The 121,896-nt window shown below is 36.6% G+C and overlaps 5 protein-coding genes across 5 annotated transcripts in view; 3 read left to right on the forward strand and 2 right to left on the reverse strand.

Moving 5' to 3' along the window:
- The window catches only part of LOC117324143 (arachidonate 5-lipoxygenase-like), a 15,954-nt gene extending 10,770 nt beyond the window's left edge, over positions 1–5,184 (reverse strand). The window contains exons 1-5 of the mRNA XM_033879814.1: positions 5,148–5,184; positions 2,410–2,493; positions 1,360–1,424; positions 1,201–1,245; positions 1–76 (exon numbers count right to left, since the gene is read on the reverse strand). The exon at positions 1–76 is cut by the window's left edge and continues 53 nt beyond it. Of these exons, the coding sequence (XP_033735705.1) occupies positions 1–76; positions 1,201–1,245; positions 1,360–1,424; positions 2,410–2,485 (262 nt within the window). The 5' untranslated portion in view covers positions 2,486–2,493; positions 5,148–5,184. The remainder of the gene's footprint in view (positions 77–1,200; positions 1,246–1,359; positions 1,425–2,409; positions 2,494–5,147) is intronic.
- A 26,721-nt stretch (positions 5,185–31,905) lies between these two features.
- LOC117324144 (vacuolar protein sorting-associated protein 54-like) lies at positions 31,906–82,507 on the forward strand. Its single transcript, XM_033879816.1, has 25 exons — positions 31,906–32,385; positions 32,737–33,017; positions 33,623–33,701; positions 34,626–34,660; positions 35,178–35,324; positions 36,112–36,254; positions 37,680–37,779; positions 38,497–38,639; positions 39,211–39,337; positions 39,732–39,839; positions 40,740–40,795; positions 41,064–41,288; positions 57,073–57,208; positions 58,866–58,997; positions 60,910–60,959; positions 62,494–62,576; positions 63,697–63,732; positions 64,354–64,408; positions 64,663–64,768; positions 66,796–66,883; positions 67,041–67,162; positions 67,549–67,629; positions 70,003–70,110; positions 70,328–70,422; positions 77,364–82,507. The coding sequence occupies exons 1-25, from the start codon at positions 32,100–32,102 to the stop codon at positions 77,464–77,466; spliced, it is 2,925 nt and encodes a 974-aa protein (XP_033735707.1). The 5' UTR covers positions 31,906–32,099; the 3' UTR covers positions 77,467–82,507.
- Positions 82,508–84,835: 2,328 nt separating this feature from the next.
- Positions 84,836–95,441, forward strand: LOC117324145 (acetylcholine receptor subunit alpha-1-B-like). The gene is made up of 2 exons (XM_033879817.1): positions 84,836–86,220; positions 95,142–95,441. The coding sequence occupies exon 1, from the start codon at positions 84,918–84,920 to the stop codon at positions 86,184–86,186; it is 1,269 nt and encodes a 422-aa protein (XP_033735708.1). The 5' UTR covers positions 84,836–84,917; the 3' UTR covers positions 86,187–86,220; positions 95,142–95,441.
- Positions 95,442–105,425: 9,984 nt separating this feature from the next.
- LOC117324146 lies at positions 105,426–111,957 on the forward strand. Its single transcript, XM_033879818.1, has 3 exons — positions 105,426–106,832; positions 110,573–110,685; positions 110,813–111,957. Exons 1-3 carry the CDS (start codon positions 106,727–106,729, stop codon positions 110,945–110,947), a joined length of 354 nt encoding a protein of 117 aa, XP_033735709.1. The 5' UTR covers positions 105,426–106,726; the 3' UTR covers positions 110,948–111,957.
- A 1,619-nt stretch (positions 111,958–113,576) lies between these two features.
- Positions 113,577–121,619, reverse strand: LOC117324147. Its single transcript, XM_033879819.1, has 4 exons — positions 121,412–121,619; positions 117,664–117,831; positions 114,451–114,563; positions 113,577–114,278 (listed from the first exon to the last, which is right to left on the reverse strand). Exons 1-4 carry the CDS (start codon positions 121,617–121,619, stop codon positions 114,087–114,089), a joined length of 681 nt encoding a protein of 226 aa, XP_033735710.1. The 3' UTR covers positions 113,577–114,086.
- Between the last annotated feature and the right edge of the window lie 277 nt (positions 121,620–121,896).

Here is a 121,896-nt window from a genome sequence, read left to right on the forward strand (position 1 = left end):
TGTGCCACGTCGGAGTGAAAAATCGGTCGATGACGTAACCACTTAACAACACCGTGAGTAGATAAGAAATCCGAATCTAGAAGTGAAAACATTCCCTGCTTCTTACAAAAATGCATCAGATGATATCTAGGTTATGGAAATATATCTACTTAACATATTTAAGATATTAATACGAGAACAAGAGAATTTCCTCACAATGAAAAAAAAAGTTATCCAGGTTTGATTTTATTAATAAAGTCACAAGCTCAAACTTTATTACTTTGTACTGTATAAAAACAAACATCTTGGTTTGATAATAATCACTCTTTTGTGGCGATGTAGCATCTTTAAATAACTGCATTAGGATATGGTTTGTTTGGAACTGTATTGTTAAAGTCCTTTCAACAGCTATGGTAAATTAATATAGGACTCCCCTGTGTGCGAGATACATGTGTGCGGTGGTTGTGTGTGTGTTTTGTGAGTTAATGATATTGTCGTGTGTGTCTCTTGGTGATAGTACGAAACTAATACCGACTTTATAGTGCTACCTCACTGAAGCATACTGCCGACGGCATCGAGCAGAACACCCTACCTGATCACATTATACTGGCAACTGGGGAACCAGTCACCCCTATTACTAAGCACTAAGCAAAATAAACTCTGGTATTTCTCGTCAGGGGATAGAACCGAAAGCCTTCCACACAAGGGCGAACACTCAACTAAAGGCAAAACGTGAGTCATCGTCTAGGGAGACATTAGGAAAAGAAAAAAATGCTATCCGAAATTTAGTCGCCTCTTTAAATATGCAACAGGGGCAGCAGGTACAATTTTCACGCCCTACATGCAGAACAGGCATTATGAAAAGTGAATAGAATATGAACAGAATAAAGTGAAGAACTTGATGTAAATGTAACAGTATATCGTCACTAGTACAAATGTGCATACATGTATAAAATACGTTTTGGTACTTTTGTTTGCGTGACGAAAATTTGTATTCATCCAACATTAAACAAAATGAAAATATTAAGGAAATATATCGTTTTTAGTTCTATGTCTTATCAACTCTGTAAAATGTCTTGATTAGTGATTAATATATAACCAAAGTTTACAGTAGGGCAACACTAAACACTAAAAGCAACTTTTCTACATATTGTTTCTTGAATTTAGCGGTCATTCATTAAAATCTATATTGGTATTACTGAATAGAAATTTGATATTTACCCATTCGCAACAGCTAAATTTTTCCTTTTTCGGTAGTGTTCTTGCCTAGAAAATAGAGTCAAATATCAATTCATTAAAATTTTATTTGGAAACAGGAATATTACATAATAATCAAAATGTTAAATACTGTATCTTAATGATTGCACAAAAAATACTTACACAGGAAGGAAGACCTGGGACGTACTCTACCAACTGATACTCTTCTGTCGCAACACGGAGATCTTCTGAAATAGTAATAGTAATAGTAATATATGTATACGGATATATATACATATGCCTGGTCAGGGCCTGAAGTCATACATTTTTCTTCCTTCGTTAATTGCGTTACTATGTTATATATGTATAAATATATAATTATAAATAAATTGAGTGGATGTTCGTCAGGGTATTAGTCACTGATATCAACACATATTTTTCAGGATAATCTACATTTAAAGGGTCGGATTCTAAGATGATGTCCGTCAATTACAGAAATAAGAACACAAACTACAACGTCGTATTGTTAACGTCTAAATATTGAAACATAAACTAAAAGAATAAGGTTTTGGTATGGATTTAGTTCAGATTAAATGTCTACTGTGTAAAAGAAAAGGCTTTTAATGATAGGACTGTTATAACCTGTAGTTTTGTCGAATCTTGCAGGGTTTTTTCATTATAGCTGCTAGAAAATTTCTCATAAAAGGTATAATAACCGAGTACATAAAATACCTGTACACCTTTAAGATAAATATATGTACAAACCTCGTGTTCACTAAATCGTTGAAGTTATTCGTGTTAGACGAACTCATTATCAAACACAGTGGTATAGCTCACATAACATCGAATTGATATCAATTAGCAATTAACCGCACGAAATCAGGAAGTCTGACGAATACAAAACGAAACTTGATGGATGACCTGCATGATATGCATTAGCACAAAGACCAGGAAAATTGTAACAGCCAAGGTGACCTCGAAGAGGACTTATTGTTAGACGTTATCGAGGCAGAAAGGGATTTATATCAATTTGGTTAAAATGCTTTCACTTCCTCTTTAATGTAAATTGGGGAAGTGCAATACGGCTATAAAGACTGTAACAAAAAATGCATTTTACAACAACAACAACAACAACAACTGCTATATAATTGATTAATTCTATGATATTATGACCTTTAGTTGTACACAGCAGCAGTGTTCACTTAAGTAAAGAAGAAAATATCCTACACTAACCTATAACGATTGGATCATCCGGAGCGCCAGCAAGAGCTGTCCGATTCGGTGTAGTCGTGCGGCGTCGCATCTCCATTAAATTATCTGAAAGGTTATAACCACTAGTTGTCATCCATCTATACAAGGGAAGATGTAACTGAGTGTTGTACAGTACAGATCTAAGACAAACACCTAGGTGTGGTGTAAAATTGCAAATTAAGAAATTCTGTGACTGAAAGGAAGAGAGAAAGGGCTCTAACTTTATTAACAATCGGGTACGGAAAGCACGTTTACGTAAATACGTAATTGTTTACAATTATGTAATACTGAATGCAGGTGTTTATATGTACGTAATTATTTACCGCTACTTAAGTTTTTTTTCGTCAATTTAGACGGTTCACGGTTGTTACGGATTATTAAATGTATTTCTTAAAATGTCCGCCATGTAAATGCTCTCCTGATTATCAAAATAATGTGAAGTATCATTTCAGTAGCCCTAAAATCTGAAAACGGACATAGAAACATATGGAGAACGAAGTGTATCATAGATGTATTTAGGTTCTCAAGCAACGCAGTATATATCAGCCTATCTCCAACAACAAAAGCAGTACGCTGGAACTCATCTTTCAAATGTCTGCGGATTGAATAATCTCGCGAAAGACAATTAAACACTGACATTGGCAAAATTATAATATTGAAAATGAAACGGTAGTTTAAATGATTTATTGATTTTGAATTCATTCGCGACATGTTTGCATAGAGATACGTTATCTACATGTATGTAAATATACGCGATTTCCCCACATACATTTTGTATTGTTATTCATATTGCAATTTATTTTGCGAATTTATTCTTTCATATCCAATATCTTCTGTTTTTATTCAACATATTATGACATATATGGTATAATTGCGTTTTATATCACAAATATTCATTATACTAAACAAAAGATTTAGAATGCAAACCAAAGATGGTCAATTTTAAGAAAGAACAAAATATGTAAGATTGTACCATATAAAATATCATATTGTACAATATAAAATATCCTATTGTGCAATATAACAACACAAGTTTTAAAATAAGATTTTAAAGATTTAGCAAAAGCAACAAGATGTCATATTACAACATTTTAGACGCCACAGTAGTATTACATATTCTGTAATAATAACTCCTTTCAAAAATCTACCTTTTCACTGTAATTCAGTACATGTATAGTTACACAGTGTATATTGCATGAGTAAAACAAAATTAAGATCTGCAATGTTTAGACACTACTTTAAATGCTTTTAACTACAAAACATATTAAAAGTACAGCTTCTCACTTCGTCAGGTGCACTTAAGTGAATGATCTGCACAAAAGCATTATAAACACTCACACCAAACAAAAATACAACACGCATACACCACGATAGGACATAATGTGTATTGTACAGCTTCTCAACTCGTCAGGTGCACTTAGTAGTGAATGATCCGTACAAAAGCATTATATATTCCCAAAACCACACAAAAAACACATCGCAACATATGAACATCTTTACCATTTATACACAAAATAGGTAACACAATTTGACATCAGATTCCACCTATTCTGCAGTTGTGTCTGCCCCGGAGTGGTCCGGGTTGTATATCCCCTGTGACGAGGAACGTGGTAACTACCTTCTAAAACATGTATTTAAATACAACAACACAAACCCTGAATATAGAGGTGGGGGCCTCCCATGCCAATATCATCTGGCAAAAAACCCCTCCCCTTTCTAAACCCCCCCCCCCCCCCCCCTATCTTTTCCTCTTACTATTACTAATCGCTATCAAACTGTGCTTTATGTACATAGCACTGCTCCAGTAGGGTAGGCTTGTAGACGATTGATTATACACAGTAATCAATAGTCTCCCGAAAAAAAGTCTTTGTATAATAACTCGTTATCACGCAACCCAAATTCCCTATGCTTTCCCAAGCCCAGCACTACCCCTTTATAATCACCCTATAACTACACTCTACATAACAAACTAGTCTGATCTATACCCTCTTCCCATTCGAAAACACCGTGGTTAGCAATACAAAATGGTGTCTAGAACTCCTACTATCAATAACAAAACTATATCCCACTAACAAACTACACCAATTTTTTTTTCAAACCAATATATACTCTATCTCACGCTATCCTCTACACTTGTTGTCCTTCGGAAGGACGTTAATCCGGGGTCCGGTGTACGGTGAGTCACGCCGTGCACGTTAAAGATCCTCTACTGATATTCGAACAAGAGTAGGCTAATTGCTAGCCGCCACAGAGTATAGGTTCATATAGGTCTAGATTAGGATAATATAGGGCAATTCAATGACAGTCCAACTTTTTTTTGTTATATAGACATAGAGATAATCGTCTGTCCCTCTCATATTAGATCATTTGGCGATGACGAAATGCGAAATTGCTCCCTATTAGTGCCCCGACCCACCCCTTTCCCCCTAGTGTCCTAGGCTCGGTTATAACCGGAACAAGGACGTTAATCCCCAACAATCATCAATCAATCAACATATTAAAAGGTTTTATATTAATTATTCGGCATACTCTAGCTATTTACTATTAAGTAATTGATATTAAGATTGTTTATGCCCTGAATGAATGATAACATACATTAAAATTTTGAGATTTATATTCATTGACCTAACGTAAAACTACGGTATTAATGTAATCATTTCATTGTACACATAACCAGCAAGGTAGATAACCTGTGTCATATAAGCGAAATGCATACTTACGTTAGTACAAGTTGTTCTGTAGACTGACGATTCCAACAATGTGTGTTAGGACTAATAAATACACCGACATTTATAGACCCGATGGAATGCGGACCTGTTACACAAGAATGATCCAGTATTGTTCGACATGTTAAAGGCGCCGATAACCTCATACCCCGAATAAGCACATGACTGATTATCTATGTAGTATATATTGATATTCGGAGAAAAGTCGTAACAGTTCTCGGTAGAGATGGTAAATTGTTTTTGCTATAACATCAAAATAAGTTTATAATCAAACTGTCAAAAAGGTTCTTCAATGATATTTTGAAGTCCCTGTTCTCGATTTTGTGTTTTGTCACTGAACATTCTATTGCAATTTTTCATTTTCATCCTCTTTATGTCGAAACCGTGTACTTGTTTACTCCATTAGGGCTGTAAACATGTAGGCGTAGATTAAATCAATAAAACCACTGGTTCAGATTATCTCTATCTGTTTTACTAGTATCAAATTGGTGAAAAATAATTTTATTTCTAATTTGTTTAGGTCGATCTAGATAACCCTAACTGATTTTCCACATCGAGAATGGCCGAATACTAGTATTCTGAATAATGATCAGCATCTGCTCAACTAATTAGTATTGTTTGTTAAGTTTAAAGGCGTGAAACCCGTTACCTTTGCTAATATAATTCGGAACACCTAATAGGGAGTGAGCAAGCTTATTTTGTCGCGAGAAGGGCTTTGATATGTGGACATATCCGTGGTTGTCGTGGATGTGATAAATCATTCTCTTATTCCCTTTAGGGATATCCTCAGTTTTACCGATATAAAATGTGTTTGGAAACTTGATAATCTTCTCGAGTTGGTATTTCCCTGTCTGAACCCCAAGCTTAAATTAAGGTCTTCATTTTATATATCGTATCCACGTCACAAATTGATAACGTTTTCAATTTCGACGCACATTTCCATGATGGCGCAATGGCAAAAATTCACAACACTTTGTAATTAACTACTTATTCAAACAAGGATCTATACCCTGGACATGGATATCTCAATCCTCGTGTAAGAGTTTGGACGGCCAGCACGAGGCTCTTGCTGAGTGCTGGTCAGCCAAACTCTTACATGAGGGGTGGAGTAGAGTATCCACGTTCAGACCCAGCTAAGGTTCTAGAGTCCTCTTTAAAGACTTTATATCAGAAGTCGTTATTTACTTTTCCATTCGACGTGTAAATCCAAATATTCTTCCATGGATTATTTACCAGTCGTCAATATGGTGGCTGATTGGGCCATTTTTAAAACATTTATTTTTATAAAACAGCAATTTTCGGACCAAGAAAGTAAAACAAACTGTTTTGTATTTTCCTAAGAGGCGAATGACCCCGAAAAGCGACTAATAACTCACGAATAATGGTGTCTTTTACCGGGAAAAAGCATCACCTTTGTCGACTCGAAAAAGAGTTACGAAAAAGGAAAAAAAGTTCTTAATCAACCTCTGATGCATGGTGAAATAGATTATTATACTTTCAGTTTGAAATTAATAGGTTTACTAATTAAGATTAAGAATAACATTTTTTCTCGACATTATCAATATCATTTACTTGAAAAGCTTGATTACTTTTAGAAAATAAAAATGTTTTAAACTGTCTGAAAAAAAAATGTTTTTTTCACATGCAGCGAGACAGTAAATTTGTAAAAACTTGAGTGAACACGGTATGACATGTCGGGATTTAATAATTGTACCATTGTAGTTTAGAATTAAATAATATGACAATTGATAAGCCTTTATTAAATCATACATAACATTGACAGGAGTGTTAGATTCTGTTAATGCATATGTGAGAAATACCTACATAATACTTAGCTGGGAAGTTTATTCTTTACTTTTACATTTTAGACCGATTGTGATTTTTATGGTTTTCCTTTCAGAACGATCGCACTCTTGGCCCCTAGTTCGAGAGGTATAGGACAGCTACACAGTGTGGGTTTATGCTACTCCTTAGACTTATACTTGTATCTATCACTAAACTAATCTTTTATGAAAGAGTGATAATTTTGAATATAGGGAGAATCATTTATGGAGAGGTCAGAGAGTCTAGTTAATGAGTTATGTCAGTGCAGCGGCGCTGTGGAGAGAGTGTCAGGAGAGGTCATCTGATCATTAGATTGTTGTAGAATTAATGATTTTGAATGAATAAGAGTGTTGGGATTCCATTAAAAGTCTGGGAGCGAGCTGTTGAGATTGTAAGTCTTTTAAGGCACGTCAGATTAAGAAGATGTAACTAGAGATAGTTGTATGTAGTTTACTGTAAATAAACTGTATATAGGAACCAATGGATTATATCGGTATTATAAATACTACCTTACTCGACAAACCAGTGTCCAAGTCACAATTCAAAACATTATATTTCAGACTGTGTAGACAGGTATGTAATTCTGTTTGATATGATAGTGATTGAATAAATGCCATTGTCCCGACCGTGTTACATGGGCTCGTTACAAAATTTGTTGATTGATGCATGAAAAGATGTTTCATAGACCAGTTGACATATAGACTAATATTGTGCTACTCGATATTTAGTTATTTGATTAATGTGGAAATTCATACATATTCCCAGGAATACCACATCTGATTACTACGAAAATGTATTTTAAAAATTGTTCACTTTTGTGTTGTAGCTGGTGACATTAGCTGATGATAAGATACCTGGTAACTCCTACGTAGGTGTTATCTATTTTACGCATCTGTCTTTAGAAATACGAGTAGTGTTTATATTATTTACCTTGGTGGAAATGATTTTTATTTTATCTATTTATGTATATTTAAACACAGGATGGTACATTTCCAAGAAATGTGAGTGACTTTCTCGACAAATAGCTTGATAATTATACAAAATATAAACTTCAGACAGCAGAAGCAAGTTTTTAAATAAAGGTGAGGTTTCAAAATGGCATATACGAAGCAAATACGACATCTTGTATGTGCTATTGGTAGCCTCCGTTGTCCTATACTTACAAATAGGCATTTAAGTCCAAACATGTACATGCGCAAGGATATAGCACCTTTTTTGTGCCAAAAATTAAAAAAAAGTTTGGTTTATGGGGGAATCGCTACAATATCAATTCTTCATTTGTTTTGAGAAAACTAAATATAAACGTACTGATAAAAATATGTCAGCTATCATATTTGTGAAGCAAAAAGTTAGTTTTGAAAACTACAGGAATAGAGGATAAAAGGATGATGGATTTGAGTAAGAACATGCTCTTTTTTAAATTAAGCGAAATTTTCTGAAGGTCAAAAATACAACTTCGTATTGCAGTCCATTCGTAATTATGTGCATAAAAGCACTTCCGAACAGTATAAAATAAATTGCCCAAAAATAGTAATTATGAGTTTTGTACATAGTAATCGAAATTCAATTGACAAAGTTGGTATATAATACTTAAAAGAAAACGAGTATAAAGGAAATATTTTTTCCGTTTAAATATTGTAAAGGAAACTGAAATAAATATTACAGTTATAACATTTATGTTCATTAGTATACAGAGACTGACACCTACACTAATAACCAACTAAAGTGAAATTTTCACTTTCAAAATGGTCGCCATGTTCCCCTGATAACAACAAATATTCAATGTTCTTACAACTGCTAAATCAATGTTCTTACAACTGCTAAATCAATGTTCTTACAACTGCTAAATCAATGTTCTTACAACTGCTAAATCAATGTTCTTACAACTGCTAAATCAATGTTCTTACAACTGCTAAATCAATGTTCTTACAACTGCTAAATCAATGTTCTTACAACTGCTAAATCAATGTTCTTACAACTGCTAAATCAATGTTCTTACAACTGCTAAATCAATGTTCTTACAACTGCTAAATCAATGTTCTTACAACTGCTAAATCAATGTTCTTACAACTGCTAAATCAATGTTCTTACAAGAACGCTACATGATAGATGTATGTTGGTTTACACATTAAACCACTGTATCTGGAATCCAAATAACTTCTTCGTCCTAGAATGTGATTGGCCATGTCAGTGTTGGTCTACGTCGTATTTCTAAATTTTTGGATGCATTGGCTTACTGGTTTCCAAATGGATGCAGTATTCTAAATAGTATAGGATACTGTCTATGTGGGCACATACCTCCATGGTTCCCTGTCAAGTACGACACTGCAAATAATCATCCAAAATTAATAGGATCAATGGTGTCAGAGCTGTCATGCTGGATCCAAACATTGTACTTAACTCTGTTCTTATGCTTCAACTGGATCTGACATCATACAATGTCTCATGAGTGCCGATAGATCCAGATCTCGTAGTCATCATCATCATTGATGTAGCCAGCTGCCAGTGATATTTGGTATTTTGCCAAAGGATAATGTTTGAAGGCATTCCATATCTAAGTTTGGAATGTCATTATTATCCCCAGTTACATCTAGTGTGACAAAAAGTGACTTGTCCTTTCTAGAAAGATCTGGCTCTTCTTTTACACGCTGAGCTAAAGGTTTGTGAATACTAAGGCGCATTCATTTTGTCAGCAGGCATCCTAACATTTGCGTCTCGCTCTGGTGTTCTAAAATATACGGCTCCTCGGATGCCATTAACCCCTTAACTCCCAGGATTTTTTAATGGAACTGAAAAAAATCCGACATTTTGGTTCATCATGATTTTTCATCCTTTTGCGTCAACATTTTTGGTAAACAACCCATATATATTTAGAAACTTGAGAATATAAGCTTTTCAAATCAAATAACAAAATTGGTGTTTTTGCATTATTGACGTTACCATGGTTACCAAAATTTATGATTTTATGACAAAAATTACTTATTTCATATGTTTATACATTTTAAGCTCATGAGAGTGAAATGAGTGCTGATATATAAAATTAATGATATATCAGACTCTTGAGGAATGAGAATAAACACAAATAAATGTAGCGTTTTCTATTTTTTGCAGTTGTTGTCATGGTTACTGACTGAAAATAAAAGCAGTGATTTTTGTAAAAGTTTTTATTTCCGTTTTCTTTGCCTAGCCTTCATTGTAAGAAATTTGGTTTTGTATTGCAGGTATAATTGTTTAGTCAGCAGTCTATATATATATTGAAACTTGTAAAGAGGACCTATCCAGATTTCATGACAAAACTTTTATTTTTTGGATTTAAAACGTTACCATGGCAACCAGAAGTGAAAATACGTAAAAATGCAATATTTTACTTAGGATCACGGAGACAACTCCGAGCAGTATGATATCAGAATATGCGAATTAAAGATTTCTAGATTAGACGATAGGCTAATACATTGCAAAATTGTGTTAGAAATGTTTAATTATACGAACTACTCCAAAGTTAAACGATATCCGCTACTTGTATCAAAGATGGCGGTATGTTTGAACTGATATCTCCGTGTGTCTTGCTCGTTTTGGATTTTACTATTTATTGTCAAACATTTGAAGTAATGTGCAGGTTTGTTGCTTGAATATTCATAATAGATACCAGAACCATCAATTTACATGTGTTTTTTTATCCGAAAAAAAATTTACCACTGCTAATACTGCCCGATGTGAATCATATCGGGGCTTGCTACACTATCGGCAATGGGAGGGACTTCATACCCTGCCTACACTGCTCTCCGGCAGGGTATGAATATTCGTTCTAGGGCACAAGCACCTGCGCGAATACGATCGACAACTTTTAGTTCTGCTGTTTTCATAACGCAATAAATGGTCTTGGTTTCATCAGAAAACATTACTTTTGTCACAAGATAAATAAAGTGATATCTATAAATAAAAAATAGATAAATAAAAATAAGGCCGACGACAGCAAAAGCTATTTATAGTAATCGGGTATTTCCTAGTTGATCACTTTCGGCTTCTAAACGGTGGGACAGACAACAAATGTCTATTTATAGACATATTTTTGTACAATAAAGATTCACACATTGGGTTAATCATCTTCGCTAGCCAAGGCTTCTGGTTCGTGTAGTGTAACGTAATCAGAAGCCTTGGCTAGCGAAGATGTGGGTTAATATGCATGCATGTAATTATAATATGCTAATTAGTGTCTTCCCATTGGTCAATGGTCGTTGTGGTCACTGTGGGGCATCAGTGACCCCCGTGCTAAATACATAACTTTCATTGGTCAAGGGCTCTGTCCAGCCCCTGCAACGCTAAGGTCATACCCATCATAGAATCCATCCTTTGAATTTTATGACGCCATCTTGGAAAGTTCCTTAATAAGCGTAAACAATTTTTTATAATGTAGCAGAATTCAGCGTTAGAATTATTTGGAAAAGGACATCCCTCCAACCGCCCCTGCATTCCTCCTTTTATGTGTGGATCTTTATTTCTAGATTTTCTTTTTGGTGCTTTGTTTAGTATATCAGTATTGTTAATTTTATTCATGTTGATAAGACTTTGTTACTTGATGTGTACTTGTCTAATAATGTTTAATTATTGCATTGTTATAATACTTATAAGCGGAGTCCCGGTGCTTCCCTTCTGGTCATTTTGCCAATCTGCCGGGCGCAGGTTTCCTTTTTAAAAGGTTTTTCCTGAAGTGCTTGATGACCCATAAAAAGAGGGGTTAGTTATCCGTAGTTTTTTAAAGGCAAAGTTCTGGCTCACCTTTGCTAAAAAAATTACGTTTTAATTCTAAAATATGATATATATGTTAAAAGTTTCTGTTTATAATAAACGGCTGCCCCCCTTTTATCAAGGGGTATGCCAAGATTTTACAGCCATTTACATTGTTTGGTATTTTATATTCTGCATTTTTTGGAGCAAACAGAGCTCGAGGATTGGACCAGTTTATGTAGTAGTTTTATAATCTTTAATTTTAGCAGGACAAAAATGTGCCTGGTGCCGATTGATTTCGCGGACCTCACTTAAATTATTACCGATACAAGTCTTCACCAAAACAATATGCAGTGACTACTGTCAACTCAACAAACAAACAAACCGTGAAGTGACACTGGGCATTATGAAGAGTTGCAGACGTACAGTGTAAATGGACACAAACAGACAAACAATCAATTGTGTTCAGATCATGTACATAATTGTAAAGTGAAGTTCTATGAACACGAGAATACAAAATGTACCAGCAATATCTGATATGTAAATTTTACAAATATATACAGTCCAACTTCATTAACTCGAACTCGGATAACTCGAAAACCCCGTTCAACTCGAAGTATTACTCCGGTCCCGGCAAAAATCCTTCTTTTTCTTAGTAATAAAAACTCGGATAAAACGAACTCGGATAATTCGAAAAACTCGGTTATTCCGAAGTAAAATATTGGTCGCGATATTATAAAACATATTTAAAATGTACCGGTTATCCCGAAGTTGAAAACATCATTTTCATTTTTAAACAAAATGTGTCAACAAAATACTCATCGTACGTCTTGGTTGAATTGTTTACAATTTCGTGCACGGGAAATATCCAGTTTTTGTTTCGTTTTGTTATTAAATTACCTTAAACATATCTGACTATTTTTACTGTAAAATCCGTCTTTATTAAGATCCAACAGTATTGATGTTGACAAACAGAACTTACATAATCCCTTTGATGATTAAAGCAGTGCGATAATTATACCCAAGTTACACCAAAGCTGGCGCCTCTGTACAGCTGTCTAGGTCACCATGTGCGTTCAGGCGGAACAATCCGACACACCTGAAATCAGAACTATGGCCGGGTAACGTGTGAATTAATTCCAGGACTTCGTTTCTGATCGAACTATGATAAACTGTGCATTTCCTGCTGCTATTGCACTTGTCAACACGTGATCTGTGCAGATACATTTTTGTATGTATTATTTGCCGCAGACTTCGTATATTGTTTTTTTATGATTTTTAAAGTGATGAAATTTTGTGTTAATCTTCTCGTTTTTCACTCACTTAGAAATGGCATGTCGGACACGACTCCCAATCACAAATATACTGGCTTACTTGATTTCAAAACGATATGATAGTATTGGATCATTGAAGCCAAGAAAAAACTGATCAAAATGCACAATTCTTTCATTCATAACATACCAAATAAATGATGCAAAGTTTCCACAAATCCGCATTATATGAACGAAATACCGCAGTAACGAGACGAAGAGCGAGTCGATAGGGCACAAGTAGCTGCGATAACGTAGCTCTGGACAATATCTAACAAATGGAAACATTTTTAAAAGTGTCATTCCGACTAATTTCGGCTGAAATTTGATGGGATCTGTCGAATTATTCCATCAGATCTACTGACTGCCTATAGAAATTCACATTCCAAATTTTTTCATACAACTTTTTTCCTAGGAAATACGTTGCTACCAAATAAATACAAAATGTACACGATTCTCAAAAAATGCGTCTGTTTTATATAATTGGTGACAAGGTAAAAAGTGCCATTAACCACTTCCGTCTTAGATTCGATGGGATCTGTCGAATTATTCCATCAGATCTACTGACTGCCTAAAGAAATTCAAAATCCAACTTTTTTCATACAACTTTTTTCCTAGGAAATACGTTGCTACCCAGTAAATACACGATTCTCACAAAATGCGGCTATTTTATATAATTGGTGACAAGGTAAAAAGTGCCATTCACTACTTCCGTCTTTAATTCGATGGGATCTGTCGAATTATTCCATCAGATCTACTGACTGCCTAAAGAAATTCAAAATCCAACTTTTTTCATACAACTTTTTTCCTAGGAAATACGTTGCTACCCAGTAAATACACGATTCTCACAAAATGCGGCTATTTTATATAATTGGTGACAAGGTAAAAAGTGCCATTCACTACTTCCGTCTTTAATTCGATGGGATCTGTCGAATTATTCCATCAGATCTACTGACTGCATATAGAAATTCAAAATCCAACTTTTTTCATACAACTTTTTTCCTAGGAAATACGTTGCTACCCAGTAAATACACGATTCTCACAAAATGCGGCTATTTTATATAATTGGTGACAAGGTAAAAAGTGTCATCCACAAATTCCGGCTTAATTAATTCAATAAGTTCCGCTAATTTTTTTTTACCGACCTATTTCTATTGGGTAAGTCTTAATGGAAGTGTGGACAATTTAAAGTCAAATCATGCTATGATAGTAAATTACATAAATTATTGTCAGCAACTCCAAGATGTCGACTGAAGTTAAACGGGTTATAGAGCTTTCTTACCATATATTGTCATTGATAGTTAATATTTTATCGTATTGTTTTACATAACTGGAGAATTGTAAATTGCGAAACTGTGAAATGAATGTCAAGATTTTGTTGAAGTGTTATTTCTCCAAGTCTGCTAACTTGTATCTTCAGACAGAAACATACTATAAGAACGCTTTTGGCATATAGATGTCAAAGATTTCTCCAGTCACCAATTTTCCAACTTGTATGACAAAAGCTGTGTCTGAGACAGACGTTTTCTTAACGGTTAATTCAACTGTCAATAGCGAGGCTAAATTGAAATTCATAGAAAAGTACATGTAAAAAAACAATTAAAACGTCAGTGAAGTTTTATTAGGAAAAAAAACACCAATATATCATATCCAAGTTTCTCACTGCTGGTCATCCCTTCCGTATGTAGATTCGTATAACTGTCCATACGTTGGTCCGAAATCTGAAAACGAAGCACACAAGATATGAAATGAATACAATGACTGCCTTAAGAAGACTCTGATGTGAATTACTTGTGAAGTTTCATTAACCAAAAATGATTTATTTTAAACAGTGAAAAATGGAAAAGTCTCTCATAACAAACATAACGCAAACTCTGTAAATCACTGTTCTTATGTCACATTTAATATTGTAAGGCGTTTGTACAAGCTGTTTCTTATGCCAACTCGTGAGAGAGAGAGAGAGAGAGAGAGAGAGAGAGAGAGAGAGAGAGAGAGAGAGAGAGAGAGAGAGAGAGAGTTACCAATTAAAGTACTAACCTGTCATCCCGTGTGTCCGGAAGAGGTCTTTCACAAACCTGGTAAACTTTTCTGGTACATACAGGCCTTCCCCTTCCAACATCAGGTACTCTTCTACCTTATCGCTGACGTAAAACAGAAAACCAGTCAGCAAAGTATCACCATCAGCATCACATACGTCAACCATTGTTCTTCTCAGCTGCTGGGAAAAGTGACAACTTTCATGTTGACATGCTAGAAGCAGATCTCTGCAGTTTTCTACTTTATTCAAATATGGTTGGGTGCCCACATTTTTCAGAGATAACACTAAAGTTTCTACGATCTTCAGGTGGGTTAACCTACAGACACCAAGTTCCCTGTCTCTGATGCTGCTCACAATCGACATGTTGTAACTTCCGAACATGTGCACTAAAGAGTACAATAAGTGCTGACTCATGACTTCTGGAGTAAATTTCACTTTTTTTTTATTATAACAAGAAAATCGCAAAAGTAGATTTCTGAATATCGACCACAAAATAAAATGTAAGCCAATTAAAATTAGGATTAAAAACTATTATTTCATATCAAGTCATCACGCATGTGCATTGATTAAGCTTTGTTATCGTCGCCACACGTGGAGGAATTAACTGTTGGTGGATTGCTTTGGTACTGTGAAAGGTAAGTTGCATTGACTTTGTTTGTTTGGGTTTTTTTTAACACGAATGTAATAAAAAGATAAGCCCATATAAGTCAACGATACCGTTTTAGTGGCATCACTTTAATGGGAGCAAAATTAGTGTTAAACTAAAGGCAATAACTTCGAATCCATTTGTGGCGAAGTTTGACTTTTTGAGATGGCATAGGACACCTTTTTTCACATTATTGCGTTCAGATACTATGGTGAGTTTTTCTGTGTCTTCATTTATCACCAAATGTCGTTCAGCCACGCAGATAAATAGTATGATTGTCAAGTAGTCTTTATTGAGTTGTTGAGTACTGTAAACGTACTTTATTTTAATCGTACTCAAAATTTAGGAGAGTTTAAGAATTTAAACACATTCGCGCAATCATACATTACGTCATGTACTCGTGGAGGTACGTTGGTTCAATGTTAAATAAAACCCTATTAGATATCTTATAAAGCACTTTCTCTACCTTCTGCTTTATGAAGCAGTGTATTTTCAAACTTAATATTGCGAATCGTTTTGGATGTGTTTTGTATTGCAGAGTATTAGAGTAACTAATATTTTTTTTATCTTTTACGTGAAAAATAGCTTACGAAAGACGACTAGTGTTATACAAAAATATTTTGTTAATACGATTTACGTTATATCGTATTACCAGTTACGTTGTCAAGTTTCAACGACTTAAGCTACCTAGTTAAAAAAGATTATGTTAATTTGATTTCTCTAGGGTGTTCTGTGCTATACAATACAGATATTGAGATGAAAAGAAACAATGATAGATAGTTCTTTTCACAAAAGTATGATGTGATAGATATGTTTGTAAAAATAGTTCTTTTCAAAGGAATAGGTTGTTTTCATTTCTATCGAGAGCAGGACATTTACTGCTTTATTAATCACTTGAAATTTACATTCCACCTGTGTTACCGATATAGAGCTGCGGTTATATTAAGAGAAATCATTCCAGAATATCAGTGTGGTTCTATAATAACGACATTGCTTAACTCGTAATAACGAAATAAAGTACATATGTCCAACTCTTATTAACGAAATAAAATATGTCCAACTGTTATTAACGAAATAAGATATGCCCAAATTGTAGTAACGAGATAAAGTGTGCCTTACTTGTAATAACGAGATAAAGTGTGCCCAACTTGTAATAACGAGATAAAGTGTGCCCAACTTGTAATAACGAGATAAAGTGTGCCCAAATTGTAGTAACGAGATAAAGTGTGCCCAACTTGTAATAACGAGATAAAGTGTGCCTAACTTGTAATAGCGAGATAAAGTGTGCCTTACTTGTAATAACGAGATAAAGTGTGCCTAACTTGTAATAACGAGATAAAGTGTGCCCAACTTGTAATAACGAGATAAAATATGCCTAACTTGTAATAACGAGATAAGTGTGCCTTACTTGTAATAACGAGATAAAGTGTGCCTAACTTGTAATAACGAGATAAAGTGTGCCCAACTTGTAATAACGAGATAAAGTATGCCTAACTTGTAATAACGAGATAAAGTGTGCCTAACTTGTAATAGCGAGATAAAGTATGCCCAACTTGTAATAACGAGATAAAGTGTGCCCAACTTGTAATAACGAGATAAAGTGTGCCTAACTTGCAATAACGAGATAAAGTGTGCCTAACTTGTAATAACGAGATAAAGTGTGCCCAACTTGTAATAACGAGATAAAGTGTGCCTAACTTGTAATAACGAGATAAAGTGTGCCTAACTTGTAATAACGAGATAAAGTATGCCCAACTTGTAATAACGAGATAAAGTGTGCCCAACTTGTAATAACGAGATAAAGTGTGCCAAACTTGTAATAACGAGATAAAGTATGCCTAACTTGTAATAACGAGATAAAGTATGCCCAACTTGTAATAACGAGATAAAGTGTGCCCAACTTGTAATAACGAGATAAAGTGTGCCCAACTGTGATTAGACATCTCCTGTTATACGCGTACTCGACAATTGCTGGGGATCGTATCAAAAGAAAAGTATATCTTCCTCGACACCTAAATATAGCAACTTGCTAGGATTAACTGAACTATGGATTCCGAACATGCACAGGGACTTGGCATTTCCAACCCAGCATATATATACACATATATGTTCTACCAAAATATCTGGTGATCGCCAGGGCCACCTATCTATGATAGTATCTATTGTTATGTCTATCGATATACAATGTAACACCAGTTCGATGAGTAAATCGTATGGAGGATTAATTACTATGTGCCATAATAGCTGTCACTGGCGTTATAGCATTACGAACATACACATATAACTCCATGTCCGCTATTGTGATGTTTTTTTTCAGACATCTTCATTATCATATGCTAGCTAAATTAGATTATACTGTACAGACGAAGAATAAAAAAAACACAGGTCACAAGTTAATGCTTTATTCACTCACTTCCGCTCGAATCTACTCCAAATGCCATGAGTGATTTCGATTTATTTTTTGTAATAAATTTGTCTCGACTCTCCCTTATGAGATCCATTAGGTATTTTTTTTTTTTGCGTGTGCTTACTTTTCTTGAATTTTGGTTTCCATCTTACGTCGTCGCTCGAGTCTGACAACAACGTTCCGTCATAGATTTGTATGGCTCAGTGTAGGTAAGTACCTAGGCCTACCACTACGTTATCGTATGTTGAATCCACATCCTCATGTTTTTACCGTAATTGTATATCATACCTTGACAGAGACAAATGTTTCAAAGCTTAAATTTATTTCGTTATATGATTCATCAAAAACCTGTGATATATATACTGTACGTGTCATCTACAGAGTAGCTCGGATGCATAAAAACTACTCGACTAATGTTACTTTAGCAATTTACGCTCAGATATTTAGCTTGCAATGTATGTGAAGCCATCAGTTAGTCTTATATTATACCAAAACATATCAATGTTCATGATTGGATTGAACATAAAACATTTTTGATTTTGATACGATCCCCAGACATTACCTAGTACGTGTCCGCGTCCGCACGCAAAGTAAACATTTCCAATTATACTTATGCTGGATTTGAAGTCCCTGTGCATGTAACAGATAGGTATAATATTTTTATGTATATGTGAGGGTGGTGATACCGTGATACGATCCTAGTGACAAATCTTCAATTATATGTTATGACCACCTTGACTCCAATGTTAATTATCTGGAAATATGTGCATAATGTATTTGGTACTTTTTTCATTCGCACTCCATACTACGATGGCCGATATCGGACGGGCAAAACAGTGTTACTAGTAGTACGTTTTTGTCAACGAAAAATGTACGTACATATTGTGTTTCAAAAATATCTACTGCTAGTAGTAGATAAATTTGTACACAAAAAGTGTACGTACAAATCCTGTGTCAAAAACCTGTTACTAGTAACACATTTTTGACACAAAATTTGTACGTACATATTTTGTGTACAAATTTATCTACTACTTCTAAATATCAATTAACATTCTTTCCTATCTTGATTGATCGCCTTGTGGTAGTATGTTGACTGCATCCGATAGAAATACGAGTAAATAATTAACTTTTGTCGCATTCGCACGAGGAAACCAGATATAGTTCGGTTTCGAGTGATACCATTCTTCCATTACGTCCGCTGGCTGGATATTCTGTTTTTACTTAACGTCATACTTTAAAGCCAAATGCTTTAATGTTAACATTTCAAGATCTTAACAGTTTTCAGACTTAGTATATATCTAATTATCGCGAATTAAAAACTGGAAGAAAATATGTATTTATAAAAATAAATGGGTTATTCCCAAAAATAATAACTGGGTCCGACAGACCAAGTTTCTAAGCGAAATAGTCCTATAATGCAACGAGCGTGTTATCAGTCTATACAAAATGGTGGAACGCCGAATGTTTAAGCCTGTCAAAATACAGACCGATTCTGCCAAAAAGAAACGTCAAAGGGACTGTAATCGGCAAAACCCGAGTATTTCCTATGAATAGGACATGATTCAATGGAACTTAGCGGGAGAGGTTTTAGGTTATTTGGGAGTATGTGGCTTTAAAATCAAGCAGATCTTTTGGCTCTGGCTTTTATTACCTTATCAGGCAAAATCAGCATACGACCGCATGGTAATCAATCAAGAATAAAAGGAATGTTAATTGATATTTAGAAGTCGTAGATAAATTTGTACACAAAATATGTACGTACATATTTTGTGTCAAAAATGTGTTACTAGTAACAGGTTTTTGACACAGGATTTGTACGTACACTTTTTGTGTACACATTTATCTACTACTATAGCAGTAGATATTTTTGACACACAATATGTACGTACATTTTTCGTTGACAAAAACGTACTACTAGTAACACTGTTTTGCCCGTCCGATATCGGCCATCGTACCATACCGTGTATAGCTCATAATTGTTACTTAATAATGGGGTCACGACGCCCTGAACACGTGTCACAAATGATTGACTGTTCGGAATTCATAGTGTCGGTTTTAATCCTAACAAGTTGCTACATTTAGATGTCGAGGAAAATAAACTTTCTTTTGATACGACCCCCAGGAATTCCCGAGTACCCGTCCGTGTCCGCGCATGTAGTGCATGCACGCTTATAACTTGAGATGTCTAATATTAACGAGATAAAGTATGCCTAACTCGTAACAACTCTATAGCGCTACTCGTAATAAGGGGATATTTTTTCCGATAAAATACTAATTGGCTTTAGTAATAACTGCAATTGGCGCCTTTTTGACATTTATTTCTATATAGTAATATCATTTATGGGTTTAAAAGTTCAAAACTTTTAAGTTATATAACTTAGTCGTTTAAATAATTAAAATCCCTTGAAAGGGGTTTCCTTCTTTCGAACGGCAGATTCGAGTTAAACTTTGCAAGATTTATAAATAACAGAAGCTTACACTCATATTTGTACAGAAAATACACAAAACAATGCCGCTGTGCATCCGCACTGGAATATTCCATCACTCCTCTTCCTCGTTATTTAGATATCACGCGAGACCACAGACCACCCTAATCTTCGATTACTTAGGTTATGGTAACATATAACGTTAGTAAGCGAGTTAATGATAAAGAGAAAAACTTTTAAAATATCACACACAAAAAACGCACTCGCATAAATACGATCACCACAGGGCGCAAACACGTGTACCGCGTAAACAAAACGTGTGGCATGAATAAGATGAATAAATATGTATATTAACCATAAAACCACCCGTAATTTGGAAGGTCGATTCGTATTTGACTTCTTGTGATACGATGAACTGATACCAACTTTAAAGTGCTACCTCACTGAAACATACTGCCGAGATACCCAGCAGGACACCCCATCCGGTTAAATGATACTGACAAAGGGCAAACCAATCGTCCCCACCCGAAAATGCTGGACGCTAAGCAGGTGTTGCAACTTCCATTTTTGTAGACTTTGGTATACCTCGACCTGAACCAAAAGCCTTACTCACAGGGCCACAGGGCGAACCTTCAACATTGGGGGTTGGAGGGGGCAGTTGTTAGAAAGAAGCAAACGGATAAGATTCCAAATTTAATCGCCCCTTACGATCATGCCAAAGGGGGACGCAGTTACAATACGTGCCTACCTGCAAGGCGACCCATTTAGAGCGCAGGATTGATGTTTCGGTGCATCGAGAACATAACGTAGATTTACATGCTGTCGAGTAAGTGGCTGCGATATTACATACAAACGAATTTAAAGACAACAGCAAATATTGACGGGTCCTAAAAAATCATTATAAATGTATGTTGAATTGTACAATAATATCAAACCTATTGAGCATGGTACCTTTGTTCAAAGTTAATGACCTATACAAAAAGGAAAATGTCAAAAGATATAATATTATCAATAATAAATAACACATTGAGCCGTCGAAAGGAACATTGCAAACAAGTACTCAAGTTAATTTGTGTGGCTTACATTACATATGTAGTTAAGTATAAATTGTGTTTACATATTTTTAATATAAAAAATAAATAAATAAATAAAAATCTTGCTCTTGGTCCTTGGACTATGTCGTTGAACGTTAACAGAAATGGAATGTAAAATAGAAATAAAAGAAGAATAAAATAAAGAAAAAGCGGAAGAAACCCTCAATGAAATAACCAACAAACAAATAAGAGGAAAAAAGGTCTTCGAGCTTCGAAGTCGCAAGACATGTACCTGTATTCCGGACGTAACCACGTAGCCTTCACAACTGATTAACCTGTGATAAATATCATAGAGTATTATACAATATATAGTTGGTCATTGGCTTACAGCTGTAGTTGTGATAGGCAGTGGATTGGCTGTTGGTTCTGTGAACCAATCCCATTACTTTAAGACATATTGATTTATTTCATGTACATGTATGGTTGGTGGGTTAAACAAAATTGACATCTATTTATTTCATTTTGAAACTTTCACCATTAGGTCGAAATAGGCCAATATGCGCCATACCCCTTTTCTTATTGTAGGTGGTAACCACGTGAGCATGAAATACATAATGCATATATTAATTAAAACTACTGGAACAAAGAAACCCGGGTAATTTGATAGAAACCTGAAATGCCTTCCTGTTGTACACATATTACGTTATTTGTATCGTTATACCGATAATGCGCATATCCCTGGAAATTGTCTAGATCTTTCAATTGGTTTACGACTACACTCAAAGGGGGAAAGGGGGTCGGTATGCGTATTCTTAACTTACAATCATAGTCGATGTATACTATCTAGAGAAGCATCTTTGCTGGAATGAGGTTGTGTGTGGAAGCCGTCATTGAAGTTATCGGGGTCCATGTGCAGGATGATTTCATTGGATGTCTCAGACTTCAAAATCTCCGTACTTTTACTTTTGATTAATCTTTGATAGTCTTGTGCCCAATCGGTAAGATATATTGTCAATAAAATATGAATGAATGAATTAATGAATGAATAGTAGACTTTGACGGGTATATAAGTTGCGATTCCATTGTGAACTGTAGTAAGCCCGCACTGCAACATCCCTGAACGCTAAGGCGCATGGGCTCCTGATACATTCAATATGTGTTAACATATGCCAAACAAGTCATCTGACGGTAAATTACTAACCATATACAAATGGTCAGCTGAAAACGTAATTGTGCTGTACTATGTTATCTCAGTTCACAGCAGCCCTGAAGTGTCTGAAAGCTAATATATAGTCATCTGCACATATACCTGAAACGCTGTCAGTTTAGGACTCGCACAAGTAATTAAAACTATATGTCATTGCAAGTGACTTCATCCCATAAATTGCTCCTTTTTACATTTATATCAAATTTAAGTTTTTCACTACCTAAGAAATGATGTTATTGTATAGGTTTCATGTCATAAAAAACACAAAGACACCGGTACTCGAAAGACAGTATCCCTGATTTTTTAAAGTGGACGGGGGAATTCCCGCCATTTTCACTTGCAGTCCTACGACATTCTGCTTTCGGTAGGAACGGATATATATTGCCAATTTTAAGAAATGCGTTACTCAAGAAATAGGTACAAACCTCGGAAAAATTCCATTAGGGACTTGGACCTTATAACTATAGCTGATTGGCGGATATACTTGTGCAAGTCCTTCATGATAGGAATATCATCACCGATTGGTTAAAACCAACGTCAAAAACTAATGCACTACGTATGGTTGAAATATTTCTAATTTCTACAAATATTTAATTTCAATATTTGTCATCATAATAATTGGCAGACTGGAATTGTTCAATACTTCAAAAATTGAATCAACGAAATATTGTGGAATAACTATAGATTTGGAGAATCATATGTCTTTGTGCTGCTTTCAGACGTTGTTTAAAATTAAGATTGTATCTTGTTTACAGAAACTACAATGGGAAAGCGGAATTACAGCCTACAAGATGTACAGTCATATCTTAAAACGGGCAAATACCCCCAAGATTTACCAAAAGAAAAGAAATTTGCATTTAGAAAGTATTCAAAAAACTTCATTGTAGATGGTAATGCGATGTTCTATGATGGAAATACTAGACAAAAGGTCAATTTCGATGATGGTGAAAAATCGAAGATATTTACGGATTGTCACGATTCAGGTAGAGGTGCACATATGGGATATAACAAGACCCATCAAAAAATCTGTCAAAAGTTTTACTGGGTAGGAATTACGCAGTATATTCAAGAGAGAATCAAAGCTTGTGACAGTTGTCAGAAAATGAGCAAAATTAAAACGGTATCGCCTGAACTAACTCCAATAAGATCTTCTGAACCATGGGAGATTTTAGGTATAGACATAATTGGACCGTTTACAGAAACCACAAGTGGAAATAGATTTTGCCTCACTGTAACCGACCTGTTCAGTAAATGGATAGAGTGCTACCCACTGCCGACAAAATCATCAACAAATATAGCGACACGCCTCTATGACCTGTTTCTGCGTTTCGGTCCGCCAAAAAGGATTATTACAGATCAAGGACGGGAATTTGTTAACAGTTTGAACCAAAGCCTTTTAGATGAATTCGGTATAAAGCATTTGATAACCTCTGCATATCACCCACAATGTAACGGACAAGATGAAAGAACAAATCAAACGATTAAGAGGGCTCTGACAAAACTAACCAATGACGAACAAACTGACTGGGATATAAATATTCCTGCCGTTCTGTTTGGAATAAGAACTTCTCGACAGGCTTCTACGAAATGTGCGCCCTTTGTGGTGATGTTTGGAAGGCAACCGCGCTTTTTCAGCCAACTGAGTGCATGTGATCTAGAAGAGGTCACCGATATTATACAAGAACCTTCTCCTGAAGTCATCAGAACAAGACAAGAAAAAATCGTTGAAATGAATAAACTTATCTTAACCAATATCGAAAACGCGCAAAACAAGCAAAAGAAACACTATGCTGAAGAAAAGAAAAGGGGCGTGAAATCATTCCATTTTGAAAAAGGAGACATTGTATTAAAACGAAATTATCGGAAACAATCAAGAAAGGGGAATCAGATGCAAAAGGAATGGTTTGGTCCATACATTATCGAGTCGCTTACTAGCAAAACTACTCATTTAAGGGGCATCTAAACAGCAAATCCAGCCAAAACAGTTGATATTTTACAAGGCTATACATCCCTAATAGGGTGCAATTTAACAGAAGTAACTTGATAACATTTTGATATGTATCATGTCAAACTGTGGGCCTTGCTGTTGACATTTAATTTGTTCAGTAGTTCGTAAATTTCAACAAAACATGAGAAAAATGCATGTTTCAGGGGGACATAATTAACTTATTTGTATCTCATTTATTGTGCAAAACAGTCATGTCGTTTTGCTCACAAGGGTCTAAAGCACAAAATAGGAGCATTGGTTTGACTAGATTGGACTTTATGATATGTATTAACACTGATCTTATTTAGACCTTGAAATGCAAATGGCGGTTGTGAATAAGTTCAGACAATTATGGCATATAAGAAGGTATTTCAAACGTCAAAAATGCTCATATTAGATACTATAGAGAACTCTAGACATGGCAGGAAGACTGTTTTTAGGAAAAAATGGTCATCCGTTGAGTTTGGGGTAAAATATATATATTTCTGAAAAAGGCCCAAAACTCACCAAGTTGACCATTTGTCTTAAAATGGTCATTCTTACTATAATCAGATGTCTTAAATGTATGATATTGGAGCATTTTTAATGGCTGAAATGCCTCCCTTTATGCCATATTTGTGTAATATCATCTACAGCCGCCATTTGCATTTCAACGTCAAAACTAAATATGTGTTTATACCTACATAAAGTCAAATCCGGTCAAACAAATGCTCCTACCCTGTGCTATAGACACCTGTGAGCATGACATCTGGGCTATTTTTCAGGTTTGGTTATTTTTGTGGCTTAGAATTATTCCATGCTACAACTTACCACAAAGTAACTCTATAGAAGATATTGTTAGCATCTACATCAAATTATTTGTGATTTTAAGACACTACATGTCCAAACAAACATTTTGGTATATTACACGACTATTTTTGTGCAATTTTTAAGCTATTTATTCGTGTTTGAAATTCAACATTATTCTGCTATATAGATGACCCTTAACAACGATGGGCGGAAGAAAGCTGAAAAGTGGATGCTCACTAATTCATTTAAAGCCGTATAAGAAACATATTGAACTCCCAAAGAAAACAAGCCCAGTCCGCATGGATGATACGCACACCGAAGATATACCAGAGAATAATTTCTGTGATAGTCATATCGTTGATGTTGACACTCTTATTGATGAAGATACAAATACACAGGGAGATAACACGGCATCAGAACACCGTGACTTTACACAGAAATCAGCACCACATACAGTAAATACCACTCCTACGCAATTGGATGAAAGACATGACAAGGAAACACATCCGATAGAAATCCATGATAGCCCTATTGTGAATTTCAACAATGAGCCATGGATTGAAATTACTGCTACAGAGTTCGAACAACCAAAGAAAATACCGTCCGCAGCCAACACAGTTAACATTCCAAAGAGCGCACTACAGAACAACTCCTTTATTTACCATGGAGAATGGCTGGACGATACCATAATAGACAAAGCGCAATATCTCCTCTCAAAGCAATTTCAACTTGCAGGTTTCCAAAGTTGTGTGGTACTACAAAGCGCTACATCGGGTGGTTACATAAAACCAGAGGATGGACAGTTTGTACAAATATTGAACGTGAACAACAACCACTGGATTTTATTAACTAAACATAAATCCATTGATGATACAATTTTGGTTTATGACAGTATGGGAATCAACATCACTGCCCATGTAAGGAAGGTGTGTGCATCATTATTGCACACCAGAAACAAAGCAATGACAATCATGAATATGGACTGTCACCAACAAAGAGGTTCCAGTGACTGTGGCCTCTTTGCAATAGCGAACGCAACCTGTATCTGCTTCAACGAAGATCCTTCGACCTACATTTGGAACCAGAAACAAATGAGGCAACATCTCGAGAAGTGTTTTGAGACATCTACGATGGCAATGTTTCCTTTCGTTCGTCGAAGAAGACGAGGGCAAGCAAAACACTCAGTTACCGTCGAATTGCATTGCTTATGTCGGCAGCCAGATGAGGGCGAAGCCATGGTGCAGTGTGGCATGTGTAAAACTTGGTACCACAACGAATGCCATGATATTGAGAAAGACAACTGGCTTACAAGAAGCTGGAAATTTGTTTGCAAGATTTGCCAAGGTAAATCTATTCATTGTCGATAGATACTGCTAAATAATGATTACAAGTGTAAAAAATAAAAATATAAATCTGAATAAAAGTATTCTTTTTTTTTTGGATTGGCTGCTTTATTAGGTCATCTGACCCGATGTGTCAGGATGACCTTTAGCCATCGTGCTTTGTCCGTCGTCGTCAGCCAAGCGCCCTCCGTAAACTTTTCAGACTCCAAACTTCTTCCACCGGTGGAATTCAGCTCAAGCTTTCCTGTAATGATTCCTAGATAGTACTTTTGGGGAGTTAAAGAAATAAAATTGTTGATATCAAAATTCTAGATGCAAATATAGTAACAGGGCCCAGTTTCATTAATATTCCTTAACTTAAGGCAATCCCTGAACTTAAAATTCCCCATAGGAAAGCATTACAGAATTTGAGGGAGGGTCCACAACTAAGGTATTCTTAAATTCTGTAATGCTTTAATATGGGGAATTTTAAGTTAAGGAATTTCCTTAAATTAAGGAATGTTGATGAAACCGGGGCAAGGGCCAGATGGAATAAGTCATCTTAAGAGTTAGCTAAATAGCAAATGATATTGTACAAGCCTTTAAATCACTACTACAGTGCAACTTAACTTTATCAATTGTTAGTATGTGTTACGGCTGACCATGGGCGTTGCTGATGGCATGTGCAATATGCATTAAATACTATTTAAAAATCTGACCTTTTTTTTTAACTATTTGTCTTGAAAATATCCTTCTTACTATCATCAGATGTCTAAATAGTCTGAAATTGGTGCATTTGTATTAATTGAAATATCCCTTTATGCTGTATTTGTGTAAAAAAGTAAAATCCGGTCAAACAAATGCTCATGTTGTGTGTCATTAACACTGTAATGAGCATACAGCATGATTAATTTTCAGGTTTGATCCTTTGTGTGACTTATAATCATTCCCTGCTACATATTACCAGATGATTTTGAGTAACTACATATCCAGTGACTTTGATATGTAATATGACTACTTTTATGGAAAAGGGTATTTATTCACGTTTCAAACCCAACATTAATCTCCTTTTATAGATGATCCTATACTAGTAGCAGGTGTAGTAACCATCACCCTCTCTTTTCTTTTTAATAATTCCCTACACAATGGTATGTACCCCGATTACTGGAAATTAGCTAAAGTCATGCCAGCCTTTAAGTCTGGTGGCCCTCATAACGTTTCGATAAAGGGTAGTCATTAAACACAAACACAACATTTTCATTTCTAATAATCTTATACGTTTCAATCTTGGATTCTACCAAATAATTCTTGTTTGCACCAACTCGTTTAAATACATCAGGAAATATGTGAGCATTTGGACACCACGAGCATATAGTTTTAACCTTTTGCAATTTTTCAAAAAGCGTTTGATCGAGTATGGCAGTACTCATTTACAAATTATGTCAACATGATAATTCTTACTTCTTTTTGAGCGTAAGCAATTCGTCTTTATACATGACCCTTATTATGCTATAAAATACATTAAAGCCGGTGTTCCCCAGGGATTAGTGTCAAGCCGGTATTCTTCTTGATTTATATCAACGACATCTCAAACTATCCTTATTATCTCGTCCTTTACGGACGATATTTAGTTATCATACTCATCACATAACAAGAAAAATATTGTAGGCTAACTGAAAAAGATAATTCTTAAATCGAAATAAGGGGGGAGGGGATAACAATTAACTTGATATTGAATTCTACAAAAAAGCTAGTAAATGGTTGTTCAAAGAGTACCAATCCATCAAAAATTACGATCAGTCATGATACTGTTATTACTGACAAATAATTGTTCGTATGAATATCAATTCCATTCTGCTGATCATATCTTGCTGAAGAATGAAAACATCCACAGTTGTTTTAATTAGTATAACTGATTTGAAACCAAACGACTTAAGGAAATTAAATTGCATATATAAAATAGCCGCATTTTGTGAGAATCGTGTATTTCCTGGGTAGCAACGTATTTCCTAGGAAAAAAGTTGTATGAAAAAAGTTGGAATATGAATATCTATATGTAGTCAGTAGATCTGATGTAATAATTGGACAAATCCCATCGAACTTAAGACGGAAGTAGTGAATGGCACTTTTTACCTTGTCACCAATTACATAAAATAGCCGCATTTTGTGAGAATCGTGTATTTACTGGGTAGCAACGTATTTCCTAGGAAAAAAGTTGTATGGAAAAAGTTGGATTTTGAATTTCTATATGCAGTCAGTAGATCTGATGGAATAATTCGACAGATCCCATCGAATCTAAGACGGAAGTGGTTAATGGCACTTTTTACCTTGTCACCAATTATATAAAATAGACGCATTTTTTGAGAATCGTGTATTTACTTGGTAGCAACGTATTTCCTAGGAAAAAAGTTGAATGAAAAAAGTTGGAATGTGAATTTCTATAGGCAGTCAGTAGATCTGATGGAATAATTCGACAGATCCCATCAAATTTCAGCCGAAATTAGTCGGAATGACACTTTTAAAAATGTTTCCATTTGTTAGATATTTGGATTATCTATACATCGTGTAACAGCAACCTATTTCCTAGGAAAACACATGTATGAGAAAGGAAAGGTTGAATTGGAATGTTCGTTTTCATTCAGTTAAACATTATTTATCGAATTACTACCACTTTTCAAATGATTTCTATACATGGAATATTTGCATTATCTGTACATCATGTAATGTGAAAGAAATTACAATTTTTGTAAGTGAAAAAAAAATGAAAATTAGAATGTTTATTTTAAGTTAATTGTAAAGCATAATTTGATGAAAATTATATCTTTGTTGAAATAATGAAATTTCCCAGTTCCGTATCAAAAATAACTGCATTACGTTTGAGTTATGCAAAAGGAACTCATCTCCTTAGAGTGGTAGTACCCACTTCTAATAAATGAGATTGTCTAGTTAAGTAAGGAAGCTTAAAGTACATATGTAATTCCAGAGAAACTCGGCGAATGCTTTATTATGACATATAACATATCTGTTTTCGTTTAGAGTCATTTTATAGGTTGATATAGTGTACAAAACAGTGGAAATATTAGTCGTCGGTATCGACACTTCCACTTTTCCCCGCATGCCACTCTGGAATGTTGACGCATGCGCATATGTACTTCTAGCAACTTTTTTCACGAGCAACAAATTTTCTGTCACACCGGCTGAAACACGACGTCAACAATTCAAAATAGTCCAAATAAAAGTTGGCTTGTTTTTTCAACTCATAAAATGCATCAAAAAAGTTTGTCAAATGAAATTTTACAAAGAACAAATGTTTTTGCTATTGGCGTAGTTTGGCGTAGTTGGGAGTTAAGGGGTTAAGGCAGGCTGCTACTATTCTAACAAGTGCCTCGGTGACATCAATGAAAAAGTTGGAGGCAAGTTGTGCTTTGAAAAACAGGCATTGCTTGAATCGGCCGTGATATGACTCCACTTGCCAACTGGATTTAGCTATGGATCTTTCAGGTTAGTTTGAAGGTTGTCATGTTGAGTATGCCCAGACTTAAGATAATGCGGCATATTTGTAGTCAAACCACATGATACCAAACCTGGCAAAATATCTCTAAACTCTCGTTCAACAACGACATTGTCATCTTTCTCCAGCGAGGAGAAATGACTTTTGTAATCGTCGCATCATTTTCGCTTCCAGAATGTGACCATTAGGCAAAGCCATGGTCATGAACTTTTTCTCGTTGCCACAGCAGGGGATTCTCTGGATTATATGATCAGAATTCAGGAATAAAGATATATAAACCATCAAGTATGAAAAAATGATGTTTCGGAGAACATGTTGTGCCCCAGAATGTCTCCTCTTGTAAGATTATCACGTCTAAGGAACAATTGAACAAAAGTTATGTCTAACAATTTTACTATGGAATGAAACTGTTTCGATACACTGGGAACTGACATGTTATAAGAGTTGAACACTGTTTCCACGATATGTCCGTCTTCAATTTTGTCTAGAACAACAGCAATGTATCTTCATGGTTTGGAGTGTGAATACCAGTGTCAATAGAGGACGAACAATGTAAAAGAGTTTCTAGAAATTGTGTTCTTGTCAAGCTTGTCCAGACTTTGCAATCTGTACCATACAGAGAGGAGAACAGCAGTAAAGGGACACTCTTGCTTTGATAGCATATGTGATATCTCCAAAAGATCATCGACGATTGCCTTTGATCTGGAAGGTAGCCGAAAAGTCAACAGTTCTCTTTCGTCAGTGTGAATTTCAATGTTAGTGTAAAGATCTTTCACTATGAGATGACGTGAACAAATATGTTAGGAACAAGAACATCCCATTTTGTGATGAAAGATGAGTTGGCATTTTGCTCACTTAGGCAAGATGGTCGAGTTTTGATTGAAACTATTCACACATAGTGCGCATTGACGTTGGGAGACTGGCCATAAAATAGATTCTCTATGGATGATAATGGGATGATGCGGCACGTATCATCATCAAAACCAACGTTTTGATATTCAGGTTGCGGATTTTGTTTCGGATAATTTTTGGAACACTTCGCACACATGTCAATTTCTTGACCATTAGTAAAATTATTGACATCTGCTTTTTAAACATCAAGCAACCAATTGAACTGGAAAATTCTATGTTTCTAGATTTCTTGTTTTTAATATCTCTCCTAAAACAAACTTCACAACCCGAACCTACACACCCATCACTCATTGTGAGAACGGTTGAAAGTCACCGTTAGATGCTATTCTTTTAATAGGATAGAAACGTTTTAGTACAATATTTAAAATCATTGACAAAAAAACTATTTACTTTAAGATAATGTAAAAAGTAATGTCAAAGGAACAGTGAGATAGGAGTATATGGGATATATTGTTGCAATATCTGTTTAGTCACTATCTGTCATGTAATATATCCAACTTATCTAATGTCCGAATTATAATTAACTGTGATGGCCCTTAATTAAGGACGTACCGACGACGAAACCTTATTTATCCGGAACCAATGTCAGTCATCGGATCCCATAGCCGTCAAATTAGACAAACAGGAAGTACGTAGAAATGTATTATGGCGACAGATGAAAAGGTACAAACTTCATTTCAGAGATAGCCAGTGTTATTACACTGGTAATACTTAATTATCACACTAATTATCAATGCATGCCCCTTATACAAATTCAGAGATTTGAACTAACAAGAGAAGTGGCGATGTGATATTACTTGAAGCCGCTATGACAACTATAAATTATGCCATCTCAAATGCCAACATTACCGGCGAGGGCCAGGGGGCAAGGCCTCGAAGAAAATGTTCACTGTGTCAGCTTCCATTCAAGTCAGCTGATGATTTCACAAGACATTTAAGAGATTTCCACTGTTCAAAAGAGGGAGGCTCTTTTGTGTGCAGATATGGACTGAATAATGTGTGTCCCTCCTTGCCGTTAGAGGGGGTTAGTGACATGGACTATGAAAACCATATAGCTCGGGACCATGTTCATTCGTATCAACAACATGGTATAGGTACGTAACTAATATATCAATTAGCACATGCTTGACAACTTAATGAAAATCCACTTGAAGAGTGTGCTTATTCAAATGTTCAAGTACGAGCAAAGTAGTTTAAAGATTTTGTCTGCTACAGTAGGCCTATACATTGTACATACATTTGTAACTGAAAGCTTTAGCTTTTTGAAGTTGGGCAGTACTCTTTAGTTTAGTCATCAAAAATGCATTCCCTCTAACATGTAATGCTGTTATATTAGTATGCATTTGTAAAGCACTAGATTATTACAGAATTTACAATTAGCAGTGCTCACCTGGCTTTAAGTTTGGTACGTTTTGTTTTGAAAATGTAATTTTATGTGTCTTCAGGCCAAAAGAACAGTACTGGAGTAATGGCATCATATGTGTCTGATCATAACAAAAAAGAAGAGCCAAGTGTTGTCCAAGATCAACATAAATGGACAATATACAAGTCATGTGTAAACCTTCCAGCGGCACTAAATGACCCACTGCGTTCAAAGCGTGAATATGACTTTTTCACAAAAACTTGGGGTCAAGATTTTTATGAAAGAACAGAAGTTCCGCCTTCACCATATCTGATTCATATTTCCAGAGAACATTTCCAGAAGTATAGACATAGAATATCAAAGGTAAGAAGCAACTATGTCAGCTTAATCACATCACAGTCAATTTGGAGTGCATGCACTTAGCCATCATTTATCAGTGTGATATCAACAGACCATTTCATTATTTAGTTCAATCTAAATGATTTTATCTGCAAACAAAAAAATAAAACTAAAAGCACAGATATTTAGCTTTTTTTTTTTTGATTTTGATGTCGATCAAACAAAGCCTGTTTTTCAAATCTCTTGCGTTGGCAGTTGCTGTAAAAGTTGTCCATAAAAACGATAAATAACTACATGACTATAAAAACGATAAAGTTAAAATTGCTACAACATACACTTTATCAGAATTCATGAGTTAATCATTCTGCTGATAACAAACCTATACAAAGTCATGTACTGCATTTATATTCCTCTGATAAAATTGTCTCATGAACATAAAATTTTAAAACACTTAAACTTTTTTTGAAGTCCTCATAGGAATGTAATAGAGTCCTTTTATACTGTAATTACTTCCACGTGTATGTACCTTAGTACTTGTAGGTAGTTTTTAGTGTAGGATGTTTTTACGTTTATAAGACTAAACATTAATATTGTGGTTCATTATGTTCAAACTGAACATTATTTTACAGAGATATAAGAAGCATGTTCATAGAACCAATCAGTTCTTTCAAGAATCTCCAGGTGGGGAAACCTTCTTACAGCAGCTTGGTAAGTTGACATCAGGCAGATGTATATGTTATCACTACCTTATCAAATGTAGCACAGAAAATGTTATTTTATCACGTGATGTGCTTTTAATATATTTTTAATTTGATTGATAGCCTACAGACAAATTTTGAAAATGTTAGTTGACAAACTCATATTTTCCTTTTTAAATAATTTACAAGAAAGCATGTCTTCTGTTGTTATAAGTCATATATACTGTATACATATCCAATGATACTGAAAATAATTGTACTTAATAGTTGAAGTCTGTCACTGATATTGATAGTTATAAGACGATGCTCAAATAAAATTGATTCACTAATCATTTAACTACAACTGGTCTGATAATCAATTGTAAGTTTTCACAATTGATCATCGGTAGATTGGTATTTTCCTGTATTTTAGATCAAACAATTTCATTATCCAACCTAGAATATGTAATAAAGATGTCACTTGTTTACACGTTTTATATTAACAAGTGGATACTAGAAGAAATGTAAAAAAAAAATTTTTTTAATTTTTGACAGCAAATGAGAAATAATTCATTTTATAGTTATCAAACGATGTAATCCATTGACTACATTGGATGGCCTTTTCCATTATAACTGATATTCAATTTGATATTTGCAACTACACACAAATATATGACTGAGGTCAGGTAGCACAGTGGTAACACAATTGCCTTTAACCTAGGCGGCTGGGTTCAATTCCCCGATCGGACATGACAAGGTATGGGGTCACCTGCCCAACCACGTGGGTTTTACCTGGGTACTCCACTTTCCTCCCACATTAAGACCCCTTGATATAACTTGTTTCGCAATTGTTGTAAAATGAATAAAGTTTACACATTTACATAAATATATCCTGATTTTTTTGGATGATGTACAGTAAATAATCATATTCAATTTTGTTAATTTGCTTTGGCAGAAAAGAACAGAGCTGAGTTACAACAAATACCTAAAGTAAGTTGTCTTTAAATAAACTTAGAAACAGATACACATAAGTAACAATAGGTTGTGACCTAATATAGCACTAGTTTCTGTACTCTGATTGCTGATATATGTAAACTGATCACCATCAAATCCTGTACTGAGAATTGACAAGTTTTCATGCACTGTAGGTACAAAGTAATGGCAATAGTGGCAACAATCTATGTATCTACATGTATGTATGTATATGGAAACTATCAAAACATTCATGAGGATAGTATGTTCATGTTGTTAGCAGTTTTATGTAGGTTTTCTCCGAAATATTAGCTTCGCAAATTGAAACAAAATGAAACATGTTATGACCATTGTTTTCTACAGGTAAGATAAGACTGTGTACAAGCTAAGTACATTATTAATTTTGGATTGTGTTGTATTTGGCATGGTTGGAAAGACACAACATTTGAAAAAAAGTAATAGATAGTGTGGTTTAAATAATCTTTTCTTGATATTAGATATGTTCTTTATGCTGTTTTGTTATTCATACTTTCAGCTGTTCCTTTTACCAAATTTTGAACTGGACAATAGTGATACTTTCAATGCTGTGTTTCCATGGCAACAAATTGAGTCGAAAAATCATTCCAAGTCTTCTAGTCCTACTTCTTCTGGACCACAGTCATCAAAACTCCTCCAGGAAAAGGTGAGTTGCCTCCCTCCAAAAGTAAATCAAATAGATGATACTTGTGTCTTTGGGATTGTACATGTATCTATTTTAGTTGCTAACTACTTGGACTGTAATACATAGTTTTGTAAGCAAGAACATGTTGCAATGGAAATACAATTTGCCTTTTTCCATAATCAATATTACATGTGGGCATTTATGCAGCATGAGATTTTAATACACATTACCAAATATGGCACTGAATTAAGTGCTGTGCCTCTTAATTAAGGATACTATATATCCTCAAATAAGAACCTTCCCCTAGTGTAAGAGTTTAATATTAAAGTTTGGGCAGGGTTTATTTGTTTACACATTTTTTTGCTGCAAATATTAAATTTATCAGAGCATACTACATGTAATTTGTGTAGGTAAAATCTCAACTGCTTGCTTCCAAACCATAATTTCTCCTGTAACATTTATGACCCATAAGTATCCCTGAATTATACTTAGGCAAAATGCGGTATCAATATGACACAGTTAAAAATAATATTTTCATTTTGATACATACAGCTTTGTGATACCTGGTAACCATGTATTGTTTGAACAGTGTTATTACTTTGCATTAAAGCAACTAGACTGAAGTTTGAACTGTCAAGTACTAAAGCCACTAGACTAAAGTTTGAACTGTCAAGTAAACTTTAAGTACCACAGGACTTTAAGATATTGTTATAGTTACATCGATACAGATATCCATATTGGTAGGTATGTAAATTTAAAAAGAAAAGTTAGAGCTGAAGGGTATACTCTGTGTGTTTTATTGTTTCAGTTAAGTCATTACTTAGATATAGTGGAGGTGCATATAGCCAAACAAATATCAACCAAGTCCGACGCATTTTTCCAGGCCATGTCCCGTCAGGACAAACTCCAGGAGAACATGCTGCAAACATGTCAAACAATTAAACGGCTTAGGTATGAGTCATTCAGATCATTGTAATGTCTTCTCTCTGTATACACATGGAAACAATACTTTCTTTGTTTCACCTGTATTTTTAGCCCACCATCATCAGATGGTGGGCTATTCAAATCGCCCTGCGTCCGTGGTCCGTCGTCCCTCCGTCCATCCGTCCATCCGTAAACAATTCTTGTTATCGCTATTTCTCAAAAAGTGCTAAAGGGATCTTTCTCAAATTTCATATGTAGGTTCCCCTTGGTGCCTAGTTATGCATACTGCATTTTGAGACCAATCGGAAAGCAACATGGCCGACAGGCAGCCATCTTGGATTTTGACAATTGAAGTTTGTTATCGCTAATTCTCAGAAAGCACTGAAGGGATCTTTCTCAAATTTCATAGGTAGGTTCCTCTTGGTGCCTAGTTATGCATATTGCATTTTGAGACCAATCGGAAAATCAACATGCCTGACTGGCAGCCATCTTGGATTTTGACAATTGAAGTTTGTTATCGCTATTTCTAAGAAACTAATGAAGGGATCTTTCTCAAATTTCATATGTAGGTTCTTCTTGGTGCCTCGTTATGCATATTGCATTTTGAGACCAATCGGAAAACAACATGGCGACAGACAGCCATCTTGGATTTCGACAATTGAAGTTTGTTATCGCTATTTCTAAGAAACTAATGAAGGGATCTTCCTGAAATTTCATGTGTAGGTTCCCCTTGATGTCTAGTTATGCATATTGCATTTTGAGACCAATCAGAAAACAACATGGCCGACAGGCAGCCATCTTGGATTTTGACAATTGAAGATTGTTATCGCTATTTCTGAGAAAGTACTGAAGGGATCTTTCTCAAATTTCATATGTAGGTTCCCCTTGATGCCTAGTAATGCATATTGCATTTTGAGACTAATCGGAAAACAACATGGCCGACATGCTGACATCTTGGATTTCGACAATTGAAGTTTGTTATCGCTATTTCTAAGAAAGTACTGAAGGAATCTTTCTCAATTTCCATGTATAGGTTCCCCTTGGTGCCTTAATCTTAAATTTTATATATAAGTTTCCCTTGTTTGAAAAGTACTAGAGGCTGTTTCTGAATTTACAGAGGTTAGTAAGACTTAGAAGAAGAGAAAAGTAGAGAAAAGATCAATCTGACATGGAACCTATGAAGAACATTCAATGGTGGGCGCCAAGATCACTCTGGGATCTCTTATTTATGTAACTGTATCTCTGTTGAGATGATAACATTTTTCCTTGTTAGGATAGCAACATTTGTGCCTGTTATGATAGTAACTGCTTTGAGATGGCCATGTTATCTCTGTTAGAATTATTATCTCTATATATCCTGATATTTAGGAATCAAGAAACAATTAGTACCATGGCTTGTTATTGTAATGTTTATTGTCTGCTGAGTTTCTACATTGCCTTTTTTCTGTACAGGGACAGAGTGAAAACTATTGATGACTATCTGGCCAAAGGATCTTTAAAAATAATCAAATTGTATCGTACCAGAGCTAATTATGCACAGCTTTATAATAAAGTAAGTACAATCAATGAGGGTATAATCAAGCTAATGTTTGGAAGCTAATTGATATGCAAAATTGTATAATGAAATTAAGAGTTTGATATAGTGACATTTATTTTTTGGTATTATTTTACCAATATAGAATAGAGATGTTGAACATATTGATAAATTACTCTCCAAACAGTGATAATTATATTGACATAGAAAATTCTGAATGTTGACTTGTTGTAAACAATTATGTAAATATCTGTCAAGTTCACACTATGTGGATGTCTAACATACCATATAATGCTCCCAGGGTTACAAAAGGCATGCAGGGTTTGACTTGTTGATTCTGTAGCATATTATAACTTTTGATATATACGTCACACGACATCTTAACCTTATTTAATATGATTTTAACTCTGATTATTGAACTACATCAAAAATATAATTGTATTTGATAGGGCTATTTCATCTCTCTATTGAGATTTGGACATTTCTTTTGACCTGAGTTTTGTCTATTACCTTTAAGGTTCCATCGCTTAGTATTACTGATAAGTCCTAGAAGGACCAAACAGCTGTTTGATGCAGTTTAATTCATTTTTTCCTCTACTGTATCTAACTCTCAAATTACATTGAAAGGTGCTAATATCTCGTGTATGTTTTGTATCTTTACAATACTTTGTTATCATACATTCTCTAAAAAACAATTTTCCTAGCTATGTTAGACATGTTGACATCTATCTCCAGCTTAAGATGATGGCCACAGTGCACCAAACCCAGCCCACCATACAGTTGCTGCTGTCTACTAACGAGTTTGTTGGTGCCCTGGACCTGATCTCCACGACACAGGAAGTCCTCTCACAGGAGTTAGCAGGTGTCCACAGCTTTAGGTGAGAAGGCCATGTATATGGAGAAAATGTCATTTCCCAATTTGATACACTTTGATCATCAGTATTTCAGAAATAGTCACTATATAAATACTCCAATATAATTCATGATATATAATTTTGTAATTTATATTTTTGACTCACCTATTAGCTACTTTATAAAATTATTGAAATAATTGACTGGATCATGCCTAAAGTTGAAATCTTTAGTCAATAAACTTATTATGCCCTCACTTCAACTGAAATGCGGGTGTCTACTTTTCACTTTGTGTATGTCACTCCCTTCAAGTTGCTTAATCATTTTAGTTGTTTTCAAATGCAATCTGTAAATGTAGGGAATAGGAGATGTTACAGTGTGATGGTTGGATAACTGGATATAAAAGTAATGTACAATTTGATCTTGCTGTATATTCATATATATTGTATACGGTCAAATCTGCCCTAGTGACCACCTTGATTAAGCATCTGTCACTCCTATGTGACTATATTTCCCCTCCCAACTTATGTTCTATATGTATTACATATGATATAGAGAACAATCCTTTATCTATACCATTATCCTGCTTTGTGTCAGACACCTTGGTTCCCAGCTGGCAGAGATGGAGAAGGTGATCGATCGTATGCTACAGGAAGATTTTGCCAAATATGTGTCTTCAGACCTGAACAGGCCAGTCACCGACCCCGAACTCCTACAGGAGGAGGTAACAAATACTGAGTCTGTCAGTTACAGCTTAGAATACATCTAAAACATTTGTTTAACTAGCAGATTTCACCATAAATGCATGCATGTTGCAATTATATACTGTACATTTTCATAACCAGATCCTTTAGGGAAAAGAATGTTAGCTGTTACACAAAGTCTGATTTTGTAAGGAAATTAAATTCATTCAGGATCTTTTTTCTCTGAAGGGAATTTCAATTCATTACTTTACTGTTAAATATATGTTCATTTTGATTTTGTTATGTAATATTTGTGTTGATCGAAATTCAGTTCAAATAAGGTTAAGTTTTAGAGGACCAAAGTCATACTGCTGAATTAGTGTACTTCAGGTTTTCACAACTCTTCAATACTTACACTTTTGCTGTGGTTATCAGGAAAAGCTTGTGTCCCTGGTGTTTGGTATGATTCGGCGTGGCCGGTATAACTTTGTGGATGTTTACCGGGAGGAGGCATTGACAGCTGTACGGGCCACTGTCAAACAGGTAAAGGGAGACAACTTGATATTGAGGAAATGTACAGGATATTTAACAAACAATAGAACCTTTTATGTTTTACCTTATTGTAAATTAAAGTTAAGAAACAAGTCAGAATTTGTCAGTTTTGCAGGCTTCTGGCACAGGCATGTGTATCTGGCTAGTATTTATAGAAAACAAATATTGACTGCTTCTCCTATTACATCAACAAGGTGTAACACTTGAAGATTGAACAATGCATCGACTGTGGAACAGAAGTAGCTATCTATCTTAGAGCAATTTAAAACAGACAGTCTGATTGGTCAACGACAATTGAAAGTATTGTGTAGAGAGCTGTTGCCCAATCAGATTGCCCTTGGCAAAACTGCTCTGAAATATATAGCCTACTTCTGTTCACCTGTCGATGCATTGTCCGCTATCAAGTCCGCTTTTGGTCCATTTTCTTAACTTTCAATCATTGTCACACAACAAAAGAATAACATATGTTGATATTTAAGGATTATAAACAGTACGTGGCACATTACTGAAGTTTTTGTGCATTTGATATTTTAGTCAAACTGAACTTAAAGATAAATTGAAGCCCCCACTTAAGACTTTTCAAGTGTTACCTCGTGTTGATCAACTATGAGTAGGGCTGATATTTTTTCTATAATAGTAACCAGATGTAGACGCCTGTGTTTCTGGTAGTTAATAATTAATGTAGAATATTATATATGAAATGACAACTTTGAAGATCCTTTTTATCACATAATTAACAAAGTGAATCTTAGGTCATGTTACATCATATTTAACAAAGTGAATCTAAAGTCATGTTACATCATATTTAACAAAGTGAATCTTAGGTCATGTTACATCATATTTAACAAAGTGAATTCATTGAGTCATCAACCTGTGATTGTATTTCTTCAGACCGTGGTTGAAGCTGTGTCGTCAGCAGATGTAGACACAGACGAGAATGCCTCAAGGTAAACCATATATATTATATACTCTCTTCAGTCTTGAAGAAGGTTGACATAGGGTGAAGCAAGTAGACATGTACCTATTGAAATAAAAGAAGCTGTCCCAATGTAATAGCTTCTAATGTTCTGATACATTTCAGATAGCTTTTTTTCAGTGTTCATAGATTGAAATTTGTATTATTCAGTGTTCATTTCGAAGTAAAAATGTTGTGATTGAACTTGCGTAATATCTGTATAGAAATGATTGGTATGTATACATTTGTGTTTGACATAGTTTGGGAGACCAAATGAGACTGCTAGATTACAACCAGTGGATGGACTGCCTGAAGCAGATCTTCTCTAATCTTCTGGTTCACCTAAATCGAGTAAAGACATTCCATGGCGTTATTACCGATGTGGTCGGTATCACAGCCCGTAAAACACACGTGCCTAGTCCTCTGGCTTCACCAACCCACAACATGGAATCCTTGTCTGAAGCTTCCCATCTTCATGTATCTGTGTATGTTTTGGTAAAATGTTCATGATAACGATCTGTCTTTTAAATTTAATTAGAATTTATTCAGTTATTGTATTTTATTATACTGCTTACTTTAAAATCTGAGTAGGGGTTATAGATATCACTATGTGTGTCCGGGGTTATAGATATCACTACGAGTGTCCGGGGTTATAGATATCACTATGTGTGTCCGGGGTTATAGATATCACTATGTGTGTCCGGGGTTATAGATATCACTATGTGTGTCTGGGGTTATAGATATCACTATGTGTGTCTGGGGTTATAGATATCACTACGAGTGCCGGGGTTATAGATATCACTATGTGTGTCCTGGGTTATAGATATCACTATGTGTGTCTGGGGTTATAGATATCACTATGTGTGTCCGGGGTTATAGATATCACTATGTGTGTCCGGGGTTATAGATATCACTATGTGTGTCCGGGGTTATAGATATCACTATGTGTGTCCGGGGTTATAGATATCACTATGTGTGTCCGGGGTTATAGATATCACTATGTGTGTCTGGGGTTATAGATATCACTATGTGTGTCTGGGGTTATAGATATCACTACGAGTGCCGGGGTTATAGATATCACTATGTGTGTCCTGGGTTATAGATATCACTATGTGTGTCCGGGGTTATAGATATCACTACGAGTGTCCGGGGTTATAGATATCACTATGTGTGTCCGGGGTTATAGATATCACTATGTGTGTCCGGGGTTATAGATATCACTACGAGTGCCGGGGTTATAGATATCACTATGTGTGTCCGGGGTTATAGATATCACTATGTGTGTCTGGGGTTATACATATCACTATGTGTGTCTGGGGTTATAGATATCACTATGTGTGTCTGGGGTTATAGATATCACTATGTGTGTCTGGGGTTATAGATATCACTATGTGTGTCTGGGGTTATAGATATCACTATGTGCGTCTGGGGTTATAGATATCACTATGTGTGTCCGGGGTTATAGATATCACTATGTGTGTCCGGGGTTATAGATATCACTATGTGTGTCTGGGGTTATATATATCACTATGTGTGTCCGGGGTTATAGATATCGCTATGTGTGTCCTGGGTTATATATATCACTATGTGTGTCCGGGGTTATAGATATCACTATGTGTGTCCGGGGTTATAGATATCACTATGAGTGTCCGGGGTTATAGATATCACTATGTGTGTCTGGGGTTATAGATATCACTATGTGTGTCCTGGGTTATAGATATCACTACGTGTGTCCGGGGTTATAGATATCACTACGAGTGTCCGGGGTTATAGATATCACTATGTGTGTCCGGGGTTATAGATATCACTATGTGTGTCCGGGGTTATAGATATCACTATGTGTGTCCGGGGTTATATATATCACTATGTGTGTCTGGGGTTATAGATATCACTATGTGTGTCCGGGGTTATATATATCACTATGTGTGTCTGGGGTTATAGATATCACTATGTGTGTCTGGGGTTATAGATATCACTATGTGTGTCTGGGGTTATATATATCACTATGTGTGTCTGGGGTTATATATATCACTATGTGTGTCCTGGGTTATAGATATCGCTATGTGTGTCCAGGGTTATAGATATCACTATGTGTGTCCGGGGTTATAGATATCACTATGTGTGTCTGGGGTTATAGATATCACTATGTGTGTCTGGGGTAATAGATATCACTATGTGTGTCTGGGGTTATATATATCACTATGTGTGTCTGGGGTTATATATATCACTATGTGTGTCCGGGGTTATAGATATCACTATGTGTGTCCGGGGTTATAGATATCACTATGTGTGTCTGGGGTTATATATATCACTATGTGTGTCCTGGGTTATAGATATCGCTATGTGTGTCCTGGGTTATAGATATCACTATGTGTGTCTGGGGTTAAAGATATCACTATGTGTGTCCTGGGTTATAGATATCACTATGTGTGTCTGGGGTTATAGATATCACTATGTGTGTCTGGAGTTATAGATATCACTATGTGTGTCTGGGGTTATATATATCATTATGTGTGTCTGGGGTTATATATATCACTATGTGTGTCCTGGGTTATATATATCACTATGTGTGTCTGGGGTTATATATATCACTATGTGTGTCCTGGGTTATATATATCACTATGTGTGTCTGGGGTTATATATATCACTATGTGTGTCTGGGGTTATATATATCACTATGTGTGTCCTGGGTTATATATATCACTATGTGTGTCTGGGGTTATATATATCACTTTGTGTGTCCGAGGTTATATTTATCACTATGTGTGTCTGGGGTTATAGATATCACTATGTGTGTCCGGGGTTATATATATCACTATGTGTGTCTGGGGTTATATATATCACTATGTGTGTCTGGGGTTATATATATCACTATGTGTGTCCGGGGTTATAGATATCACTATGTGTGTCCTGGGTTATAGATATCACTATGTGTGTCCGGGGTTATAGATATCACTATGTGTGTCCGGGGTTATAGATATCACTATGTGTGTCCGGGGTTATATATATCACTATGTGTGTCTGGGGTTATATATATCACTATGTGTGTCTGGGGTTATATATATCACTATGTGTGTCCGGGGTTATAGATATCACTATGTGTGTCCTGGGTTATAGATATCACTATGTGTGTCCGGGGTTATAGATATCACTATGTGTGTCCGGGGTTATAGATATCACTATGTGTGTCTGGGGTTATAGATATCACTATGTGTGTCTGGGGTTACAGATATCACTATGTGTGTCTGGGGTTATAGATATCACTATGTGTGTCTGGGGTTATATATATCACTATGTGTGTCTGGGGTTATATATATCACTATGTGTGTCCTGGATTATAGATATCGCTATGTGTGTCCTGGGTTATAGATATCACTATGTGTGTCCGGGGTTATAGATATCACTATGTGTGTCTGGGGTTATAGATATCACTATGTGTGTCTGGGGTAATAGATATCACTATGTGTGTCTGGGGTTATATATATCACTATGTGTGTCTGGGGTAATAGATATCACTATGTGTGTCTGGGGTTATATATATCACTATGTGTGTCCGGGGTTATAGATATCACTATGTGTGTCTGGGGTTATATATATCACTATGTGTGCCCGGGGTTATAGATATCACTATGTGTGTCTGGGGTTATAGATATCACTATGTGTGTCTGGGGTTATAGATATCACTATGTGTGTCTGGGGTTATAGATATCACTATGTGTGTCCGGGGTTATAGATATCACTATGTGTGTCTGGGGTTATAGATATCACTATGTGTGTCTGGGGTTATATATATCACTATGTGTGTCCGGGGTTATAGATATCACTATGTGTGTCTGGGGTTATAGATATCACAATGTGTGTCCGGGGTTATAGATATCACTATGTGTGTCTGGGGTTATAGATATCACTATGTGTGTCTGGTGTTATAGTTATCACTATGTGTGTCTGGGGTTATAGATATCACTATGTGTGTCTGGGGTTATATATATCACTATGTGTGTCCAGGGTTATAGATATCACTATGTGTGTCCGGGGTTATAGATATCACTATGTGTGTCCGGGGTTATAGATATCACTATGTGTGTCTGGGGTTATAGATATCACTATGTGTGTCCGGGGTTATAGATATCACTATGTGTGTCTGGGGTTATAGATATCACTATGTGTGTCCGGGGTTATAGATATCACTATGTGTGTCCGGGGTTATAGATATCACTATGTGTGTCCGGGGTTATATATATCACTATGTGTGTCTGGGGTAATATATATCACTATGTGTGTCTGGGGTTATAGATATCACTATGTGTGTCTGGGGTTATAGATATCACTATGTGTGTCTGGGGTTATAGATATCACTATGTGTGTCTGGGGTTATAGATATCACTATGTGTGTCCGGGGTTATAGATATCACTATGTGTGTCCGGGGTTATAGATATCACTATGTGTGTCCGGGGTTATAGATATCACTATGTGTGTCTGGGGTTATAGATATCACTATGTGTGTCCGGGGTTATAGATATCACTATGTGTGTCTGGGGTTATAGATATCACTATGTGTGTCCGGGGTTATAGATATCACTATGTGTGTCCGGGGTTATAGATATCACTATGTGTGTCCGGGGTTATATATATCACTATGTGTGTCTGGGGTAATATATATCACTATGTGTGTCTGGGGTTATAGATATCACTATGTGTGTCTGGGGTTATAGATATCACTATGTGTGTCTGGGGTTATAGATATCACTATGTGTGTCTGGGGTTATAGATATCACTATGTGTGTCCGGGGTTATAGATATCACTATGTGTGTCCGGGGTTATAGATATCACTATGTGTGTCTGGGGTTATAGATATCACTATGTGTGTCCGGGGTTATAGATATCACTATGTGTGTCCGGGGTTATAGATATCACTATGTGTGTCCGGGGTTATAGATATCACTATGTGTGTCCGGGGTTATAGATATCACTATGTGTGTCTGGGGTTATATATATCACTATGTGTGTCTGGGGTTATAGATATCACTATGTGTGTCCTGGGTTATAGATATCACTATGTGTGTCCGGGGTTATAGATATCACTATGTGTGTCCGGGGTTATAGATATCACTATGTGTGTCCTGGGTTATAGATATCACTATGTGTGTCTGGGGTTATAGATATCACTATGTGTGTCCTGGGTTATATATATCACTATGTGTGTCTGGGGTTATAGATATCACTATGTGTGTCCGGGGTTATAGATATCACTATGTGTGTCCGGGGTTATAGATATCACTATGTGTGTCCGGGGTTATATATATCACTATGTGTGTCTGGGGTAATAGATATCACTATGTGTGTCCGGGGTTATAGATATCACTATGTGTGTCCGGGGTTATAGATATCACTATGTGTGTCTGGGGTTATATATATCACTATGTGTGTCTGGGGTTATAGATATCACTATGTGTGTCCGGGGTTATAGATATCACTATGTGTGTCCGGGGTTATAGATATCACTATGTGTGTCCGGGGTTATATATATCACTATGTGTGTCTGGGGTTATATATATCACTATGTGTGTCTGGGGTTATATATATCACTATGTGTGTCCTGGGTTATAGATATCACTATGTGTGTCCGGGGTTATATACGTGTATATCACTTTGTGTGTCCGGGGTTATATATATCACTATGTGTGTCCGGGGTTATATATATCACTATGTGTGTCTGGGGTTATAGATATCACTATGTGTGTCCGGGGTTATAGATATCACTATGTGTGTCCGGGGTTATAGATATCACTATGTGTGTCCTGGGTTATAGATATCACTATGTGTGTCCGGGGTTATAGATATCACTATGTGTGTCCGGGGTTATAGATATCACTATGTGTGTCCGGGGTTATATATATCACTATGTGTGTCTGGGGTTATATATATCACTATGTGTGTCTGGGGTTATATATATCACTATGTGTGTCCTGGGTTATAGATATCACTATGTGTGTCCGGGGTTATATATATCACTTTGTGTGTCCGGGGTTATATATATCACTATGTGTGTCCGGGGTTATATATATCACTATGTGTGTCTGGGGTTATAGATATCACTATGTGTGTCCGGGGTTATAGATATCACTATGTGTGTCCGGGGTTATAGATATCACTATGTGTGTCCGGGGTTATATATATCACTATGTGTGTCTGGGGTAATAGATATCACTATGTGTGTCCGGGGTTATAGATATCACTATGTGTGTCCTGGGGTTATATATATCACTATGTGTGTCTGGGGTTATAGATATCACTATGTGTGTCCGGGGTTATATATATCACTATGTGTGTCTGGAGTTATAGATATCACTATGTGTGTCTGGGGTTATAGATATCACTATGTGTGTCCGGGGTTATATATATCACTATGTGTGTCTGGGGTTATAGATATCACTATGTGTGTCCGGGGTTATAGATATCACTATGTGTGTCCGGGGTTATAGATATCACTATGTGTGTCCGGGGTTATATATATCACTATGTGTGTCTGGGGTAATAGATATCACTATGTGTGTCCGGGGTTATAGATATCACTATGTGTGTCCGGGGTTATAGATATCACTATGTGTGTCTGGGGTTATATATATCACTATGTGTGTCTGGGGTTATAGATATCACTATGTGTGTCCGGGGTTATAGATATCACTATGTGTGTCCGGGGTTATAGATATCACTATGTGTGTCCGGGGTTATATATATCACTATGTGTGTCTGGGGTTATATATATCACTATGTGTGTCTGGGGTTATATATATCACTATGTGTGTCCTGGGTTATAGATATCACTATGTGTGTCCGGGGTTATATACGTGTATATCACTTTGTGTGTCCGGGGTTATATATATCACTATGTGTGTCCGGGGTTATATATATCACTATGTGTGTCTGGGGTTATAGATATCACTATGTGTGTCCGGGGTTATAGATATCACTATGTGTGTCCGGGGTTATAGATATCACTATGTGTGTCCTGGGTTATAGATATCACTATGTGTGTCCGGGGTTATAGATATCACTATGTGTGTCCGGGGTTATAGATATCACTATGTGTGTCCGGGGTTATATATATCACTATGTGTGTCTGGGGTTATATATATCACTATGTGTGTCTGGGGTTATATATATCACTATGTGTGTCCTGGGTTATAGATATCACTATGTGTGTCCGGGGTTATATATATCACTTTGTGTGTCCGGGGTTATATATATCACTATGTGTGTCCGGGGTTATATATATCACTATGTGTGTCTGGGGTTATAGATATCACTATGTGTGTCCGGGGTTATAGATATCACTATGTGTGTCCGGGGTTATAGATATCACTATGTGTGTCCGGGGTTATATATATCACTATGTGTGTCTGGGGTAATAGATATCACTATGTGTGTCCGGGGTTATAGATATCACTATGTGTGTCCTGGGGTTATATATATCACTATGTGTGTCTGGGGTTATAGATATCACTATGTGTGTCCGGGGTTATATATATCACTATGTGTGTCTGGAGTTATAGATATCACTATGTGTGTCTGGGGTTATAGATATCACTATGTGTGTCCGGGGTTATAGATATCACTATGTGTGTCCGGGGTTATAGATATCACTATGTGTGTCCGGGGTTATAGATATCACTATGTGTGTCCGGGGTTATAGATATCACTATGTGTGTCTGGGGTTATATATATCACTATGTGTGTCTGGGGTTATAGATATCACTATGTGTGTCCTGGGTTATAGATATCACTATGTGTGTCCGGGGTTATAGATATCACTATGTGTGTCCGGGGTTATAGATATCACTATGAGTGTCCGGGGTTATAGATATCACTATGTGTGTCCGGGGTTATAGATATCACTATGTGTGTCCTGGGTTATAGATATCACTACGTGTGTCCGGGGTTATAGATATCACTACGAGTGTCCGGGGTTATAGATATCACTATGTGTGTCCGGGGTTATAGATATCACTATGTGTGTCCGGGGTTATAGATATCACTATGTGTGTCCGGGGTTATATATATCACTATGTGTGTCTGGGGTTATAGATATCACTATGTGTGTCCGGGGTTATATATATCACTATGTGTGTCTGGGGTTATAGATATCACTATGTGTGTCTGGGGTTATAGATATCACTATGTGTGTCTGGGGTTATATATATCACTATGTGTGTCTGGGGTTATATATATCACTATGTGTGTCCTGGGTTATAGATATCGCTATGTGTGTCCAGGGTTATAGATATCACTATGTGTGTCCGGGGTTATAGATATCACTATGTGTGTCTGGGGTTATAGATATCACTATGTGTGTCTGGGGTTATAGATATCACTATGTGTGTCTGGGGTTATATATATCACTATGTGTGTCTGGGGTTATATATATCACTATGTGTGTCCGGGGTTATAGATATCACTATGTGTGTCCGGGGTTATAGATATCACTATGTGTGTCTGGGGTTATATATATCACTATGTGTGTCCTGGGTTATAGATATCGCTATGTGTGTCCTGGGTTATAGATATCACTATGTGTGTCTGGGGTTAAAGATATCACTATGTGTGTCCTGAGTTATAGATATCACTATGTGTGTCTGGGGTTATAGATATCACTATGTGTGTCTGGAGTTATAGATATCACTATGTGTGTCTGGGGTTATATATATCATTATGTGTGTCTGGGGTTAAATATATCACTATGTGTGTCCTGGGTTATATATATCACTATGTGTGTCTGGGGTTATATATATCACTATGTGTGTCCTGGGTTATATATATCACTATGTGTGTCTGGGGTTATATATATCACTATGTGTGTCTGGGGTTATATATATCACTATGTGTGTCCTGGGTTATATATATCACTATGTGTGTCTGGGGTTATATATATCACTTTGTGTGTCCGAGGTTATATTTATCACTATGTGTGTCTGGGGTTATAGATATCACTATGTGTGTCCGGGGTTATATATATCACTATGTGTGTCTGGGGTTATATATATCACTATGTGTGTCTGGGGTTATATATATCACTATGTGTGTCCGGGGTTATAGATATCACTATGTGTGTCCTGGGTTATAGATATCACTATGTGTGTCCGGGGTTATAGATATCACTATGTGTGTCCGGGGTTATAGATATCACTATGTGTGTCCGGGGTTATATATATCACTATGTGTGTCCGGGGTTATATATATCACTATGTGTGTCTGGGGTTATATATATCACTATGTGTGTCCGGGGTTATAGATATCACTATGTGTGTCCTGGGTTATAGATATCACTATGTGTGTCCGGGGTTATAGATATCACTATGTGTGTCCGGGGTTATAGATATCACTATGTGTGTCCGGGGTTATAGATATCACTATGTGTGTCTGGGGTTATAGATATCACTATGTGTGTCTGGGGTTATAGATATCACTATGTGTGTCTGGGGTTATATATATCACTATGTGTGTCTGGGGTTATATATATCACTATGTGTGTCCTGGATTATAGATATCGCTATGTGTGTCCTGGGTTATAGATATCACTATGTGTGTCCGGGGTTATAGATATCACTATGTGTGTCTGGGGTTATAGATATCACTATGTGTGTCTGGGGTAATAGATATCACTATGTGTGTCTGGGGTTATATATATCACTATGTGTGTCTGGGGTAATAGATATCACTATGTGTGTCTGGGGTTATATATATCACTATGTGTGTCCGGGGTTATAGATATCACTATGTGTGTCTGGGGTTATATATATCACTATGTGTGCCCGGGGTTATAGATATCACTATGTGTGTCTGGGGTTATAGATATCACTATGTGTGTCTGGGGTTATAGATATCACTATGTGTGTCTGGGGTTATAGATATCACTATGTGTGTCCGGGGTTATAGATATCACTATGTGTGTCTGGGGTTATAGATATCACTATGTGTGTCTGGGGTTATATATATCACTATGTGTGTCCGGGGTTATAGATATCACTATGTGTGTCTGGGGTTATAGATATCACAATGTGTGTCCGGGGTTATAGATATCACTATGTGTGTCTGGGGTTATAGATATCACTATGTGTGTCTGGTGTTATAGATATCACTATGTGTGTCTGGGGTTATAGATATCACTATGTGTGTCTGGGGTTATATATATCACTATGTGTGTCCAGGGTTATAGATATCACTATGTGTGTCCGGGGTTATAGATATCACTATGTGTGTCCGGGGTTATAGATATCACTATGTGTGTCTGGGGTTATAGATATCACTATGTGTGTCCGGGGTTATAGATATCACTATGTGTGTCTGGGGTTATAGATATCACTATGTGTGTCCGGGGTTATAGATATCACTATGTGTGTCCGGGGTTATAGATATCACTATGTGTGTCTGGGGTTATAGATATCACTATGTGTGTCCGGGGTTATAGATATCACTATGTGTGTCCGGGGTTATAGATATCACTATGTGTGTCCGGGGTTATAGATATCACTATGTGTGTCCGGGGTTATAGATATCACTATGTGTGTCTGGGGTTATATATATCACTATGTGTGTCTGGGGTTATAGATATCACTATGTGTGTCCTGGGTTATAGATATCACTATGTGTGTCCGGGGTTATAGATATCACTATGTGTGTCCGGGGTTATAGATATCACTATGTGTGTCCTGGGTTATAGATATCACTATGTGTGTCTGGGGTTATAGATATCACTATGTGTGTCCGGGGTTATAGATATCACTATGTGTGTCCGGGGTTATAGATATCACTATGTGTGTCCTGGGTTATAGATATCACTATGTGTGTCCGGGGTTATAGATATCACTATGTGTGTCCTGGGTTATAGATATCACTATGTGTGTCCGGGGTTATAGATATCACTATGTGTGTCCGGGGTTATAGATATCACTATGTGTGTCCGGGGTTATATATATCACTATGTGTGTCTGGGGTTATATATATCACTATGTGTGTCTGGGGTTATATATATCACTATGTGTGTCCTGGGTTATAGATATCACTATGTGTGTCCGGGGTTATATATATCACTTTGTGTGTCCGGGGTTATATATATCACTATGTGTGTCCGGGGTTATATATATCACTATGTGTGTCTGGGGTTATAGATATCACTATGTGTGTCCGGGGTTATAGATATCACTATGTGTGTCCGGGGTTATAGATATCACTATGTGTGTCCTGGGTTATAGATATCACTATGTGTGTCCGGGGTTATAGATATCACTATGTGTGTCCGGGGTTATAGATATCACTATGTGTGTCCGGGGTTATATATATCACTATGTGTGTCTGGGGTTATATATATCACTATGTGTGTCTGGGGTTATATATATCACTATGTGTGTCCTGGGTTATAGATATCACTATGTGTGTCCGGGGTTATATATATCACTTTGTGTGTCCGGGGTTATATATATCACTATGTGTGTCCGGGGTTATATATATCACTATGTGTGTCTGGGGTTATAGATATCACTATGTGTGTCCGGGGTTATAGATATCACTATGTGTGTCCGGGGTTATAGATATCACTATGTGTGTCCGGGTTATATATATCACTATGTGTGTCTGGGGTAATAGATATCACTATGTGTGTCCGGGGTTATAGATATCACTATGTGTGTCCTGGGGTTATATATATCACTATGTGTGTCTGGGGTTATAGATATCACTATGTGTGTCCGGGGTTATATATATAACTATGTGTGTCTGGAGTTATAGATATCACTATGTGTGTCTGGGGTTATAGATATCACTAAGTGTGTCCGGGGTTATAGATATCACTATGTGTGTCCGGGGTTATAGATATCACTATGTGTGTCCGGGGTTATAGATATCACTATGTGTGTCCGGGGTTATAGATATCACTATGTGTGTCTGGGGTTATATATATCACTATGTGTGTCTGGGGTTATAGATATCACTATGTGTGTCCTGGGTTATAGATATCACTATGTGTGTCCGGGGTTATAGATATCACTATGTGTGTCCGGGGTTATAGATATCACTATGAGTGTCCGGGGTTATAGATATCACTATGTGTGTCCGGGGTTATAGATATCACTATGTGTGTCCTGGGTTATAGATATCACTACGTGTGTCCGGGGTTATAGATATCACTACGAGTGTCCGGGGTTATAGATATCACTATGTGTGTCCGGGGTTATAGATATCACTATGTGTGTCTGGGGTTATAGATATCACTATGTGTGTCCGGGGTTATATATATCACTATGTGTGTCTGGGGTTATAGATATCACTATGTGTGTCCGGGGTTATATATATCACTATGTGTGTCTGGGGTTATAGATATCACTATGTGTGTCTGGGGTTATAGATATCACTATGTGTGTCTGGGGTTATATATATCACTATGTGTGTCTGGGGTTATATATATCACTATGTGTGTCCTGGGTTATAGATATCGCTATGTGTGTCCAGGGTTATAGATATCACTATGTGTGTCCGGGGTTATAGATATCACTATGTGTGTCTGGGGTTATAGATATCACTATGTGTGTCTGGGGTAATAGATATCACTATGTGTGTCTGGGGTTATATATATCACTATGTGTGTCTGGGGTTATATATATCACTATGTGTGTCCGGGGTTATAGATATCACTATGTGTGTCCGGGGTTATAGATATCACTATGTGTGTCTGGGGTTATATATATCACTATGTGTGTCCTGGGTTATAGATATCGCTATGTGTGTCCTGGGTTATAGATATCACTATGTGTGTCTGGGTTTAAGATATCACTATGTGTGTCCTGAGTTATAGATATCACTATGTGTGTCTGGGGTTATAGATATCACTATGTGTGTCTGGAGTTATAGATATCACTATGTGTGTCTGGGGTTATATATATCATTATGTGTGTCTGGGGTTAAATATATCACTATGTGTGTCCTGGGTTATATATATCACTATGTGTGTCTGGGGTTATATATATCACTATGTGTGTCCTGGGTTATATATATCACTATGTGTGTCTGGGGTTATATATATCACTATGTGTGTCTGGGGTTATATATATCACTATGTGTGTCCTGGGTTATATATATCACTATGTGTGTCTGGGGTTATATATATCACTTTGTGTGTCCGAGGTTATATTTATCACTATGTGTGTCTGGGGTTATAGATATCACTATGTGTGTCCGGGGTTATATATATCACTATGTGTGTCTGGGGTTATATATATCACTATGTGTGTCTGGGGTTATATATATCACTATGTGTGTCCGGGGTTATAGATATCACTATGTGTGTCCTGGGTTATAGATATCACTATGTGTGTCCGGGGTTATAGATATCACTATGTGTGTCCGGGGTTATAGATATCACTATGTGTGTCCGGGGTTATATATATCACTATGTGTGTCTGGGGTTATATATATCACTATGTGTGTCTGGGGTTATATATATCACTATGTGTGTCCGGGGTTATAGATATCACTATGTGTGTCCTGGGTTATAGATATCACTATGTGTGTCCGGGGTTATAGATATCACTATGTGTGTCCGGGGTTATAGATATCACTATGTGTGTCTGGGGTTATAGATATCACTATGTGTGTCTGGGGTTATAGATATCACTATGTGTGTCTGGGGTTATAGATATCACTATGTGTGTCTGGGGTTATATATATCACTATGTGTGTCTGGGGTTATATATATCACTATGTGTGTCCTGGATTATAGATATCGCTATGTGTGTCCTGGGTTATAGATATCACTATGTGTGTCCGGGGTTATAGATATCACTATGTGTGTCTGGGGTTATAGATATCACTATGTGTGTCTGGGGTAATAGATATCACTATGTGTGTCTGGGGTTATATATATCACTATGTGTGTCTGGGGTAATAGATATCACTATGTGTGTCCGGGGTTATAGATATCACTATGTGTGTCTGGGGTTATAGATATCACTATGTGTGTCCGGGGTTATAGATATCACTATGTGTGTCTGGGGTTATAGATATCACTATGTGTGTCCGGGGTTATAGATATCACTATGTGTGTCCGGGGTTATAGATATCACTATGTGTGTCCGGGGTTATATATATCACTATGTGTGTCTGGGGTAATATATATCACTATGTGTGTCTGGGGTTATAGATATCACTATGTGTGTCTGGGGTTATAGATATCACTATGTGTGTCTGGGGTTATAGATATCACTATGTGTGTCTGGGGTTATAGATATCACTATGTGTGTCCGGGGTTATAGATATCACTATGTGTGTCCGGGGTTATAGATATCACTATGTGTGTCTGGGGTTATAGATATCACTATGTGTGTCCGGGGTTATAGATATCACTATGTGTGTCCGGGGTTATAGATATCACTATGTGTGTCCGGGGTTATAGATATCACTATGTGTGTCCGGGGTTATAGATATCACTATGTGTGTCTGGAGTTATATATATCACTATGTGTGTCTGGGGTTATAGATATCACTATGTGTGTCCTGGGTTATAGATATCACTATGTGTGTCCGGGGTTATAGATATCACTATGTGTGTCCGGGGTTATAGATATCACTATGTGTGTCCTGGGTTATAGATATCACTATGTGTGTCTGGGGTTATAGATATCACTATGTGTGTCCGGGGTTATAGATATCACTATGTGTGTCCGGGGTTATAGATATCACTATGTGTGTCCTGGGTTATAGATATCACTATGTGTGTCCGGGGTTATAGATATCACTATGTGTGTCCGGGGTTATAGATATCACTATGTGTGTCCGGGGTTATATATATCACTATGTGTGTCTGGGGTTATATATATCACTATGTGTGTCTGGGGTTATATATATCACTATGTGTGTCCTGGGTTATAGATATCACTATGTGTGTCCGGGGTTATATATATCACTTTGTGTGTCCGGGGTTATATATATCACTATGTGTGTCCGGGGTTATATATATCACTATGTGTGTCTGGGGTTATAGATATCACTATGTGTGTCCGGGGTTATAGATATCACTATGTGTGTCCGGGGTTATAGATATCACTATGTGTGTCCTGGGTTATAGATATCACTATGTGTGTCCGGGGTTATAGATATCACTATGTGTGTCCGGGGTTATAGATATCACTATGTGTGTCCGGGGTTATAGATATCACTATGTGTGTCCTGGGGTTATATATATCACTATGTGTGTCTGGGGTTATAGATATCACTATGTGTGTCCGGGGTTATATATATCACTATGTGTGTCTGGAGTTATAGATATCACTATGTGTGTCTGGGGTTATAGATATCACTATGTGTGTCCGGGGTTATAGATATCACTATGTGTGTCCGGGGTTATAGATATCACTATGTGTGTCCGGGGTTATAGATATCACTATGTGTGTCCGGGGTTATAGATATCACTATGTGTGTCTGGGGTTATATATATCACTATGTGTGTCTGGGGTTATAGATATCACTATGTGTGTCCTGGGTTATAGATATCACTATGTGTGTCCGGGGTTATAGATATCACTATGTGTGTCCGGGGTTATATATATCACTATGTGTGTCTGGGGTTATATATATCACTATGTGTGTCTGGGGTTATATATATCACTATGTGTGTCCTGGGTTATAGATATCACTATGTGTGTCCGGGGTTATATATATCACTTTTTGTGTCCGGGGTTATATATATCACTATGTGTGTCCGGGGTTATATATATCACTATGTGTGTCTGGGGTTATAGATATCACTATGTGTGTCCGGGGTTATAGATATCACTATGTGTGTCCGGGGTTATAGATATCACTATGTGTGTCCGGGGTTATATATATCACTATGTGTGTCTGGGGTAATAGATATCACTATGTGTGTCCGGGGTTATAGATATCACTATGTGTGTCCTGGGGTTATATATATCACTATGTGTGTCTGGGGTTATAGATATCACTATGTGTGTCCTGGGTTATATATATCACTATGTGTGTCTGGAGTTATAGATATCACTATGTGTGTCTGGGGTTATAGATATCACTATGTGTGTCCCTCAGTGTTAAACTTGTGTACAGGATATTTTAATATGAACCCATAAACAGATTTAATTCATTTTCACGCCATCTACACCTAAGATATTGCAAATTTGATTTCAATGGAAGATATTATATTCTGTAACATTATACGTCACTATGTTAATCCGTCAGTAATTAATATATGTGTTTAATCTGACAGGAGTGAGGATGCAGCTGATTTGATGATAAGTGATGCTGACTTTGTCACTGTCAGCTCCAGTCTCTCTGACTTACTCATCAACATGTGTGACTTTTCTCATGACCGCTGTGTCAAGGTCATTGTAGCTCGGTCAAAGGTAATTTTTGTTACAGTACTATACCATTGTCGGTCTGTAATCTGTCCGTCCCTTTGTCCGTTAACAATCCTTGTTACCGCTATTTCTGGAAAAGGATTGGAAGAATATTTCTCAAACTTCATATGTCGGTTCCCCTTGGTCTCATGTTGGGCCCATTTGATTTTAGTCTGATTAAGGAAACAAACTGGCTGCTAGATGGCAATCATGGATTTGGTAATGAAGTTTGTTATCGCTATTTCTTCAAAACTGCAGAGGGAATATTTCTCAAACTTCATGTGTAGGTTCCCCTTGGTTTCTAGTTGTGCCCATTTGGGTTTTGAGTCTGATCTGGAAACAAGATGGTCAACAGGCAGTCACATTGGATTTTGAGAATTGAAGATTTTTATCATAATTTTTTGGAAACTGCAATGATAAAGCAAAGATCTTAAGAATTGAATAAGGAGTCAGCTGACCAAAGATCAAGGTCATGGTGTCAAAGGTCAAGGTCAAATTTGTATCTTTTCACTGCATGATGAACAACTTGTGATAACATGAAGAAAAGTTGGTCAAAATTAAACAAGGAATCAGTTGAATAAAGGTTGAATTCTCTAGATAAAATGTCAAGGTCACATTTTTTATGCTATGATTAATTGATATTTTGTTATGAGATTATGAATCAAAGAGGTCGGAATATGAACAAGGAGTCTTCTTGCAAAATGTCAGGGCTACTGGGTTAAAGTTCACGGTCCAGTTTTGTATCTTTTCATGAATGAGCATTTTTTAAAGATCCTATGAAGTTAGTTTGAATTCAACAAGGAATCATCTGTCCATAAATCAAGGTCAATGTGTCAAAAATAAAGGTCATTTGGTTGAAAAGGTCAAGGACAAAGTAGATCTCTAAATATGACCTAAGTTCTTAGTGGGAGACGTATTTAGAATTAAAATGAAGCAAATGAATTCAAACAAAAGAGTTTAATACAGGTATTCCAATTCTGTTAGCCTAACAGATATGGAGGCATATATGTAATATGTATGATGTATATTTGAGATACCTTGCCACAAGGTAAGGACATTCCTGACCTGTCAGCTAGCTCTATCATGAGTTTGATCCAGATGACAAAGTGGCTGACAGTTATTGTATTGAGATTTTTAATTCACAAAAAGTTCCAGGGTGGTCGCCGGTCAGGTGGTACTGTGGTAACATACTTGCCTTCCACCTAGGCGGCTAGGTTCAATTCCTGATCAGACTCGAAAAGGTATGGGGTAACCACGTGGGTGATCCCTGGGTAGTCTGGTTTCCTCCACCAGTAAGACCCCTCACGCACTTCCATCCGCACCAACAAGTGTGATTAATATAAGTTGATATAACTTGTGTTGTAGTTGTTGTAAAATAAATGAAGTTTACATTTTAAAGAAAATTATTCTTACTAGATACTTAGATTTCATGAAAAAATTATGTTGGTTTCCCTCGTCTCAATCTTAACATATATGTTTTTCTTGTCATTTGATCCCTATTTGTTCCTATTTGTTTTTGAGTCTGATCCAGAAAGTAAAATTGCTGACAGTTGAAGTAAAGCATTTCTATTTCTGAAAATGTTGTGATAATGGATGTCCATTATTGTAGAGTTGACTGATGAATCTGTAAATGTTATGATAATGTTTCTCTATTGTTTTACAGGATGGGTTTCTAGAGAGATTATCATCTAACGAATTTGTGAACTTATCACGAGTAGTAGAGGGATTTGTGAATGACTGTGAAGGAGTGTGTGGTAGACGCAGTGCCTCTTTACGACTTAGTCTACAATCACAGGTATGTAGTGTACAGTTATAGATATGTTATGTACAGTTATATATATGTTGTGTACATTTATAGATATGTAGTATACAGCTATGGATATGTAGCGTACATTTATATATATGTAGTATACAGTTATAGATATGTAGTGTACAGTTATTGATATGTAGTGTACAGTTATAGATATGTAGTGTACAGTTATAGATATGTAGTGTACAGTTATAGATATGTAGTGTACAGTTATAGATATGTATTGTACAGTTATAGATATGTAGTGTACAGTTGTAGATATGTAGTGTACATGTATGGATATGTAGTGCACAGTTATAGATATGTACTGTACAGTTATAGATATGTAGTGTACAGTTATGGATATGTAGTGTACATTTATAGATATGTAGTGTACATTTATAGATATGTAGTGTACAGTTATATATATGTAGTGTACAGTTATAGATATGTAGTGTACAGTTATAGATAGGTAGTGTACATTTATAAACATGTAGTGTACATTTATAGATATGTAGTGTACAGTTATTGATATGTAGTGTACAGTTATAGATAGGTAGTGTAGTTATGGATATGTAGTGTACATTTATAGATATGTAGTGTACATTTATAGATATGTAGTGTACAGGTATATATATGTAGTGTATATTTATAGATATGTAGTGTACAGTTATAGATATGTAGTGTACAGTTATAGATATGTATTGTACAGTTATAGATATGTAGTGTACATTTATAGATATGTAGTGTACAGGTATATATATGTAGTGTATATTTATAGATATGTAGTGTACATTTATAGATATATAGTGTACATTTATAGATATGTACTGTACATTTATAGATATGTAGTGTACAGGTATATATATGTAGTGTATATTTATAGATATGTAGTGTACAGTTATAGATATGTAGTGTACAGTTATAGATATGTAGTGTACAGTTATAGATATGTAGTGTACATTTATAAATATGTAGTGTACAGTTATAGATATGTAGTGTACAGTTATAGATAGGTAGTGTACATTTATAAACATGTAGTGTACATTTATAGATATGTAGTGTACAGTTATTGATATGTAGTGTACAGTTATAGATAGGTATTGTACAGTTATGGATATGTAGTGTACAGTTATAGATATGTAGTGTACAGTTATGGATATGTAGTGTACATTTATAGATATGTAGTGTACATTTATAGATATGTAGTGTACATTTATAGATATGTACTGTACATTTATAGATATGTAGTGTACATTTATAGATATGCAGTGTACAGGTATATATATGTAGTGTATATTTATAGATATGTAGTGTATATTTATAGATATGTAGTGTACAGTTATAGATATGTAGTGTACAGGTATATATATGTAGTGTACATTTATAGATATGTAGTGTACAGGTATATATATGTAGTGTACAGTTATAGATATGTATTGTACAGTTATAGATATGTAGTGTACAGTTATAGATATGTAGTGTACAGTTATCTGTTATAGATATATAGTGTACTGTTATCTGTTATATATATGTAGTGTACAGTTATTGATATGTAGTGTACAGTTATAGATATGTAGTGTACAGTTATAGATATGTAGTGTACAGTTATAGATATGTATTGTACAGTTATAGATATGTATTGTACAGTTATAGATATGTATTGTACAGTTATAGATATGTAGTGTACAGTTATAGATATGTAGTGTACAATTATGGATATGCAGTGTACATTTATAGATATGTAATGTACAGTTATCTGTTATATATAATTATGTAGTGTATGCTAGGCTGGTAAATGAGATGGAAAAAACGTTTTTATTCAAACTGTTACATAAACAGAATATTCAATGTTAAAATGTAGTAACAAGTCATTTAAGATATCTGGAAAAAAAAATCTTTACATTTCTAATTCTAGGCATCTAGATTTGTGAATCGTTTCCATGATGAGAGAAGAACAAAATTAAGGTGAGCGAAACATTGCATCAATAAAATCTGCACTGGACACATGCTAAAATGACTGTTGATACCATATGTATAATAAAGATCATGTGATGGTGGGTGTCAAGATCTCTTGTTATGACATTGTTGGGTTTCAGAACTGTTCATTATGGCATTTTCAAAGCTGTTAAATGTGCTGTTTTAATTGTCAAAGCAAAGCTGTTCATTGTGGTATTTTACGTGTTAGAGCTGTTCAGATTTATTCAGTATAGCATGTATTCTGTCAGAGCTGTTTGATATGTGGCATTGTACTGGTGACGGGTCGAAAGGTCATACTTTTGTAGTTCATAAATGATACCCAGGACAAAGTGTACTTTTATTCAATTTTAATCTGGATGTTAACTGTACAGTCAAACCTGCTCTAACGACCCCCTGTATATAACGACTGCCTGTCTATAACAACTGGTTTTGATATTCCCCGTGAGATTTTACTATATAACGACCCTCTGTATAGCGACTACATGTACCTGTCTAATGTGACTAACGACCGGTGATTTCGGCAGTCATCCCTCATAAAATCCCTGGAAAATTCAGACACATCGACCCTGGCTTGATTATATAAACAAAGGACCACCACAACCCTGGCCTGATTATATAATCAAAATACCCCTACCACCTGTTTGTCTATAATTACTGTAGTTGCCCTGGCCTGGGGCTCGGCGAGAGAGGAGTTGGGTCACCATGCGTGTAGGTGTTACATAACAACTGTGCATAGGTGGCTTCATTTGACACGGTCAGTTAATTTTGTGATTACTACTAGGATACATCATTTCAATAACAAACACTAGTCATATCTGTCAACAAGATTTACTCACATGAAAGCCAAAAATGCCTTTCTTAATCGTAGCTGTCAGTACTAGCGTTTATACTGCCACCATCTTGAATTAGTCAATACTAATAAAAAGTCATAAACTGCCACAAATATCCGGATTTCAATTTGGGTCGAAAAAAAAAATGTTTTGGTTTTACGAAGTTAGACTATATCAAAAAATAATTAGTAGTAACACAAATATAATAAATAATTAATTACTGTGTATTCTTTTTCTTTATTTAAGAAAGAAAGGGAGATAATTTAATAGATACATATAGCATAATTTCAGAACAAAATATTTTAAAAAAATGTCCATAAGACCATTTTGAGTTATATTTTGTCTTTGGGTCCACAAAATCATTAAAGATTAAACTCTTAAGATTTATAAAGTTTTTGCATTTATTTGACTTCTGATTGGTCTTCTGAATGCCCTGTTCAAAGACAAGTTATTTATGGCAGTTTCACTTAAACTGGTGGGTGCGAAAATTTTGACCTGTCTATAAAGGCAACCTGTCTATAGTGACCGTTTTTCTGCCTCCCCTTGGGAGGTCGTTATAGACAGGTTTGACTGTACACGTATTTGGAGATGTGTTTATTGAGAGGTTCTGCATTCATTAAACACAGTACTGTGGTTTGGGGTGTGGATGTATCTGTTTTCTTATCTAACACTGTTTTTGATGTATGATTCAGTTTGATATTGGACAATGAGCGCTGGAAACAGGCAGATGTTCCAGCCGAATTCCAGGAGCTGGTCGACCACATCTCCAAAACAGGTGAGATGTAAGAGTTGTATGAGAATAACTTATATAGTACAGGTACATAGTGTAGCTAGCACTAATGTGATACTTCAACTTTGTTGTGATTTGATATATAGATAATTCATGTAGGGAATATAATCATTAAGTCCTCAACTTTGTTGTGATTTGATATAGAGATAATTCATGTAGGGAATATAATCATTAAGTTCTCAACTTTGTTGTGATTTGATATATAGATAATTCATTTAGGGAATATAATCATTAAGTCCTGAACTTTGTTGTGATTTGATATATAGATAATTCATGTAGGGAATATAATCATTAAGTCCTCAACTTTATTGTGATTTGATATATAGATAATTCATGTAGGGAATATAATCATTAAGTCCTCAACTTTGTTGTGATTTGATATATAGATAATTCATTTAGGGAATATAATCATTAAGTCCTGAACTTTGTTGTGATTTGATATATAGATAATTCATGTAGGGAATATAATCATTAAGTCCTCAACTTTGTTGTGATTTGATATATAGATAATTCATGTAGGGAATATAATCATTAAGTCCTCAACTTTGTTGTGATTTGATATATAGATAATTCATTTAGGGAATATAATCATTAAGTCCTGAACTTTGTTGTGATTTGATATATAGATAATTCATGTAGGGAATATAATCATTAAGTCCTGAACTTTGTTGTGATTTGATATATAGATAATTCATGTAGGGAATATAATCATTAAGTCCGCAACTTTGTTGTGATTTGATATATAGATAATTCATTTAGGGAATATAATCATTAAGTCCTGAACTTTGTTGTGATTTGATATATAGATAATTCATTTAGGGAATATAATCATTAAGTCCTGAACTTTGTTGTGATTTGATATATAGATAATTCATTTAGGGAATATAATCATTAAGTCCTCAACTTTGTTGTGATTTGATATATAGATAATTCATGTAGGGAATATAATCATTAAGTCCTCAATTTTGTTGTGATTTGATATATAGATAATTCATGTAGGGAATATATTCATATGTTAATGTCTGACATACATGTATATAGAAGAGAATTTCTCCTCCTCTAAGGAATGACAGGTAAAGTCATTGATATTTGTTATTTGTTCCAGGCAAACTTTGTGTTATTGAGAGGACTTCTGATGCAGGTAAAATTCTATTGTCTATTTCTTTGATACCGATATCAGCTAAATCAGTGTTCAAACACAACAGAAATGATCTTATTATATTAGCTCACAAGGCCAGGCCAGTGAGCTTAAGCGATGGTGTGACAGCTGTCATCCCTCTCTCAACTTTTCCAAAACATCGCTTCTAATCATGGACCACTGAAATGAATTTTGGTCAGAAGTATCCTTGGTTGAAGGGGAACCAGGAACCAATCAATTTGTATAGTGAGTCTGCCTCAGAGATATGGGCAGATGGCTTCTTGAATTTGGGCGTATATAGCAGCATGGCAGGGCCCTTGTTTGCTTTGAAGTTTGTTTTTGGAAGCAGAACACAAAACTTAATTAATAATAAGAGGCATATCTTAAAATAAGAAAAGTATTTGTAAAAATCTTAAGTGTGCTTTGCCAAAATTACTGATTTATCCCGGTGAGGGATACAGGCTCCATGTGCCTCTTGTTTTGTAAAGGTGATTAAGATGATGTCTTCTATTTTAGATGAAATAATAGTCACTGAACCTAGGAACTGTCCTCTACTGCACATACTGCTTAACTTACATGTGTGAATGTACATGTATTATATTAAATTGTGAGGTTTTCTTGCAGATAAAAAGCCATTCAGCACATTGTCAGTGGATGGCTTAAGTTACTCTGTAGTCGGGTGAGTGAATTACTGTAGAAAATCATGATTGGGATCATAAACATTTATTTAGAAGTTTTCATCATAATTTGTTTCATGAATGTTTATCTGGAAGTTGTCATCATTATTTGCATTATATGAAAATTGAAACAAATTTTGTTGTATTGAAGTGAAATTCACATTAGAGCTTAATCAACAGCTTTCTTTCTGGATTCTTTTCATAAAGAAACCCTGATTTTGTACAGAGATATGAAACTAGCTGTGATATATTACAGGACGGTGCTCATGTTATTCAAGATGATGGTGGAATACTGTCAGTGTGTAGATGACATTCCTACTGCTGCCCCAGACCTACTTACTCGCCTCATAGAACTGATAAAAGTGAGTAAACCCTTAACTTACCCACCTCATAGAGCTGATAAAAGTGAGTAAACCCTTAACTTACCCGCCTCATAGAGCTGATAAAAGTAAGTAAACCCTTAACTTACCCGCCTCATAGAGCTGATAAAAGTTAGTAAACCCTTAACTTACCCGCCTCATAGAACTGATAAAAGTAAGTATACCCTTAACTTACCCGCCTCATAGAACTGATAAAAGTAAGTATACCCTTAACTTACCCGCCTCATAGAACTGATAAAAGTAAGTATACCCTTAACTTACCCGCCTCATAGAACTGATAAAAGTAAGTATACCCTTAACTTACCCACCTCATAGAGCTGATAAAAGTAAGTAAACCCTTAATTTACCCACCTCATAGAACTGATAAAAGTAAGGAACTGAAAAAAGTTAGTAAACCCTTAACTGACCCGCCTCATAGAGCTGATAAAAGTGAGTAAACCCTTAACTGACCCGCCTCATAGAGCTGATAAAAGTGAGTAAACCCTTAACTTACCCGCCTCATAGAGCTGATAAAAGTGAGTAAACCCTTAACTTACCCGCCTCATAGAGCTGATAAAAGTGAGTAAACCCTTAACAGACTCGCCTCATAGAACTGATAAAAGTAAGTAAACCCTTAACTGACCCGCCTCATAGAGCTGATAAAAGTGAGTAAACCCTTAACTTACCCGCCTCATAGAGCTGATAAAAGTGAGTAAACCCTTAACAGACTCGCCTCATAGAGCTGATAAAAGTAAGTAAACCCTTAACTGACCCGCCTCATAGAGCTGATAAAAGTAAGTACACCCTTAACTTACCTACCTCATAGAGCTGATAAAAGTTAGTAAACCCTTAACTTACCCGCCTCATAGAGCTGATAAAAGTTAGTAAACCCTTAACTTACCCGCCTCATAGAACTGATAAAAGTAAGTATACCCTTAACTTACCCGCCTCATAGAGCTGATAAAAGTGAGTAAATCCTTAACAGACTCGCCTCATAGAACTGATAAAAGTAAGTAAACCCTTAACTTACCCGCCTCATAGAACTGATAAAAGTGAGTAAACCCTTAACTGACTCGCCTCATAGAACTGATAAAAGTGAGTAAACCCTTAACAGACTCGCCTCATAGAGCTGATAAAAGTGAGTAAACCCTTAACTTACTCACCTCATAGAGCTGATAAAAGTGAGTAAACCCTTAACTTACCCGCCTCATAGAGCTGATAAAAGTGAGTAAACCCTTAACTTACTCACCTCATGGAGCTGATAAAAGTAAGTAAACCCTTAACTTACCCTCCTCATAGAACTGATAAAAGTGAGTAAACCCTTAACTTACCCGCCTCATAGAACTGATAAAAGTGAGTAAACCCTTAACAGACTCGCCTCATAGAGCTGATAAAAGTGAGTAAACCCTTAACTTACTCACCTCATAGAACTGATAAAAGTGAGTAAACCCTTAACAGACTCGCCTCATAGAGCTGATAAAAGTGAGTAAACCCTTAACTTACCCACCTCATAGAACTGATAAAAATAAGTATACCCTTAACTTACCCACCTCATAGAACTGATAAAAGTGAGTAAACCCTTAACTTACCACCCTTAACTTACCCAACTCATAGAGCTTATAAAGTATGTAGATAGTTTTTAGACGGTAATTTGTTCATGTCAAAAATTTACTTTTAATATATATCATATGACTTTTATCTTAATCGGACCTTTTAGTGAAGCTTGCTGCCAAAAGTGTGGTAATTCAAAATAAATTTTGGAAAATGTAAACAGGTCTTTTAATATTAAAAGCTGTTAGCTTTGCAGATTTTTTGTCATCAGGCCTGAAGTATCAAATTTGGAGAAAGATAGGAACAATAACAATGATTTCATAATGTTTATAATGAATTGCAGATGACAGAAAAATATCACATAAATCTTGAAAAAAACTTAGAGTGTCAAATTATAGCAAAACTCACTGACATGATTTATGAAAATTTACATATCAACTTGACTTATATATACAATATTCCTTTTCATATTTTCACAGATTTTTAACTCAAGAACATGCCAACTTGTGCTTGGTGCTGGGGCACTTCAGTTAGTTGGACTGAAAACTATCACCACAAAAAATTTAGGTAAGTTAAAATTTATTGAAAGCCAATTTGCCTGTGGAAAGTAGTTGTACATTATGATAAGATGTATTTCTAGCACAACTTTTTTTATTGTCTCTGGATGACTATAAAGCATGATTGTTTGCTGTTTTTGGTTGTTAATTCTGATTATTTTTTTCAGCACTGGCATCTCGCTGTCTGCAGCTGGTTGTGCATTACATGCCTTTGGTGCGTGGGCACTTTGAGTCACACCTACTTGACAAAAACAAAACAATGCTAAAACATTTTGACCAAGTCAAGAAGGTAAGACATCTTAGTATACAAATAACACTGTATGGATAAACTGTGTATGTTTATGTCTGAGTACTTTAAATTATTGCTTTTATTGATATCAACTGAGAAATGAATCCCAGTGTCCTCCCACAGTAGGATCTCTACTTTGTTGGCCAACTTCTTTCTTTATTGCTGTAAAATAAATAAGTTTTATAATCTAAATTGTTTGTCCGGCTGTAATTCAGCTCAGTTTTAGGATGTTACTGCTAACTTGTTCTGTGATATTGTGATTTTCATTAATTTTGTTGTTTCTTCAGTAAATAAAATCTAATATCTCATGATGCATTCAATTCATTAAATGCTCTTAGACTTGTAAACAATGTATAGTGTAGGACTTATGTTTCCTTGTGTGACAGGATTACATGGACCACATCAATGAGATCACAAACAAGCTGGTCAGTGTAATGGAGGGTGTGGTTGAGTCACAGCTTGTCAAGGTAAAGCTTATCTCTCCCCTCGATTGGACCAAACATTTGTCTCCTCCTTACACCTTCTCTTCTAATCTTTGTCTGTCCTTTTTTTCTTCTAATCTTTGCCTGTCCTTTTCCTCTTCTAATCTTTGTCTGTCCTTTTCCTCTTCGCTGCTGAGCTGGGCTCCAAGTCGTCAAGACGCTTGTGTCTGTATTCCCGGCGCATTCGTTTCACGAAGTTTGAATATCCTTCGGAATGCGACGTTTGTGGTCTTCTGGTACAATATTACGGTTACAAACCACACAAAGTCAATTTATACAATATAATAAAATGGCATGGCCATGGTCTATTGTTCCATCACACATTTCCTGCGGACAAATAGAAAGAAATTTAAATTTGCGCTGTTCTATCGTAGACTCGATTCCTTGGTCAATAGCTAAGTATAGGTATCGATGTTCAGTCCCGTCGCCTTTCCCGCTGGGGTTAACGTTGTTCGTCGTATTTCTTCAGCCGAGGTCCCTACATGGGCGCCAATGTAACAGAGCGCATGATAAATTCAATTTAAATCACTGCCTCCGCTAGGGATCGAACCCGGGACCTCTGGCTTACTAGTCTTACGCTCAACCGATCGAGCTGAAGAGAAGATTTCTCTAGCCGAGCGGTATATTGCGGCTAGTATTTACCAGGGTTATATACTCCCCTTCCAGGCAAGAACTCGTCCTCGAGTTTCCAGGGGTAACAACGTTGCTTGTGGGGCAAGGCTGAGTATTTTTCCCGGGTCCCTACATGGGCGCCATTTGTCACAGCCAAATGAATAACACAATGCATTCACTGCTGTTGATCCGTTTATTTTCCCCGACATGGACGAGACAACAAGATAGACACATAAAAATCCCTGAAATACACAGAAAAACCGGCCTCAGTATAATGACAATAACGAGTATTACGGTTCATACCATGAATAAGGAGTTGCGACTCATAATATTCTACACATGGAAATGATATTTACCTTCACCAACTGGTCATAGTTGTGTCGAAATGTCTACATATAGTATGTATATATGAGCAAAGGACCCCAGAGGATATGTCCTGGCTGCTCTCTACCGGCCGACTGCGTTTTACAGCGAAAGTATACGAGTTTTATTAACATACACACACACTTTTGCAGGACATTCTCACCTATCACACCTGGACACAACACTACCAAATATAGCCACACACGAACACTACCGACAGGTGGTAACATACCGTATATGGTAATACACATCAACGTACGAACAGTAACGAATACTAAACAGACAAGACACTGACAGTAAACTTTGGACCACGTGCACATGTACTTAGCCATACAAAATAACTAATACCTATATTATATATATATACATTGTATCCCTGTGACATATGTATTTATCCCGTTGTTACCCCTTTCTCCTCTAATATTTGATAATCTTACAATCTCTCCTCTATTGATCTTTTGAATCTTTATCAGCTTTCCCTTAAACATGTGTTTTATCTTTACTTTATCTCCTTTAACACCTGATTCAAAACATATCACTGCCTTGCTATGATATTTATTTGCACACTAGCCAACATAATGCATTGTTTGCCTGCAATACTCTGTCATTTATAAATGTCATGGAAAGGCAGCTCTGTCCTCACATTTATCTTTTAATGTCGTATGTAGTTTTTATTTCTATTAAAAGTAAAATCAGTTATTAATTAGCAACAGTGATCCTTAACAGCCATTTTGACATTGAATTGTTACTTTTTCTATGGTTACCATTATGATGTCATATGACTGGCACATTTTTGATGGCATTTATATTCTTTTAAATTGCACTTATTTATAGTTTATTTATATCTTGTGATGTATTTGTAAATATTATGTTTACCCCTTTTCCATTATATTGAATTATCTGTACAACCTATAGGTAACTTAATTGTTTCATATCTTTACCAATTTCCAATCAATCAAATTTCCAATCAATCATTATTGTTACCAATTTCCAATCAATCATTATCTTTACACCAATTTCCAATCAATCATTATCTTTCCCTTTTAGCACCTCCTCTCCTTTACCTGTCATTTTAAATCACTTTGTCACTGAACTTTCTTAAGGTCACTATGACAGCAACAAAGCTTGTCGGGAACAGTATTTTCTCTCTTCTGCTGGCCTTGTATTTGTTTCTTGTCCACGCTTATCTCATCTCCACCTCTGTTGTGTATTTCCCCTTTCTCTTCATTATAAGTTCTCTATGTCCTTCTCATCTTCACTCTATGGTAGAGTCACAAAGAATGAAATAGGATTTCTTTTAACATATTGTTCATTATAGAAGTCGACCTATTCTTTAGTAACACATATAATTTTGTGACATGTGAGTGTTGTTTGGTTTGTCAGTGGGAAGTGAAGGCACCCATGCCGTCGGCCTGTTTCCGCTCCATTTGTAAACAGATTACCAAGATGCATGAGGTGGTCATTGATATCCTCCCAGAGGACCAGATCAAGGTCAGTCAGATGTTTGTCTGCAGCAGCATGTCTTAAGGACCAATTTCAATGACAAAATTCTAATGTTCAGGAAATTAAAACTGTTTTAAGATGCAATATTGACATATTTCATATGTTGTTGAGAAAAGTTATATATCCATTTATAAGATTGGTTGGGTAACCTGAAACAATTGTTCAAACTCTTAATGATATATAATAATGTCTTCTCTGTTTTCAGACCTTGTTCCAGAGTATAAACCAAGTATTTATCAGATTAGTCCGACTACAACTGGTCAAATTGGATGTGTGTAGTAATGGTGGTCCTCAACATGCGTAAGTAGTACTGTACAATACCCCACAAGTGTGTAGGTCCTCTCAAGACATCAGTAGTACAGTATCACCCACAAGTGTGCAGGTTCCCTCAGACATCTGTACATGTAGTACAGTATCACCCACAAGTGTGTAGGTTCCCTCAGACATCTGTAGTACAGTATCACCCACAAGTGTGTAGGTTCCCTCAGACATCAGTAGTACAGTATCACCCACAAGTGTGTAGGTTCCCTCAGACATCAGTAGTACAGTATCACCAACAGGTGTGTAGGTTCCCTCAGACATCAGTGATACAGTATCACCCACAAGTGTGTGGTTCCCTCAGACATCAGTAGTACAGTATCACCAACAGGTGTGTAGGTTCCCTCAGACATCAGTAGTACAGTATCACCCACAAGTGTGTAGGTTCCCTCGGACATCAGTAGTACAGTATCACCCACAAGTGTGTAGGTTCCCTCAGACATCAGTAGTACAGTATCACCCACAAGTGTGTAGGTTCCCTCAGACATCAGTAGTACAGTATCACCCACAAGTGTGTAGGTTCCCTCAGACATCAGTAGTACAGTATCACCCACAAGTGTGTAGGTTCCCTCAGACATCAGCAGTACAGTATTACCCACAAGTGTGTAGGTTCCCTCAGACATCAGTGACACTCACAAGTGTGTAGGTTCCCTCAGACATCAGTGATACAGTATCACCCACAAGTGTGTAGGTTCCATCAGACATCAGTGATACAGTATCACCCACAAGTGTGTAGGTTCCATCTGACATCTGTAGTACAGTATCACCCACAAGTGTGTAGGTTCCCTCAGACATCAGTAGTACAGTATCACCCACAAGTGTGTAGGTTCCCTCAGACATCAGTAGTACAGTATTACCCACAAGTGTGTAGGTTCCCTCAGACATCATTGGTACAGTATCACCCAAAAGTGTGTAGGTTCCCTCAGACATCAGTAGTACAGTATCACCCACAAGTGTGTAGGTTCCCTCAGACATCAGTAGTACAGTATCACCAACAGGTGTGTAGGTTCCCTCAGACATCAGTAGTACAGTATCACCCACAAGTGTGTAGGCTCCCTCAGACATCAGTGATACAGTACCCAAGGTTCCTCAGACATATTACACCCACAAGTGTGTAGGTTCCCTCAGACATCAGTAGTACAGTATCACCCACAAGTGTGTAGGTTCCCTCAGACATCAGTGATACAGTATCACCCACAAGTGTGTAGGTTCCCTCAGACATCAGTGATACAGTATCACCCACAAGTGTGTAGGTTCCCTCAGACATCAGTAGTACAGTATCACCCACAAGTGTGTAGGTTCCCTCAGACATCAGTAGTACAGTATCACCCACAAGTGTGTAGGTTCCCTCAGACATCAGTAGTACAGTATCACCCACAAGTGTGTAGGTTCCCTCAGACATCAGTAAGTACAGTATCACCCACAATGTGTAGGTTCCCTCAGACATCAGTAGTACAGTATCACCCACAAGTGTGTAGGTTCCCTCAGACATCAGTAGTACAGTATCACCCACAAGTGTGTAGGTTCCCTCAGACATCAGTAGTACAGTATCACCCACAAGTGTGTAGGTTCCCTCCGACATCAGTAGTACAGTATCACCCACAAGTGTGTAGGTTCCCTCAGACATCAGTAGTACAGTATCACCCACAAGTGTGTAGGTTCCCTCAGACATCAGTAGTACAGTATCACCCACAAGTGTGTAGGTTCCCTCAGACATCAGCAGTACAGTATTACCCACAAGAGTGTAGGTTCCCTCCGACATCAGTGACACTCACAAGTGTGTAGGTTCCCTCAGACATCAGTGATACAGTATCACCCACAAGTGTGTAGGTTCCATCAGACATCAGTGATACAGTATCACCCACAAGTGTGTAGGTTCCATCTGACATCTGTAGTACAGTATCACCCACAAGTGTGTAGGTTCCCTCAGACATCAGTGATACAGTATCACCAACAGGTGTGTAGGTTCCCTCAGACATCAGTAGTACAGTATTACCCACAAGTGTGTAGGTTCCCTCAGACATCAGTAGTACAGTATCACCCACAAGTGTGTAAGTTCCCTCAGACATCAGTAACACAGTATCACCCACAATTTTGTAGGTTCCCTCAGACATCATAGTACAGTATCACCCACAAGTGTGTAGATTCCCTCTGACATCAGTAATACAGTATCACCCACAATTTTGTAGGTTCCCTCAGACATCAGTAATACAGTATCACCCACAATTTTGTAGGTTCCCTCAGACATCAGTAATACAGTATCACCCACAAGTGTGTAGGTTCCCTCAGACATCAGTAGTACAGTATCACCCACAAGTGTGTAGGTTCCCTCTGACATCAGTGATACAGTATCACCCACAAGTGTGTAGGTTCCCTCGGACATCAGTAGTACAGTATCACCCACAAGTGTGTAGGTTCCCTCAGACATCAGTAACACAGTATCACCCACAAGTGTGTAGGTTCCCTCAGACATCATAGTACAGTATCACCCACAAGTGTGTAGGTTCCCTCAGACATCAGTAGTACAGTATCACCCACAAGTGTGTAGGTTCCCTCAGACATCAGTAGTACAGTATCACCCACAAGTGTGTAGGTTCCCTCAGACATCAGCAGTACAGTATTACCCACAAGTGTGTAGGTTCCCTCAGACATCAGTGGTACAGTATCACCCACAAGTGTGTAGGTTCCCTCTGACATCAGTGATACAGTATCACCCACAAGTGTGTAGGTTCCCTCAGACATCAGTAGTACAGTATCACCCACAAGTGTGTAGGTTCCCTCTGACATCAGTGATACAGTATCACCCACAAGTGTGTAGGTTCCCTCTGACATCAGTAGTACAGTATCACCCACAAGTGTGTAGGTTCCCTCAGACATCAGTAATACAGTATCACCAACAAGTGTGTAGGTTCCCTCAGACATCAGAAGTACAGTATCACCAACAGGTGTGTAGGTTCCCTCAGACATCAGTAGTACAGTATTACCCACAAGTGTGTAGGTTCCCTCTGACATCTGTAGTACAGTATCACCCACAAGTGTGTAGGTTCCCTCAGACATCTGTAGTACAGTATCACCCACAAGTGTGTAGGTTCCCTCAGACATCAGTAGTATGGTAACACCCACAAGTGTGTAGGTTCCCTCAGACATCAGCAATACAGTATCACCCACAAGTGTGTAGGTTCCCTCAGACATCAGCAATACAGTATCACCCACAAGTGTGTAGGTTCCCTTAGACATCATAAGTACAGTATCACCCACAAGTGTGTAGGTTCCCTCAGACATCTGTAGTACAGTATTACCCACAAGTGTGTAGGTTCCCTCAGACATCAGTGATACAGTATCACCCACAAGTGTGTAGGTTCCCTCAGACATCAGTGATACAGTATCACCCACAAGTGTGTAGGTTCCCTCAGACATCAGTGATACAGTATCACCCACAAGTGTGTAGGTTCCCTCAGACATCAGTGATACAGTATCACCCACAAGTGTGTAGGTTCCCTCAGACATCAGTGATACAGTATCACCCACAAGTGTGTAGGTTCCCTCAGACATCAGTAATACAGTATCACCCACAAGTGTGTAGGTTCCCTCAGACATCAGTGATACAGTATCACCCACAAGTGTGTAGGTTCCCTCAGACATCAGTAGTACAGTATCACCCACAAGTGTGTAGGTTCCCTCAGACATCAGTAGTACAGTATCACCCACAAGTGTGTAGGTTCCCTCAGACATCAGTAGTACAGTATCACCCACAAGTGTGTAGGTTCCCTCAGACATCAGTAGTACAGTATCACCCACAAGTGTGTAGGTTCCCTCAGACATCAGTAGTACAGTATCACCCACAAGTGTGTAGGTTCCCTCAGACATCAGTAGTACAGTATCACCCACAAGTGTGTAGGTTCCCTCAGACATCAGTAGTACAGTATCACCCACAAGTGTGTAGGTTCCCTCAGACATCAGTAGTACAGTATCACCCACAAGTGTGTAGGTTCCCTCAGACATCAGTGATACAGTATCACCCACAAGTGTGTAGGTTCCCTCAGACATCAGTAGTACAGTATCACCCACAAGTGTGTAGGTTCCCTCAGACATCAGTAGTACAGTATCACCCACAAGTGTGTAGGTTCCCTCAGACATCAGTAGTACAGTATCACCCACAAGTGTGTAGGTTCCCTCAGACATCAGTAGTACAGTATCACCCACAAGTGTGTAGGTTCCCTCAGACATCAGTAGTACAGTATCACCCACAAGTGTGTAGGTTCCCTCAGACATCAGTAGTACAGTATCACCCACAAGTGTGTAGGTTCCCTCAGACATCAGTAGTACAGTATCACCCACAAGTGTGTAGGTTCCCTCAGACATCAGTAGTACAGTATCACCCACAAGTGTGTAGGTTCCCTCAGACATCAGTAATACAGTATCACCCACAAGTGTGTAGGTTCCCTCAGACATCAGTAGTACAGTATCACCCACAAGTGTGTAGGTTCCCTCAGACATCAGTAGTACAGTATCACCCACAAGTGTGTAGGTTCCATCAGACATCAGCAGTACAGTATTACCCACAAGTGTGTAGGTTCCCTCAGACATCAGTGACACTCACAAGTGTGTAGGTTCCCTCAGACATCAGTGGTACAATATCACCCACAAGTGTGTAGGTTCCCTCAGACATCAGTAGTACAGTATCACCCACAAGTGTGTAGGTTCCTCAGACATCAGTAGTACAGTATTACCCACAAGTGTGTAGGTTCCCTCAGACATCAGTGATACAGTATCACCCACAAGTGTGTAGGTTCCCTCAGACATCAGTAGTACAGTATCACCCACAAGTGTGTAGGTTCCCTCAGACATCAGTAGTACCAGTATCACCCACAAGTGTGTAGGTTCCCTCAGACATCAGTGACACTCACAAGTGTGTAGGTTCCCTCAGACATCAGTAGTACAGTATCACCCACAAGTGTGTAGGTTCCCTCAGACATCAGTGATACAGTATCACCCACAAGTGTGTAGGTTCCCTCAGACATCAGTAGTACAGTATTACCCACAAGTGTGTAGGTTCCCTCAGACATCAGTGATACAGTATCACCCACAAGTGTGTAGGTTCCCTCAGACATCAGTGATACAGTATCACCCACAAGTGTGTAGGTTCCCTCAGACATCAGTAGTACAGTATTACCCACAAGTGTGTAGGTTCCCTCAGACATCAGTGATACAGTATCACCCACAAGTGTGTAGGTTCCCTCAGACATCAGTGATACAGTATCACCCACAAGTGTGTAGGTTCCCTCAGACATCAGTAGTACAGTATTACCCACAAGTGTGTAGGTTCCCTCAGACATCAGTAGTACAGTATCACCCACAAGTGTGTAGGTTCCATCAGACATCAGTGATACAGTATCACCCACAAGTGTGTAGGTTCCATCAGACATCAGTGATACAGTATCACCCACAAGTGTGTAGGTTCCCTCAGACATCAGTAGTACAGTATCACCCACAAGTGTGTAGGTTCCATCAAACATCAGTGATACAGTATCACCCACAAGTGTGTAGGTTCCCTCAGACATCAGTGATACAGTATCACCCACAAGTGTGTAGGTTCCCTCAGACATCAGTGATACATTATCACCCACAAGTGTGTAGGTTCCCTCAGACATCAGTAGTACAGTATCACCCACAAGTGTGTAGGTTCCATCAGACATCAGTGATACAGTATCACCCAAAAGTGTGTAGGTTCCCTCAGACATCAGTAGTACAGTATCACCCACAAGTGTGTAGGTTCCCTCAGACATCAGTAGTACAGTATCACCCACAAGTGTGTAGGTTCCCTCAGACATCAGTAGTACAGTATCACCCACAAGTGTGTAGGTTCCCTCAGACATCAGTGATACTGTATCACCCACAAGTGTGTAGGTTCCCTCAGACATCAGTAGTACAGTATCACCCACAAGTGTGTAGGTTCCCTCAGACATCAGTGATACAGTATCACCCACAAGTGTGTAGGTTCCCTCAAACATCAGTAGTACAGTATCACCCACAAGTGTGTAGGTTCCCTCAGACATCAGTAGTACAGTATCACCCACAAGTGTGTAGGTTCCCTCAAACATCAGTGATACAGTATCACCCACAAGTGTGTAGGTTCCCTCAAACATCAGTAGTACAGTATCACCCACAAGTGTGTAGGTTCCCTCAGACATCAGTAGTACAGTATCACCCACAAGTCTGTAGGTTCCCTCAGACATCAGTAGTACAGTATCACCCAAAAGTTTGTATTGGAGCACATAAATTTTGTTCATTGTAATTGTATTAAGAGATTTTTCTGAATGTTTCTTAAAACGCACATTTAGCAGCTTTTTTCATTGAGTTGATTGTGCTGATAATACACTCCAAGCATGTACCATTGATCTGCTGAGCCCCACTCGATTTGCACTCTTCTCCTTCTAGAATATATCTTCTGGTCACTTGATTTGAAGCTCTTCTGCTTCTGGAAGATCTTCTACCTCTTCCGTCTTGAAGCTGGAAGATTTATCTTCCAAGATGGAGGCGACCATGTTTAAAGTGTGCGAGTGATGAGTTTCACTAGAGAAGGATATATGACACATACATGCATGTGTTTGTGTCATAGTATTTGAGAAAACTTAAAACTTGTTTGTTTTGGGTTATATTCTCCCGGTTTACTTGATTTACATATAAAGGAATACAATCTTCTTTGAAGGCTTCTCTTCTGAGAAGAGTGCAAATTGAGTGGGGCTCTGGTAATAGGACACTAGTGGACTTCAGGATAACAATGTACTGCTTTAATGCAAAATGAAAAAGAATTCAAAAAATATTTTGAGTATCAGGGAGAAGATTGAAAAATGTCATTGACAACAGAAACGTCAGTGTTATTGACAACAGAAATGTCAATGTTATTCTTTGCTTCATTACAGGTTGGTGACCTCTGACTTGGCCTTTTATTCGGGGACATTTAAAACATTACGGGGACTAGAAGCATTAGCCAACAATACAAATGCTGTGTGGGATACAAGCTGACCCATCATGTCGGTCCATCTTTGACCATTTGACCTCTACAAATTGTGTGCAATGTTTACAAAGGTTTTTAAGGGAAAATATGTATTCTATGAAAACAAAATGTTTTAAACTGTCTGCATAGATCATGGGCTAGGAATATGCATGTTTACAACTGTTACTGTAAAACAGTTCCCAACATTCGATGGAACATTAGGGGACACGGTCTTCAAATTGAGATAAGTGAATTCATTATAAATTATCTTGTGAAATTGTGAATATTTAAGTAACAAATTTATTAGATGGTGACAACATCGTATCTTAAATACTGTATATGAATAACTGTTAGTATCACTTATTCTGACATTACTAATAACAATATATGACGATTTTTATTTTCCTTTGTTTATATAATTTACAACTTGTGTTCTATTTGATATTGATGAAACTTATCGATGCTTGTTCGTAGTATTGTTAATGATATATTTAAAGATTCGGTATCAAAGAATCAATTTCTGTCAAATGGTTACTTTTTTTTTGTATAAAAACAGGACAGAGTATTAGATAAGTGGGAAGAATGATGAGGATCAATGTCGACTAGCTTTTCTTTCAGTCCATAACATTTTGTTTATAGATATTCAGTTATTTATTTTTTGTCTTTCATTAATTGAACCAATCACTTTTTTGCTCATCATTAGATGGTGAGCAGTTTCAAATGCCTTTTGTCTGTGATCTGTCACCTGTTGGTAAACAATCCTAGCTATTGTTATGTCTTGAGTACTGAAAGGATATGTCTCATACCTCATCTGTACATGTTGGTTCCCTGGGATGCTAGTTTTGATTGTTATACCACAACAATGAAATTACATACTAGTCTGTTGGTAAGAATGTCTGGCTACACATTCCGTTGTTATCTGCAAATATATATTTTTCAAACTTTGAGGGTTATTTTGTGTCATAATGTCATTCTGCTCATCATGATTTTCGATATTGACTTTTCGCAGATGTTAAAAGTCCCTTTAATGGAACTCTTTAAAAGAGATTGTCTGGGAAATATTCAAACCTCGTTGGTGATATTGTAACCTAATGTATATGTGCCACCTAGCATTATGTTAGAGTCATTTGATGACAACTTAAGTTCAGTGACTGATTTGAAAAACAAAATGGCCGACAGGTGTCCATCTTGAATTTTGAAGCACAAGTTTCATTTATAGCTTCCTCTTTGTCCTTAGTTGTGCAAGAAGAAAACTACAGTCATATTCATCAATCAAACATTAAAAATAGAACTGATTAGAGAATAAAAGAGGAAAGATCAGACTTACTTTGAACCAAAAAAGGTTCATGCAATGATCGGGCCCAAAGATAACTCTGGGATCTCTTGTTTGGTTATCTGTCACACTGAATCCAGTCTTTCTTTGTCCTATTGTTACATGTTCATATCGAACGGCATCTTTTATAATAAGAATCTTTCTTTCTATTAAACAGCGAGATTGGTAGCACAGATTTATTTTTTCCCTATGCAGTCAATTTACATGGTGAAATTAACATTTTACAAGTTCAGTACATTATATGTTATAGCATTATAATGGTGTTAATTTACCTCAATATTCAGTATTAATATTTTCAGAATAAACAGCATTTTACTTGCATTTGGCTTGTATATATACAGTTTGTGCTTATTAAATGCATAGATAAATTGCTTTCAGATAAATCTATGTATTATTTGTTGGTACTTATAGAAGCAAATAATCAAGCTAAACATCTCTTCCTCTGCTTATAAGAATGAATTCTGCTAGAATAGTTTATTTGGGACTTTACCTGCAATTTTGTCATAATTTGTAAACTGACACACTTTAAAATTATTATTTGATTTCCCTTCAAGGATATGCATAGTACATATTAAGTTTATTACATTTAGACGAGAGCTTCTTCACCTGTAAATGAAAGCTATTTTATAGCTGCATAAAATGGAAGTTTCTACAGTTATTTCATAGGAGCTCAGTCACCTATATATGAGTAATTCCAACTCTAGATGGGAGTTATTTCAATCTATAGATGGGACTTACTTCACCTAAAGATGGGAGTTATTTCACCGATAAATGGTAGTTATTTCACTTATACATGTAGATGGGAGTTATTTCACCTATAGATGGGACTTATTTCACCTATAGATGGGACTTATTTCACCAATAGGTGAGAGTTATTTCACCTATAAATGGGAGTTATTTCACCTAAAGATGGGACTTATTTCACCTATAAATGGGACTTATTTCACCTATAGATGGGAGTTATTTCACCAATAGGTGAGAGTTATTTCACCTATAAATGGGAGTTATTTCGCCTATAGATGGGACTTACTTCACCTAAAGATGGGAGTTATTTCACCTAAAGATGGGAGTTATTTCACTTATACATGTAGATGGGAGTTATTTCGCCTATAGATGGGAGTTATTTCACCTATAGATGGGAGTTATTTCACCTAAAGATGAGAGTTATTTCACCTATAGGTTGGAGTTATTTCACCCATAGATGGGACTTACTTCACCTTTAGATGGGAGTTATTTCACTTATAGATGAGTTATTTCACCTATAGATGAGAGTTATTTTACCTTTAGATGAGAATTATTTCACCTATAGTTGAGAGTTATTTTACCTATAGATGATATTTATTTCACTTATAGACGAGTTATTTCACCTATAGGTTGGAGTATATTTCACCTATAGGTTGGAGTTATTTCACTGTTAGATGATAGATGTGTCACCAGTTGCTATTTCAAATCATTACGGGGGTAAACATATAAGACTGGAGCTATTTCATCAATAACATCGATTGTAATTTTGTTATTTACGAATTGCAGAGATTACGATATTGTGAAAATATAACTTAATATCACCATTAGACGAGAAAACATTTCACCATTGGATGAAAATCACCATTTGATTAAAACGGTTTGCCAGTGACATATAAGTTAATTTAAATTTTCAAAAAGGGAGATTTTACATAATGTTTGGTTGATAACATCTGCAGCATTTTACATTGCATTTGTGTGTGAAAGAGAATGTTTGATTTAGGTGTATTTCACTCCCAGAAGAAAAGAATTTCACAAGTCATAATGAGAGATTTGTCCCACCCTTGTAACAAGTAAAAAAAAAAAAAAAAAAATAACTAAAAAAAAATTGATTAAAATCTATCATTCCCAATTCTTCAGGTGTACCAACAATTATATCTCCTGTAGTCTAGATTGCTGGTATATTAGTATACAGGATGGACTTATTTTTTGTATTGTTGATTTGTATTCTCCATGATCATTGTATGTCAAATTGAATTGATACACAAATTGATCTGAAATTCTTAGCAAAAATATTCAATTTGAAACAATTATTGCTAAGACTAAATGTTTACCTGTTATCCGATTTATTTCCCCAATCCAATAGTTCTGCCATTACAAATTGAGTCAGGTTATTTTCATATACGTCTTATGTTCATCTAGATGTAAACAATCACAGGTGCTAGCCATTTATTTGTTTCATTAAGTATGTCCATCGTCACTAATATGGTGTAAGAGTTTCCATACATGTTAGATTATTCCATTGCTGTAAACCTCCCTAACTGGTGCCGTTATTTTAAGAGATTTGTTGAAAGTTTCTCTCAGTAATCAGCGTTGTTCCTTTAAGACCTAAACTTGTGATAATTACACTACAAGTCTCGTTGACCTATACTGCACAGTCTGCCAATACCATGACGTTAACAGTTCTTTACTTAATATTTTATATTTGAGGTATACACTCCACTCTGTTCGAAAATACAACGTTCTCTATGAAAACTCTCTCGCTCAGTTCCGACATATACCGTTCTCTATGGAAACTCTCGCTCAGTTTGGACATATACCGTTCTCTATGAAAACTCTCTCGCTCAGTTCGGACATATACCGTTCTCTATGGAAACTCTCTCGCTCAGTTCGGACATATACCGTTCTCTATGAAAACTCTCTCGCTCAGTTCGGACATATACCGTTTCCTATGAAAACTCTCTCGCTCAGTTCGGACATATACCGTTCTCTATGGAAACTCTCTCGCTCAGTTCGGACATATACTGTTCTCTATGAAAACTCTCTCGCTCAGTTCGGACATATACCGTTCTCTATGAAAACTCTCTCGCTCAGTTCGGACATATACCGTTCTCTATGAAAACTCTCTCGCTCAGTTCGGACATATACCGTTCTCTATGAAAACTCTCTCGCTCAGTTCGGACATATACCGTTCTCTATGAAAACTCTCGCTCAGTTCGGACATATACCGTTCCCTGTGAAAACTCTCTCGCTCAGTTCGGACATATACTGTTTCTATGAAAATTCTCTCGCTCAGTTCGGACATATAGCGTTCCATATGAAAGCTCTCTCGCTCAGTTCGGACATATAGCGTTCCATATGAAAGCTCTCTTACTCTTTTCGGACATACAGCGTTCTCTATGAAAGCTCTCTATGAAAGCTAACTGACAGTCAAGACCACATGACATTCACCAATAAAGCCATGTCGGTAAAGTTCGTAGATGACGTTTCTTTATTTGTTCTCTGTTTGCCTTAAAATACCCTCTCTTTAAAGCCAAAATTATTAAAAAAAAAATGCACCCTTTCTTAACGCATTTTTCAAGTTAAGATGGCGATATCGTTTTTGTTTGACTTTTACTGCCTTCCGTGTAAAGTCGTCTTCTTTCAACAGTACAGCTGGTTCCATCAAACTTGCTTTTTGACCATGGGAAGCCCTCTTATCACCTTTGATGTCCTCTCCCTAAATCCTCCTCTTTCATTTGTGTTGCGCTTTCCATTGAGCACTATTTCAACTTTTACATCCTTACATCTTACATCCTTGTAGAACAAGAATGATCCATCCGCTAGGCGTCCATTTGCTACTGTAACTCGTGTTCGGATTATTATTCAAGTGTATTTTTAATCAGGAGTCTGTATGCAACCATATCATTGGCATATTTGTGAATATTCAACAAGTTGGAAATGAAACACGTTGTATAAAAATGTAAATATATGAAATAAATTATTTAATTATCATATCTGAATGTTCCTGTTATTTGTTCACTTGTATTTACTAAAGTATGATAGGTGTATGAGACAAAAGACAGTCATTGAATCTACGATATTTCCTCACCAAAACATCGCCCGTGTTTATTGATAAACTATATTATTGGTTCTTTAAAAATGTAGGAACTTACAACGAATATTTCACGAGTAACATGCTATCTTTTGTATGTTGAAAATTCGTCCAGTCAAGGGACTAACTTGGCATAATTGCAACAGGTTTGTTTGCATTACTAGTGGTGTGCATGCTGTAACAGAAAAAAAATCTCCAAAAATCAGTCGTTGGGGAAACGTTTTTTTTTTTTATCTAATTAGGGTCAAGGAAATAGCATTATTGCTTCCTGGGACCAACTTCGAAGTGTATGATCTAATTCTTGGGTAAAACTGCCTATGGGGTGAATAACTATATTGCAAAACAGTCCATGTATACCATTTTTTTGGGGGTATTCTCCAAAGCATAAATGACATCTTGATTCAGATATTATTCTTTTCTGCTCCGTTAGCGTTAAACCTTTGACAAGTATGTGAACTGATCTTACCAAAATTAGAATTTCTAATAAGCGATGCACATCCAAAATGGGTATAAAAGGCCTTTGAACATTTGCTAGTCTTTTTTAGAAATAATTGTTGCCGAATGGGTATATCATTCAATATTGACAAGAATAACACCTAGATCAGCCCAATATTTTCATGCACATGCACAATCGGTTATATATGAAATTAAATGAAATGCCATAGTTTTAGAAGTAAATATACATATGAGGTTAGTAAATGATATTGTCTACATTCAAAAAGATAACAAAACCCATAATCTTCAAGTTTAAATGATTTTAAGCCATATTTAAAGTTAAAATGTTTTCTAATATCTCTGGAATTTTTGGCAAATCTGCGCTGTCTTTTGTAAATTTTCCATTATTATACAAGAATTAGATATCACACTTCCAAGAAGAAGACAAAACGAGATATTCTCTTATTTACTTGATTTCCAATAAGGCCGATTTCCCTCTGTAAGTCGATTTTGTTAGGACTATTTCTGTTATAATCCCGTTCCAAAAAGCAAGGGCTTTGAGCTATAGTTAATAAACTGGACTAAATCATGATCAGTAGATAACTTTTATCGGTACGGTATCAAGCTGAATAAATGAAGGAAACAATTGTCCATCATGATTATCATACAATGAAAACAAAGTCAAGTTTTTTTGTTTTTATTTCAGTTGTTGACTTAATATTCTTTTCCGAGGTAATTGGATTTGTATATATTTTTAACACATGGATATCGTAGATCATGTGGCTTCAATATTTGCACTATGTACAAAAGGAGCATATACACTGTTGACCACTTACCACTGTAAGCTGAATTTTACACGTATTCATAGGTCAAGTAAATGTTTCCTGAACGAGTTACCATATCTATAGGGTAATTCCACAACGCTGAAACGTAATATTTATAACAGACAAAAATCCATTCTTCCTTTCCTGAAATTGTTATCTGTACATTCAACGATGCGGTCAGAATTTTGTGTTGGATTTGGATCATTTGAGAAATTATCGGTAACCCAAGATAACGTTTGTAAGTTTTCTTGCGTAATCAACGTGAATAAAATAATCACTTTATATCAACCAACCAAGGAAATACTGAAAAAATCCAAAAAAAGTTTCGTTTTTTTTTTTATAAATAAATAGTTAAGCTAGAATTGTATTAAATGGCAAAAGCTACATGTATTACCCCGTTTCGTCATCACCCTTTATGTTGCAAGGCTGGTTTACAACCGTTCTTTTATTTCCTTTTTTTTCCCTTTTTAAACAGTTGATCAGCAGCATATAGAAAGATTGTCAAATCAATTGACCCAATTTCTTACAAATAAATTTTCATTTCAAGTAGTTACCATTCATTTGCATTCCAAAATAAAAGTATTTGCTACAAACATCCTGTAAGAAAAGTGTGCCGTCAAAGGTACTGCCACCACTCTGTACACTCTTACAACTATTACTGTCCTGCTGGTTGTTGCTACAAGTAGACACTTCATATATATGATACTTTCGGCAACAACTGTTTCATAAATGTTTTTGAAAATAATCAGATATCAGTCGTTGTGGCCCGAGAGCCGTCGACACCGGTAACACTTTAATACGGACGCACTGACGTCATCCTTAGGTTTAAAGCATAACACATCTTTGAGGCTAAGGAGCTTTAATTTGTTATTTTCATGAAGCTTAATTCAATAATGGCCAGCTTTTGATTCATATCGGTAGGACGAAATTCTCATAATCACATAACATAATAATAACATAATAAAGGTTAAAATACGGAAAATTCCTGACCGAGCGATCAGTCCGAATCCTTTGCTAGTATCGCTACAGAAGTATTTCAACTTATAAGAGAACATGATTCGTGTCATCTGTCCTTGTGTCATGATAATGATTGTTGTGACAGGGATTGGCGCCGCTTCCATCTCCGATGCAAAAACGTTAATCAGCAATTTAACTGCTGGTTACGACACTGAAGTTCGGCCTGTCAGTGACCAGGGAAACAGTGTATCAGTGATTATCGATATGTACCTTATCTCTATCAAGGATTTCGATGAAGTGTCGGGAACATTAAATATTCTCGCCATATTCGTCGTTACCTGGAATGATGTTTCCCTAGTTTGGGATCCGGCATTGTATGGCGGTATGTCTAAAACATACATCGGACAAAATAATGTATGGCTCCCAAAGCTTTACAACATAAAAGCATCAAACGCATTTAGTGCAATTAGTAATTCGGATTTTCTAGTTAATATCAAGAACAACGGCGAAATCATTTGGCAACCCGGTGGCTTCATTGATGTCAAATGTAGCACAGATGTATCGTATTTTCCGTTTGATACGCAAACATGTTCGATTCAGCTAGCCCCATGGGGTTATTCTAATAATGAAGTATCGCTCGGGCCATATAATACAGAACTAAGTTTGGATTTCTATGAAACTAATGGAGAGTGGTCACTGGATAAAACCGAAACTGGTACCTATGTTCTCGGTGAAATTAGCCTAGCTATTTTTAATATTACAATTTCACGACTTCCAGCCTTTCATGTCGTCAACACACTGATGCCGATATATCTACTGCTACTGATGAATCCGCTGGTGTTCGTGTTACCGTGCGACTCTGGAGAACGAGTTGGTTTGAGTTTGACAGTATTCCTCACTTTCACGGTTTTTATTACTATTGTCAATGGAGTACTTCCTGTCAACTCAGAGAGCATGTCCAGACTTTCCTACTTTATCTTTGCCGTCCTCGTTGTTAGTGGTATCATCGCCTCCATCAACATCCTCCAACTTCGGATGTACCATAAGGACGAAAGCGCATCAGTACCCCAGTGGTTAGCAAAACTTATGCGAGTCCTTGACTGTCAATTCAGGTCCAGGAGAAGGGTAATTGTAGTTTGCCCTGAGAAGACAAAACCAAATACGCCAGATGAAAACCTAAGTAAGAAATCCGAGAAAGGACTGAAAATGCCAGTAGTGGACGATACAACGGAAGTAGTACAGAGAGGAATGACATGGAAGGAAGTTGTGCGCATTATGGATAAATTCTATCTGTGCTTGTTTTATACCGTGATCACCACCTGCAGTGTTGTTGTTCTAGTCATAATCTACCGAGGGCACAGTTAATCATATCCCGACTGTTATCACTGGTGTGACAGAGGCAAGTAATCTTAACCTGACTGTTATCACTGGTGTGATAGAGACAAGTAATCTTAACCTGATTGTTATCACTGGTGTGATAGGGACAAGTAACCATAACCCGAGTGTTATCACTGGTGTGATAGAGACAAGTAACCATAACCCAAGTGTTATCACTGGTGTGATAGAGACAAGTAATCTTAACCTGACTGTTATCACTGGTGTGATAGAGACAAGTAATCTTAACCCGACTGTTATCACTGGTGTGATAGAGACGAGTAACCATAACCCGACTGTTATCACTGGTGTGATAGAGACGAGTAACCATAACCTGACTGTTATCACTGGTGTGATAGAGACGAGTGATCATAACCCGACTGTTATCACTGGTGTGATAGAGACGAGTAACCATAACCCGACTGTTATCACTGGTGTGATAGAGACAAGTAACCATAACCCGAGTGTTATCACTGGTGTGATAGAGACAAGTAACCATAACCCGACTGTTATCACTGGTGTGATAGAGACAAGTAACCATATCCCGAGTGTTATCACTGGTGTGATAGAGACAAGTAACCATAACCCGAGTGTTATCACTGGTGTGATAGAGACAAGTAACCATAACCTGATTGTTATCACTGGTGTGATAGAGACAAGTAACCATAACCCAAGTGTTATCACTGGTGTGATAGAGACGAGTAACCATAACCCGAGTGTTATCACTGGTGTGATAGAGACGAGTGATCATACCCGAGTGTTATCACTGGTGTGATAGAGACAAGTAACCATAACCTGATTGTTATCACTGGTGTGATAGAGACAAGTAACCATAACCCGAGTGTTATCACTGGTGTGATAGAGACGAGTGATCATACCCGAGTGTTATCACTGGTGTGATAGAGACAAGTAACCATAACCCGAGTGTTATCACTGGTGTGATAGAGACAAGTAACCATAACCCGAGTGTTATCACTGGTGTGATAGGGACGAGTAACCATAACCCGACTGTTATCACTGATGTGATAGAGACGAGTAACCATAACCCGAGTGTTATCACTGGTGTGATAGGGACGAGTAACTATAACCCGACTGTTATCACTGGTGTGATAGAGACGAGTGATCATACCCGAGTGTTATCACTGGTGTGATAGAGACAAGTAATCTTAACCTGATTGTTATCACTGGTGTGATAGAGACAAGTAATCTTAACCTGACTGTTATCACTGGTGTGATAGAGACGAGTGATCATACCCGAGTGTTATCACTGGTGTGATAGAGACAAGTAATCTTAACCTGATTGTTATCACTGGTGTGATAGAGACAAGTAATCTTAACCTGATTGTTATCACTGGTGTGATAGAGACGAGTGATCATACCCGAGTGTTATCACTGGTGTGATAGAGACAAGTAATCTTAACCTGACTGTTATCACTGGTGTGATAGGGACGAGTAACCATAACCCGAGTGTTATCACTGGTGTGATAGAGACAAGTAATCTTAACCTGATTGTTATCACTGGTGTGATAGAGACAAGTAATCTTAACCTGATTGTTATCACTGGTGTGATAGAGACGAGTAACCATAACCCGAGTGTTATCACTGGTGTGATAGAGACAAGTAACCATAACCCGACTGTTATCACTGGTGTGATAGGGACGAGTAACCATAACCCGAGTGTTATCACTGGTGTGATAGAGACGAGTAACCATAACCCGAGTGTTATCACTGGTGTGATAGGGACGAGTAACCATAACCCGAGTGTTATCACTGGTGTGATAGAGACGAGTAACCATAACCCGACTGTTATCACTGGTGTGATAGAGACAAGTAACCATAACCCGACTGTTATCACTGGTGTGATAGAGACATGTAACCATAACCCGAGTGTTATCACTGGTGTGATAGAGACGAGTAACCATAACCCGACTGTTATCGCTGGTGTGATAGGGACAAGTAACCATAACCCGACTGTTATCACTGGTGTGATAGAGACAAGTAACCATAACCCGACTGTTATCACTGGTGTGATAGGGACAAGTAACCATAACCCGACTGTTATCGCTGGTGTGATAGAGACAAGTAACCATAACCCGACTGTTATCACTGGTGTGATAGGGACAAGTAACCATATCCCGAGTGTTATCACTGGTGTGATAGAGACAAGTAACCATAAACCAAGTGTTATCACTGGTGTGATAGAGACAAGTAATCTTAACCTGATTGTTATCACTGGTGTGATAGAGACAAGTAACCATAACCCGAGTGTTATCACTGGTGTGATAGAGACGAGTAACCATAACCCGAGTGTTATCACTGGTGTGATAGAGACGAGTAACCATAACCCGAGTGTTATCACTGGTGTGATAGAGACAAGTAACCATAACCCGAGTGTTATCACTGGTGTGATAGAGACAAGTAACCATATCCCGACTGTTATCACTGGTGTGATAGAGACGAGTAACCATAACCCGAGTGTTATCACTGGTGTGATAGAGACAAGTAACCATAACCCAAGTGTTATCACTGGTGTGATAGGGACGAGTAACCATAACCCGAGTGTTATCACTGGTGTGATAGGGACGAGTAACCATAACTCGACTGTTATCACTGGTGTGATAGAGACAAGTAACCATAACCCGAGTGTTATCACTGGTGTGATAGGGACGAGTAACCATAACTCGACTGTTATCACTGGTGTGATAGAGACAAGTAACCATAACCCGAGTGTTATCACTGGTGTGATAGAGACGAGTGATCATACCCGAGTGTTATCACTGGTGTGATAGAGACGAGTGATCATACCCGAGTGTTATCACTGGTGTGATAGAGACAAGTAACCATAACCCGAGTGTTATCACTGGTGTGATAGAGACAAGTAACCATAACCCGAGTGTTATCACTGGTGTGATAGAGACAAGTAACCATAACCCGAGTGTTATCACTGGTGTGATAGAGACGAGTAACCATAACCCGAGTGTTATCACTGGTGTGATAGAGACAAGTAACCATAACCCGAGTGTTATCACTGGTGTGATAGAGACAAGTAACCATAACCCGACTGTTATCACTGGTGTGATAGGGACGAGTAACCATAACCCGAGTGTTATCACTGGTGTGATAGAGACAAGTAACCATAACCCGAGTGTTATCACTGGTGTGATAGAGACGAGTAACCATAACCTGACTGTTATCACTGGTGTGATAGAGACGAGTAACCATAACCCGAGTGTTATCACTGGTGTGATAGAGACGAGTAACCATAACCTGACTGTTATCACTGGTGTGATAGAGACGAGTAACTATAACCCGAGTGTTATCACTGGTGTGATAGAGACAAGTAACCATAACCTGATTGTTATCACTGGTGTGATAGGGACGAGTAACTATAACCCGAGTGTTATCACTGGTGTGATAGGGACGAGTAACCATAACCCGAGTGTTATCACTGGTGTGATAGAGACGAGTAACCATAACCCGAGTGTTATCACTGGTGTGATAGAGACGAGTAACCATAACCTGACTGTTATCACTGGTGTGATAGAGACATGTAACCATAACCCGACTGTTATCACTGGTGTGATAGAGACGAGTAACTATAACCCGAGTGTTATCACTGGTGTGATAGAGACAAGTAACCATAACCTGATTGTTATCACTGGTGTGATAGAGACAAGTAACCATAACCCGAGTGTTATCACTGGTGTGATAGAGACGAGTGATCATACCCGAGTGTTATCACTGGTGTGATAGAGACGAGTGATCATACCCGAGTGTTATCACTGGTGTGATAGAGACGAGTAACCATAACCCGAGTGTTATCACTGGTGTGATAGGGACGAGTAACCATAACCCGAGTGTTATCACTGGTGTGATAGAGACAAGTAACCATAACCCGAGTGTTATCACTGGTGTGATAGAGACGAGTGATCATACCCGAGTGTTATCACTGGTGTGATAGAGACGAGTGATCATACCCGAGTGTTATCACTGGTGTGATAGAGACGAGTAACCATAACCCGAGTGTTATCACTGGTGTGATAGGGACGAGTAACCATAACCCGAGTGTTATCACTGGTGTGATAGAGACGAGTGATCATACCCGAGTGTTATCACTGGTGTGATAGAGACGAGTAAGGTCATCTTGATTGGTTAACGATCTACTCTGATGTAATAAAATGATTTCAACGTAGCTTATTAGCTTGCTATTATCTCCCTGGTTTATTGTTTTCTACAGAAAGACAAATACCGATGAATTGAGCCAAACAGACTTACCGGGTATATTGTTTCTGCATTACAAGTAGTTTGAACCAGGCCTGTACTCCTGGTGTGTTGATTTAACATTACATGTTAATTGATCCAGATTTGTATCTAGGTGTGTTGTTTCAGAATTGTAAGGTAATTGAACCACACTGGTATTCTAGGTGTATTGTTTTAGAATTGTAAGTAAATTGAACCAGACTGGTATTCCCGGGGTGTTTTTATAAATATAAGTTAATTGAACCAGACTGGTATTCTAGGTGTGTTGTTTCTGTATTACAAGTAAATTATCCAGACTTGTATTCCGGTTTGATAACAAGACCAGTGTGTCTCATACTACTAGTGGTGTAAATATGTCGTACTACTTATTGTGACTTATCCGACTGAACAAGGATGGCAAAAAAGATTGCAAAAAAAAAAAAAAAAATGGCACCAAGATGTTCGTTTGGGTTAAATAACTTTGAATATCATTATGAAGTATATAGTATGGATGGTGAACTTAAGATTCATTTATTTTTTTACCATTCGGGAAATATTGCATGTAATGTTGTTTTCGAATGATAAATTTTCGACACATATGTAAATTGATCTTACCAAAAGTAGTATTTCAAATAAGCGATGTTCAAACATAAATGGGTATCAAACACTTTTTAATGTTTGCTCGCACTTTTTTCAATAGAATGTTACCAACATGGGTCTATAATTCAATATTGACAAAAAAAACATCAAACCGGCACGATTGGTCAAATTTGATGCTCAATATTTTGATGTACATGCACCATCGATTATACATATAATTAAATGAAAAATTTAAATTTCAAACATTTTTAGCTGGTGTCAGTTAATGACATTTTCTACATTAAAAAAGACTGCAAAACTCATTATGGTCAAGTTAAAAATGATTTTAAGCGTACTGAAGATTTGTTCTGTTTAGTATCCCAGTTAAGAAGTTTTGGCAGATCTGTGCCGGCTATGCTGTAAACGTTCCATTATCATACAATAAGTAGTTATTATACTTTTGAGAAGGCTCAGAAGACATTTTCCTCAGAAGGTCGATTTTGATAGACCTTTTCTGTTGTAATGTAGATACTCATCATTCCAAAATTCTGTTGCCATTACGTTCCACTTTGGGCTATATGCTGAGTTTATTGACTTGACTAAATTATCGGTACGGTATCAAGTTAAGTTTATTGTCGGAAAACAATTGTCAATATCTCCTTTATTACGATTTGTATACAATGAATATACAAAAATATGAAAAGGAGACGCAAAATTAACATACATGCGAGGTATTCATATAATCTAACAGACGTCATATCAGGCTATTGGCCCGGCCATCACTGCGCCATTGAAACGTTCTTTTTTAAGAACGCCGATGTGGCGCAGTGGTATAAGTTGTGGATACCTCTGGCTAGGCGATTGGGTGCCGTAGATCGTGAGTTTGAGGCCCAGTCAGGACACGAGTCATATAGTTGTCTTCCTTCGTCATTTGTGTTACTATTTTATATGTACAGATATAACATAGTGCATGAAATCGTCGATCCTATGACAGTAATATTTACACTAAGATACACTGTTTACCATTTACCATCATTTGCGGAATTTGGATAAATCGTAACACTGACCCTTGTGGGGCCAGAGGGTGGGGTCAGATAGGAGAAATAGAAGTCCTATACATTGTTACTAGCCGCAAAGTACTACTGAATGGATTCAAACAAAAATTCAATCGGAAACATCCTTGTGAAAGCGGAACAAATTGTACATAAAAGGTGTGGCTGACCCCTTTGGGCCAGAGGGGCGGGGCACAATAGGGAAAATAGGGTTAAATCCTATAATTCGCTACCTGTATTTTTGAAACCATTGATATCTCCACCAAACAATTGATTTATTTTCTATCGTCATATTAACAGCCAAGGTCATTTAAGGACGTGCCCGGTTTGGAGATGGAAAAAAGCCGGAGTTCCCGAAGAAAAACAACCGTCCTACGGTCAGTACCTGGCAACTGCCCCGCGTAGGTTTCGAACTCGCAACCCTGAGGTGGAGGGCTAGTGATAAAGTGTCGGACACCTCAATAACTCGCCCACCGCGGCACCAAGAGATAAACACACTCATGATGTAAAAATGACTCCTGGGATATTTCCCAACATCTAGGGACTTGGTTTCCTAGTTGTTTTTGGAACTAATGATATCCTCACTCTGAAACCATCGTGTTGTAAAAAAAGAGGCCATGGAGTCTTTCCCTAGCTTTAGGGACTTACTGGTCGTTTCATGGTTATATTTTTAAAACTATTGAGATCCCCATACCATAACCATATATAGCATTGCTAAGTATCAATGGGGTAAACAAAATCATGATATAAAAATAGACCCAGTTTTTCCCCCATCCCAAGGGACTATAGTTTCTTTAAACACGATCTTGTTGTAAAAGCAGTCCTTTGGGTCTTTTCACACACCTAGGGAATCTTGATTTCGTTTCTGGGTTATATCATTGAAGCAGTTGAAATGTTACCATAAATTAAATTGTTCAACATCAACAAATAAGACTATTAACGAAATAAACCTGAACATCGTTTTGATGTTTGGTCAAATTCAACCAGGTGGACATTTTGTTCCAGCATTACCAACATCAGTTTTCAGGAACCTGGTGTTTTGTTGTTGTTTATTTATATATATATATATATTTATATACATCAATCATGAAAATACTGCAAATGCCTTTTTTTACTAAAATATTTCACTTTTTGAAATAAAGAATTGAACATATCGTGAAAATTTGGAGTCTGTTTTTGCTTCACCCTTTATGTTTCAATGTTTGTTTACAATTTTTCATATCGATTGATCGAATTGCTTAAATGTAGTTTTTCATTTTATATAGCTACCATTCATTTCCACTTGAATATAATCAGTCGTAGTTCTCGTAAATAACTACTTCGTATATATGATACTTTTGGCAACAACTGTTTCATAAATGTTTTTGAAAATAATAAGATAACAGCCGTTATGACCTCAAGAGCTGGCGCCAGTAACACTTTAATCCGTAGGTTTAAAGAATAAGACAACTTTCATGCTAAGGCGCTTTGATTTGTTATTTTCGTGAAGCTTACTTTCATAATGACCAGCTTATCATTCATATCGGTATGACAAAATCCTCATATTCACATAACAGAGGTCAAGTATTGAAATCATTCCTCACATAACCATCAGTGCGAATCTTATACTAGTATTACTACAGAAGTGTTTCAACTTATAAGAGAACATGATTCGTGTCATCTTTCCTTCTGTCATGATAATGATGGTTGCGACAGGGATTGGCGCCGCTTCCATCTCCGATGCAAAAACGTTAATCAGCAATTTAACTGCTGGATATGACAATGAAGTTCGGCCTGTCAGTGACCAGGGAAGCAGTGTATCAGTGATCATCGACATGTACCTTATCTCTATCAAGGATTTCGATGAAGTGTCGGGAACATTAAATATCCTCGCCATATTCGTCGTTACCTGGAATGATGTGTCCCTAGTTTGGGATCCGGCATTGTATGGCGGTATGTCTAAAACATACATCGGACAAAATAATGTATGGCTCCCAAAGCTTTACAACATAAAAGCATCAAACGCATTTAGTGCAATTAGTAATTCGGATTTTCTAGTTAATATTGAAAGCAACGGCGAAATTATTTGGCAGCCCGGCGGCTTCATCGACGTTATATGCAACACAGATGTATCGTTTTTTCCGTTTGATACGCAAACATGTTCGATTCAGCTAGCCCCATGGGGTTATTCTAATAATGAAGTCACGCTCGGGCCATATAATACAGAACTAAGTTTGGATTTCTATGAAACTAATGGAGAGTGGTCACTGGATAAAACCGAAACTGGTACCTATGTTCTCGGTGACAATAGTCTAGCTATTTTCAATATTACGATTTCACGACTTCCAGCCTTTCATGTCGTCAACACACTGATGCCGATATATCTGCTGCTTCTGATGAATCCGCTGGTGTTCGTGTTACCGTGCGACTCTGGAGAACGAGTTGGTTTGAGTTTGACAATATTCCTCACTTTCACGGTTTTTATTACTATTGTCAATGGAGTACTTCCTGTCAATTCAGAGAGCATGTCCAGACTTTCGTATTTCATCTTTGCCGTCCTCGTTGCTAGTGGTATTATCGCCTCCATCAACATTCTCCAACTTCGGATGTATCACAAGGACGAAAGCGTACCAGTACCCCAGTGGCTAGCCAGACTCATGCGAGTCCTTGACTGTCAATTCAGGTCCAGGAGAAGGGTAATTGTAGTTTGCCCCTGAGAAGACAAAACCAAATACGCCAGATCAAAACCTAAATAAGAAATCCGAGAAAGGCATGAAAATGTCAGTAGAGGACGGTACAACGGAAGAAGTACAGAGAGGAATGACATGGAAGGAAATTGTGCGCATTCTGGATAAATTCTATATATGCTTGTTCTATACCCTAATCACCACCTGCAGTGTTGTTGTTCTAGTCATAATCTACCGAGGGCACAGTTAATCATATCCCGACTGTTATCACTGGTGTGATGGAGACGAGTGATCATAGCCCGACTGTTATCGCTGGTTTGATAGAGACGAGTGATCATAGCCCGACTGTTATCGCTGGTTTGATAGAGACGAGTGATCATAGCCCGACTGTTATCGCTGGTGTGATAGAGACGAGTGATCATAGCCCGACTGTTATCGCTGGTTTGATGGAGACAAGTAAGGTCATCATGATTGATTAACGATCTCTGATGTAAATAACTGTCATCATTATCATGTTTAGTATGGAATCTCGGGATTTCAAATAAAGCAGGCTAATAACTTTCAGTTTTATTTTTTCAGAATCACAAATAGCGCTTAATTGAGCCAAACAGGTATACCTAGTGTGTTGCTTCTGTATTAAAAGTAAATTGAACTAGACTGGTATTCTAGGTGTGTTGTTTCTGTATTAAAAAAAATGAAAAAGACTGGGATTCTAGTTGTGTGTTATTGCTGTATTACAAATATTTGAACTAGACTAGTATTCCTTGGGTGTTATTTCAGAAACAAAAAATAATGAACCAGACAGGTATTCTAAGTGTGTGTTGTTGTTTTATTATTATTATTATTATTTTTTTTTTTTTTTGTGTTTTCGTTTCTTTGTTTGTTTGTTTTTTGTTGTTGTTGTTTTTGTTGTTTTTAAAGAATTATAAGTTTATTGAACCGCACTGGTATCCTCGGACGGAGGAAACTGAATATAAGGCAAATAAATCTCGAAATTTCGATTGGGTGAGGCAATAGTTCCTCGATTCATTTTTTATCATTGGTTTTCAAAATAACATCAATCATGTGTATATATTCTAAGGCGTGCCACTATCCAAATCAATAAAAAAAATATACGTTAATACAATCTGAGGCAAACCTCAGGGACTAAAGTCCACCAGCAGTGTCTACAATCTGTACGGTAAACCTCAGGGACTAAAGTCCACCAGCAGTGTCTACCACCTGTACGGTAAACCTCAGGGACTAAAGTCCACCAGCAGTGTCTACCATCTGTACAGTAAACCTCGGGGACTAAAGTCCACCAGCAGTGTCTACCACCTGTACGGTAAACCTCAGGGACTAAAGTCCACCAGCAGTGTCTACCATCTGTAGGGTAAACCTCAGGGACTAAAGTCCACCAGCAGTGTCTACCATCTGTACGGTAAACCTCAGGGACTAAAGTCCACCAGCAGTGTCTACCATCTGTACGGTAAACCTCTGGGACTTAAGTCCACCAGCAGTGTCTACCATCTGTACGGTAAACCTCAGGGACTAAAGTCCACCAGCAGTGTCTACCATTTGTAGGGTAAACCTCAGGGACTAAAGTCCACCAGCAGTGTCTACCATCTGTAGGGTAAACCCCTGGGACTAAAGTCCACCAGTAGTGTCTACCATCTGTAGGGTAAACCTCAGGGACTAAAGTCCACCAGCAGTGTCTACCATCTGTAGGGTAAACCCCTAGGACTAAAGTCCACCAGTAGTGTCTACCATCTGTAGGGTAAACCTCAGGGACTAAAGTCCACCAGCAGTGTCTACCATCTGTAGGGTAAACCCCTGGGACTAAAGTCCACCAGTAGTGTCTACCATCTGTACGGTAAACCTCAGGGACTAAAGTCCACCAGGAGTGTCTACCATCTGTACGGTAAACCTCAGGGACTAAAGTCTACTAGCAGTGTCTACCACCTGTACAGTAAACCTCAGGGACTAAAGTCCACCAGCAGTGTCTACAATCTGTACGGTAAACCTCAGGGACTGACGTCCACCAGCAGTGTCTACAATCTGTACGGTAAACCTCAGGGACTAAAGTCCACCAGCAGTGTCTACCATCTGTAGGGTAAACCTCAGGGACTGACGTCCACCAGCAGTGTCTACAATCTGTACGGTAAACCTCAGGGACTAAAGTCCACCAGCAGTGTCTACCATCTGTAGGGTAAACCTAAGGGACTGACGTCCACCAGCAGTGTCTACCATCTGTAGGGTAAACATCAGGGACTAAATTCCACAAGCAGTGTCTACCATCTGTAGGGTAAACATCAGGGACTAAAGTCCACCAGCAGTGTCTACCATCTGTACGGTAAACCTCAGGGACTAAAGTCTACCAGCAGTGTCTACCATCTGTAATGTAAACCTCAGGGACTTAAGTCCACCAGCAGTGTCTACAATCTGTACGGTAAACCTCAGGGACTAAAGTCATCCAGCAGTGTCTACCATCTGTACGGTAAACCTCAGGGACTTAAGTCCACCAGGAGTGTCTACCATCTGTAGGGTAAATCTCAGGGACTGACGTCCACCAGGAGTGTCTACCATCTGTAGGGTAAAACTCAGGGACTAAAGTCCACCAGCAGTGTCTACCATCTGTACGGTAAACCTCAGGGACTAAAGTCCACCAGTAGTGTCTACCATCTGTACGGTAAACCTCAGGGACTAAAGTCCACCAGCAGTGTCTACCATCTGTAGGGTAAACCCCTAGGACTAAAGTCCACCAGTAGTGTCTACCATCTGTAGGGTAAACCTCAGGGACTAAAGTCCACCAGCAGTGTCTACCATCTGTAGGGTAAACCCCTCGGACTAAAGTCCACCAGTAGTGTCTACCATCTGTACGGTAAACCTCAGGGACTAAAGTCCACCAGGAGTGTCTACCATCTGTAGGGTAAACCTCAGGGACTAAAGTCTACTAGCAGTGTCTACCACCTGTACGGTAAACCTCAGGGACTAAAGTCCACCAGCAGTGTCTAAAATCTGTATGGTAAACATCAGGGACTAAAGTCCACCAGCAGTGTCTACAATCTGTAGGGTAAACCTCAGGGACTAAAGTCCACTGCAGTGTCTCCAATCTGTACGGTAAACCTCAGGGACTAAAGTCCACCAGCAGTGTCTACCATCTGTACGGTAAACCTCAGGGACTGACGTCCACCAGCAGTGTCTACAATCTGTACGGTAAACCTCAGGGACTAAAGTCCACCAGCAGTGTCTACCATCTGTGAGTAAAACTCAGGGACTGACGTCCACCAGCAGTGTCTACAATCTGTACGGTAAACCTCAGGGACTAAAGTCCACCAGCAGTGTCCACCATCTGTAAGGTAAACCTCAGGGACTGACGTCCACCAGCAGTGTCTACCATCTGTAGGGGTAGGGTAAACATCAGGGACTAAAGTCCACCAGCAGTGTCTACCATCTGTAGGGTAAACATCAGGGACTAAAGTCCACCAGCAGTGTCTACCATCTGTAATGTAAACCTCAGGGACTTAAGTCCACCAGCAGTGTTTACAATCTGTACGGTAAACCTCAGGGACTAAAGTCATCCAGCAGTGTCTACCATCTGTACGGTAAACCTCAGGGACTTAAGTCCACCAGGAGTGTCTACCATCTGTAGGGTAAACCTCAGGGACTGACGTCCACCAGGAGTGTCTACCATCTGTAGGGTAAAACTCAGGGACTAAAGTCCACCAGCAGTGTCTACCATTTGTACGGTAAACCTCAGCGACTAAAGTCCACCAGGAGTGTCTACCATCTGTACGGTAAACCTCAGGGACTAAAGTCCACCAGCAGTGTCTACCATCTGTACGGTAAACCTCGCGGACTAAAGTCCACCAGCAGTGTATACAATCTGTACGGTAAACCCCTGGGACTAAAGTCCACCACCAGCGTTTACCATCTGTATGGTAAACCTCTGGGACTTAAGTCCACCAGCAGTGTCTACTACTAATCTCAAAGGACTGTATAAATAGAAAAATATGTTTATGTTGTGGAGCTCTAGTCTCTAAACAAGTAATAATTGACTGATAATCTCACTGACGTAATGACGTCGATGTAGTCGGATACAATAATGTTGATCTATAATGTTTTATTCTGGATTAAGAGATTAAAGATCAGCGGTGGGTAAACACGTACTAAACAGTGTTACATCATATGTTAATCCTAGACGTAAATCAGCATTCCACGTGTAAACAGGTAATACATGTACCATTTTTGATAAGCTTTATAAATGGAAACATTTTAAAGCCATGCTTTGATCACTCCCTTAGGCAGGGAACAACATGTTAACTATGTTCATTATTTATATTCAATTCAACTTTATTGACACTTTTATAATCTAAATGTAATCTTATGGCTGAACATGAACGAATTAAAATGTATACAAAATACTATGTCAAACTTGATGCAGGTCCATTTTCCTCAGCTCTAATGCCTGTTTAATAAATAAACTAGCCTGAAGAATGATCTTCGTATTAGACGACATGCTATTTGTAAAAATTGTGGAATCACTTAGAGTTGGCAATGAAAACATATACAATCCATCATCAGGTGATTTACGGGTTGTACATAGTTTTTGCACTCTGGAAATGTTACCTTTAGCTATTTCAAGGTCATGATCACATAATCAAAACTTAGTGAAAAGTCTTCTAAGATTAAGATAAGGTAGATTAAGGAACACGTCACTCCTGTAGTCTTCTTACGTAGGTTTGTACAAACAATAGTTTGTTTTAGGAGTATTTAGCTAATCGACAGGTCAGACAAATAATTAGTTACATTCATTCCTCGCTTTACCTTTTATATTTCTTTTCAGATTAGATATACAAAAATGATAAATAGATGATTTTTGTTCGCGTACTATTATCTGTATATCTCAGTAGGTAATTTCAGACTTGAATCATTTAACTATTGATTGAGAGTTGATCTAGTTCTCTACGGGATAAAAAGTTTACCTTTTATACCTGTTAGAAAAACAATTTGTAGTGGAAGTTAGGTATTCAAAAGCTTCACCATTTGTACTTGTTAGAAAGGGATTTGTCAACGCAGGATAGGTAGTCATGGAGGATATGTATACAAAAGCTTTATCATTTTTATTTGTTTGAAGGGGGATTTGTAATGGAGGATAGGTATACAAAAACTTCACCATTTTTATTTGTTTGAAGGGGGATTTGTAATGGAGGATATGTATACAAAAACTTCACCATTTGTACTTTATGAAGGAGGATTTGTAATGTTGGATATTTGTTTGAAGGGGGATTGGTAATGGAGGATAGGTAATCAAGTGTTTCAATTTGTACTTGTTAGAAGATTTATTTTTTTTTGGGGGGGGGGGGGGGGGGGGGGAGTGTCAATGTAGGATAGCTAGTCAGAAGGTGTACCATTTGTACTTCTTGTTAAAAGGGGGATTTGTCAATGAGGGATAGGTACCCCATTTAGGAGTTTAATGATTTACATTGGGCTTCAAATGGGAATGTCTCCATATGGGGAGAAAGTCCATTCACAGCGAAAAGTCCTTAATCGCTTTGTTTGGCAAATTGTTAACAGGTGAAGGGAAATAACCTAAGGTGTTTAATAATGTTGCTCAGGTACTTATAATCACTAGTGCACACTTATATCGCTGTTGTCAGTACGGAATTATTATTTGCACGATTAGAGAGCTGGAAAATCATCAATTTAGCTTTATCAGACTTAACTCACAATTTCAATTCTGTGCAGTTTGCAATCTGTTAAGTGAGGAATGAAGTCCCTTAACAGTTTCTAACAATATTAACAAGTCACCGACAAACATGGTTCTAAAGGATCATTCCTAATCTGGTCAGGGAGGTCTTTGATTTATATAGTGATAAGCGTGAACTATCTCTCTGTTTCAACCCTCCCAACATATAGCAATGGTACCAGACGTAGAGAAAGAAATTTTACATGTTTGGCATTGTTTGCAACTTTTGCAACATTTGTAATCCCAAGATGTGACGTCATAAGGCGGACCATCTGTACACATATCAAGTAGCAAAGCTCAGTCGATTTACGAATACATCATTTTGATTAGATAGAGTAGCTCTACTGTCTTATTGGTATCATACAACTCTTAAAATTAGCCTGATAGGACCTAGTAATTTTTCTTAATCTGTTTCAACAGACAGACGTAGTTACGAAACATATAATGAGTGCACCATTTGTCAACCTCGGACAGGGAAACCAGATCACAGCGTGATTCGACACCCAGCGTAGCTTATCGTCACAATAATATTGACAGTCATCAGCATTACTTATGTTGATATTTACTTACGCTCATTAACATTGGGTTTCTTTAAAGTATATGTTTGAAGAGAGGGTTGGTTTGGCTTTGTCTCTTTCCACTTCAGCCTTTTAAATCTAATATAGTAACAATAAAATGTTCTCGATTGAGAAGGCACTTCCTGGTATCAAGACAGAGCAATAAAGAACTACACAAATCATTGCAACAGGTCGGGTCAGATTACAGATACCATATAAAGAAAACACAGACTGACGTGGTCGGTTGGTGTTTTATTTGTCAACATTATAGAACACACCCAGGGAATTAGGATAAACCTGACTGAAAGTAAGGAATCCTGAGGACTGTACAACCAAAGTTTCTCGGAGATGTGTAACACAGTTTGATTTTGCGTGGGTAAATTGTCACCTTTGATAAGTAGGATAAAAGTTTTATTATATTGACTACCGTACCTTGTCCTGGTTTAAACGTGTAATTTATTGCAGCCATTACGACTCTGGCATCTTAAGTTTTGCTTTCTTACTTACACTCCCGTACACACCAGAATTCATGTCGATAATGTAGTTGTGTCTTGAATTTCTCAAAATTCGGAAATGAGCTCCAGTGAGTATGACGACGTAGACAAATTTGGTACTTTCGTATAGATCTAGAATGGCGCTTAAAATAATTTTGTGATAATTTACAATTTTTTAAGATAACATTTTAGTGACAAAACTTTTGAAATTGCTTGATTTGTGGTGGCTTATGTGACTAAATGCTAATATTCGAAAGCTCTCTAGGTCGGAAGTAACTGGCGGCCATTATATTTTAACCTACCACACCCGAAAGCTCTATTCCTACACTGACCGAATCACTGTAAATTGTAGTATACAGTCTCATAAATACGTAGGTAATAACGTCATATAGACAAATGCAACACAGGATGTAAATTTAACGTAATTGTTTCACGTTATGGTAATGTTACATCAGTATTTTACTTTATGGTAATGTTACATCAGTATTTTTTACGTTATGGTAATGTTACATCAATGGTTTTAACGTAATGGTAATGTTACATCAGTATTTTACGTTATGGTAATGTTACATCAGTATTTTTACGTTATGGTAATGTTACATCAGTATTTTTACGTTATGGTAATGTTACATCAAAATGTTTACGTTATGGTAATGTTACATCAGTATTTTACGTTATGGTAATGTTACATCAGTATTTTTACGTTATGGTAATGTTACATCAAAATGTTTACGTTATGGTAATGTTACATCAGTATTTTACGTTATGGTAATGTTACATCAGTATTTTTTACGTTATGGTAATGTTACATCAGTATTTTACGTTATGGTAATGTTACATCAGTATTTTTACGTTATGGTAATGTTACATCAGTATTTTACGTTATGGTAATGTTACATCAGTATTTTTACGTTATGGTAATGTTACATCAGTATTTTTTACGTTATGGTAATGTTACATCAGTATTTTTACGTTATGGTAATGTTACATCAGTATTTTATACGTTATGGTAATGTTACATCAGTATATTTTACGTTATGGTAATGTTACATCAGTATTTTTTACGTATGATAATTTCACATCAGTATTTTTTACGTTATGGTAATGTTACGTAAGTATATTTCACGTTATGGTAATGTTACATCAGTATTTTGTACGTTATGGTAATGTTACATCAGTATTTTTTTTACGTTATGGTAATGTTACATCAGTATTTTCTACGTTATGGTAATGTTACATCAGTATTTTTTACGTTATGGTAATGTTACATCAGTATTTTTACGTTATGGTAATGTTACGTCAGTATTTTTACGTTATGGTAATGTTACATCAGTATTTTTTACGTTATGGTACTGTTACATCAGTATTTTTTACGTTATGGTAATGTTACATCAGTATATTTTACGTTATGGTAATGTTACATCAGTATTTTTTACGTTATGGTTATTTCAAATCAGTATTATTTACGTAATGATAATTTCACATCAGTGTTTTTTACGTAATGGTAATGTTACGTAAGTATATTTCACGTTATGGTAATGTTACATCAGTATTTTTTACGTTATGGCAATGTTACATAAGTATTTTTTACGTTATGGTAATGTTACATCAGTATATTTTACGTTATGGTAATGTTACATCAGTATTTTTTACGTAATGATAATTTCACATCAGTATTTTTTACGTTATGGTAATGTTACGTAAGTATATTTCACGTTATGGTAATGTTACATCAGTATTTTTTACGTTATGGTAATGTAACATCAGTATTTTCTACGTTATGGTAATGTTACATCAGTATTTTTTACGTTATGGTAATGTTACGTAAGTATATTTTACGTTATGGTAATGTTACATCAGTATTTTTTCCGTTATGGTTATTTCAAATCAGTATTATTTACGTTATGGTACTGTTACATCAGTGTTTTTTACGTTATGGCAATGTTACATCAGTATTTTTTTACGTTATGGTAATGTTACATCAGTATTTTTACGTTATGGTAATGTTACGTAAGTATATTTTACGTTATGGTTATATTACATCAGTATTTTGTACGTTATGGTAATGTTACATCAGTATTTTTTACGTTATGGTAATGTTACATCAGTATTTTTTACGTTTTGGTAATGTTACATCAGTATTGTTTACGTTATGGTAATGTTACATCAGTATTTTTACGTTATGGTAATGTTACGTAAGTATATTTTACGTTATGGTAATGTTACATCAGTATTTTTTACGTTATGGTAATGTTACATCAGTATTTTTTACGTTATGGTAATGTTACATCAGTATTTTTTACGTTTTGGTTATGTTACATCAGAATATTTACGTTATGGTAATGTAACATCAGTATTTTTTTACGTTATGATAATGTAACGTAAGTATATTTTACGTTATGGTAATGTTACATCAGTATTTTTTACGTTATGATAATGTAACGTAAGTATATTTTACGTTATGGTAATGTTACATCAGTATTTTTTACGTTATGGTAATGTTACATCAGTATTTTTTACGTTATGGTAATGTTACATCAGTATTTTTTACGTTTTGGTTATGTTACATCAGAATATTTACGTTATGGTAATGTAACATCAGTATTTTTTTTACGTTATGATAATGTTACGTAAGTATATTTTACGTTATGGTAATGTTACATCAGTATTTTTTACGTTATGGTAATGTTACATCAGTATTTTTTACGTTATGGTAATGTTACATCAGTATTTTTTACGTTATGGTAATGTTTCATCAGTATATTTACGTTATAGTCATGTTACATCAGTATTTTTTACGTTATTATAATGTTACGTAAGTATATTTTACGTTCTGGTACTGTTACATCAGTGTTTTTTACGTTTTGGTAATGTTACATCAGTATATTTCACGTTATGGTAATGTAACATCAGAATTTTTTTACGTTATGATAATGTTACGTAAGTATATTTTACGTTATGGTAATGTTACATCAGTATTTTTTTTACGTTATGATAATGTTACGTAAGTATATTTTACATTATGGTAATGTTACATCAGTATATTTACGTTATTATAATGTTACATCAGTATTTTTTACGTTATGGTAATGTTACATCAGTATTTTTTACGTTTTGGTTATGTTACATCAGAATATTTACGTTATGGTAATGTAACATCAGTATTTTTTTACGTTATGATAATGTTACGTAAGTATATTTTACGTTATGGTAATGTTACATCAGTATTTTCTACGTTATGGTAATGTAACGTAAGTATATTTTACGTTATGGTAATGTTACATCAGTATTTTTTACGTTTTGGTTATGTTACATCAGAATATTTACGTTATTATAATTTCACATCAGTATTTTTTACGTTATGGTAATGTTACGTAAGTATATTTCACGTTATGGTAATGTTACATCAGTATTTTTTACGTTATGGTAATGTAACATCAGTATTTTCTACGTTATGGTAATGGTACATCAGTATTTTTTACGTTATGGTAATGTTACGTAAGTATATTTTACGTTATGGTAATGTTACATCAGTATTTTTTACGTTATGGTAATGTTTCATCAGTATATTTACGTTATGGTAATGTTACATCAGTATTTTTTACGTTATTATAATGTTACGTAAGTATATTTTACGTTCTGGTACTGTTACATCAGTGTTTTTTACGTTTTGGTAATGTTACATCAGTATATTTACGTTATGGTAATGTTACATCAGTATTTTTTTTACGTTATGATAATGTTACGTAAGTATATTTTACGTTATGGTAATGTTACATCAGTATTTTTTTTACGTTATGATAATGTTACGTAAGTATATTTTACATTATGGTAATGTTACATCAGTATATTTACGTTATGGTAATGTTACATCAGTATTTTTTACGTTATGGTAATGTTACATCAGAATGTTTACGTTATGGTAATGTTACATCAGAATGTTAGGTTATTTTAATGTTGCGTCAGAATTTTAGGCTATGGAATGTTACGTCAGTGTTGTTTTGCTTTCAACGTCATGGTGTCATGGTTGATGTTTATATTTATATATCAGTTTTTGGAGGGAAAGTGACAATTGATACGGGGTAAAAAAAAAAGTAATGATCTGAAGAGATTTTTTTTATGCATAAAAGAACAAACATTATTAAGTATCAAGATGATTATTGTTTACGAATGAAAGAGAGAACTCGTAAATTATGTACATTGTAAATATGTATACATCTGTCCCAAAACTACCTGTTTGATGTATATTGGCTACGTTCTTATCGTATTTCCGAGAAAGAAACCACGTCATTGTTGGAGGTACATACGACATGGGAAGTTCGGCGGCTAGTTTTTGGTGTTTGATTTTGACTTTTCTGGTATCTTTTTCTCTCCAAGCTGCGGGATTATTCACTTCTTACTGGTTGTCATGGGATGGATGTGAAGCGCAGGGACTCTTCGGCTTCTCAGCATCAAACCAAACGAATAAATGTGTTGGAGACGGTGACTGTAGGTATTATCTACTCTATATATACATGTATGCTGTCTATTCACCCAATACTCACAAGGGTTAGTAAGTCTGATCATCATTTAAACTACCGCACGGGGAGCTGAAATCGTGACATAAAGCCGTCATTATAATAATTATCTCGTTGTATTATGATCTTTATTGTTAACACTGAACATTTCGTATATTATTCCTTATTTATGCTGAAAACGGCTTCATTTCGCAAGTCAAGAATCAGAAATCGGTAAACTTTCATTTGGTCGGACAACGCCCTTACTACAAAATAACAATGTAAACGGCACTTCAAAATACGGGATTCACCGTGTTATCGAGGCAGTCAAAAGCTCTGTATTAGAAAAATTGTCAAAAATCTGAGGTGAACAATAATTTCCATGAAATATAATTCCTTGTTTGAAGCAGAGACGTGAGTAACTAAGTATCAGTAGTATTCCATCGCAGTAGTCAGTAGATATGTATTCAATTTGGTGTCTGTTCTGAGAATGTATACATGGGAGTTATAGAGTCTAATTAGACATTACTATTAATTTTGAGCTGTTATCGACAGTAGTTCGCTTAGAGGATGCTACTTGTTGACAGCTCTTAGCTAATACTGACAATTAATCAATTATCAAACTACTGTTTAATGAAACATTAAATACATGAATGTGGTTTTTATTTAGACATCAGCCCAGTCGCCTTTGGTCTACAAGCAGCATCATTTGCTATCCACATGATTGTTTGTGCGACACTGATCTGGCTGATGTACTTCATGCATAGCGATGATGGACTCCATTGGTGCTTTGCATCATGGATACTCATGCTGTACCCAATTGCAGGTATGTATCCGATTGGCTAAGGCCACCATCAGAGATGCGCTAGTCAAATCGCCCTTCGTCCTTGGTCCGTCTGTCTGTCTTCGCTCTAATTTGATGAAAAAACACAAAGACACTACATATGTTTCAATTAGTCCCTTATGATGTGTGTTCAATTGTGAAACGGACGACCATCTAGAATTTTGACAACTGAAGTTAGTTATCGCTATTTTTAAGAAACTGTGGATCTTTCCGAAATTTTAGTTGAATCATCTTTGTTTCTAGACCATAGGGTGTCAATCAAACAGATAATTAAGAAGAACGACAACAAAAAGAACAGAAAACAAATACAGAATCAATAAAAAATCTTACGAAAGGTAATTAATACATGTAAATGTCATGGCTATTGAAAATACGGAATTCGTTTAATCTTTATTGGACTAAATTACTATTTACACTTATAATTCACTAACAATTAAGGAGGCCGATTACTGGTAAACAAAGGCGAGCATTCAATGGAGATACCTATTGAAATGGTAGCTAATGGTAAATATTCATTGATAAATGTGCTATGGATTTTATTCATAATCATTACACTACCATTCCCAAATCCAAACTTGAGAAACGCCTTCCTGTAATATAATAAGTAATATGTATTTATTAAATCGAACCAGTCATCCGAAGGCTATCGTTATACCAATGGTGGCGCTCTGTGTGTCTCTGTTGGCCGACTTGTTTTTGCTTTCATACGAAGCTGGTGTTATCAGGACAGAAAACAGTCCTTCCGTTTGACCTAATACGTATTGACGATATGTTATTTTTGATAACAATATATATATATATATATATATATATAACAAATATGCCATGTAGCGTTTGAAGTCGATGACACAACTGACTCATCAGCCGTTAACCCTGATCTAGAACAATTAGTGACAACTGACAACTAAGGTGCATAAGGTGTTTTTTTTAAGGGATTGTTCCCCTGTCCACAATTACCTAGATTGTAACGCAGAGTGTCGTCGATGACACAAAATACGCCTACCCTCCAGGAACACATGGTCATATCAACACAGATATATTTTAGTTCAATTTTCTCATTTGCTCTTATTTCTTTTTTATCCTATAGCCATCATTTAAAATTACATAGTCTTTATAATAATGTTAATAAAATGAAGAAATGAAATTCCGATCAATATGGAATACTTTTCTGTTTAAAAATCCTATATCTGCATGACATTTTATCATATGTAAATGGATAGATAATCAAAGGTCACAGATCAAATAGCCAATATTTACAAATCTGGGTTATTTTCCGTTAGTGTTAACATATGTTATATACGACTACGTTATGGCCTAGGTGTGTTACGCCCAGACAGGTTGTTACAGAATGACTCACGCCTTTGGTAGTCGCTGTTTTTATGGGCAGTGTTTTCACTGAGAACGTTTTAAGAGCCTCTAGACCTGCGGTGTTATCCTCGAGATATACAGTAAGTTGGTGATTTACGTATCTACTTAGATATGGTTGTGTTATGTCCATCGTTGACTCTTCCTTTACCAGTATCATGTGTTTCCCTTCTAGTAGGTGCCAAAGGAAGTGTCGATGTGTTAGAATTTTAATGCTAAAATTGGTCGTATATTACACTAGACTTTGACTTAGTAATTAGCTGTCAAGGGGTATTCTCAAAATACCCAGATTTCATATGTTGACAGGCGAGTTGGTATATGTGAACTTTTATCTATTTGATATTTGGTCATTGATTTAATGCTAACTCAATACATGTGATACAAGGATATATGTGAACATTCCACTTTGAGATAAAGGTGTTATTAACATTCAGACCAAGAGGGGCTGATATGGGAATACAATAGTGTCAAATGTTTATCATGGTATATTATTTGTTGTATTTCTAGTGCTGTAACGATACACCAAGGTGCAACGAAAACCGTGATAAATTGATTCGGTTTGGTACACGATTCGTTTTTCCGTCTTTCGGTTCGATCCGGATTTTAGTGTCGACCCGATTTTGTATAAGGAGAATAAGACAATGTGCCCCGGAAGAACAAGCGTCTTCTGTTTCGTTGATGCCACCCGCCATGCAAATCTAGGTCAATCAGAGTAAGGAAAAAATGCAACCGCGCAAAATAAAAACAAAACAAACAAAAAATAACAAACAAACAAAAAACCGCTCAAGCCTTTTGAATTCATATCTATTGATCGTACCACGACATCGGTATAAACACTTGACCTGCACATTCACACTGCTTCAGTGCGTTTTTCGGCCGAAGGGAAGTAACTCCGATAGATCAAATGTGGCACACTGAACTGTAAAGTGTAATTTAGGAAACTAAGGATTATAAATGCTGTAAGTCTAATTTTCGACATTGAAATTAATTAAAGTTTTAGCAGAGGTTATTTGATAACTCAGAGTCAATTCATTATTTTGAAAAGGTGACACTTATTCCCAGCAGGTTCTAAATTATATATGTAAACAACAAGTAGAGCTTACCATGTGTTCATGCCTGCCTCGTCTGTAAATACATAATTAATATAGTAGGTAAATAATACATGAAAAAAACCTTTACATAGTAAGACAACATAATTAGTATAAATTGATGTTTCGGAACCGATGACAAAAATGCATGAAACAATTCTTTTTTTCTATTGATCAAAAAGATTCTTTTAAATATAATCAGCTTCGCTAAAATAAAACCCGTTAGCATAAATGTAGTGTGTTCCCATGGTATGACAATAGTCTGTTGGTCAACAAACTCAACAAAGATGTCGTCGATCAGAACTTCCATCTTTTTGGGGGGTTTATCGTATGTTTCACAGCTAAGTACTGATATCGCCTTTCCCCTTTCTGGGGAAAGAAAAGTCTCATTACAATAAGAGAACGAAGGCGTTCCTCCAGGTTCGAACAGGGAATGCAAGTGGAAAGAGTAGCGTTGATATAACATAACATAATATTATATTTCGTTTTGGCCGTCAATCAACTATGATCAACTATTCCCTCTCAATCGTGTATTAAATAATCGCACCGCTCTTTGATTCTTGTTATGGTGAAACCATATCCCAAGAAAACCCGTTATGATACAATATTCAAGATACCACGAAAAAACGGAAATGATAACTAGATTACAGAATATATTGACTGGCCCAGTCTACAATTTACGCCTCACGCTTCCTCTTTTTTACTACTTTTTCACTCGAGTTACTTCAAATTGATGTTTACCTGCTGTCCCCAACCCCACCATCGATTCCATAAGTAGTCACAAACTCACTCCATTAATACCACTTTCAGGAGTCAATAAGTATCATTTATGTCGAAGTTGTATCAATAACAGAGTAAAATCTGACCTGGGTTACTTATTATCTATGTCGAAGTTGTATCAATAACAGGGTTAAATCTGACCTGGGTTACTTATTATCTATGTCGGAGTTGTATCAATAACAGAGTCAAATCTGACCTGGGTTACTTATTATCTATGTCGGAGTTGTATCAATAACAGGGTTAAATCTGACCTGGGTTACTTATTATCTATGTCGGAGTTGTATCTATACCAGAGTAAAATCCGACCTGGGTTACTTATTATCTATGTCGGAGTTGTATCAATAACAGGGTTAAATCTGACATTGGTTGCTATATTATCTATGTCGGAGTTGTATCAATAACAGGGTTAAATCTGACATTGGTTGCTATATTATCTATGTCGAAGTTGTATCAATAATAGGGTTAAATCTAATCTTTGTCTTAATACAGGATTTTGCAGCATAGTTGGATGTAGCATATTGTCCGCCATAGACGTGCCGGAATTCTCATACGGCTGGTCATACATGGTGTGTCTCTCAAGTGGTTCCTTCGTCATGCTTCAGGTAAAGAGGAATGTCAAAGTATACCTAAACTATTGGTAGCAGTGATTCTCAAAAAATGGTTATAGTTTATGAAAAAATGACTTTGTTGAAAATATATTGATTAATTGTCGTATTATTATACTTCCAGACTATCGCTGGGTGTTATGGCGTTTGTAAGAAAAGGGCTGATGAGTCAGGTGACCAATCAGCGATAAAGTTGTTACGCCGCTTAAGGATCGTACCTACATGCTATAAGGTTGACGTGGAAGATATACGCTATTAGGGTTGTCTTTGTCTCGAATACAATGTGAAGTTCATATCTTTTCTTGTAATAATATAAACTTATAATATCAGAAAAATATTTTATAACAGTTGTATAAATGAGCGCTGAAAATAAAAACGATCAAACAAAATTATTATAATTAATAATCATATTAACAATATGATGATTGGACTTGATTATAAAGAAGTAAATAAAATCAAGGAAGGTTAGGTAAGTGTTATCAGTTGTTCCGAACAATATGTTGTAACTTGAACTTGGCGATGTGTATAGACAATATGACGATGGTTATAGATGTCTGATGTTGTATACACAATATGACGATGGTTATGGCTGTCTGATATTGTATACACAATATGACGATGGTTATGGCTGTCTGATGTGGTATATACAATATGACGATGGTTATGGCTGTCTGATGTGGTATATACACTATGACGATGGTTATGGCTGACTGATGTGGTATATACAATAGGACGATGGTTATGGCTGTCTGATGTGGTATATACAATATGACGATGGTTATAGCTGTCTGATGTTGTATATACAATATGACGTTGGGTATGGCTGTCAGATGTGGTATAGACAATATGACGATGGGTATGGCTGTCTGATGTTGTATATACAATATGACGATGGTTATAGCTGTCTGATGTTGTATATACAATATGACGTTGGGTATGGCTGTCTGATGTTGCATAGACAATATGACGATGGATATGGCTGTCTGATGTTGTATATACAATATGACGATGGTATGGCTGTCTGATGGTGTATAGACAATATGACGATGGTTATAGCTGTCTGATGTTGTATATACAATATGACGATGGGTATGGCTGTCTGATGTTGTATAGACAATATGACGATGGTTATAGCTGTCTGGTGTTGCATAGACAATATGATATTGATTGATGTTTATCGTTATACTAAGTACCATTTGCTTTTATCATAGTAATATAATATCACCATACTACGATAGGGTTTTATCAATGTATGATTTAGCTTTATCATGACTTGATTTTATGTTTCTATTTGGTTTCATCAATAACATAATGACTTAAACATATTATTATGTAATGTCATTATTATACGTGATTTGATTACCGGTATATGATTTGGCTGTACATTTTGTACCTGTATACATGATTCTCTCATTATACAATATCAAATTTTATCAAAGTCTGTTTTGATTTTATCATTATGGTTTCACAAATACATGTTTTTTAAGAATTATTATTTCCATTTATTTACTATTTTGTTATATAATCATTGTTCGATTTCCTTTTGTCAAAATACGATGTCGATTTTTCAGTGTGACATGATTGTACAATAAAATCATATATTTGTTTTAATCCACACATGACTTGATTTTGTCTATATACCTTTGATTTTATCCTTGTATGCATGTATGTGTGTATGTCAGAGATGTAGCGGCTTCATTATTTGATGGATTATGATTTGACTTCACAAAATGATGGAGAACCATCTTATCTCGGACCAGTTACAGGATTGTTGGGCCAATGTCACCGTTACCATTTTGTAAAATCCTTGTCATCACTCTAGTGACTTCATTCTTTGAGGGATTTTGATGTATAAACGACCATAATATATCGGACAAGTTTGAGTATCAGAGTTGTTGGGGTCAAGGTCATTGCCGTCATTACGACTTATGGTGGGGGGGGGGGGGGGGGGGGGGGGGCAGAGAGAAACATTGCCAGTGCTCAGAAGGCTAACTGATTTCTTGAGGTATTTGGATCAAACTTCAGACACTTGTAGAGGACTATAATAGATATCTGCGACCGGTATGGAACATGTATTGCTTTAGCAATAATCAGTATACTTGATCATATGTGATAAGTTCATCAAGATCCCTTACGATAATGCACCAAGGTCTGTTGAGCAGTGTTAAAGCCTCGATGTCCGTAACCGGCGGTACTTTCATTCCACCTAGTATGTATGGCAAAAAAGGACAATAATCTCACTGGCCTTGCACGGTCACCCTGCGAAATTTCGAGCACGCACGTGGATGATGAGCATACCTAACAGTCTATATGACTTCACAAGAAAAGCAAACGATGCACAGGTGTCATGCACAGACGCAAGAAACACGCCTGTATAAACGCTTAAGGCAACATCACCATTATTACGTCCACGCGAGTAATAATAACAACAGTACGGTTATAACGTCAACGCGAGTAATAACAACAACATCACGGCTATCACGTCCACGCGAGTACAACAACAACAGTACGGCTATTACGTCCACGCGAGTAATAACAACAGTACGGCTATTACGTCCACGCGAGTAAGGACAACAACATCACGGCTTTTACGTCCACGCGAGTGAGAACAACAACAGTACGGCTATTACGTCCACGCACGTAATAACAACAACAGTACGGCTATTACGTCCACGCGAGTAAGAACAACAACAGAACGGCTATTACGTCAACACGAGTAATAACAACAAAATCACGACTATTACGTCCACGCGAGTAAGAACAACAACAGAACGGCTATTACGTCCACACGGGTAAGAACAACAAAATCACGACTATTACGTCCCCGCGAGTAATAACAACAGTACGGCTATTACGTACACGCGAGTAATAACAACAACAAAGAAAAGTGACATGATTACCAAACTATAATTCAAACCCAATATCGGTTAACGAGTACAATAATGTAAACAAAATCACAGATTTGGACGGAAACTCCTGAAAAGGTACAAAGGACAATAAGACCCGGTGATCTTCATCCACAACACGAACCATGCATACAAATCTTGGTCAAATCTGGATTTGGTCACAAACACAAATGTCCTCTTCTGTAGTGCCTCAATGAAACAATTCCATCAGTATGTTGTAACATGTCGAACAATTACATTCACATTTCGATTGCCCAGTTGACCACACATAATTGTCACTGTTCGTGATCTCATGATCCCGTTTGTATGTTTACATAATTGAGTGTCAATTACGCATTGCGTAATATATGGTTATACTTGTGTTAGTTCATCATCATTCCCGTTTTTGCTGTCAAAATGACTGTGCTATCCAAGAAATGAAAAAAAGAGGACGATTGAATGGCTAAATTAGGTTTCCTCGTCTGGCCGAACCTTGGTTATTGGCAATTAGGACTAACCTGAAGGCTTAAATGATACAAGAATTACTCCAGTTGTGTTTATGGTCGGGATTTCCATGACCCGACTTTGGTCAGTCATTTGAATGGCTGTTGGAGGTGAATCTGCACCTCGAGAGGCCTTTTTGAGCTTGTATGTCTTTCTTGGTGTCAAGATGATGCAGGCCACATACAACACTGATAAACAAAACTGAAAAAGAAAGAAAGCAGTAATAACTAATAATCAAACCAAATGAATGATTTATGTCGAGACATGTTAAAGATAATAGTTATCATATGTTTTTGTTTTCTTTCTCAATATTGCTCATTAAATTGCACTTGGTGCGCATATTTCGCTGTGTTATTAAGAAAAAAAACCTTACAGCCACCATAAAAAGCGCACAGCTAGCTAGACAACATTTGTAACCAATCCCCTCCACGACAACTGCTATTTCTGTCTGGGACATCGCGATGAATCCGTATAAAGCGGCGAATCCTGAAGCAAAAGAGCACAAAAGTTATAGATTATACAATGAATGTTTTCAAATGTGCATGTGTAGAATAGGGGTATTCCAGCCGAGGGTCACAAAATGTGATGAAACCCGTGGCTTATCGAGGGTTTTACCGCATTTTGTGATCCCTACGGTTGAATATCCCTATCCTGCATACACACATAATTAAGCAGTCGTTTTCTCTCATATCACTACCAAATATCAGGTAAAAAAGTCTCGACCAATTTCTCCATCTTTTTAGTTTCTTTATTTGAGGATTCTGAAAGATCATACACATTTTTGGTTAACTGTAATTATTCTAACTTTGCACACGAATTTCATTTATGGTTCGGTGATGAACAAATATAGAGCTTGCCGATAAAATTGCCGTAACTTGACCGACTTCTGACGTGGTCGTGATCAAATTGTCAACATCCCAGAAAAAGAAGTTCTATCAACAAAACTTGGAAAATCAACGAGGACATGAGGACATCAAATTTTTCATGAAGTTTGATTTGCACTTCCACATGTTAGATCAGTTTACGAAAACCACCGGTACGTTTTTGTTCAGTCACTTTTTTCATAAAATATATCGTTACTGCATGACGTCACGACTGTAATTGCAATTAATTCATAGATCAAAACTTCTGGGAATCATTGTCGATTTCGATCGCCATGACGTTGCAATGTTTTGTAGGAGGTAATATTCACGGTGATTTTGGCAATTTTATGTGTGAACCAGCAGACAGAGGCCTGAAACAAGCTTTCTATCTCTTCTGTAGCAAATGATTATAACCAGTTAACCAGTTTTCTTGATGGAATGTTGCAGGTAGGTTCGTCGGTAACAACGATCATTGGAATGATGACTTAGGTTTTCCGGCTGCTCTACACAAATATGGATGATAGTTTACAGGTGTTTAACAAGCAGAAGATGTATTTTAAGAGTTGTCTTCCTTGAATGGAGATAATATTCACCGCGCGTAAAATTCTATGTAAAATATATTTTTCTGACATATCCACCATTTTTTTTTATCTTATATGGGCAAGCTCTATCCAAGATGGAGTGATATGAGAGAAAAATTTATTTTGATATATTTTTATGGTTTCGTATACTGGACAATTATTGACAAGATATCGCCTAATAAAATAGTGTTATGGTAAGAAGCAATATGATGTGCATATGCTGTGTAATGACATCTGCTCAGCTTAATGTGACGTTCATTTGCTGTGTTATATCTGCTCAGCTAAATGTGACGTCCATATACTGTGTAATGACATTTGCTCAGCTAAATGTGACGTCCATATGCTGTGTAATGATATCTCCTCAGCTAAATGTGACGTTCATACGCTGTAATGAAATCTGCTCAGCTTAATGTGCTTAAGACACTGAAGTATACCGTCAGTTGTCAAACACCACAGCCAAGTTATGCGTACTTTTAAAGAATATTCATGTATATTTGAGCATTGGATATAGTTTGGGACAATTTGACTAACCTACAAACAATAACATGTAATACATATGTATGTAAAACTTGAAGTTGTAGAAAATTGAGCTAGGATGTGAAACGCAAAGGCAAAATTATAGATATATAGCAATTACATATATATCAGTATAACACAGGTGATGCAAATGTTGTAGGATTAAATAATTTCACATAAATCATGGTACAAATATTTGCTGAATATATATTCTAGCGCTATATTTAATGGTCGCGATTACAGCGAAATCAAATCTCCCACGAATATTAACACTTTTACAGTGACTAGCAGCTTTTTTTTAGTTTAAACATATTTTATTGTCAATTAAGTGAACAAAAGGATAAGGCACAAGTTATGTCAACTTATTGACGCCCTCTCCTAAATACAATATAATATCTATTGGCCTAGACAATATTAATGAAATATAACACATTATATACATGTATATATAGTACGAATGTATATCTTAAAATCTTTTGCTGGACTTTATAAAATAATGCACATGTCTGAAAATATTTAGATTTACATTATCGGCATACAGATTGTTACCATACAATAAAGTATTCAATGTTATATTAATATTTAAGTTTCTTAAATTGTCAAATAAAATGCCTCTGCAATTTACATACTTTTTGCATTCAAAGAAATAATGATAGGCACTCTCGCAACGATTTCCACAACTACAATCTGGACTATTTATGAGATTTACACGGAACAAATCATAATTCAATGCACTGCATCTATGTCGTAATTTAGTATGGATAATATTTGTCTTTCTGTCACCAAAATTATAAAATGTTGGGTATTTATCTTCATCAGACCTGGATATACTTTTTTTTTAAAGTTGCCAAGGAAGGAGATGATCTAGTAGATTCATCCAGGTCATTCCACATGTGTAGAGATGAAGGTATAAAGGAGGAGGTAGTAAGGGAGAGTCTGTAGTGGGGAATTCCGTAATTATTGTTAGTTCGTAAGATGTAGTTGTTAGTATCGCCGACATTTGGAGGAAGAAGAGAATTAAGATAATGTGGAGTTAAGTTCCTATCCATTTTGTAGAATAGACTAGCAGCTATGTAGTAGAACACAAAACATTGGTATCTACTAATAATTGGTGATTTACATCCCTATTGATTAGCATTTGTATATTAAAAGTATTGTGTTGAATATGAAATTGTTAATGTATAACGACCCTCTCTATTCTCCGATGTTCTATTTCAATATGTCTTTCTCTACATCAAATACTGAAGCAATGGTGTTGATTGTTTTGTTGAATCAATTTACTTTGTTTATCAATGGAAACTGAATAAATTGATAAGAGTTTCGCAAAACTTTTCTGGGTCGTATTCCATTCCTGAAACAAACTGTTGACTGGACATTCGCAACTTCACGAAGGAAAGTACTAAGCATAAAATTTTCCTACATAAGTATTTCTACCTTGAGTCAAGATCATCGTATCTATCTGGGACTAATTCCCAACACTATGTTCTTTTAATACATACATGTATATGCCATATATAACATATAAAACCTGTCACCTGCCATGGAAGTTTTGAAATGTATTGTATTGAGAATCTATATCATGTCAAGACAGGCCATTCAATCTTATGTATATATACCCATACATACCTGACGTCATATACAACATAATCATTATGACGATGCATAAAATAACAGGTCCACATCCGCCGGCAGATATAGAGCTGATACAGCATGTAGCGATAGTTTCCGTTAAGACGACTCCAGACAATTCTAATGCTTCAAGATATATTTCTTTTGATGCATTATAGGTGGTTGCTGAAATAGAAATATGTTCATCAGTTTACAATATAAAGCAACAGCATCAAGTGTTACCCAATAACCAATGATAACATGTGAGGTTTTACAATACACACTATACCCTGTACAGGTTTAACATGTGAGGTTTTACAATACACACTACATCCTGTACAGGTTTAATATGTGAGGTTTTACAATACACACTATACCCTGTACAGGTTTAACATGTGAGGTTTTACAATACACACTATACCCTGTACAGGTTTAACATGTGAGGTTTTACAATACACACTATATCATGTACAGGTTTAACATGTAAGGTTTTACAATACACACCACATCCTGTACAGGTTTAACATGTGAGGTTTTACAATACACACTACATCCTGTACAGGTTTAACATGTGAGGTTTTACAATACACACTACATCCTGTACAGGTTTAACATGTGAGGTTTTACAATACACACTACATCCTGTACAGGTTTAACATGTGAGGTTTTACAATACACACGATATCCTGTACAGGTTTAACATGTGAGGTTTTACAATACACACTATATCCTGTACAGGTTTAAGCTGATTGCGAATTTAAAGAAGATTTCGCCCGATAATGATTTACATGAGATCCTCTCGGGAATTTGCTCTCGACCACTGATTTTTTTTTCATATTTTCTTTTCTCCCCCTTTTCGCGAGATATTTATCTCTTGACATATACAACGCAGCGACAAAAATTACTGAGCTTTAAACCTCAGTCCCAATATTAAACATCAATAACTAACAACAAAGAGGTCACAAATGACATAATTGATAATTACAAACTTTATCTGTCAAGATCATGTCCGCTTGTCAGCCATTTTTTTTAGATACCAAAGAAACCTAATGACAATTTTTCCAGTGCGAAATAGTCTTAAAATAACTAAGACCATGATCAACCGCTCGATATGAATTTGAAAAAAAAATCCATTATATACTTTGTGAGAAATAGCGATAACGAAGTTCATTTGTCAAAATCAAAGATGACCGCCTGTCGCCTATCTTTTTTTCCAATCCGTCTACAAAATGAACATGCATCATAAGGAACCAAGGGAAACAGGCATGTTAAATTTGAGAGAAATATATCTATTACATTGTGAGAAATAGGTATATATATTTCAAATTCAAAATGGCCAAATGTCGACCATTTTTTTATCAGACTCAAGGGAAAGGGAAGCCTACATATTAAATGATTTATTAAATACTTTCTGAGAAATTTTGGGAACAAACTCCATGTGCCAAATCCACATTGTTTCCGCTCTTTCTCAAAATTTAACATGCACAACTGGTGACCAAGGGAATCATACACGTGAAATTTGAGAAAGATCCATCAATTGCTTTCAGAGAGATGGTAGTGACGTACTTAAACTGTCTTCAAATGAAAAGGGGAAGAGCCATGATGGGTCGAAATTGGCCGTCCTAAAATTGCGTTGAAAATTCTTTATTTTGATATACAATATAAATAACTGAATTATTGTGAAAACAAGAAATGTTCACATTACCATCACCAAGAGCAAACCCTCTAATTCAAATAATTTTAATCAGTCATCAATTTTAGGTATACAAATATCAACCAAAATGTTAAGCATATTTCGAAGAGTCCATTTTGGAGTTAAAACTTTTAAAAAATGAGAAAGTGTTAATTTCTGTAATTTTGATAAATTAATTAATCTCAAGTTCAAATCGAGCTCTTCGATTAAAGCAAAATGAGTGAAACGAATATTGAACCCATTATACTGGTTCATCATATCATTTTGTTTGATTTCTATTTTGGCAAAACACGAAAATTAAGAAGAAAAATATACTCAGTTCCCCATTCTACGGTGTGACCTCTAGCCATTTATATTAATCACTTGGCTTTTCCATTTACAGCAATAACAGTATGACACAATTCGAAATCGTTTCTGTTGGTTAACTATGGTCAATTACAAATAGAAATAGAATATATTATACTGTTCTTTTATTTATTAATCATAAGCTAATTTCATGACTGTTATCAAAATTCCCTGACTTAGCTGTTAGCATATATTCTGCCGTCCAGTGATGAAGTGGTGTTTTCATGTCTATTTGTACTGTAGGACACATGGGTTATGAGGCTTGAGTAGTGACGCTTGTTTTCGCGGGGACGATATTTTTGCTATTTCACGGGTCACTGACACGATCGCAGAAATTTGATTCGTGAAATGATAAAACATAGGTAAATATTATTCACGAAATTCTGCAATTTAGACTATTGCCATATTGTTCCGGTATTAGTCGACTCGGTCCGCCTTTATCCATTCAAGGTTAGGTCGACTATTGCGATTGATCAGAGCAGATATTTACAAAACAACATATGGTTTAAGAATTCTTTAGTTTATAACCATTATTTGATTTCTTGTGTTTGAATGCTAAATATAGCATAGTGGAATACTGGTAAAGCAGGCGAAATCAAGGTGTGCTCTTACAGCTAGATCGCAAAATTTTGATTATGATTCGTTATGAATAATTCTATCGGTTAAAATGAAAATTGTTTTGACTCGCGAAAATAAGCGGCTATACGGTGTTATGTAGTTTTTCTTTTCCCAGAAGGAACAAGAATAACTTAATAAAAGGCCGGTCATGAGGTACTTTCCAGCTTTGGTAGTGATATATAGGAAAATTGTGTGTGGTCTGAGGCCATAGGTTGAGGAAGTAACAAAGCGAAAACCATGTCGGAAGTGCTGCTGGGAAAAATGGGTCGTGCGTAGACGTAGTGACTTACTTTCGATTTGGCTTAAATAGGTTTTGAGAACTGTATGTTGTTGATGTACTGCTTACCATTCTTATTCTCACTTTGACAGAAATGTGAATCATTCAAAATCATTGTTATGAAGCTTGGTAATTAATACTTTCAATGCTTAGCTGTAAAAGAAATGACAAAGGGTGTGAAAAAGGCACCCTAGTCAGATCAACATAAGAATGACCATATACCCATTGGTAGGTCATTATCTGGTTATGGACATTGTCATTCGTCAATGACAAAACACAGAACCAGCTTCTGTACACCCAATGAACAGGAGATCGACGTAAGGTCCCAAGTCTATTATCATAAATTACAAATATACTACATAAATGTTGAAGCCAATCCTCACGTTCGTCACATTGTCACATTGACATTTGAATATATTACTACAAGCTACACTGGTAGAGCACATGTATATAGAAACATATCACAATAAACCACGGTTAACATTCAAACACACAGAACCAACTATGTACTGCTGGTGAACAGGCGCCCCATTTTGTTTTTCTCTCCATTTGTGTGGCAAAACATAGGTCACGGGATATAAACTAGGATCATTATGTGAATAATGCTTATTTTGACAGCCTTTAGAAAAATCAATCAGGCAGTCAAAACAGTGTTCCGGTGTATTGTAAAAGCGTGACGTTCCAGTTATGGTCCTGTGTGTTTTCTATTTCACATTTAATAACATTTTCTTCATGTTAAGTAACGTTGGAAGTTTTCAATAACTGCGTCTGAAAATAATCCAGTGCTCCGGGGTAAATTATGTGTTAGTGTCTTTGAAACCAATTATACTCACTTATTTCCTCTGAAATACAAGCTGTTGAATTGGATGGCGATTGGGAAAGATTCGCTAAAGTTCTATTAACGTCACATACATTCCATGTCGCGTCCGGTAGGTAGACATATCCAATCGCTTGTAACGGTATGGGAGCGATCATCAAAATGATATAGAAAACCCTAGCGGTTATCACAGCAGCGCGTACAAACAGTCTCCTCTCCTTCATTTTACTATTTTACCTGTATCTTGCTAGTAAATTACGTATTATTTATTAATAACTCTGTTGTAACATAGAAAAATACATTCTATATTTAGATAAAACCGGGAATCCCATATCATCTCTGGGTATATTCCATTATTTACAGCTGGTAAGGAATTATGCTACATTTAACACGACACTGTCCTGTAATACAAAAATACAACAGTACATAGTAACAACAAAAAAACTCTTCTTGCAGAAGATAAATGTGAGTGCATTGTAAAATATAAACCTACACAGCACA

The sequence above is a fragment of the Pecten maximus genome, chromosome 3, assembly GCF_902652985.1.
Source record: "Pecten maximus chromosome 3, xPecMax1.1, whole genome shotgun sequence".
NCBI classification, from domain to species: domain Eukaryota; kingdom Metazoa; phylum Mollusca; class Bivalvia; order Pectinida; family Pectinidae; genus Pecten; species Pecten maximus.

What these genes read in the sequence shown, in the direction of transcription:
- LOC117324144 (XM_033879816.1), top strand. Translation starts at nt 32,100, where the DNA reads ATGACAACTATAAATTATGCCATCTCAAATGCCAACATTACCGGCGAG. An exon ending in ACAGACGAGAATGCCTCAAG is followed by an intron (nt 40,796 to 41,063) that starts GTAAACCATATA and finishes TGTTTGACATAG; the next exon opens with TTTGGGAGACCAAATGAGAC. An exon ending in GACTTAGTCTACAATCACAG is followed by an intron (nt 58,998 to 60,909) that starts GTATGTAGTGTA and finishes TTCTAATTCTAG; the next exon opens with GCATCTAGATTTGTGAATCG.
- LOC117324145 (XM_033879817.1), top strand. Translation starts at nt 84,918, where the DNA reads ATGATTCGTGTCATCTGTCCTTGTGTCATGATAATGATTGTTGTGACA.
- LOC117324146 (XM_033879818.1), top strand. Translation starts at nt 106,727, where the DNA reads ATGATTGTTTGTGCGACACTGATCTGGCTGATGTACTTCATGCATAGC. An exon ending in CATGCTGTACCCAATTGCAG is followed by an intron (nt 106,833 to 110,572) that starts GTATGTATCCGA and finishes GTCTTAATACAG; the next exon opens with GATTTTGCAGCATAGTTGGA. An exon ending in GTTCCTTCGTCATGCTTCAG is followed by an intron (nt 110,686 to 110,812) that starts GTAAAGAGGAAT and finishes TTATACTTCCAG; the next exon opens with ACTATCGCTGGGTGTTATGG.
- LOC117324147 (XM_033879819.1), bottom strand. Translation starts at nt 121,619, where the DNA reads ATGAAGGAGAGGAGACTGTTTGTACGCGCTGCTGTGATAACCGCTAGG. An exon ending in TATGTTGTATATGACGTCAG is followed by an intron (nt 114,564 to 117,663) that starts GTATGTATGGGT and finishes CTTTTGCTTCAG; the next exon opens with GATTCGCCGCTTTATACGGA. An exon ending in GTGCGCTTTTTATGGTGGCT is followed by an intron (nt 114,279 to 114,450) that starts GTAAGGTTTTTT and finishes TTTCTTTTTCAG; the next exon opens with TTTTGTTTATCAGTGTTGTA.